The following is a 144,179-nucleotide window of genomic DNA, read 5'->3' on the forward strand; positions in this document are numbered from 1 at the left end:
TAGCTTGAAATATTTCCACTCTACCATGAAATGGGGCAAACCAGCCAAAGGAGTGGGGAGAGGAGTGTATATATGTTTTGGAAGAAGAAGACAGAGTCTTATCTTCTGCAGTGTGTCACTGGCTAAGATTTTTAACTTAAAAGTACAAGTTCAAGTTCACACCAGATTTCACTTCTTAGAATTATGACTTATTGAGGTCTAGAAAATGCAGATAGCTTAGAAATGAAACTGCTTTTTTTTTTCTGTTTTGCTATCTCGTGGGTCTTAGAGTTAGAAACTCCCCCATCACATGTAGTATTAAACTCTTCCCACACTCCTTCCCAATTTATTCAAGAAATATGTTAGAGGAATAATCTTAAGTCCCTCATTGTATGATAAAGACATCTTTCCACTGTCTGCTCAGTTTAATTCTGTATTTAGAAGAAAATGCTTACCTAATACGACCGCTGAGAGCAGCCTCCTACCTTTGGCTCATCATAGTCACCTGTTTTGGGGAAGCCACTTAGAGGCTTTTTCATAGTGAGCAGGAATCCCGACTGCATCCCAACATCCAACATGTGGTGACCGACAGACCTCAGTGAAGGACATTTTGGAGCTTAGGCACAGAAAACTGAAAATTAACAGAGTGAAATTCATTTAAAATCCTGCGAGCCAATCAATGCTCGGCAGCCTAACGGGACCCAGCAAATATTAAAATATAATAATATGAATGAAGCACTAAAATGGAGAATGTGAAGAAGTCCTGGAAGTGGTTTAGCATAAGATAAATTAGAACCAAGGAGGACAATCAATGACTAAGCTTTAACATCGGGACAACTTCTTAAAAAAAAAAAAAAATCTCAAATTTAAGTGACATTTTCAAAGGCAAATGAACTCTCTGCATGGCTGGCAACAAACTGAACATTGATGCTAATTAGAATTGCAGTTGAATGGCTGCCAGCACCCATCTGTTCCACCTTCCCGAAATAGATTTGGATCCCATGCAGCACAACATGTGAGATTTGGTTTGGGCCACGCCATATAGGGACTTTCTAGATGCTCTATGGCCTGAATTTTGTAATTTGGCAGTAAAATGTGTAGGTGTGTATATGGATATATGTACATTATTCTCTTAAAATATAGGCTTGAAAATTCATGCTTTCATGCTATCTTAAACTATTGAAGTTTCATGAAACCAATGTGCTCGTTTAAAAAGAATCATTCACCTTTTGTTCTTCCAGTTTTTACTCCCAAGTTACTGTTTCTAGCATTAAACCTACCTTGGAAAAAAGCCTACCCGCCATTGTTTTGGATTAAGTGTCGCTTGGGAAGCTGCTTTCCCTTCCTGTCCCTTCACATCTCAAAGCAAAGCAAGAACAAAGAAAGGCCATGGGTTCTCAGGAGCCTTCACAACAGCCTTCACAATGGCCAGACGGTAACGCCTTGCTGACGGGCCCCAGCTTCCTCAAGCTTTGTCATCACCTCAGGTTCAGCAGAATCTGGATGATGCTTGTCCGTGTCCTCATTCTCAGTGGACTGCCCGCAGGCTGGAGAGGAGGGTGAAGGGTTGCCTGCTGCCCCGGAGAGCAGGGGCTTGAGAATGCTGTCGGACCAAGGGTGTGAGAAGCAAGGGTTCTAAAGTACCAGCCATCAATCCCCATGCCCGCAAAGATGGCAGGTAGCATGGCAGCAGCTGAGGAATCTGAGATCACAGAGGCAACAGGAAGTGGGAAAACAAATACATATGTGAAGTCAGGTAAAGTGACTTAATTCAGAAATCAGTGCTGCACAATTTCCAACTTTTTATATTCTCCCACCACGTATCTTTCTACTGCATTCTTCCTCTCCACATAAAAATTCTGTACGTACAAGTTACTCAAGTTAATAAAACAAGATTTGACCTCTCCCTGAATAAGCTGGTCATCTCTGGAAGCTACGGAAGAAATGAGAATGGAGCTGGTGTTCATTTAGCACACTGGGAGCTACCCATCATTGGCCCACTGTGTTATTCATTCCTCCGAAACCCCAGGGAGTCGGGTCTCATTACCCTGTTCTTCCAGTCCTAAGACAGAGAATAAGAAACAATAACTGTCCCAAAGACACACAGCCATTGATTCCCCAAACAACATGACTCCAAATCTCCTTACTTCTTCTCCTCTTTCCCTGGTGGGACAGACAGACAGATGTGAGGTGAACTCAGTGGCTGAATGTCTGTTGGCATTTAGGGCGGCCAGCGTGGCAGCCCTCAAACCTACTCAGATCGCACAAAGACCATGTGTGAACTACACAGTGTTCACCAAAGATTAGAGTAGCTGCAAATAACTAAAACGAGGGAAATCGCACATCCAAATATCAAGTTCTGGCTTCTCTTGCAAAACTCCTATTCCCATTCATACACTATAAATTAAGCCTTTATGGGCACTGCACATGTCTGAGGTCAAGCTTCACCTCATACCAGGTTGTAAATATGGAATTAGACTGTTTAGAAATATGTAGCCTCTGAGAAGGAAAAATTATGCTAACTAAACAAATGGTCACAATTTTCCTTGCCAAATGCCACTTCGATCACCATTCGTGGGAGAAAGTATCTGCTGTACATACACACAGAGAGAGAGCAGATTGTTAAATGGGAGCCAAACTCTGAAGTGGCTTAGGATCTACTTAATCTTCGCTTGACAGATACAATCTGAAGTATTAGGTATTGCTAAGCAGTTGTTGCTGAAGTGTGCCCTTTAGAGGCTCTGTGTAACAGCGTTCATTACTTCTTCTGCCCTGGCAGGAAAATCCACCTGAGAGTCTCAAAGGTGTTTTCTATCCAAGATCTATGGGCCAACATCTCTGCTTCTTACGGAGACAAAATGCCCATTGAGCACTCCTGCACTCAGCAGAAGCTTTGAAATATAATTCTCTGGTTCCAAAAATGTCCAAATGGTAGAATTATCTGATGATTAAGAAGCCTGTCTCTGTGTCAAAGGGAGGTTCATTTCCCATAAGTAAACTCTTGGTGGGCAGGAGGGTATCATTTATAATCCTACACTTAAACATACCAAATTGAAGAGATGCCATGGGAGTTTCTGTTTAACTAGAAATAAAGATGTTTCCTTTCATCTGATAAATGTTAGGGATTTTCTAGGAGCCCATGCTTCTGGCCCCACCCTTGCTGATTTCTGTCTTGTAGTTTTCATATCCTGAACTTATCACTGCCTTTCCTCCAGAGCCCTTTCCAGGATGTTTCATGGAGTTCATGCTTCCTCCAATAGAACACTAACCTCGGGTGTCCATGCATATTCCACTTGGTCAACAGAGGCACATGCGTGATGTTGTGTTTAAGAGCCCAGGATCTGAGACCAGCAGGGCTGGAGGGAGTCTTCACTCTTAGCTAGATGCATGTGGATACACAGTTCCCATATGCCCGAGCTTCTGGAATCGGTAAAATGGGAACAAGTATCTCAGGTGTTTCTTGGGAAAATGAAATGCTATACAGCATGTAAAAACCACTTCCTGTGGGGCCTGGCAACTGGGACTCAGTTCGTTTTCTTTGTAGAGTTGTCAAGAAAACATAAAAAAAAATTATGAAATAAAAAAATGTTGACTTCTCTGATTCGAGCTGATGTGGAAACTAATAAAAACTGTGCTTGTTATTTGCCTCACACCCAGAATGCTTTATTTTCCACCTCTGCCATCCACACAAGGTGTTGCAAGAGCACACCTCAAGAAAAGTACAAATTTTTGAAAATAACTTGTAGCCTTGTATACACATTGTGCAAACGTTGCATAAACAGAATATAAAGAAGCAGAAGCCTCCCCACCATGCATAAAAAAGTTTTTAAAGTAGGATTGAAACAGCGGCTCACCTTGAAGACTGTTTAGGATTTCAAGTTAAAGAATATATTCTGTGTATTAATATATTTAATTCAATGGGATCCCCCCCCCCCCAACAACAATAAAGTCTTGGGTAAAAAACGTCTATACTTGATCAAGTATCTAAAAAAGAAAAAAGAAATTAACGTTACATGCTCTACGTGCTCCGATTAAATAATCGAACCAAATGAGAAGGAAATTACTTACAAACAACCCTTTGAGGATCATAATTTACAGAAGTAAAAAGTAAGGGTGAAGAGGTTAAGTAACTTGCCTGAGGCCATGCAATTAGTAGTCAGTCAAAGTAAGTAGCTGAGGCAGGTTTAAAATCCAATTCTATCTGGCTCTAAAGTTAATGTTCTTTCTACTACATCACACTGTTCAGCCATTCCCCAATGGATTTGCAAGGCCCCCTTCTTCAATATCACAAAGCTGAAATTTGAAGCAAAGTCACAACATATAATTATTCTTCATTCAGAATACGCTGCACATATTTTCAGAAGTCCTTATTTTAAAATATCAACATTCGAGGGCAATGGTTCTCAACTCAGGATAATTTTGCTCTCCAGGAGATATTTGCCAATGTCTGGAGGCATTTTTGACTGCCATGGCTATGGGGAGGGGCATTTTGCTACTGGCGTCTAGTTAGTAGAATTTAGAAATATTGCTTGAGCGACTTAGGGTGTACAGGACAGTGCCTTCCAGCAAAGAAGGATGCCAGTGCTACCAAGATTGAAAAATCCTGATTTGGGAGCTTCCGCTTCATGACAGGTGAAATAGTTTTACTCACTTTCGCATTGTGGACAAACTTTATAAATCAATGAAACATAAGTTGATGTTTTTTTAAAACACTGAAAAGACAGTGAAGAATTGTGGGATCAAAATCTGAACAAAGGGAGTATTCCAGAGAGCTGTGTGTAGCACACAGATCTGTTTTGCCCTGAGGGCATTTACTGATAAGAAGAAAGCTACCAAGTTAAGCTCTGGTTTCCTGGCTTTTGGGGAAGAGAACAAATCCCACGGGCTACTCAACATAGAGAATCAGTTGCATCCTCTTCCAATTTCATCTGGCAGTTAAGGGAGTACACCGAGGGTTACTCTGCACTAGAAATTAATCAGCCTTTGGGCAGACTTGTAGTCCAAATTTGTATCTTCTTAAACTTTAATTTTTATTTACTGTCAGACCAGTAGTGCCTTGGAGGTACATGGCAGATGCTAATGAAAATTATTGCTTCAATAACTTACAGCTGTATTAGGCCTCAAGTTTTCTTAGAAATAATTTTTCAACTACAATGACCATCACACCATCAAAAATAACCTGGTATGTAAGTAACAAATGCCCATAATAAGATGCTCTCAAAATAACAAAGAACAGAAACTCAACATGTTAGGAGAACTAGATAATGGAGTATAAGATAACTGCTCACTGTGAGGGGTGGGCATATCCACAGGTCACCACTATCTGGCTCTGTCCTGCTCCCAGCCCAGGAGAGAATCACACTTGCTCACCTCTTGAAATTAGGAATAGGCCATTTATCTTTCTGTCACATTGCCTGACAGTGTGATTTTGGCTATAGCTGTATCCAGAAATTACCCAATTCCACTTTATTCCAAAAATGGCGGGCTACCTGGTAACACTACTTACCCTTTGGCGTTAATGCACAATGCACTGTGACCAGGTCAGAAAGCAGAGTGACTCCGTGGAGAGGAGGGGCGCTGGTTCTCAGACTGCCAGCATGTTGAAGTGTAGAAGGTCATGCTCAGCCTCAGACTAGTCTATCTCCAGGCACTTAGCTTGTCTGCCTCGCTGGCTCTCCAAACAAACCTGATGTGTCTAAATTATCAGTGACTGGAGAGTCCAGACACCAATTAAATGTGCCATGTAGATATTTATGTTTGTTTCTTATCTTCCTAAATAGCCTATAACTCCTCAAAGGAGGAAACTAGTCCTGGTCCAGGCCATTTCTCCTGTAATTCTTGGTTGGGGCACAGCACATAGTAGGCAATATACATTAGGGATGGGAGGGAGAGGCAGTGAACAAATCCCCAAAGAAGAAATCACAGAATGTTCCCAAGAGTAATAGCCATTTAGCCTTGGGATGACTATCTGTGAGGTGCTCCCTTATGATTGAAACCAAAGATTTAATTTTAGGACCTCAAGTATATGCACATCTGTAGGGATGAAGGAAAGCAGACTTTAATACAACCACAGACAATTTTGAGTCTTTGGTTATTAGGTAGAAGGTGTCTGTCACTAAAGATATTATTTAAATGACAATGTTCTCTAAAAAGTAGCCTAAACCCAGGTCTAATTTAAATCTCTAGGAAAGAGAATTCTATAAACAGAGCTGAAAATGGTCTCTGCTTTGCGTGACCGGGTTTGCCCAGGGACACACTGTTGTTCTGTGTGGTGTGAAGAGACCACAGAACCATTTAGGGCAAGGAAACAAATGTTGTCTCTTGAAATCTTCTCCTTGTGAGGTCTACATCAGAAATGTTAGCTTTTTGGTGAATCTTTCCTCTGGAAATATCAATTATTTTGTTGAGAGATTTGTGAGATCTCTTTTATATGAACTTCCTCTTATTTGACAGTGAGTTATTATGCAATTTAATGTGTTGAATGTATTAATTATACGAGGTTCCATTCATCTCCGGCCATAGGAGGCCACTACGCTTGAGTAATTGATGCTTCATATCAAGAATTATGGGTTAACCTTATATTGTATATAACTCATACCTGGAGACACAGATATTGTTAAATATATGGAATATTTTTCTCCCTTTTTCCTTTCACAGATAGAGAAATGCTTCATCATTTGTAGGATGGAGAGCTCTCCTTCAGGTGATGTGCTGGAGTAAGGCACAGCTAGCTACACACCTAGCTCTAGGGAAGAAAAGCTGTTGGAAGATGAACACTATGTCTCTTATAACAATTCCTGGGCCTCCATTCAGGGAGAAAAAATATAAAAAGAACAAGAGCTCCTCACCGAGAGCAGCCTCAAAGGTCATCTGCTTCCGAGCTTGCCAGTTTATATAGCAATTGGGCCAGGAGGTATGTAGTCTGTTACCTGTTTTTTTCCAGGAGGAATATGTAGAACAAAGTAAAAATCTGTAGCCATACTTGGATTCCTAGGTTCCTTGAACACTCAAAGTTTGGAAAAGATTATTAGTTTCTTTCTTTTTTTTTAAACTTAAATTCATCTATAACACCTCTATATTTATTTCCTAGAGTTGTTGTAACATAGGACCACAAACTGGGTGGCTTGAAACAACAAAAATTTATTTTCTTACTGTTCTGGAGACTAAAAGTCCAAAATCATGGTTCTGACCATGCTCTGTCAAAAGGCTCTTGGGGAGGGTCCTTTCTTGGGTCTTCCTAGCTTTTGGTGGTCACAGGTATGCCCTGGCTTATGGCAACAGCACTCCAATCCATGCCTCCAGCCTGGAGATCCCTCTGTGTCTGTGGCAAAATTTCTTCTTACAAGGACACCAGTCACGAGGGACTTAACGGCCTGTACCGCTCCAGTATGTCCTCATCCTAACTTAACCAATCACATCTTCAAAGACCCTGTTCTCAAATAAATTCACATTCTGTGGTTTCATGGGTTAGGATTTCAGCATATCTTTTGGGAAGACATAATAATTCAACTCATAACAACCCCCAACCAGCAACAGACAGAATCACTTGGACTCTTGCTTTTGTTTTTTTCAATTAGCTGAACATCAAGCAGTCTCTATGGTTTCCTCAAAGAATGGGCTTGTGGCCAGCTGCAGGCGGAGAGGGATACACAATTCTGTGGGGCACTCATGCAAATAAGAGAGTGCTCCTGTCCAATTTCAACTGGAGTAGAAAAGTTTCCTTAAGGAGACAGTGACGCGAAAGAAATGCAAGGAATAGAAACCCCAGAGATGATGTGACCTTAACATGGAGAGCTCGGAGATGGCTGGCCCTGCATGCCGGGCCTCTCACATGCAAGCAGAAACATTGCCACCATGTCAAACTCACACCTCGCAGTCTCATGTTATCCAGCACTGTGTAGTGTTTCCTCTGGGAATGCATGGTTGGAAGCTGCTCAAAGCCTCCACAGCAATAGGGTTGGTTGCCTAAGCATAACAGGGAGGGAAAGGGGAGGTAGCGGTGATTGATGGTGGAAACAGTGGCAATAATTTTCTCCCACAAAAATAGCCAAGGGGATATCAAGGAGATTAAAGGGGAAATGCCATTCACTGAGGCAGAGATCAAAGGTTACTTCACTTAATCCTCACAATAAGGGGGTTTGCTTTCAGGCTATACAGTTGGAGTCATGTAATGGCCCTGGTACATATTGCAAATCACAATTTGCAACTTTTGGCCATTTTTTTCTCTACTGAAGCATAGTGGAGGGTGGGTGGGATTGAAGAGATGACATATTCAATAAATTTAAAGGACATCTAAATTAAAGAGGACATAAGCAAATGGGTTTCAGAGACTCCCCAAAGCTGATGAAAAAAACTTTTGCCACTTGGGCCAGTCACTACACAAGATGCACAATCGCTTGCATTTAGTGTCCACACCAAGAATTTGCCTCTTCTTAGGGCTCTTTTTCAAACAATTGTTCTGTGGTTCTTTTTAACTTCATTTGCATCTTTCTTTTCTTTTCTTTCTCTCTCTCTCTCTCTCTCTCTTTTGAAAATGTCATTGCTTTTTCTTTGCTGGAGAATCATTTAAAATCCACCCACTCGCCTATCTATGTGTTGGACAAGTTACATGGAAACTTCCTCCTCAGAGCAATGTACAAAGTACACTTGTGCTATTTCAGTTCTGAAGAGAAAATATATCTACTGTCTTTCTCTAGAACAAAAAAGAATAGGAAAAAATGAGCAAGTGTGGTAAAAGGTATTTTAACTTATCATGAATGAGAAATGTTGTAAATACTCTCAAGTGAGAGAGCACAGAATGGACATGTTCCTTGCCAGGTCACATTTAAACAGTTAGTTCATACCTAGAGGATTATCCAAGTTGTCACTGACCTTGGCAATGAGACAAGAGTAACATTTTTTAAAGGATAAAATGTTCTTGAAAAATATCCCAGAAGGATCAGATGGATCCCTACTTTGTTTTCATCACTCTCCATAGTACTTTGCCTATTTCTCTTCCTTAGCCAAGAAATAGGGAGTCATTTAAAAGAAAGGTAGGAAAAATGTGATCCCTGACTCTATTTCCATGTCTTGGATTACTATTAATACTTAATAGAGTCATCATAGAAATAATCTTCAAAAGTGTGCGTGTATTTTACTTCTCTTGAGTTTGAATGGTAGCAAAAGACTGTAAATAAAGAACAGAACAAGCCACAAAATTCTGAGCTTAATCCATTGGGAGCAGTTTTTTTGTTGTTTGTGTTTATTTTAATGTCATTGATCCCATAGACCTGTCTTGTTCACAAGAGAAAAGATTTCATGGAATGAAATAAATGAATGAATGGTTAGTTCAATTAAATAATTAATGAATACATAGGTGAATAAGAATATATAAAAATACAAACATTTTTAAAGTTAAGATTTTTCCTTCTTTGTAGATAATGTTCTAAGTTTGAGGGGTTGAAAAGTAATGTTTTAAGAGAATTCATGATAATCTTGGGTTGCAGTAGCATTCTAAAATATCATGTCCTAGAAATATACAAACTGAGAAATCATATGGTCCCCATAGATTTTTTTTAAGGTGAAAATTTAGTTTTGAAATTCAGAAAATCACATGACTCTCATTAGTGAATTGATTTCTTTGGATCCTTGCCGAAGGATCCTTCCATTCATTTTTCTTTTCTAATTTTTGTCAGGCTTTGTCAAAGCAAGAGATTTCGTGTTTAATAACAAAACAGATTAGGGGCACCTTCATGACTCAGCCCTGATTTCAGCTCAGATCATGATCTCAGGGTCATGGGATCGAACCCCTATTTGGGCTCAGTGCTCCACATTCAGCAGGGAGTCTGCTTGAGATTCTCTCTCTCTATCTCTCTCTGCCCCTCCTCTACATGCTCTCTCTCTCTCTCTGCCTCTCTCTAAAATAAATACACAAATCTTTTAAAAAAAATAACAAGGCAGATTAGTGGCCACCAAATGATAGTTGCACTAAGAACCACTCAATTATTCAGGATGAATAATTACAAAAGGGTGTTTATTTGATTAAATGAAGCCAGTTGACTGAAAGGAAAAGACAAAAAGAATGAAGTGGACAGATGCTTAAATTTTAGTTATCCAGAATATTGAGAGACACCCTTAGGGTCTCAACAAGTAGACAAATTGCCTCATTATTACCATCCAAGACAGGTGAATGAAAGAAAGGTGAGCTTATACAAATGAACTTTGGAAGTTTTTTTCAGTGAAGAAAGACAGATTCTTCAGACTAGATGCATCATCTAAGTGTCCCACAGAATAACTTCATTCCAGAAATGTATTTGTCAACTATTTATGGAGTTGTGTCAGACACGGTAGTGATACAAGTGACTAAGAAGCAGGAGTGAAGAAAGCTAAATCCCTGATTTTATGAAGTTTTCATTCCAGTGAGTAAAAAAAGCCTAGCATTTCTCTGTGAAATTCTAACACACCACAGCTAAAGATCCTAGAACATTCCAAAGAGAAAAAATAAAATTATGAAAGGGTAATGATTTCGTTGGCTTTTGGATTCTTTTCAACATCCCCAAGTACTTGAAGATATTGGAGAAATGCCTTCAATACTCTGAGGGAAAATAATTTTGAACTGAAAATTCTATGCCTAGCTAAAATAGCACTGAATGATGAGCTCCGCCTTCAGGATTCCACAGGAATTCAAGATTGTAAAAAACACTCCTTCTTCCTTCCTGCTGCCTTTTTCATTCAGTCTGAAGGCTTCCCTGTACCGGACCCTAGAACTTTTCTAAAAGAGATGCCATAGCATTTTGTGTTCTTTTGCCTATTAAAGAACAGTCTTTAGGAATTATGTATTAAAATGTGAAGTCTCAGAGTTCTATTTCATACCCAGAAATTTCTCTCCCCCATCCTACTCCTCTAGCTCCCTTACCCCACCTCCCAGCAATTCAACTCTGACTCAGGCATGAACTTAGGGAGCAGGTCAGGAACAACATCCTCATTTCCCCTCTCTCCGCATTCTTCCTCCTGTGACAAACACCCCTGATCTTCTGAAAACTCCAGATTGAGTAAAGAAAACCAAAGTGGGGTGATACTGCCTGGTAACAATGAGTGTTGCTTCCTGAATGCCATAGACTATTTCTCTGTTCACATTAGTACAACATTTATATGTGCTTTTATGAAGAGAACCAGAAAGCTAACTTGGTTTGGTGAACTTCACCAGTTTGCCCACACAATATATCAGAGCAACCCTAAATTCTGGTGTGGGGCTTTACAGTTTGGAGAGCCTTCATATTTGCACTCACTTGACCCACACATCCCTATGAAAGCGGCAGACCAGATCTTCTTCTTTTTGTATTGTAGAATAGATGACTGAGCTCTCAGCTGGCTCTATGACCAGCCAACAGCCACAGGTCAGTATAGAGCAGAGATTTAGCTCTGCACTTTTGCCCTGAAGACTGCTCTTTCCATTTCACAAATTTTCCCTCTTTTCACCTGATAGACTTGGTATCATGTCAGGATTTTCCTTCATTCCAGTGTATTAGTGAATCTCTAAGTGGGCTTACCAGTTACACTCAAATCCTTTGAGAAAAGAAAACATTAATCTCTGCTGTTCTTTCTTTCATGGTTTGAAGAAATAAATGCCTCAAAACTTCTTACAGATGCAGTAGAGCATAGCATGTTCAAGTACAAAATGTGCTTTTTATGGCATGTACAACAATGCCCAGGATGTAACAAGTCTTTCGCCTACATGTTAACTCTAAGGAATTACACGTTTTTGCTTTCTTACTCAGGGTATATTTGAGTAATAATATTTATTAGGTGTACAAAGCACAATGTTCTTTACATGAGCGACTCACTCAATCTTCACCACAACCCTATGAGGTACTATTACCACTCTCAACTTCCAGACAAGGGAACCAATCAAGGCACAGAGAAGATAAGTAACTTCTCTACATCACACAGCTTGAACCCAGCCAACTTGGCCTCATAGCCTGCAGTCTACTCTGAAGTGGTTCCATTTTGTCAGCTCTCAACTCATGCTTTGCTAAGACTATGTCTATATGTTAAATCAGATAATTATGACAATTTTCTTACTAATTCATCTGACTTGCTGAGGGATTACTGAGTGATCTTGTGAAACCATGAAATAAACTTGGGTCTTTCAGAAGGTGTCACATCACCAGCCCTCTTACATCATTACCACCTTTTCTTATTGCACAAAATGTCAGAAATGTACAGAAATGGAGCCTATGAGTCAAAAGAATCTGAGACATTATTCAACTCAACATCACCCCATTATAAGAATCTTTACTACAACCTTCTTGTAGCATCTGGCTGCTGCTGTGGGACTCTGGAAAGATGGAGACCCCTCATTGTAGAGGTAGATCATTCCATGGCTAGACCATTTTATTGAAAAAAAAATCCTTATAATGACTCATAATTTTCTCCCCTATAACTTCTACATCTCTTCCTAGTTCTGCTCTGAAAATGTGAAAATAAGTGTAGTCTTATTGCAATATGACAATTCCACAAATGGAAGCCCAGGATGGCCTGACCTCTAGACCTGTTGATCTTCCTACAAATGTACCAAGTGTGATCCTCCATATCTACAATGCTGGATAGTCACAGTTGTCCAGACACAACAAGAACTCTTTTGTACAAAGTAGTGCCACACTCTTTTCTACATAATTTTATGTATTAGTCCTCCATTAAGACATGTTAAGTGGAATTAGTTATCTTGTTGGCCACAATCTACCACTGACTAATGCTGATCTCAGAGGGTGGTTTTTAGAATGAAATGACTTAATGACTTATAACGAATTAGCTCAGGGCCCAAGAAACAGGAATAACTGGTGGTTAGTTTTAGTATGACTTAAATTTCTTAATTTGGAATTCTTTCACCAAGCTGATCTTCCAACAAATTAAATTTGCCTGACATTTTGTCATTCTGAAATGCTGTGAGTATGCCTTATATGGCTTCATCTGAGCTGACAGCTAAGACATTGAATCTGCCAGGGGACGTAAGCAAGCATAGAGGCCTGCTCTCAGGGAGGTTCTCATGATGCCATGCTTCTTTCTTGAAAGTGTCAGTGGTTAATGGGCTTTTCATGTTTGGTTATGTGTGAAAGAGGTGAGAAAGAGAAACAGCATCTTATAGAAAGAGAAGACCAGATGCCATAGAGGTTGGGCTCAGCTGGGGGAGGACCTTCTAGGAGAACCTACCCTCCCTCACATTGCTCTGGTTTTAGCACATCACTGATGTCAATGTATCTGTGTGTCCACACGTGTGTGTGTCTGTGTGCACATGTACATGCATGCACACATATCAGAAAGAAAAATATATTGAAAACACTTGAGCTAAGGTTCAATTCAAAAAGCTAAACAACAACCAAGAGAATAAACCAAAAAGAACAGGAAAAAATAAAGAAAAAGAATGCAAAAAAATGGAATGAGATGAATGGCAGAACTGAATCAGTTTTCTGAAAAGAACAAAGGTAGACTAAATCCAAATGAGACAGATTAAGAAATAGTTGCAAGATTAAAAATATAGAGAAATAAAACCAAGAATAACTAAAAATCAAACAAATATTAAAATAATATTTGTTTTTGCTGCTACCATTCAATTTGTGAACCCTGAAATGATGCATGAAATTCCCAAGGTCACCCCTTGAAGAAAGAATCAAGATCAGCAAGAGCCACATCTTCTACGGCTGCCAGGACAGAGGAGAGAGGAAGGTTGTGTCTTCCTACATTGCTCTCTGCAGCGGAAGGTGGAAGATGCTCCTCATTAAGTTTCACAATCTAAGGGGGGATCCCTAAAATAAAGAAGAGGTGCAGGTATAGCACAGAATGAGAAGGGCAAATGTCTAGCACTTTCTTTTTGACAGCTCGATATTCATGTAGGTAATTTATCCCATATTTATACTCAAAAAAAAAATATAGTCCCTAACTAGAATACAACTATGCCTTATACTAAAACCAAAACCACATTTATGTCCTTTCACAGAGAAATAGATCCAAAAGTTATGAGTTACTATATCTGACAGATTCTGAACAAGTGTGTGTCATAAAAAAAAAAGTAACAGGAAAACCAGTCCCAAATGGAGCTGCTTATGCTAAGCCCCACATTACCAAACTAAAACAACTAAATTACAGTTTTAGCTGTCCCCAGAATGGAACCTTAAACCAGCCAGTCAGGGAATCTCTTGTTAGCACTAGTCAGGGAACACCCCCCCACCCTGCCCCACAGACCCCCTGTCATCCCCTGAAGGAAAGTTATCTTGTAGTAATCAGCCCACTCTCTTGCCTACTCTAACTTTCCATTCTCCCATTAAAAGTATTTTATTTTGGCTCCTCAGAGCTCCCTTCTACCTGTGAGACTGGAGGTTGCCCAATTCAAATGGACTTTTGCTCAAATGAACTTCTGAAATTTGTAATACTCCTCAGTTTATCTTTTTACATTGAACAACTAGGATGTCAAATTCCTCCCCAAATTGCACAGTTCTCTTGTTTTTGACAGTCTGCCATAAACTCAGTAGTAGTCCCCAAACAATAGTGGAGGGACTGAGAGGAAATATAAGGGGAAATAATTAAAATGTGTAAATACTACCCCCTCCAAGTGCTCTGACATTCACTGTGAGAGATCCTGCGTGTCTATGAATCCAACAGACACTGTGATTTGATGATCCACGGGATCAAAAGGCGTGTTTTGATTTTTGGCTTCATCAGCTTTTTGGTAGCATTTGCAAAGTCATTTGTTAGCTTGGTCTTTGAATTTCCCTGGGGTATGGTATGCCGTCTGAGTTGAGAATTTAGAATATTAAGCTACCCATTTTTCTTCTTTAATCTGCCCTGTGCCAGTGGAAGCAGTCACTCTAACTCATGGGGTGAAATTCTGTGCATCCTTCATATTCTTCTACGATAGTAGAAATGGCTTCCCCGGAAGCTTGCTTGAAACCATCACCTCCCTCTAGTTAATAATGCAATTGGTGCTTTTATCTCAGCATTCCAGGTGCTGCAACATTCTCTCCCCTGACTAACAACGGGGTTTTGGGGATCCCTCAGCCCCAACTGAGCACTTCCACATCCTGCAAACAGTCCAACCTCCCCACCTCCTCCGTGTCACTCTGTAGGGTATCACCGATAAGCCCCCCGTCTGGTACTATTTCTGTATTAGGCAGGATTCTTCTTACAAGCCAAGGAAACAGCTCTGGCTAATTTAAGCAAAAAAGGTTAATTACTGGCATCATTTCAGACAGCTCTGGAAGCTGGAAAATCCACCACAGGAATGGACAGGAACTCAGGGAACAACACACAAAGCCAAGAAAACCACGTGAATAGTTTGGTTAATACGGGGGACCTTGGACACTAGATGGCATAGCTCTGGTTTCACTCCTGCTGTTCATTTCTTGTCCTTATCTGCCTGTGTGGGTCACCAAGGAAAAGGGGAAAGTTGCTTTCTCGGCTTCAGTTTCTGTAGAGGGTTGGTGGCCCCTGCCCCCAGCATGAGTCACTCAATTCTCCAAACGGGGGATCGAATGACACGCAAGCACCACACCGTCGTCGCCTGGTCTAGTGCTGTACTGCACCCATGTGTCACTGGCAGAAAACTTACTCCCATGCGAGCGTTCTCAGCTTCTCTACCTCCTTCCCAAAACATTTGTGTTTTTACACTCTAGTTTCTTAGAAATTTGTCATGATAGGTTAATAGGTGAAGCAGAAAATTGAAAGAAGCCAGGAGGGTAAACTGATGTACCAAAGAGCGAAAGAACTGACCAGAGAGAAAGGGTGAGGACAGGAGATGGGAGTCAGACGGGTGACATCATTTCTTGAAAGGTGGGAGGGAGAGAGAGAATAGAGAATTGGAACCAAATATTTGGGGAGAGGAAAAGAAGGCAGACAGTTACCATGAGAAGGACACTTTCTCTTCCTTTCTTTCTTTCTTCCTTTCTTTTTCTTTCCTTCTTTCTTTCTCTTTCTCTCTCTCTCTCTCTTACAGGCTCCATGCCTCCCAGCATGCAGGGCTTGAACTCATGACCCGGAGACAAGACCTGAGCTGAGATCCAGAGTCGGACACTTAACTGCCTGAGCCACCCAGGTGCCCCGTGGAAGCTCTTGAAGGAGGGAATCTTCAGGCTCTTGGGAATGTAACATCATCTTTTCAAGAGATTGCATAAAGGCAAAGTTATTTTTCATGTTTTCTCTTTCTTATTTATTTTCAGAGATGTAGTGATGTGTCTTTCTGATGAGATAACAAAAAGGCACAGGTTTATTAGTGTTAACATTTAAACCCCCTTCGTCCTATTTAGCTGCTTTGAAGTTGATGCCTACTTGGTCTGAAATGTGATTCTTTTCATGGAAGCCACGTGTTCTTGTAGTCTCTTGACAGCTCCAGACACTTTTCTGGGTGATGTCTTTTTTTTTTTTTTTTTTTTTTTTTCAGCAAGCTGCCATTACCCTGGAGTTGCAGGATGCTGTTCAATTCCTACTGCAATATTATGTTTCTTATTGCACTGGTGTCTCATTTCACTTCGCTCAATCTCAAATGGAAGGAAATCTAGCCACACTCTGGACACGGGTGAAACTTTAACTGCTGCCTGGTTCGGGGACACTAAAAACTGATAGAGGTCTTGGTCTTGAGAAATGTCAAGCCTGCCCTACGGTGCCACCCCTCCCCCAAACAGAGCTCTTCCCTTGCATGGACTCCAGCTCTTGCATGGGATAAACCATAGCCACTTAGCCTTTTCTTCCATGTTTTTGACAATTGCATTTGCCAAATGTTTTTTAAAAGGTGGTGCTCAGGAGTGGGGCCCGGGGCACTGTCTGAGTGAGAGGTGAGTTTTTGAAGTATTCTAATTGATACACACCAATTTTTTTTTTAATCTAGGGAATTCATAGTATTACAAGTCAAAAGCACGGTGGCCCTCCAAAATTACTAAGGATCAGTCTAGTGCGTTCACAACTGATTGAAAATTTTTCACAATTCTAAAAATGGTTTGATCGTGACTCTTAGTTTTTCATATTATGTATTCTCTGTGCCTTCCTAAGTAGTTCAGTGGGTCTTTAGAAGAGAAGATATTGGGTCCACTGAGACAGCATTTGAAATGGCCTCATTGATGATGATTTATTTCCATATCACCCTCCTCCCAGATAGAAAATGAATCTATTGAGAGCAGGGATCGCATCTCACTTTTCCTTGTGGTTCCAGCACCTATAACAATACGTGGCATAAAGAACACATGTGATAGATGTGGTGTTGAGTATACATGCAACGTACTAGCCAGCAGATTTCCAAACCAAACTTTTTGTCTTCATTTCCTCATCTCCCTCTTTTCGCTACTGCCTGACTTGGGTCCTCACCTCCCAAATGCCCAAGCTTGGAAGGCACCTTGCCAAAGGCACCCTCCTCCTTGCCAAACCAACCACCTTCTTTTCAGTTCTTGGCCATGTGAGGATGCTGTGATGACTGTAGTTGATGGCCATTCCCTCCTCCTTCCCATGACCTTCCTTTGGTTTCTTTTTTTTTTTTTTTTAAGATTTTATTTATTTATTCATGAGAGGCACAGAGAGAGAGGCAGAGACACAGGCAGAGGGAGAAGCAGGCTCCCTGCAGGGAGCCCGATCCCAGAACTCCAGGATCACGCTCTGAGCTGAAGGGAGACACTTAACTGCTGAGCCACCCAGGCATCCCATCCTTTGGTTTCTGACACCACTTCTGCTTGGTTCTTTTTTCACCTCATCCCCTTTCCCTAACAGCATCTCTGCTGCTCAATCTCTTAATTTTAGAGCTTTTGGGTCTTTCATGCTTGGTCCTCTGCTCTTCCTGCTCCCCTTTCTGTTCAATACTCTTTGCCCAAGCAAGAGTATTGTTTCTTCCCGGCACTTCAGCTCTCATTTAAGAGAGATCCCACTGGATCCTGATGCTCCTTCTAATCTTTATGAGCTCCGCCTCTATCCTGAACCCCAGGTTTGTATTCCGCACAGATTTTTTTAACCTGGATGCTCCATTGGAACAGCACTCACAACATGTCCCAAACCAAGTGTATCACTCGCCCCAGGACCCCCCAAATTTCCAGAGCTCCCTTCCCTCCAATGTTTAAAATGTAGTGAATGGCATTTCTCAATCCTCATAGGTTTCTGAACCAAACCTTGAGATCATCCTTGATTATTCTTCTGTCTTCTACTACTACCATCCTCACATCCAAGTTCTTATTGGACTTAGTCAAGTATACCAATCTTTCCTCAGATGTGCCCCTGATTTCCATCCCAACACCACTGCTTTCCCTCAAACCTACATCCTTTCTCTTGCTGTGTAATCCACGACTCCAACACATCTACTCCATATACCATCAGAATCATAATTCTGATCTCAGTGTATCCCCTCCTGCAGTATATAGTCTAAATCTTGGAGTATGACACCAAAAACTCTCTATAACATTTTGAAGTAGATCTTACCAGCTGACCTACACCATCCACCCTGTTGGTGTGCAGCCTTACCCTTCTCTGACCATTCTGTGGTCTCTCGCACCCCTGTTCTGTGTACCCAGTGGTGTCTGCATTACCTAAAATGACTTGTCCTTGCCCTTCCCTCCCTCGCTAATTCGCAGGCCCAATATGAAATTATTCTATAACTTTAGCCTTGGACCTTCCTCATAATTCATGATTTCACCACATCCCACTATCTTTTTTTAAAGCTGCTGACTAAGATTTCAACATAAGTCTGTATTTCCAGTGTGGCATTGCAACATTCATCATTCTGTGGCTATCCCTGAAATACTGTGGGTACGTGAGAAAGTGGAGGAAGTGTTCTCAAGATTTCAACACAGTTGAGTTTTTCTAACAATATTTGCCAAAGCTCTGCACCTTCATTTGCTGACTAGACCTCCTTTCAGCAAAGGGCTAGACAAGAAAATAATTTTGAATGTAAATCACAACAGTTATTTCCTTAGAATTTTTAGCCTGACAACTCTTATGTAAAGTGAGATATAAACTCCATTGGAAACACTGGAATCCAGGCTTAGAGTTGCCCTAATGTGGACTCAGAGTCTTCACCTAAGGAAAGAATGCTGACAAATCTCTTGTTTGCCTCCACCTGGAATTTTTTGAGGAAATATTTAGCTTACATACAAAAGGGTTTTTTTTTTTTTTTTGGAATGTCTATGTGGGTACTATAATTCATTAATTCAAATATAAAGGGAATTATATTTCATATCTACATCTGATATACCAAAATTACAAACACATACTCATAAGGTTTTCAAATTACCCTTTAAAACTTCCCAAATCAATAATAAATCCTAAAATTAATCATAAGTGACATAAGTATGGGATATTTTTTAAAGGTAATATCTACTTTCAATCTGTAATTTCAAAAGACTTTAAATGCTACTAACCTGGAAATAATAACTCATTTATTGATTTCACATTAACTTATACATAGCTGGTTTTAGATCCTTCCAGGTGACGTGTGTTAATACAAAAAGGCAGAGGATGTGGGAGAGATTAGAGTCTTTGATATGGGTAAGGAATATCACATGGAAGGGAAACCAGGAGAGTCTTTTTACTTTTTAAAATTTTATCTTTAATTTTTTTTTTTTTTTAAGAGAGAGAGCACATGTGGACACGCACACACGGGGATGGGGGGGCAGAAGGAAGGGACAGAGAAAGAGAGAATCTTAAGGATTCTCTATGCCCAGTTTAGAGCCTGACTCAGGGCTCAATCTCACAACCCTGAGATCATGACCTGAGCCGAAATCAGGAGTCGGGTGCAAAACTGACTGAGCCCCCCAGATGCCCCAAGAGAGTATACTTTTACCTGAAGAACTTCTCCTGCAGACCTGGCTACTACACAGTGCGAGAGGTTTGACCTATAAGGCATAAACTCTAGGTGACTGGAAAGAAAAGATTCTGGTGCATTCCAGGCCTTGACCATGTCATTATATGATAAGTTGGGACTTGTGAGTAAGTATTTCTTCTTTGTTCAGCGACTTGTGCTCACAGTTTTTCATGCTTTGCTAATGTGACTCTGGAACTCTGACATTGGCTGCATCTACACCAGTATCACTAAATTTAATTCCAAGTGCAAATCTGGAAAGTATCCTCTAAGGAAGGAAAAGAATCCAATCTTTTAAAGTGTTTTACCATATTTCATAATATCCACTACATATCACACCCTGATTTACTTATGGCTGTGTTCCAGGCTTAGACAATACATTGATTTGATTATATTTGAATTTTTGCTGAGACTCAAAAGTTCCAGTTTTTGATCTCCCATTCAGTAGTCCAAAAGTGTCCTGTTCACCCAAAAAGGGTGAATCTAAAACTAAACTGTAGTACTCCTATGATAATTCATCATCCACAAGGAAAATCTACCTTTTTTGACCTTAGGATTTTATTTGAATCCTGACTCCCGCAGAAAGTTAAAATAAGGGAGGATCTCATGGTTGAACAGGGCACACTCCACGCCTGCAGTGATTTGCTGAACCCTGATTTTGGAAGCAATGAGGCAATTTGCAAGTCAGAGGGAGTCAAATTATTAAGTTGGCTAAAGATTCAAACCAGTCCATGTTTGTCACAAATCTGTCAGTGAACTCTATGCTCAACACATTTTCCCTGTCTCTAGATTATAGTTACTCCAGCTGCCTTATGTTAAGTAAGGAGATCAAAGAAGACCTGGCCTTAAAAAAAATCTCCCCTGAAAAATCTCACCGCGTGAGGCTGATTCAATCTGTATTTAATTAAAATCCTAATGGTAATGATAATAGTTCCTATCCTGGGAAGGTCAAGTACGTGCAGGTAATCTTTCTACCTCTATCCCCTGTGTCTGTACATGTTGGTGAGGAATCAGCCAATACCTTTGCTTAGGGTTTTCTAAGATTTCAACCACTTCCCCACCTCCTACTTTCACTGAGACAGTCGACTCGTAACTAGCATTTCATATGTTCAAAGACCTCTGTGGTGCTTTGCGAAGGTTCTAAAATGGTTCACTCCTTTTCCTAAATTTTAAAAACAATCCAAAGAGCTATATAGTCCAACACCTATCAGCTAACAGTAATATATTCTAAATTGAAAAAAAAAACCAGCAAAGTCAAATTGATGTTATAACTTTGAAGTAAAAACTACAAAAGCACAACTAATCAACAGTATGTTCTTTTTTTCTCTGTCTTCATACTAGCACAAAGGAAAAAAGTTCTCCATGAACCTGAAACCAACACATAATTTTTGTAAAGAAATGCTTTTACACAAATCATGGAAAACGTTCATGGTTAATCCTTTGCCTTTGGTTGCAAAATAATATGAAGAATAAGGTTCTTTCATGACTACTAAGTAGTCATTTTCTCCTAACATTTTCTTTTCCCATCAACCATCTGTGGAAATCCCTCATCTGGTCACTGTAATGAATAAGCATAAGTAAGACGACTGACTCATCTCAGATCTAGTCAACGGCTACGTAACAGAGAAACTCATTCGTATGTTAGAATCCACACTCAACTGAGAAACATGAGTCTTGGGTTCTAGTGGACTTCCTCTAATTACCTGGATGATCTCTGATAAACCACCTAAATTCTCTGGTCTTCATCATAAAATAGTAAAGTCTAATCAGTGACTGTATCATCATATGCACTACTCAGGGAGATTTTAAATATATGCATATCCCAAACTAAACACATCAATGGAATAAATAAAGGGAACATGAACAGATCCAAATAGTGGCATATATTTATTTTATTTTAAAAAGCGGCATTTACAACAATGGGGAAAAGATGATATTTAATACGTTACATTTGGGTGATCGATAATCTCTTAATAACTTATTTGTGTCCCTCGCTTACATACGAGGTCAAAATAAATTTCCTAAGCACCCACAAATATCAATTTAAAAAAAAACATAAAATTTTGGAATAAGGTATAAAAAATGGTTTATCATATCTGTTTATCATAGCTGTGTGGAAAGACCTTTTCTAAGTATGCCATAAAACTTCTTTGGTTTTATAGGACATGCTGATGCATTTGGTACATAATAATCTAGCAACGCCTGGATAAAACCACAGATAAAGTCAGAAGACAAATATAAAACTGAGATAAATATTTGCAACACTTATCACATAGGGTTATTATCACATAAGTTTTCTTTAAAGTTTTTTTTTTTTAATTTAAGTAATCTCTCCACTCAACGTGGAGCTCAAACTCATGACCCCGAGATCAAGAGTCACGTGCTCCTCCGACTGAGCCAGGCAGGTGCCCATAGGGCTTCTTTAACATGCAGAGAGTGACAAATCAGTAAGTAAAAGATAAGTATTTTATTTTTAAGTAGATAATAAAAAAGATAGAGTACACAGAAAAGACTACACAAATGGCTTTTAAAATATGAAGTATACCTAATCTGCCTCAAATTTCAGACAACACTTCTGGAGTTAAAAATTGAAACACTATCATCTGAGTCCTTGTGGTTTTTAAAGAAATTCTGTCAATAGATTCTAGGTTGAAAACCATTGACTTAGACATCACCTAAAATCCACTAATCTCAGAGGTGATGTATGGTTAGTCCTTGTCTGTCTTCGATCCAACCGAGATTCTACTCTGCCATTTTCCCTACCTGACCTACAAACATCCAACACTGTCACAATCACATGAGCACTGCGCTTCCTTTCTTTAACCACAAGGCCAGACGCCGCTGGGGGGAAAACAGTCATGTATTAGGATTGAAGCTTGTTCAGATTTGTGCTTTCCAAATCTGTGGCCTCCATTACACTCTTCAAGACTTTTTTTTTTCTTTTTGGACTTTCCCTCTCACATTCACTTCAGCTTTTTATCCTAAATGATTTCCACTTCCTTACTCCTCCTACTCAGACTGTGGCTTCTTCATATTTACCAGATGACCTTATCTCCTTAGCTCACAAAGGAAATAGAGTCATTCCTTCATTTCCCTGACCAGTATTCATTCCATCCCCAAATACAAATTTCCTAGCATTCTTATGTACCTTTTTCTCCTTCATTCTGGTGTCAGAGGAAAATGTGTCTCTTCTGTACAAAAGATAGACTTTTATCTATGTTCTTAAGCCCAGAGCCTCCTTCTATTTAGTGGATGCTGCATTATTTTTTTCTCTTCTCTGCATTATATGGTCAGCCTTTTCCACTACCTTCTCTTCCAACCCAGTGGTTCTCAACAGAGAATAATTTTGCCTCCCTCCCCAGTCAATGTCTGGAAAAAGGTGTGATGGTCACAGTGGCATCTATTGACGTCCAGCACGTAGAGGCCATGGGTGCTGCTAAACATCCTATAATGCACAGAATCTTCCACCCCTACCCCCACCACACCTACACACAATACAGTGTTACCTGGCCCAAGATAGTGTCAAGACTGATAGGTCCTGTAGCCTCTAGACATATTTCTGTGTTTCCTCCTTCCTTCCTCCCACTCTCCCTTCCTATCTTCTTTCCTCCTATTTTTCTCTCACACATACATATACACACACAACCACATTTTAAATACATTCCTCCTTCACCCTTCACCTCCCTCTAAATATTCTTATATTTCTCTTCCTTTTTTCTCAGCCAAACATTTTTTTAAAAATGACCAAATGATATCACTTGCTTATATCTCCACCACTTAAGGCAGTCTGGCTTCACTGCAATCATTCTAGCAAAGGTCACCAATGACTCAGTGTTGCCAAATCCTAAAACAAGTCTCAACCTTATCTCAGAATACTTCTCTGAGGCACTTAGCCTTTGTTCTCTCTTTCTCTTTCTCTCTCTTTTTTTGGACATGTTCTTCCTTAAAACTCTCTTACTATTTTATGTGTTGTCGTAACTTACATTCCCAGGTCTTGGTTCGAGAACCCTTTCAGTCTCCTTTTAATGATTCTGCATCTTGCTTTTGGCATAAAGGTAGTCCTTATTCTTCTGTCTCTTATTGTCTTCATTTCTAAGGCTGCATTTTGTATTTCAAGCATATTGTATCTACCACAAGCTGATGGCGCATAAATATATAACTATAAACAAAGCATTTCTATGGAACTCAGGGCAAATTCAACCAATCATCCGTTAGGGTTTCATCCTGTATATTCCAAGGCACTTCAAATTTTATATACGAAAGAAATACAAAAATAAGATATACATTTTTACACTTACAAAATAATACCCATTTTCTGTATGCCTATCTCATTGCCAACATCACTATCCAACCAATTTTCCAAGCAAGAAGCCATATACCTAGGAGTCATCTGCGGTTCTTCATTCATGGTTATCACTCCTTACAATCCATTCAGTAACAAGTATTAAATTTACCTCCCCAATACCTCAAATATGTCCTACCAAAACATGCCACTGTTAGGGACTTTGTTTTAGGCTCCTATCATTTCTCACTTGGGTAATTGTAATACCAATTAACTGATTTCCCTACCTCCAGCCTCTCAGGGTTAAAGTGCTTGCTTTATCATGGTTCTCTCCTTCCTGAAACCCTCTCAGAGTTCTCCATTGCCTGAACCAGACTCTGCAGTCATTTTGCAAAGGACATAAAGTTTTACTAAACTGAGCCTTGCCAAGCTCTTAATCCTTAAATCTCTCAACTTTGCTCCTTTCCTTCTATCTTTCAACTTTGCTCCTTCTACTTCATGTTCCAACAATATCAACTGCTTATACTCTCCCACACTCATGAAATTGCTTCCCATCTCCTTGCCTTTGAAACTTTTATCCTTGGTGCTAGAATCGACTGGCATATCCCATCTAGAAAACGTCTATTCTGTTTTTAAGACTCAAGTGTCTTTCTAGAAAACATCCTTCAGCATTCTTTGAGAATTACTTGTCCTCTCTCCTCCTCATTGCTTTTTTGCGCTGTAGTTGGTTTAAATGTTACATTTGTCACAGTGTATTCCAATTTTAAAATGCACATTTTCTTCTACTAAATCATAGCTTGTTGGGGAAAGATCTATGCCTTAGTGGTCAATGATGTAGCACTAGAGCTTGGGAAAGTACTTAGGACTAGGCGTTCTATGAATGTTTGCTGAAGGAAGGAAGAAATGGTAAGAAATACAATTATTATTAACAAGCTATAACACACAGTCTAAAAATTGTTTAACTTTGGCATCAGAAGCATTTATGAAATGTCTACATTTCCTTGCCCTTGATGGTACATTAAGCACCGCAGAAGGCAATTGAATGTAACCGATGAAGTGTGTTTTAGGTAAATATAAAACCAATAATGAGTCCTTGCTATTGTTCACTGTGATGCAAGTCATCACAGTAACACACACAGTGAATTCTCACAGCCTAAGTTTTCCCTTTCTCTAGTGTCTCAGCAGATCTTTACTTTCTCCAGTTAATTTTGGCTCTTTAAAAATAAACGTCTTGAGGTGTGCTTCGAGGAAAACTGTCCTATGAGACTTCCTCACATAAAAGGGTCTGGTGGTCAATCACATGTGTGCAACACACATGTCATGTCTTTCTATTGGCGATGGAGAATATATGTGAGCATCGTAAAAGCTCTGAGAAAGTTTTGTAGTGAGAAAATCTGTTATTTTTGATGAATGGAATGTTTCACAAACTCATTTAATTGTGGAACCTTTCTCATGCCTTATCTAGAACAGCTCATGAAACTAGGATTCTGTGAAACCAGCTTTGGGGGACGGTGGGTAAAAAGATAGTTTATGAAGTATCTTAACTTTGCCCCATTCCCACCCACCACTCCTTCCCAGCTCCATGGGCTCAGGTGGGTGCTAGGCTGGGAGTGATGGCTGGGGAGTGTATGTATAGTAATTGTCAGAATCTCAAATAAATTCCATATTTATTCAGAATCGGTTAACCTAAATTTGTTTAGATGCAGTGGAAATTATTCCACACTTCAACAAAATTTGATATCCCTTTTTCATAACATATCATAGAATTAAAATGTCATTATTATTTCACTATAAAGATTAGTAGGCAAAGGGACATGTCTTAAAGTCATTTAAAAGGGTTTTCACCCCAATCAGTTATCTGGGCAGAGGGAGAGAGACTCTCAGGCAGACTCTTCACTGAGCATGGAGCCTGATGCAGGGCTCCATGCCAGGATCCCAAGGTCATGACCTGAGCCAAAATCAAGAGTCGGACTCAACGACTAAACCACCCAGGCGCCCCATTGGGCTTTTCTATCTTATCAGGAATATGTACCATATAGCTACAAACAATTATAGTGCTGAAAGGAATTTAACTCAGCCCCTTAATTTTACCGGTGAGGATTTTGAGGCCCACAGAAGATAAGTGACTTATCGAATATTATTTGCATCCTCAGAGGGGTGGAAAACACAGGGTTTGTGACTTGCACTTCAGTACTTTTCCTACTTTCCACTTCCTGCTCATGAATCCAAGTGGACGGATGGAGTTTGGGGTTGGAATCTAATGAACTGTCCATGGATAGTAACCTGCTACATATTGAGTTTCATGTTGCTTGTAAACTGCTGTCTTTTCCATTATTACATTTGACAGCCCCATCTGCCCTGCGTGGAGAGTCAGGAGAGTCAGGCCGTCCTTGTTTCCTTCTACAAAGAATTACAACGTAGCCCTAAGTGAAAAGCTCCCTGTCCCTGGGAGATGATGCCTTGTTAAAATGTAGGAAACACTTAATGAGAAACACTAATGTACATTAGTCATGCTTTCCAGGGAAAGATCCGGAAATAACTCACATAGACCGAAGACGAGGCACACACACATTGGTGTGTCAACTGTGGCTCTAGGAAAACGATGGCAAACCAGAGGTGCCATCAGCATCCTTTCTGCTGTTGCACCTTCCGTGACTAAAAATACCCATTTTCAGAAACCCAAAGTGTTTAGTTTGAATCCAATCTACGGTAAAAGACAAGCAGTCGGGCTCACAGGAGCGCTTCTGAAACCACCCTCCAGAGGTCAAAGAAAACAAGGTGGGTACCGGAGTGGAAAGGTTCTCCCAACAGCTCCCACCAACTGGCACCGCGGCCTCGCTGAGTGCTCACGATTAGAGCTTCATGGGAGATCAGAAAACATTCTACTGCAAACAGCACTTCCAGACCCAGAAACCAGGTCACTAGTATGTAAACATTTTGCACTGCTCTGTAAACAGATAAAAATACCAAGTCGGTTTGGTGTTAACAGACCAACAGCAGGAGAGGCCAGCATCCTTCTCGGGTGGGGCCCCGCGAGGTAAAGATGCCCAGAGTTAGCTGATCTCGACCTGCTTGGCACTGGCCGCATTTCAGTGTCTCGAAGTCTGGCCTGTTTGTTGAGAAGCTGGTGGCAGGATAACAATAAACTCAATAAACCATCAACTCAGGCTAACAGCAGGAGCACAGTGGCCCACAGCAGGCCCCAGGTCGTCCTTAGGAATTTCTGGTTCTGTGGCTCTGACACTGACAACTCTTCATGCTCAAATTTAAAATAGGAGCCGAGGGGCCCCTGGGTGGCTCAGGGGTTGAGCATCTGCCTCTGGCTCAGGTCGTGATCCTGGGGCCCTGGGATTGAGTCCCACAGGGAGCCTGCTTCTCCCTCTACCTGTGTCTTTGCCATTCTCTCTCTCTCTCTGTGTCTCTCATGAATAAATAAATAAAATCTTAAAAAAAATAAAAAATAATAATAAAATAAAATAGGAGCTGAACAGTGTGGACGTGGAAACCACAAATGATGAGACCCTTCAGGTGGATAGCAGGGATAATGAGGCAGGAAAATGGGGGAAGACAAAGCTTGGACATGAGCTAATCCCATCCACCGGGGTCAGGACACATGACTTACGGACCATTTGGTATTTTCTGGCAAAGTATCTCACTCCCTCCTACTCTACCACAATGTCCTCCCCACCCCGCCCCTCTGCCTTTACACTTACCAGAAGCAGAGAAGGGTTTACCCCCACAAACTGTACAGCATTGATAGGAATGATTGGATTGGGTCCACCTTCCCAGCAAGTGTCTTTGAAGATCTTTCCCAGGTACACCCATGATTCAATATTTGTGAGTTCCTTTAATCGCCTGTCCCTCTCTTAAGTATTTATATGGTAAAGCAGATAATACGTGGTTCCTGCACTCAAGGACTACACTTTGTATGTTCAAATATATTTGTAAGTTGTGGGACACTTGAAAATATAACATGCCCATTCATCCTATAACGACAGGCACTAGAAGAAAGACAGATGGAAGGTGTATTAAATACAACACTGCACTCACATTCACCCACCAGTATGTGACTTGGGTGATTACGAGAGTTTTCAAGAATTACGGCTCTGACACCTCTTGTGTCTGAGTTCTCTTGGCCTCCCACTCGGCCACAGCTATGGGGACAAGCTCCACGTGGGCTACCACCACCTCTGCTCAGGTGTGGCTGGGCAACGCCTCATCTCAGGCACCTGCTACTTCTCTCTGGCTTCCTTCCTGGTGTCTCCTCTGACCACGTGGCATGGGAAGCCCACAGAAGCATTGATGACCTGTGGGACCATCCTCAAAGAATAGAGAGAAAGTGATAGAAGGACATTCATTTTCTATCCTTGAGATAGAGAGTTCTGATGCATTCCATGCAGATGCTCAGAAAGTGACGGTGAAATCATGCATCTGTCCCAGGCAGGGATGACCAACCCAACCATGCATCTTGTATTGACAGTCCTTCCCTCCTGATTTTGCTCTGTCCCTCACTTCTGCCCCCCGAGGGGCACAGACTTTGTAAATGCCCTGCCAACAAGCATGACCCCAGGTCTGCCATGGGAGAGAGCCAGATTATACCAATTTGAATGCTTCCTCATCACCTGAGCTATTTAATGATGTTCAACGCAACTGGATTTTTTTTTTTTTTTTTTTTTGCATTTTCCTCAGTGATTTCCTCCCCCGGACACAGAATTTTAGGAATCCAGAAAAGATGTCATTCAAAGATTATTTACTATCTTTTACCAACTTTCTCCTTTAACTGACACTGTCATTATTTACATGGAGCTAGATCTAAGCATTGACAAAAGAACAACAGGGATGGAGGGAGGATGGAGAGGAAAGGGAGGAAGGAAGGAAAGAAGGGTCAAAACAAGTTTGTTAACCCTTTCAGAGAACTGAGAATCCATAGTGTTTTGGAGAAACTATTTCTTATGATTACATTTTTGCAATAACAGAATTCTAAGATGCTACTTATAACTATGTTAGAGATTTTTTTTTTATTTGCCCTTCTGTTTTCTTGTTTTCCAGTTTCTCCCACTCTTCTTTTGGTCAGCTGTGTGGTGGGAAACAGAGCAGAGCCTCAGGGCTGGAACAGAGGGAAAGGATTGGAGGCAGAGTCTGAGGCCCCCACTATGAGGGATGGCCTAGAAACACACTGGGGGGCAGGAGGGCAGAGACCATATTAGACGCCTACTCTAGACCTACAGGACTTCCTTCTGCATCTTTTTAGGAAACCCATAAGTGAAACACACTATATGTGTTCCTGAAAATTTGATGTTCTGCTTGTTATTCATAAAAACTACATATCTACTCTGCTCTCTTACAGAACAGCATAGATACTCTTTAGTACAGAATGCTACACTTTCCTTGATCATTTTTCCTGCCAAGGGGTATAGTTCGGGTTCTTTGGATACACATCAAACTGACAGTTATTTCTGGGAGGGGACGAGGATTGTCCTGGTAATCAAAGGGAAATTAACCTGCATCGATAAATTTTAATGTCTTACAAGGAGAACTTACTCATGTATTACTTGAGGAACTGAAAAGTAATAGTTTTTAAAAACTCTCATGTTTTAGTTGACATAAAAAGGCAGGTCAACAGGCGGTACAGGAAATTGCCCCCCCCCCCTTTCTCACAGATCACCTGCTGTGCTTTGGGACAACCCTCCTGTTTTTGAACTGCTTGTTATTCCCAACAATTGCATCTTGGTTTTGGTGTTAATTATAACCTCATTCTCTGTGTGTCAAGTGTTAACCTCACAAAACATCACTGCCTCTATCTGCTTCCTCACCTGCTCTCTTGAGTTCCATATCTGCTCCTCCAACGGTCTGCAAGCCACATGCCCCACATGCCCTTCCCTGTTGGCTTTCTGCCCAGCTCTGTCCTTTGAAAGCATGGTCAGGAGATGACAAACCAGGAGGAAGAGAGAACTTTCTGCTTCTGGTCCCCACAGCAGTGGACATTACTGGCAGTGGCTGGTTGTCGCTGTTAGGGTAGAAGGGATGGGCTGGTGGCAGCAGCCTCTCCTGGTACCTACAACTCTGGAATTGGTAGCATCTCTAGATGAAGCTGCAGGTGCAGGTTCAGGGCATCTGACTTGGAAGCACAAGCAGATTCCTGATCTCTGCACATCATTCCTTCCTTGGCATTCCCTTGGTGCCCTCCTCTTGCTCTGTTTTACTTCTCCAGTCCTTGTGAGTCCTGTGTATCCAACCTCCTCTACTTGAAACCTTTAGCATGGTTTTGTTTTCCTGACTGGACACCACCTGACTCATTACTTTTAGCTCTAACAGCATCCAGTGTAGTTTCCAGTGTAGAAGTATTTACCCAGACTATGTTAATTTCTCTTTTATACACAACTTTAAGCCTCGATGCAGGCAAAGCACAATACATTCTCATTTCACTCAACATGGGCTGTAATACACGAGATTGACTGGACCTTAGAAAGTAGTAATGAGGGCCTCAAAGCAGAGAATCTTATTTTGTAAATGTAAAGAGTGAGCATGTCAGTAAAATACAAAAATGTCAAGAAGTCAAGAAGTTTTGTTCTATTGACCAGATGTTTAATGTCCATGATGCAAAGCATCTAAGTGTTTGGAAACACCTAGATGATTGGGTAAGACTTCCCAGGTAGCCTGATGTTATGCATCCACAGTGTTGGAAGGGACTTAGACAGTTGCAATAGTTTTAGGAGTCGTATTTTTAGCAGATGAGAGCAAAGTGCCTAAAACACAGAGTCGCATTCTCATCACGTGGATCTCTGTGGCAATCAGCCTATTATGATGCTTTTAGGGAGGACACTGATGAGCCCTCTGTGGTTTCAGACATAAGAGGTCAGCAGCCCACAATGTTGGAATCACACAGCACCAATGGCAGACAAATAAAGCCTGCTCAGAATACATATATTAATACGCCACAGCTAATATTTCTGCACAGTTTGTTTTCTCAGCAGTATTTTGCTATCTAGGGACCCCCCAAAAATGTGTTTTGCTTTACAAGTGAGACATGATTGATGCTTTACTAGGAGAGACTTTTCATAACAGAACAGATGTCTCCTGACAAGAAAGTTATTGGGAGAAGCAAACTGCATGATTGCAATAACGTTAAGGTTCAGGCTTAAGCAAAAGATTGTGAGAGAGTGTGGGGAAGGGCACTGGGGAGAGAGAGAAAGCAAGTATGAATAAGAGAGTGAGATACAGTTAGGTCTGAGTTGACATCCTTAACCTACCGTATTACCTTCCTCTGTGATCTATGCCTGCGGCAGAGAGCTCTCAGGAGGCTAACATACGCAAGCTTTAAAAAGGCCAATCTCTGCACATATTCATTTGTCAACATCTTAGCAGCAGGCAGCAACATCTCTTTTTCCAGACTCTCTTAACTTCAGCATAGCAAAATGTTTTTACTTGCGAATGAAAGGTGGTATTTCTCTCATTCCAACATGACAGAGTCAGAATCCTGCAACGTGCAGAGTATTGAATCGCTTAGAATTTTATTCTTGTGCTAATTCAACTACAATGTTTTTTTTTTTTCCTCATTGCTATCAATTTGTGCAGAACATAAGGCTAGGAGAGCGAAGAGGACAGGTTTTAGAACTAACAGGCTGTCTGGATAGAGTGAAAAAAAGAAGGTAGAGCTACGCGCTTCCGTAAGAAAAGGAAGCCCTGCACTTAAAGCAAAAAGCCAAGAGCTTGGTGTTGAGGAGGTAAGTGGAAGTAACAGATCCAAGTGGAGAGAATTTACTTCAAAAACTTGATAACACAGTTTCTTGAGAATCTTTTACTCAGTTGAGTAAAATACCAAATACAATTATGCAGATCCTTAATATATAGCGATCATCCTAGTCGAGTGTGTCATTATGTATGTGGATGGTTCCAGTAGAAAAGATAATGGTGTTTCCCATTATATAGAAAGTAATACATTCCTAGGTCTGTGACCTGCTCTCAGAATATTTTTCAACATCGCTTGCCTCTCTCTCTTAGATTCATGGTCTAAATATGTCCACCAGTCATCCGTCTCTGGGTTCTTTATTCCAGGTTGACTATTACATACTACTGCTCTTAGTTTCTACCCGCATTCAATGTTATTGAGGTTGTATTTTAGGGAAACTGGATAGCATTTCTTCTCCACATCCTGCTTGAAATGGTTCCATTTCTCATCACACTGCAGTGCTTTAGAAACACCAGCTGCAAAAAAAAAAAAAAAAAAAAAAAAAAAAGAAACACCAGCTGCCCTTCTTCTTTGAAGGTGTCCTGTCAGGCCAAGGAGCACATGACAAGGGACACTTCAGTGATGTTTGACAGGTCTTACCCTGCTGTGCAGTACTAGCTCATAATTGTACACCCTAAGCCAAGTGAACCACTCCCAGAAATGCTTTAGTTAGGATTTTGTCAATCAGAACTATGCAGTCACTTAAAAGATGAAATATGTTCAGTATTGGTAGGCCTTCAGTTGTCTGGGAAATTGATGCCAAAATCTCAAGCACCCAACAAACAAGCCATTTGGAATCTGTAATGTGTCTTTCAACCTCTTAGCTTATTTATACAAGATTTTCACACACTTAGATGATGAATATGGGTCTGGTTTCTCTTGTGACAAGATCTGTCTAGGATTGGCTTCTCTAGGAATAAGTAAGCTTTTAAAATTGGGTTATCTTCTTGAACTCAGACTATTAGTATATAACAGATTATGATCATCTCTCAAGGAATTTTGATAATAGTCATAGCATATCGAATCTTAAATATTTTTCTCCAGAGGAATGTAAACGTTTATACACTGAAATATGGATAGGATGAAAACCAGAGAGTGGTGTTTCCTGCAGATGTCCTCCTGTGAACGTGAGGTTGGAAGTTGCTTATGACAACAACAACAACAAAAAGCCTGTGTATTTAAAACTTGGAAGCATTAACAGAATGTGCTGAATTAATCAGGTCCCACAGCCAAATACTGTTCTTGTAGCCCATGTGATATCCAGGGTTAGCTTAGGGTACAAAGGTAACCCTCACTATATTGAGCACAAAATTCAGGGGGAAAAAAAAGCAAAACTCTAAACAGAGATTTCTCTGAACTGTTGCTACCAGGAAGGATGTTAAATTGTGCAAAAGAAAAAGAATCTTGATATGGTTAGATTTATACTTTACAAATTGCACTTCAAGCCAAGAGGGAACTCTTCTCATGAGAAATGTGGAGTAGAGCGTTCTGTTTGCTGCAGGGAGGCAGGCGGACTCAGAGAGCAGAGAAAGAAGCTCGTGGAGGCCGAGCCTCTGGCTAAGAGCCATTCCCATGATAACGTTCTCCATTTGGCAACCAGCACTCTCCAGAGCACTTTAAATTTGTATGAAAAGTTATTAATAAATGTTTAATATTTGAGGCAAATGGAGCAATTGCATCAACAGAGATGGAGAATCTGAAAATAGTTATAAGGACATTGGATGTGAAAAGATTAATATATTGGTTGTGGAGCACAGACAAGAATCAGAATGAAAGAGGCCACTGGGCCCCGGGCAGGGCAGTGGGGGGGGTCATTGCTCAGTCATGATGACAAACTATTAACACAAGTTCCCAGTGAAGAGGAAACTGAGACCCCTATCAGAATTACATGGTGGATCCTCTTGGTTCTCTTTCTAGGGTGCAGGGATAGTCCTATTCAGTAAATCTTTTTACATATTTTTCTGTCATCTTTTGAGTCAGAAACCTAGAAATATCCACCTAGATAGATTCTGCATGTCACTGAGTGACCTTCCCATCCTTGAGAGCATCTTTAGTAACTAGGACAGATCTTAATTTGATTCTGAAAAGTAATATTTGATTTATTAAAATCAAAACAAAAATTATATTTTCCTAAATCCTTGAAGTTCAACCAGTAAATCATTTTATTCTATCCAGTCATCTGGTAAATTTTAACAAACATCAAGAGAAGCATTTTAGTAACTATGTTTAACTGGATCTATCAGTTTATTGTATTAGATTTTCTTTTGAAATACTTCAAATGCATCTTATAAACAAAACACTTTAAGTACTTTTTAAAAAAAGATTTTATTTATTTATTCATGAGACACAGAGAGAGGCAGAGACATAGGCACAGGCAGAAGCAGGCTCCCTGCAGGGAACCCGATGCAGGACTCAATCCCAGGACCCCGGGATCATGCCCTGAGCCGAAGGCAGATGCTCAAACACTGAGCGACCCAGATCCTCCACCTTTAAAGTACTTAAAGCATTTTTATAAATCTAATAAATTTAGCTTATAAATTACAGTGAGCACCAAGTCATTCTAAATTTTTAGCATTGTTTATGAACAATAATTTTCTCCTACTTTCTAACTTAAAGTCACGAGCCTAAGTCAATTCTCATTTTATAAATTAAAACTTAAGTCAATCTCCTACATTCTCTGAAATGCCAAAATCTGTTAAAAATACTGACATAACACATAGGTGAAGTACTTTCCAGACAACACAAAAGTATGAATGCTTTGAATTTATTTTACTATTTCTATACTTATATCTGGCTGGAATTAAACCATATGTCCCATGTATTAATAAGGGAATAAAAAGAGTTGAAATTCAACTCATGCAGAAGAAATCGTTATTTACAACCAGCCTCTATTCCTACGGTATTAGCATCCATTTTTATTGGTTGGTTGCAGTGGTGTGGTAAACCAGTTTTCCAGAACAGAAAGCCCCTGATTTGTAGCATTTGTCACTTTCTGTGGTGTAAATACTTCACCAACAGATGATTTCAAAGTACCAAAGACTTAATAACTGGCTGATAAAATTCCTAAATATTTAGCAATTAGTTCTCAAGGGTCAGTTTAAGTGGACTTCAGCACAACACTGGTTGTTCCCTAAGCTGCATTAGTTTTTAAATATTTTGATTATCACTCAAGGGTAGAAGTTTAATTTATAAAAAAGATACTTCAAGACACATTTCATATATATATATATGTATATATTATATTATTTATGTATATATAAAATTCCCATTATACGTGAAGTAATACATTCCTTAGGCCACAAACTGTTCTTAGAATATATTTCAACAAGTGAACACTGTTTGTCTCTCTGTCTCTTAGATTCATAGTCTAAATATTCTCATAAGTCATCTGTCCCTGATTTCTTTATTCCAGTATATGATTTATGTAATAATTTAGTGTGTGTGTGTGTATATATATATATATGTTATATATATGATATATATATATTACTGGTGGGAACATAAAAAATGCTACAGCCACTTTGGAAATAGTTTGGCAGTTCCTCAAATTTTTAACCATAGAGTTACTATATGACAGTAATTCTATTCTTACATACATATACCTAAGAATAATGAAAAAAACATGTCCACATAAAACCTTTTCAGTTCATGTCCATGGTTTATGCTAGCTAAAAAGTGGAAACTACCCTAATGTCCATCAAATGATGAATGAAAAAACAAGCTATGGCGTATCCATACAATGGCATATTACGTGGCAATGACTTGGAATGAAGAATTGACATATGTTGCAAAACGGATGAACCTCAAGAACATTATACTGAATGAAAGTTAGTCACAGAAGTTCACATACTACATAACATCACTTATATAAATGTCCGTAATGGGCAAATCTATAGAGACAGAAAGTAGGTTGGTGTATGTCTAGGACAGAGGGGTACAGCTGAGGGCTTGGGGGTGATGAAAATGTTCTGAAATTAAGTTAAGGTCTTGGTCACACAATTCTATAAATGCTATATGGTTAAAACAGGTGAACTTTATGGTATATCAAATTGTATCTCAATAAAGCTATTTAGAATACATTTGTTTGAACAAGATATAGTTTTATTTCTTTCTCATCTAAGAGTTTAGAAGTAGATGGGTAGTAAAGTGACTCCTCTATTTGGATTGACTAGACTGTCCCATCTCCAAAATGTGTTCTATATTTTAAAGTAAAGCAGTTGTAACCATTTCCCATCTAGCAGGAAGGGAGTAAAAAGCTAGGGTACTGCACACTCAGTTATTTTAATGGAAAGACCAGGAAGGAGCATAACTCAGCACTGTTCACATTGGGTTGTCCACAATTTAGTGATATGGTTACAGTTACAAGGGAGTCTGATGTGGACTAAAGTGTAGTCCCTGGATGGGTTTTTGTGAATCCAGCTAAATCTCAGCAGGTCCAGCTATGAAAAGAAACAGAAAACAGATATTTCAGTTCCCCAGGTGAATCTATAATACCCACTAATTAAATAATTCTACCTTTTCAAGATAACTAGGGTTTTTATCCAAAGAACATTGAGGTTATCTTCTCAGCTTTCATATCTTCTCAGGTTTCATACTAACTAGAGAGATTTTTGAGGGAAGGGTCAAGAAAGGTGGAAGTGCATATAACCAATTTTTTGTATGTTCTTAAATAATGAGCTGAGCCACTTATGGTTACCTCAATGCCAATAGGGACTCAAAGTTCATGCCTTCTAAATGACTCCTGAAGACTTTGTCTTTGGGGTCTAGCATCACATTACCCAGTTTTCAAGTCTGATTTGAATCTGCAATCTTCTCACATAAGTCGCTGTATAATTAAATTGGATTCAACAAATCTACTTCTTTATTCTGAATTCTTTTCATACTCATCCTCTTTGCTTGAACTTCGACTTTTATTTAGATACTTAGGTGGCATTTGATTTTATTTAACGTTTGCTCCTCAATTGCAGTTGTGAAGATCACCCAACTAGCAGTGATTATCACAATCAGGATCTTAGCTCCCAAGTGTGCAAAACCAGATAAGAAGTGTAACTTAGTGAATGCTATTATCAAGCTTATGTTGTCCTCTGAAGACCAGGGTTGAGGCCATTTTTGCTTTCAGTAAGGATAAAATGTGTTAATTAACAAAGACTAAAGTTAGCCATTGCTGTTTCATATGCTCAGATGGTGCCTTCCTTTATCATCCTGTGGCCAATAGGCTTGGAAAGATCACTTTGATAAGTATCTCTGATTTCTTTAAGAATCATTCTTCTATCTTATTAGTATCTTGAGTTATAAATGAAAAGCATCTGTGTTACTGATAATTCCCTCATTCTTTTTTGTTATGATTATGCACAGTTGCTGGACAGCCATTTATATTCTGGCCTCCATTAATAACATATTTGACCTGGTTATTGTCCTAATCCCCTAAGGTCCTCTTAGTAAAATGGAGGAAAGAAAATATGTCACAGGGTGGTGGCAAATGTTAAGCAGAAATATAAAACACTTAGCACATGGCAAGTTCTCAGAAATGTTAGCAATTACTATTTTCAAATGATAATTTGCATGTTCTGAGACAAATGTCTGCCAAATATTGTGATTTATCATTGAGGGAAAAAAAAAGAAAAAAAAGAAAAAAAAACATACTTCTTTCAGGGAAAAAATGTCATCTCAGATTTTTCTTAGTATGTATAACAATCCTTCATATATAGGTAAAAAATCATCTTTTTAATGTATATGGCAATAGTATTCTCTTTTATTTCACTTCCTGTCCTTTTTCCATACTTTGGGATCCATATTTTCTGTGTTGAGTGGGGTTTTCCTGGTTTTCCTCCAGGGACCTTGGTTTGATAAAAGTGGAAGATGATTAGGACACCATCTTTCTTATATCTCTCTCATTTGAGGTAATTGTTGGGACCTAAGCAGGGGTCTAAGGACATGTAGTACTGCAGGAAGTCACTCCTGGCCCTTCTGTGTCCAAGTACACACAGCCCTCAGCTGTATTTGGTGCACCATGGGCAGAAAGCTTGTGCTTTACGACTCACTCTGTAAGTAATAGCACTTCTGGGAAGTAATTCACGTATCAATGGAATATTCTTTTGTGGGCTTCTATGTTGAAAACAGTCATTGTCCTTCATGCATTGCATATGCTGGTATTGGCCAAGGCAGCCTCATCAGCAAGAAAAATTATTTGATTCTCCACAAAAATCTGGACATGATCAGGTCTAGAACACATAAGAATGATCTTAAGATTTTTCTATCTCTATATACATATATTCCCACACACAAAATATGATTTTACAATTACGAACACATACAGGCATGTGTATGTATGTATTATATGAAGCTTGATCAATACCGAGAGGCAAAATTCAGGAGAAACTGAAAATTTTTAAAGAAAATTAAGAGCTGGGATCACTGGGTGGTGCAGCAGTTTGGCGCCTGCCTTTGGCCCAGGGCGCGATCCTGGAGACCCGGGATCGAATCCCACGTCGGGCTCCCAGTGCATGGAGCCTGCTTCTCCCTCTGCCTATGTCTTTGCCTCTCTCTCTCTCTCTCTCTGTGACTATCATAAATAAATAAAAATTTAAAAAAGAAAGAAAGAAAATTAAGAGCAGTATTCTATTATTCAGGGACTGGGATTCAGATGTTTTCTTTCTCTGAAAGTTTTATGTGATATTTTCACCTTTATCTATTGATTCCGCATGGCTGTCCTTTCCTGGACATCCAAAGAGTGAAAATATCCAACTGGTTTTAACTAAAGCAAATTAAACAACTACCCAAGAACTACAAAGTTCTAACTCAACAACTACAAATTTCCTTTAACCAGAAATAGAATTTGATTCGAGGGATGCCTAGTGGCTCAGCATTTGAGCATCTGCCTTTGGCTCAGGGCGTGATCCCCGAGTTCTGGAATCGAGTTTCACATCAGGCTCCCTATGAGGAGCCTACTTTTCCCTCTGCCTGTCTCTCTGCCTCTCTCTCTCTGCATCTCTCATGAATAAATAAATAAAATATTTAAAAAAATAATTTGATTCAAATTTCTACATTCAAAACAAATTTAAAAACTTCTCTCCCCCCAAATTGCCTTATCTCCCAATGTCAGGCCTATGACCTAGTCAGCCAAAGAATGGGTCAGATTGGTAGGAAGTGGAATTCTGTTGGCTGCCAGTCCCACAACTGCAAGAGAGAGAGGCACATAAGACTCATGCCATTCTTCCAGAGATCAGGTGTCCAATGTTAGGAAGTGGATAGGCAGTGTCTACAAGGTCTAAGCCAGAAACACATGGTCCAAGGGGCCATTTAATACACAATCTCAAAAATGATAGCAAATTATGAATGAAAAATCAAATGCTCTAATCACGTAGGCCATGGCTTTCTTGTATCAGAGTTTGTGAGTATCAGAGGGGAAAAGAACAAAGGTCTAAGATAATAACTACATACACGATACCAGTGGAACTTCTAATGCAGACTAAAATCCATATTGTAGCCTAGATTTTCCTGAGATGCTTTTACACTCTACATATTTGCAAAGAGAAAAGTATAACTGAAAAAAGAAATTAATGCACACGAAGGCAAATTGGGTCAGCATCAGTAAGTCAGAACTGACCTTGAAATCAGGAGGCCTGAGCTTCAATGTGATCATCTGGCAGCTGACTGTCTGATTCTGAGAAAAATAAGACAACTAGGATCTATGGAACACATTTTGCCAGGCCTGAGCAGGATGCTGTATATATTGTTATGCCATTTAACCATCTTAAAACCTCTGTGAGTTACATAAATTACTGCTATTTTACTGCTGAAAAAAAGTTCTGCATGGCTATAGTCTGTGTTGGAAGAGAATCAATGAACAGATTCCTAAACCTGTTTAAGTCATTTTTTTTTTCTTTTGGTAAGCAGAAAAGATTTTCATCTGAATCCTATCACATGAGAGATTAGTATTGTCAATTCAATATACTTTCTTATACCATCTAATATCTTGATGCCCATCTTCACCATGTATTTGCTAAAGGTTAAATTCACATGCATTTTGTTTTTTATGTTGAAGTAAACATTTGATTTGGGAATCCTCTCACATAATGATTTGAAACCCATTGTTTTAGTTCTTTGAGTCAGTGATTCTGTATATTAGCAGAAAAATAATAAATGGAATGTTTTAAAATAAGAAAATATGTACATGGCAATTAGCCTGAATATAAGGAAAGTTATCACTAATATTATTGTAGATAATTTTTTCTATGCAATAATAAATACCCTCCAATAATTAATATGCTTATTTTGAACACCTTAGCAAATGAGAGCAAGCACTAGTGTGTATCAGAGTAGGCTATCTTCTGACCTGAGAGCAAGAGGAAATCACATTTCTCAGTTATACAAACAATCCTTTAAGACATGATGCCTCGTCACATTATCAGAAAGAATAATGTCTTATATGAGCCAACTCATTTTCTAAGGACCTTCTATGGGTCTTAGTTTGTACGTGGGTCATAAATGTCACATTTCCATCAGTTGATTGCAGAGAGATTAATAAAGACAGAGTTAATTATACAATGATGTAGGTCAATTGTTTCTCAAGAAAACCAGAAAATTTTTTTTAAAGAGACGAAGTTAACGCAAATGAGGAAGAGTGAAGTGTCAAAGTTACCACCTCTTGGCTTGAAGGGGCAAAGGGAGGGAGTGATTACTAGATACCCGTCAAGGGCTGTGGCCTTATGGGAGGAAACAGAGCTGGAGACGACCGATGACTTGGCACAGAGTGAGATTGAAGAATAAATACCTCTACTTTTCTCTTGCCTTCCTAATTCTTATTGTACTTTCTATTGGCTATGTCAACTGGAAGCCAGAGGAAAGAGTGATCGATGTAATCGATAGAGGTCAATTTCTCCAGTCCAGGGCAGTGTGGTGAAAGATGGAGAGCAAACAGGGTATCCAGACAAATGCTTTTCTAATAGCAATTCACTTATTCATTCTTCTTTTCGTTCAATGCACGCACATTTGTAAGCACCAATTGTGTTCAAGATGTAGTATTTCCTGTAAAGGTTGATGTAGGAAGAAGAAGGAGAAGGAACTGCATAAGGAATTGTCCATTTCTCAAGATAATAAGAAAAATATATGAAGAATGTTGAAGCAGAGAATGATAGGCATAAACTGAGTATATGGAAGTCTTACAGGAATTCAATGTAACAGAAAAATAATTAAAGCAATGAGGAAGGGCTTCATGGGAGGCATAGCATCTGAAATTGGTCCTGCAGAATGGACAAAATATCGATGGAAACAGGTGATGGACAGATATCCCATATGGAGAAAAATAGTGGGAAACAAGGAGGTGGCAGGAGGTAACCTATGTCCAAGGAAGTCGATTGCCACGGAGTGCTCCTTTGATGAAGTCGTGAGCAATAAAATCAGAAATTAAGTCAGATAAAGCAGACTACCTGCCTGGTCCCAATCACACACATGTGCTCACACATGCTCACACCCACACATGTGTAGTCAAATCAAGGCTGTGCTAGTGCAAAGCTTCAGCAAGTCATTTCTGAGGAAAATGCAAATACAATGCGGTGGATGGGAATTATACAATCTGACATGAGTGTATCCTCTGTTGGAAGACAAAACCCAATATGCACGCTGAGCATTCTCTCCTTTATTCTAGCTTTATCCTAACTTTATTCTAGCACTGTTTCCAGGGCCCGATCGCAATTGGGATAAGAGCACCATCTAGTGTGTTCCAGTCTTATGTAAAGTTCAAGGACTTTTGATCTGTTTCTAATATTATTACCCAGACATGACAAAAGGACTGAAACAACAACAGTAAAAACCCCTCCCATCTATTGTAGGCTTCAAAATTTGCAGTTTAATAAATTGGAATTTGTTGGGATTTATACGATTTCTAAAGAATCCCCCTAAAAGAAAATTGCCCTGTTGTCATCAGTACCTGAAATAAAGACAGTAGAAAAAGTAATTTCTCGTCATTTTGTGGTCTGCACAATCTGGCAGCTAAAATATAAAGAGCACCCCCCCCCAAAAAAAAATAAAATAAAATATAAAGAGCAATATTAATTAATTTTTGGTGTAAAACAAATGACACCTTTATTTATAGGTATAATTTTAAACATATAAACTAAGCAACACGTAGCACGTACATTAAATATCAATGATCACCACTGAATTATAAAATGTAAAATAAGAGCTTTGATGACTATTTATTTTAGTAATCGGAATGTGAAGAGGAACTTTGAGCCATACATCATAAACTAATTCTGGAAAATATTCAGGTCATGAACCAGGAAAACTGTCACTGTCAAAATTGAGGGGAATCTCAATTTTGTTTGTCCTGCTGCTGTCTGTGCTAACAGAAGAACAAGAGAATGATGGGAAGTGGTGTAACCAAGGCCCAGACTGAGGAGGAAGCAAAGAAGGCAAAATGGAGAACAGTGGGAACTCAGGGACCAAAGAATGAAAGTCACACCTCTTATCTCCCTATTTCCTATCCTTCAGAAGTCTACATTTGGACGTCACACCTGCAAGTCCACAAAGTCTTTTTAACTAAGCCAACAATGTATTTGCTTATCAGCATTACAAGTGTAACAGAATAACCCAAAAGACTATGCTGAAGCAAATACTACTCAGCAGAGACAATGCCCACACCTCCGCTGGGGATCCTGCAATGCACCCAGAGAGCATTCATGGAAAGAATGCAGCTTGCTCTTTGGTGCCTCTCCTAACTAATTTTGTTGATACATCTGAGAAGAAATGATACTAGCTCAAATGAAATCTAACCCAGCATTTCCTGAGTGGGATACTTCATGTGGCAAATATGTAGACCGAATGGTGAGAAAGAGCAAGGGGATAGAGGCTGTATTTCCCATTGCTTTTATGCTATGCTTTCAGGACCACTGCCTGGACGGGAATGTGCCCTTCCATCAGAGTGAGCCGCTGTTACCCACATGGGTTAAGGCCTCGCATGGCCATGTCTTGTTGTCAGTTGAATTAAGTGGGAGAAAATTTCTACTTTCTCAATCAAATATATTTGAAGCACATAAACATGCTTTAAAGGTCACAAAAAATAATATTAAACACTTTTTCACCATAGGAGGTCCAGTACTCATGCTTCACTTCAGTGGACACACCAACCACCTGCGGAGTTTATTTATTTATTTATTTATTTTTAATTTTTATTTATTTATGATAGTCACACACACAGAGAGAGAGAGAGAGAGAGAGAGAGAGAGGCAGAGACACAGGCAGAGGGAGAAGCAGGCTCCATGCACCAGGAGCCCGACATGGGATTCGATCCTGGGTCTCCAGGATCGTGCCCTGGGCCAAAGGCAGGCGCTAAACCGCTGCGCCACCCAGGGATCCCAACCTGCGGAGTTTATTAGCAATGCAAAGCCCAGAGCCTCCTCTTCAGACCCACTGAATCAGAATCTCCTTGGGTAGGGTCAGGGATTTCATATTTTCAACAAGCACACTGGGTGATTCTCAAGTGAAAATATGTGGCTTTTTTTTTTTTTTTTTTAAGATTTTACTTATTTGAGAGAAAGAGAGCAGGAGCAGGGGGAGAGGGAGAAACAGACTCCCCCATTGAGCAGGGAGCCTCACTCAGGGCTCCATCCCAAGACCTCACTCCAAGACCTCAAGATCACTACCTGAGCCAAAGCCAGGCACTCAACCGACGGAGCCACCCAGGCACCCTGAAAATATGCTTTTATGAAAGCAATGTGAATCCCCTGGTTTTTCTTTTCTTCACTAATAAAAGATTTTTCTGTTTACTTCATGTAACCATTATTGTTTGCTCTTTGAACAAGAGGTCACATATATCGATAGATTCATATTATATAATTGTTAGCAACTGTGATTCTTATAATTTCTGATACATTTACTCTAATTAAGAGTTCAAAGTTCAAAATCTGAAATCTTCCATTTAAAACTGAAAGCATTTTCTTTCACTAAAAATGAAGTAACGTCTTAACAAAAATATAAAATATTTGTTCCAGTGTCCACTGGAACGTTCTTTTCTCCTCACGCTCTTCTGCCTAGCAAACTTCAATCTTTACAGACACAGATCAAATGTTACCTTTCTTGTGAATTCTTTCATGAGCTCCATTAAGTAGGATTGACCAGTTCCAACCCTATCTCCTCCTCTGCGCCCCTACATATAGAACATTAAATTGCATCTGTCTTTATGTGTGTCTCTCTACCAACCAAGCAACAAGCCTTCAAGGGAGGAGGGTTTCTCCATCATTTTATAGTCCAGTATCCAACCCAGAGTAAAAAGTCAATAAATGTTCATAAGCCATAAATAAGAGTTTCTAGGTCAAATGTGTGAGCAACCCCAAGCACCTGGTCATCTTGAAATCTGGACCAAAGTAAATTTTGTTCTAAAGGAGTAGTTTGAAATGTCATGGAAAAACACCAACTATTTCAATAGCGAAAATATGAAAGTCCTCATTTGGTCTCAATATCATTAATTTGAGAACAGTTCCTTGTTTCTCAATCTATTACTAATTTAAAAGAATATATATTTGAGCCGAATAAAAATGTGTGTGAAGTGGTAGAAAATGTAGAGGCAGCATCTCTAAACTTCTCCCCTAATAATACTAATCTGGGATTCTTTGAGATTCTTTATTTTGTTTTCTTTCATGTCTAGATAACAAAGTTGCACAGAGCTGTTGCTATCTGGGGAATAAGAAAATCTATCGCACACTATTCATCATTTCCCAGTCAATTATAGGAATGTCCAGAATTCTTCATTGTTTCTTAAAACAAGAAATGTATCTGGGACACCTGGGTGGCTCAGTGGTTGAGCGTCTGCCTTCGGCTCAGGTCATGATCCTGGGGTCCTGGGATTGAGTCCCATATTGGGCTTCCTGCAGGGAGCCTGCTTCTCCCTCTGCCTGTGTCTCTGTCTCTCTCTCTGTCTCATGAATAAATAAATAAAATCTTAACAACAACAACAACAATGTTGTTGTATCAGAAAGGAGCAATGTCTCAAGAGTATGAGTAGACCCCCAAGTGACAAGTCCAGCAGAGCACCTTCCATGTCATATATTCTCAAGATATTTGCCAAAATAAACCTAAGACACTGATGTAAGTAAAGATATAAAAAAGTAAAGACATATTTGTTATAGGTTAGTATAAAGTAAATATTGCATAGAATTTTAGATTGCAAAGTATGAGGGCTCTTGGCAGTAAATTGGCCACTAATAAACACTAACCAGATGATAGTCAGCAAAGATGCCCCATCTGTTTACATTTGCCAGACACTACATAAGACATTTGGTTTAGTAGTAATAACAGTATTGAGTGAAAGAGAGTTTTAAAAAGCACACATACACTGCATTTCATGTTTTAACATGGAAAATTCACATCAGCAGAAAGTAAAAGTACAGCTGTTTCTAGCATTTTGTCAAGGATAAAACTATTACCACTTCTTAGACTCAGAACTGGACTTACTAAAGTAAGAACATGTGGGCTCTATCATTTATTTATCACTTACATCCTATAACTGCAAATAAAAACACATATCTGAAATGAAAATGTTTCCCATATAATTTTTTTTAGTAGTACAGAAAAATATGCTATATTCACCGATGGAATTCACAAGCATCTCTGCCAAACAATCACTGCAGAGCTTAAATTAATCAATACCAATCAACCTAAAGAAAGACAAGATAAAGTTAGTGATATTATGATGAATAAGTTTTCACATACCTATTATTGTCCTTCTGATTCCATTAAAGAAAACTCATGGGGAAAATATCAACATTTAGGATATGTGGCCTATAAAAGTAGTTGGGGTAAAGTCTGTAATTTATTTTTAATGCTTCTTGATTGAGAGCATATTGGGAATACGCTCTACTTATGAAAGAAAGAGAAAAATTTCAAAAGGTTATTTTCTTAAACACAAAACATAGCAATGATAATCATTTTAAAAACAGAGAATCACAGCTCAATAGCTGGAAAGCAACTATAGAGTACTAAGACCAATGATTAAAAATTGTATAGATATCCCTCTACATATATCTGTATTAATAAAACAATAAAACTTATATATGTCTCCTCACATGAAAATATCATTGCCTCCCTTTGGCCACACTAAAACACAGTGTCCTCAAGATTCCTTCAATTGTCTTTTCATGAAGTACACCACTTCAGGTTCTGCTTGTATGCAGGCTTATACAATATTTATTTGTGTGATCCCAGTGGCCTGGAACTTTCCGAAGCCTAGTGTGTCAATGTTATCTGCCAGCAACCTAAGCGTCCAGGTTAGGATTGGACAAAAATATGCTGCACATTTGTCTACACAAGTGTGGGGCTCTGTGAATGCCCCATCCCCACTCCATGGGCCACACCTCGACAGGCAACTGAATTCCAGGGAATGTATTCTTTTAGTCACTCCAAATACCTTAATCATATAACCCCTATTTGGAAAATAAATAAAATAAAATAAAATAAAATAAAATAAAATAAAATAAAATAAAATAAAATAAAATAAAATAAAATAAAATAAAATAAAAATATTTCCATTATTTGGAAGTTTTCACAAGATTTGATATGGAGTTCACAAGAGCCCCGGCTTCAAACTGATGTTCAGACAAAAGCTGATTGTTGTAAGCTATTATTTTAATTATGAGGGGGGAGGGACACGAAGAGAGGGACAGACAGTAACTCAGGACAGGAAAATCAATGGTGTCGCCTAACTGAGCTCTAACGTCTTCATTTCATGAGAGAAAAGTCTAATCAAACCATGATTTATTGCTTCACTAGTGCTATCTTGTATCCATAGTTACATGTCAATTTCTAATCTGTCATCAGTATACTATAGGTTTCACTAAAGACTACCTGATAAATCATTTGACGTCAATGGAGAGCTCTTTGTATAGGATAATGTTACAATAATTAATAGAACACCCGGAAGTATTTTTCCAAACTTGATAAATAATTTTTACTGTGAAATAGTCCACTATCCCTAAACATTCTTCCCAAATTAGTTCCATATTCATTAATGTTTCAAATACAAATATCAATATCTGTTACTAAGTACCAAAAGCAGCTAATTAACCAAATTAGATTGAAGGAAAATAGCCCCAAAGAGCTTTATAATAAAAACCGAAAGAGATCTCCCCCTTTTTTTTTTTTTAATCCAGTATAAATTATATGCAGGGACCTAATGAGCTCCATGAATCTGTTCTAAAAAAAAAAAAAGAAAGAAAGAAAGAAAGAAAAGAGAGAAAGAAAAAAAAGAAAACAGAAGAGCTAAACTTTAAAACAGACATTTAGTACAAGATAACACTTAAAATCATTAGTGATCTTGTGACACTTCAGAGTTTAAAAGAATGTGTATATCCTTTAAAGAAATAGGTCTTTCTATTTATATGACAGTAAATGGCTCAGATTCAAAATCTACCCACAGCTCCTCCTTCCAAAGGGTGTTTGGCAATCTACAAACTTGACAGTTTCCAAGTGCACTGTATTATAATGGTACATTGCAGCCTCATCCAAACTCAAAATTTCCCATGTAAACTTAAATTTCTGTTCTTTGCCCCAATCTCAATTTTACAGAGCAATTATCTTTGACAAGAATTAATAAATCTGCTTTTTAAAAGACATTCACTATATTGCATGCTTGAAAGTTGCTAAGGAGGTAAATCCTAAATGTTCTTACCAGAAAAAAAAATATTATAATTATATGAGTTGATGGATGTTTTAACGACTCTTATTGTGGTAACTATTTAGCAATATATATGTGTATCAAATAATCACATTATACATATTTAGCTTATACAATGTTATATGTTAATTATATCTCAATAAAGATGGCAGAGTTGAGAGAAGGGAAGAACTGCACACATGGCAAAGTATATAGCCTTCCGCAGAAATCAATCATAATATTTAACATATGTCTCTGATAAACAATCATTTTCATTCATATCTCGCATGGTACAATTTTGAACAAATTTCCTAAAAGAACTTGGTTTGGAAGAAAGGGTGGATCAAAAGTCAATATGCTGGAGGTGCTGGAAACACCAACCCACGTAAAACATGGCACAGCACTTTACAAGACCAAAGATCCCTTATTTATTAAAAATAAAGATCTTTCATTTAGAAAACTATGTCTTTAATTTCAGGATGAACAAGAACATATTAAAATATGAAAAGCAATCATTTGATATATTCAGGTTATTGATTTTCTGAAAATTAACATGAATTAAATTCAACCAAAATTTATTGAGCAATAACTTTCAGCGGGCCAACATGCTAGGTTTAGGAGTATAGCAAAATGAAGAAAACCAGCTTCTCTCAAATTTCCTTCATCAAAAAGCATTGCTTTCCTTTTGATCTAAGACTCTTTCAACAAACAGAAAAATTCCACACCTTTCTTTGATGCCATTCAAAGCCTCAAAATACTTCACATTTTCTAAATTCAACACAAACCCACAACTCATATCATTTTAATATTTTTAAAAATTTTTTAAATAATTTTGTGGCATAAATTATACACAGTACAATGGGTCCGTTATAACTGTATAACTATTGATGACTTTCGACAAATAACCGTATAGTCATTACCCCTTTCAAGATACAGAACATTTCTATCATCACGGGAAGTTTCCTTGTGCCTCCTTTGCAATGGATCTACCCCATTTCCTGCCCCAGGCAGCCAACTTTCAGATTAGTCAGTACAGATTCCTTCTGCCTGTCCTAGAATATGCTATTAATGGAATCACAAAGCCTGTATACTTTGCACTCTGGCTCTTTTACTCAGCATGATCTTTTGAAGAATAACCATCTTGTTGCATTTCTTCCTTTTTTATTATTGAGTAGTATATTCCATTATATGTATATACCACACCTTTCTAATCTGTTCATCAGTTGGGAGATATTTAAGTCATTTCCAGTTTGGGGCTATTGTGAATAAAGCTGTCATGAATGGTTCTATGCAACTCTTTTTCATAATTGCTGTGGTTGAGTTTACATTTATAAGGTTACTATTAATTTTTCATCTGTCCCTTATGTTTTGGCTACCTTTCCACCCTTCTTTACAGTTGGTCAAATATTTTTAGTGCCTGTTTTATTTCCTCTGCTGGCTTCCTAGCTACCTATCTTTTCTTTATTTTTTAGTTGTTGCTCTAAGGCTAGTAGTATGTGTCACTTTAATTATTGCCCTATGGCAGTATTCATCTTACCAATCTTATTAGGGACAGCATTATATCTCCTTATATTTTACACTTTGAACTTTACAATTCTTTCTCCATTGTTCCCCCTAACAATCAACACAACCTTACCACTTCCTCCTTCCCTCACTGGTTTCCCACTTCCGGCTCCCTTTTGTGCAAATGCACTTACTGTACAAGGTATAATTCCATTTACCTGCCCCTGCCCTTTCTCTGTTGCATTTATCTTTTACTTCTACATGTGTTATGAATCTGAGTCTAGAGTGCTATTCTTTTTACTTTAAGTTATGTGAAGAGAGAAAACAGTCATCTCTATTTACCTTCTAAATTAATTTGTCATTTTCAGTTCTCTTAATTGTTCTTTGTAGATTTGAATTTCCAGCTATTACACTTTTTTGACCTAGGGGACATCTTTTTTTTTTATTTTTTTATTGGAGTTCAATTTGCCAACATATAGCATAACACCCAGTACTCATCTCATCAAGTGCCCCCCTCAGTGCCCATCACCCAGTCACCCCCGCCCGTGCCTACCTCCCTTTCTGCCACCCCTTGTTCATTTCCCAGAGTTAGGGAAATGTTCTGTCTTAGGGGACATCTTTTAACATTGTTTGTAATCCAAACCTATTGGTGGTGAATTTTACCTCCCCTTTTTCTTTCTCTTTCTTCCTTCCTTCTTTCTGTTGGTTTCCCTAAAAATTATTTTATTTCATCTTATTTTTGAAGAATATTTTCATTGGATATTAAATTTTGACTTGACAGTCTTATATTTTCTTTTAACACTTTTAATGTGCCATTCCAGGGTGCCTGGGTGACTCAGTTGGTTAAGTTCCAACTCTTGGTTTCCACTCAGGTCATGATCTCACAATCATGGGATAGAACCCCTCACTAGGCTCTGCACTTAGTGTAGGATCTGCTTCAGACTCTTTCTCCCTCTCTCTCTGCCTCTCCCCAAGCTCCCCCTCTCTCTCTCTCTCTCTCTCTCAAATAAATAAACTCGAAAGAAAGAAGAAAGAAAGAAAGAAAGAAAGAAAGAAAGAAAGAAAGAAAGAAAGAAAGAAAGAAAGAAAGAAAGAAAGAAAGAAAGAAAGAAAGAAAGAAAGAAAGAAAGAAAGAAAGAAAGAAAGAAAGAAAGAAAGAAAGACATCCCATTGTCTTCCAGCCTGGATTGTTTCTGAGGAGAAATCAGCAATCCTTATTACCACAGTTCCCTTGTATATGATTTTCTTTTTTATTGTGACTGTTCTCAAGTTTTCTTGTTTTCTTTGTTTTCACTAGTGTGACTGTGATGTGCTTCAATATGGTTCTCTGATATTTATTCTGCTCGGAAGCTTTTAGTATTTCTAAGTAATTTGGTGTTCTCAAATTTGAAAAGTTTTTGGACATTATTTCCTCAAATACAATTTTTCTTCTCAATCCCAGTTTATTCTTCTGAGACATGAAGTAAAAATAAATTAGACTACTATATATTTTTCCATCCAATTCCTGGCATCCCATTTGTTTATTTTTCTTCAAAGTTTTATCTCTCTGTTGCTGAAATAAAATAATTTCTTTTTAACTGTCATCAAGTTTTCTCTTTCTCCCCATCTTGAATCTGCCCATTGGTAAATTTTTTTATTTCTGCTATTTTTTTTTCTATTCCAGTATTTCCAGTAGATTCCTTTTTTAATAGTTTCCATTTTTCTGCTGAGATTCTCTACCCTTTTGCTCAACAAAACTGATCTTTTTAAGAGAAACGTATACTAGTTGTTTTAAGGTCTTTCTCTGCTTAAATTCAACAACTGACCCATCTCAGATTGGTTTTCTTATTGAGTACTTTTTTCCTTGACTATGGATCAAATTTTTCTGTTTGAATGTCTTGTGATTTATTTAAGAATATATTGGATTTATTGGATAAAATACTGTAGAGACTGGAATTTTAAAAATCTTTTTCTGAAATGTGTCCATTTTTATTTTAGCAGGTAGCTCAATCACTGATTATTATGATAAACTTGTGTGGACTTGAATTTTTGCTTTGTTAGTGTGGATTTGCATAAAGCCCAAGATTCCCTCAATTCCTATAATTCAGTGGGAGTCAACCCCCAGTGTTTTCTTTGCACATCTTTCTAGAGCTTAATTTTAGGCTTTAAGATATCTCTACAGCATTTCTTGAGGGGTTAGTGCAGATATTATTTGAGGGATTAATCCTTAAATTCAGAGAAGCTTTTATATGGTGTGGCTGGTGCTAGGAAATTGCTTCTGTTGCCTTAGCTAAGTGCCAAGAGTATCAAGAAGGTAGATATTGAGGTCACTCCAAAGTACTTCTCTTCTCCAACACTGAGCAGTATCTCTTCCAGTATATCTGTTCTACTCTTAATCCCATAGTACCTTCCATCTCCACATGCATAATCCATTTTCTAATCATAGGCCTTTGACATAGCTTCACATAATCTTTTGGATTTGCATCTCTGCATCTGTCCCAATGCTTCACTTCACAGATTTAAGCTGCTTTAGATGCCCTAAACTCTGATCTCTGCCTCCTTATTTCATTGAAGAACCTTCATTCTCTCCTCAGTCTTGAGCTCCTTGCAACGTAGGAAATTTGCTCTCAGAGAAAGAGCTGGAGAAATCATGGGAGCACCCTGGCCTCTCTTCAGGAAAGATGCTCGATATGATTACAATATTCTTAAATCTGTTAAGACTTGTGTGATATAACAGCTGCTCTAGCCTGGAGAATGGCCTGCACGTATTTGAGAAGAATATGTGTTCTGCTGTTTTGGGAGGGAAGCTCTATATATGTCTGTGAGGCCTATGTGTGTATAGTTTTGTTTAAATCCTCTTTTTCTTTGCTCTTCTGTCTGAATGTTCTATTCATATTGACAGGGCATTGAAATTGCCTACTCTTATTATAATGCTGTCTATTTCTCCCTTCAGTTATGTCAATATTTGTTTCATATATTTAAGTTTATGATATTGGTTGCATATGTAACTTGTATATATTCCTGGTGAATTGACCCTTTTGTTAACTGGTCTCTACAGTCTTTAAAGTCTATTTTGCCTAATATAAGTCTGGCCACCTCTCTCTCTTTTGGTCACCTTTTGCATAGGATATCTTTGTCCTTTCTTTCACTTTCAGTCTACATCTATACTTAAATCTAAAGTGAGTCTCATGAAGGCAGTGTATAGTTGGATCTTGATTTTTTTTTTACTTTTTTTGGCCACTTTATATCTTTTGATGAGTTTAATCTACTTACATTTAAAGGAATTATTTATAAGGAAGGATTTACTAATGTCATTTCTTAGTTGTTTCATGTCTGGATTTCTGAATTTCTCACAAAGAGAATGGTAGTATTATTGTCAAATTGGTGTCTCTGTAGAAGAGAGAGTCTGGGACTTCTTATCAGTCATCTTGCCACCTTCCCTCAAAGATCCAATTTTTATTAATCAGGATTATTTCAGGTTTGCAATGGTATTCAAGTTGAAACTAGCTTACACTAAAATAATAACAGGTGTAAATAACTGAAAAGTAGTGGCATAGAGCTTTTTAAGTAAGGCAAGGATTAAATAATATAGTTCAAAACTCTGTCTTTTTCTCTACCATTCAGGCAGATTCACTCTGAACAGTGAGCAAAGGTGCCTATCAATTTAGTAGCCTGAATAATAAGCTCCATCTGGAAAATTCTCTGATTGTCATGGCCTGTATCATGTGTATTTCCCTGAACCAGTCACAGTCTCTAGGAAAATGAGGTAGCTAGGGCTGTGAAATCCAATGTGTGCTCATTATAAGGCTGACAGTGATTTCAAAGACGTAATAAAAAGGATTCCCCACACAAAATGGGTTTCTGTTTTTATGAAGTGGGAAGAGTTGTAAGCTACAAAAACAACAGATTTTCTATCTCACTCTTGAAGATAAGTTTTATGACACAAAATTGAGCAGGGCATCATTATTTATAATGTCTGAAACATTAAAATACACGAAAATACCCAATAATAAGGGAACGGTTAATAAATGATGATATACAACTGACCGTTGAACAATGTAGAGGTTAGAGTCACCAACCCCTGTGCAGTCAAAAATCTGCATGTAACTTTTGACTTTCCCCCAAACTTAACTACTGACAGCCTACTATTGAATGAAAGCCTTACCAATAGCAGTTGATTAACACATATTTTGCATGTTATATGTAGTGTATACTGTCTTCTTAAAATAAAATAAGCTAAAAAAATGATATTAAGAAAATCATGAGGAAGAGAAAATGCATCTACAGTACTGTACTACATTTATTTTTAAAATTCCATATATAAATGGACCCATGAAGTTGTTAAAGGGTCAACTGTAATCATATGACCATTAAATTTTGCATGCAAGTAGCTTTATTAACGTGGGCAAATGTGTTATAGTGTTAAATGACAAAATAAGGACACAACTTTACAAGACTCTATGGAGCAGAACATAAGCATATAAAAGGTTGTAAAACACATGGGGAAATATCTAGGAATGTTACAATAGAAAGAGTAGATATATCTGGATATAAAATAAAATTCTCTTTTTTCATATTTCCCTATTTTTTCTACAACATATACAAATTTTATATTTAACAAATAATCAAAATTTTAAATTAAGTAGAGACAAGAAAGAAACTTATATGTTTACTAGCATTTATATTTGAAGATTTGTCTTGAAATTAGGATACTGGTATCACAGGAGGAATTATGAGGCGTGATAAATGTTTGAAAGCAGAGGTTTAAACAGACAAGTTGTGTTTCAACCAAGTGAGTGGAGAGATTTCATTTATTTTTAAAATGAAGACTATATTAGCAGGCATTCAGGGATTTGGAACCGTTCCGATACATGACACCAAGGTGCCTTTCTTAATTTTCTCTATAAGCAGAGCAGGCTATATTGGCACCTTGTTTAAGAAGCCGAGGTGTGTTCAGTGTTATATAGCCGATAGCCAAGTTTTAATAGAGGTAGAAAAGGATGCTTCTGTTCATTAACTCCACAGGGTTCACATTTGGCCTAGAACTTCAATAAAACCAAGAAATAAATGAGACTCTGATATAAAACTGCATGAACACTGGAAAGGCACCTGTCAATTGTGTGGCACTAAATAAAGTTGAACTTCTTTTAACAGGACCTGTTTCTAAGTCAAGTTAGAACCAATGACTCTTAGGGTGTGAGAGAGAGTAATTTCAGAAAAAACCTTCCATCTGGATTCTTGCTGTTACGATTCTCGCTATTTTAATTAAAAATGTTTCCAATGATTTGTTTACTTATTATACGTAGCATTTATATTTCAGATTTGATTTTTAACGTCTTCGTGGTGCTCCTGTGAACCTACTGCCTCCCATTCTCTCTGCTTTCCACAGGCGAGCTAACATGGCACGCCACCGGGAATGGGCCGTGCGATTCCTAGCACCCACAGTACCATCCAAGTTGAAAAGAAGCAAATAATTATCAAAACAGAAACATATTAATTTGGCAGAGGAGTAGAATCTGCAATTTAGAACTCCTAACCTGGAATGTTTATTAGAGTTACAAATTCATGTATATGAGTGCTTCCCTGTCATCTGCTAGCTGTTAACGACTGTGCCCAAAGAATCAGACAAGATTTCTGTTCTCAGGGAGCTTATGATATTGTTGTGGACATGAACATATAAACCACCATGATGAGGTTAAAAAGTGGTGAGGACAGTAAGAGGAAGTCTGCTGATTCAGCAGAAAGGAAAGGAATTTTAGCTTATATCTGCAACAGCATAGAGAACTTCAGACTGAGGGATTTTTTTTTTTTCTTTTTTCGAAAAAGTCATGAGTTTAGGAAAAGTGCCCTCAGGAACAGCGATGAGCCCAGTGTGGCTTCAGTCTAAATGTGTGATGAGGAAAGCTAGTTGCGAGCAGATTCTTGAGAACCTGGATGCTGAGTCAGGGACCAAACGGGACCTTGTAGAGTGTGAGCAGCCCCTGGAGCGTTAAAGCAGCAGACTGGCCCAAATAGTTCTGGGCTTTAGTAAGAGAAGGCATGGGACATATGAATGATGGATTTAAAGGGCATGAAACTACAAACAGGGAGGCCAGTCAGATGCAATAATCCACATGAGAAAACAAAAGGAAATTAATTAAAGCAGTAGCAGCAGAAAGGAGGGCACACAATCTAGACAGTCCAGAGTCAGAGCCGACACATTAATGATCGTAAAATGTGCATCAGCTGCCATCTCTGTGATCACGACTGTGTTAAGGACCCCACACACTCATCCATTAAACCTTCAAAACAGCCCCCTGGAGCCACCTGTATTCCAGATGTGAGAATTGAGGGTCAGGGAGGTTAAGTAGTTCAAGGTCACAGAGGTAAGAAATGGTAGAGCAGAGACTGAACCCAGGACAAATCTGGTAGTACACACCCTTCAACTGGTCTGGGGGACCATGGGCAACAAGGAGGTGGAATCAGAGACGATCATGCTGTTTCTGGCATCAGTGACTGCAAGAATGGGGATGTGATTGCCTGGAGTGAGGAATATATAAAGGAAAGCAGTTTCTGGTAAACACGGATGTATATATTTGTGTGTGTGTTGGACACATTTACATGATCACCTTGAATATTGAAAATAAATATATATACAGTCGGAAGCTGGAAATTCAGGTTTGGGCCTACGCAAGAGCACTGTGAGCAGCTCTCGTGGACACGTTGTAGAAGCCACAGCACGGTGCGGTGTCCACGGTAGAGCAAGTGGTTAGGAGACACCAGCCCTGGGGGCAGGTGTCTGTGAGTCCCCTCTTCAAGGATGCATCAAGGATGATGAGCCTGAAGAGAGAGGGAAGGAGCTTGCAGATACAGCCGAAGGTTCTGGAGAATGCAGGGTTAAGGAAGTCAAGGCAGACGGGAATTTTGAAAAAGTGATACTGAGAAATAAAACCACACCATTCCCAAAGGCTGAGTCTCAAATATCAAAGTGAGATCATCATTCTGGAGAAGAAGTGCGGGGTGTTGGTGGCATTTGGCATTTGGGAGAGCCCTGTGGACTTCTGAGAAGGAAGGTGGGTGGGGGGAAGCATCAGGCCGAGATGCAGAGATGCAGCGAGCAGGGCAGGTGGGGAAGGGGGTAGCTTTCCTCTCAGAACGGATGCTCTCCTGGTGGCTGTGCTCCTCTCTTGCTCCAATCCCACGGTGGAAATGTTAGTGTTACTAGAGCAGTAGCTACACTTGTACGAGAACATTCAACACATGCCTCCTCGCCTAAAAGAGGTGTTCTTCTCCTTTGGGCCTGAGAAAGGAAACAGAGTTAAGAAGCCTGGGCAGATTTCTCTACCAGAAATGGTATGTGCATGGTACTAAACCTTTTTTGCCAGAGATGGAACCCTACTAATTTAAATTAACATGTCATAGAGTCTACTTACTTTGTATCAACTGACCAGTGGCATCTTGATGAGAATAAAAATTATGATTTTTAAAATTTTTATCACCTATTTTGGGGAGCCAGTCTCTAAGACGGCCCCCCCCCCCATGTTCCCTACCTCTTAGTATCAGAACCTCTGTGTAATTATTCTCTGCGGAGGTTATTCTTGTACTGAGTGACTCATTTCTGTCTCTCTCTCTTTTTTTTAAGATTTATTTATTTGAGAGAGAATGAAAGCATGCAATGAGGGGAGGGGCAGAGGGAGAGAGAATCTCAAGCAGACTACCCACTGAGTCTGGAGCCAAGGAGGGGCTCCTTCCCACCACACGTGAGATCATGACCAGAACTGAAACCAAGAGTCGGACGCTCAACCAACTGAGCCACCCAGGCGCCCTGAGTGACTCATTCCTAAGGAATAGAATAAGACAGAAGACAGTGCATGACTCAGGAGTTAGGACATAAATGACAGAGCAGTAGCCATGTTCTGAGGACACGCGGGCGGCCTATGGAGAGGCTCCCATGGTGCAAGATTGAGGTGTTTGTCCATCGGCCGGGGAGCAGCTGTGGGCTGTCTGCTGCCACACGAGTGGGTTTAGAAATGCTGACCACAGCCCTGGAGGGCAGCTGGACGCACCTTCATGAGGGCCTCTGGGTGAAAACCAACCAGAGAAAGTGCTCTTGGTTTCCTGAACCATAGAAAGTGTGAGACGATGTTTGTTGTTTTAAGCTACTAAGTTTTGGGGTGATTTATCACATAGCAATAGATAAATTAATATGCCTTCTTTCATTTAGAAATAACTGAGCTTTTATACTGCCATTTTAGTTAAGATTAAATAATGAGTTCAAGGGATTTTTTACCTGGGAAAATATTCTAGGACCTGAGGGCGGCCCATTTTTCTTAAAGTTGGTATATAGAGGGGCAGTGTAGTTATAGGCCTGCATGACCTATTGACTCTTTGGATTCTAGAAAGAGACACATATTAGATACCTTGGGTTCAATTAATGAAATATATGAGGCCCAGAAGAAATACCCACCCCCATTTTCATGTGTCCAGATAAATTAAGAAAAACCTCTAGCAGAATTGAAAATTAGGCATTATTTTAAATTCTAACTTTTAACTCATATTCTCAAGAAAATTATATTTTAAACATTTTCTTTAAAGTTTAATGGGTGTAGCCTTTTGTTTCTCTCTGTGAATTTGACAGCAGAAGATGGCTTCTACTGAACTTTCCTGGCATTTTATTTTTGCGGCATTTGTATATTTCATTCTTAATAATGTCATTAAGCCTCATTCTAGAACCAGCGATAATGTTGGAAAGCACGGCTGGACATAACTTGGGATGGAAAATAAAAACAGTGAGTAAATTTTCAGTCTTACCTAGAGTCACCCTGGAGTAGATTAATTAACGAAGCAGCAAACTCATTTTAGAGCCTTCTCAGGGCAAAATGTGTCTTTCCTATGAGAGGTGCCAAGAGGATATTAAGAGAGCAGTGATTGGCCTTTTCGATTTTTGGATTTTTTTTAAGATTTTATTTATTTATTCATGAGACACACACACAGAGGCAGAGACACAGGCAGAGGGAGAATCAGGCTCCATGCAGGGAGCCCGACATGGGGCTCGATCCTAGGACCCTGGGATCACACCCTGGGCCAAGGGCAGACACTCAACCACTGAGCCACCCAGGAAAGTGGGTAAAGAATGGCCTCGTGAGCGTGACAGCAGCCGGGTCTAGAATGCTCATCTCCTGGACAGAGGACTACCCACCCCTGCCCCCAACCACACACAGGCTGAGGAGCTAAGCCAGTGAGGAAGGAGAAACAAAACAAATCTGTTAAAGGGAGTGCTGTTTCCCTTCTGTGAAAGTAACTCTATGACTATACAACCTACCTCTTGTCTGCCCCTTTGCTCTGCGCTGGGGGGTTGGGGGGATTAATCTGACTGACAGATTTCAAAAGAAACCACTAGGCATGCAGAGCTAGCCCAACACTTTCCCTCTTGAGAGCTATCTGCTCCCAGCTGTAGACCGTCTCTATGGTCCCAGGGAGCTGGCTTTCCCCTAAAACAGTCAGTCCTTAAAGCCTTGGCAGGGTGGACAAGTCTAATCTTGGCTTCATTTCCCAGGCTTAGTTAGCCCTTAACAACTTAGACCTTCTCAGTTGTTGGGGGGTTTTTTATGGGGTTTTGTTTAGGGGGAAGGGTGGTTAGCAACATTTTCATTTTCCATATCCATTACTCTTCATCTTACTTCTCAGTTTGCTTAGAGCCTGGACAAGAAAGAAGGCCACTCTAGAAGGGAAAAACCAACACTCCCGTCAAAATTCGAGTCACAGGATTTACCCAAGATAATGATACAAAATTTCCTTTAGATTGTATGCTTTTAGCACAATCCAGTAATATATGATTCAAGTGTCCATAGGATGCCCCCTTGGAATATACATATTTTCCTTGTTTATGTGACAACGAATAACTTGGGAAAAAATAGAATTAATAGCTAAATTGATCCTGTGCTCAAAAATCAAGTTTTGAAGCCCGGCATGAATGACTCCTAAACCCAGATCTGGTGAATCACAGAACCTCCCAGAAGTCTGTTTCTTATCTGCATCTGCATCTTCATGTGAGCAATGAGGAGGGTTGATGTGACGACCAGAGGAGACAGTGTGTGCAAGTCAAGGCCAAGTGCAGTACCTGACCTGCAGCAGGTGCCCGGTCTGTGGGAGCTGGGATTATTGGGTCCTAAAAAGTCTTTTTTATTTTACTCTATAATAATTCATTAGAGGCAAAAATCTGATGCCATTTTTCCCCCAGAGAATTTTTACATCATAAAGAAATTTCCTACAATTGTCATTTCCTTCTGGTGTTTTTATTCTCAGGAACACTTTCTCTGTTAAGCTTGCAATTAGTGCATCTGTCACTTTAGGTAAATGTTAGTTCATCTTCTCTCCTTCTGCTTTAAATTCATAACATGTCATTTTAAGGTAATTCAAACGTTTTGTCAGCTTTCACCACTTAATTTGTATGAATTTTGGATCGAGGGGCAAAGTGAGGTCAAGGAATAAAAGTCCCTGTGGATATTGCTGTTAAAAAAAAAAAAAAACAACTTTTAATACTCTTAATATTAGATTTGCTTGTCGAATGTCCATGGTACAATTTAATAAATTCTGGTTTTGTTGCCTGAGTAAAAAGTTTCTTCTATCAGTCCTTCAGGAATTTTTTGGATAAATTCGTTTCTTGGTTAAATTATCCCATTAGCTGAACTGTCCACTGTTGAGAGAGTCTGTTGTGAAAATGAGACTTTAATAACTTTAAAGTGTCTAAAATTGATCTCTTTCCCAGCATATAGATCTACAGCTGCCAAGCTGTAAAAGAATCCTTACCTCATATCTGGTGCCCAAGGGGACTCTTCTGGGCTCCACTTTCCAAATTGGCTCATAGATACCGTGTAACGTACTTTACTTGGGCTCCTGTGTTCTCACTGCCCAATTTTATAGACTCAAATTTTCAGACATTGCCTAGCTTCCAGCTTATTCTTCATCTCCCGGGAGGTCTCCACTCCACTTCATTCTGTGCCCCCAAATCCTCGGCCAACACAAACCAAACCACTCTCTGGCCTGGTTTGCTTCACACAGGTTCCCAGGACCATGCTCAGAATGAAGGAGGAATGGCTCGTGGAAACCCTAAAAGCAGTTATTTAAGGAAAGAAGGTCATATTTCTAGCAACACAATTGCAGCATCATGCCATTAAAAATGATGAATAACACTATTCAAACCTAGACTCCGTTTTCGTGGATTATCTTACTGGTGTTTGTGTTTTTTCCATTTCCCAAACTTTTGTCACTTGGACTCTAACAATAGTCAGATTTATAACTTTAGGAAATGAATGGTCCCTTTCAAAGAAGGAAAATCAAACAAAAGATTTCCTCACCAAACATTAAAGAGAAGATATAAAAGGGAACTTACCTGAGTCCTGGAACCAAGGTGTATTTCTTTTCTTTTTCTTTTTTTTTTCCTTTTTCTTTTTTTTATAAAAGATTTTATTTTATTTATTCATGAGAGACACAGACACAGAGGCAGAAACACAGGCAGAGGGAGAAGCAGGCTCCATGCAGGGACCCTGACGCAGGACTCAATCCTGGGACTCTGGGATCACACCCTGGGCTGAAGACAGACTCTAAACAGCCAAGCCACCCAGGCGTCCCTGCAGTGTATATCTTAAACTCTTTTATTGACTCTAACATAGAAAATATGTTCTTTTTCCCTAGCAGAATACACAAAATCTTTTCCCATACTGAAAACATATCCTTGCCGGAGGTAAACTTTTTCAATGGTAGAGAGGGAACATAGAATTATGTCTCATGTTTAATGGAAGACTTTCTTTACAGAGCCAAGAATAGTTTAAAGTTAATTTAGTAACTTGAATAAGATATAATCATGGGCATTAATATCAAGGGTACACCAATCATCCAAGTTCTCCTCTTCATCCCTCCCCCTTTTTAAAAAATACCTGATGAATCCAAACAACAGAAATAGTATATGAGAGGGTGGTTAGCAGTGAGAAGGAATCATGAGTCCAGTCTTACTTTTCTGCTTAATTGTGTGACCAAGACACTGCCACTTAGCAGTTTTCTCATTTTTAAAGGAGAACTAAAAATAGTTTCTACCTATTTATAATTCAGATTATTTGAGGAGGGCAGCCCGGGTGGCTCACTGGTTTAGCGCCGCCTTCAGTCCAGGGCGTGATCCAGGAGACCCGGGATTGAGTCCCACGTCGGGCTCCTTGGTGGAGCCTGCTTCTCCCTCTGCCTGGGTCGCTCTCTCTCTCTTTCTCTCTCTCTCTCTCTGTGTCTCTCATGAATAAATAAATAAAATCTTTAAAAAAAAGATTATTTGAGGAGATATGTACAACCTAATCAGCACAGTAGCTGGAGTATAGTAAATGCTCAATAAACATTAGCACTTAGCATCAGAGAAGGGGAATGTATACTTATTTAGAAAACAGTTTTGTGATGTAGACACTGAACAAGAAATTTTTACAAACTATTTAATCTACTCATATATTGGCCATATTGAAACAAAGTTTTTTGTCTTTTTTTTTTTTTCCTGTTTAATTTCCTTTGAACACAGTTGTTCTACAAGCTCAAACATGTACATTGAATTCCTCCTGACATTTCATTTACTATTACATTCCTTGGGCTAACAGCAGGTTTTTAATCTCAAACAGATTTTCATGCCTCAATCATCTTAAAATATTTGCTGAAACTGATATTAAAAGAAACTGATGTAGCAATGCCAACATGCTTTAGATGGAGGTTTTCATTCCACACAGTATGGGAAACAATTTTTGATCAGACCATTTTCAACCTAAGGTAAATTTGGAACCAAACTGATTTATTTTGGGGTTCTCTTTACAGCTTCCTCAATAACAAATTCAATCTGTGCCCAGCTTCTAAAGTTAATCAGAGGCAGTATCATTTTTTCCACTGGTACTTAATTTTTTTTCTTATTTTTTACTGTCCAAGATCTTGGGTCTCAGAAGAAAACAAATTGCTTCCATTTCAACCAAGTACTCTATTCCCCATGGACTAGATATCTCCTTTAATTTCCATATCCTTCTGTGGCATCTCCATACTTGAATCTTTTAACTTCATAAAAGAAGTCCTGTTTGTGTTCTTTCTTTTGAATTGTTAAATGATCAAAACCACTCTTGTTCTTTCTCTTCCAAATGAATGCAAATTACCTTGTGAGGGCTTGTCCCAGTCACTGACATTCTTGCTGCAGTAGAAATTGGTCCTTTCCTCTTAGGTCCTCCTCTGCCTGTGTTGTCAATCTTCCGGTTGACTCTCCACTTAATTTCTAGTGGAAAATAATTGTGATTGCTTTATATTTCTAGAGGGCTTCACTTAAATCTCTAATTATGCTCCAAACATGTATAGCTTCCTATCGTATTTGGTTGGACTCAAGCTTACCTGCCCACTATACTTCCTATAGCCCCTAGCACCTAATTTGAAAATAATAGGCACTAACTTAATGTTGTTTGAATTGAATACCTGTGTTGGAATGAATATTACTGATTCTGCTTCTTTTGTTTCCTGGCCATATATTAAGTACCAACCACCCGGTTATACGACAGTGCTGTAATATAGCTAAAGCTCTATTAGTTTACAGGAGGAAACTAAACAATCATGGTTATTGATCTCATGAAGGTTAGTGGGTATCTGCTCTGTGCCCACCTTTATTCAAAATATCATTGCAATTTTTATAAGTGCCTTGAAGATAATTAAGATAAGTCATATAATTTATTATATAAATTTATATAATTATATAATTATGCAATCTGTATATTTATATATTATGATTTACATATTTATATATAAACGTATATATTATATGAATAAGTTATAATTAATAAATTATATACTCTTGCCTATATCAAAAATGTTGTGCTCTAATCCCAGTCCCCTTTGCAGCTAGGATTGGTCATATCGCACAGTTCCAGACAGGACACATGCTGATAGATGTGAGGGAGCTTCTGGGAAATCTTTCATTTATTTTTTAAATTTTTTGAGAAAAAGGGAATAGCATCAGTGACATTGTTCCTTTACCCCATAACCAACCTTCAACAAAGACACAATATCTGGCCCTGTGGCAGCCACCTCCTAATGGGAAGGTGAGGACACCAGACTCCCCAGGGAGCAGCTAGCCCTGTCATCCCTGGAATGCTGAGTCATTGCCCACAATTGACTAACTCTTGACTTCTGGTTGTCAGAAAAGGAAATCCTTCTATGCTTCTGTTGCTCTTTCTTGAATCTCATCCTCATTTCACAGAAAGGCACAAAAAGGAAAACGTGAGTCAGAGACGCTAAGGGGTCTAAGGCTGTGCATTTGTTCTGTGACATGTGGGGCAAAGTTTAACAATGAATGCAAAAGCTGACTTTTCTACGACCTCTATTCGAGTGTTCCAGGTGATAAGTTAGGCAACCTGAACTCTACGTACATACACATTTGTACTAGTTGTAACATTTCATAGCCAATGTGCTTTAAGGCACTCATTGCCCAATCTTATCTTTGAATCTTTCACTTGTGGTATATAATTTGTTTCTTAATAATTTTCAAATAATGTAGCTAAGCAAGGGGTGTTAGAGATAAATTTTTCCAATTTATATACTGTCTGTCTTACTTAAAATAAAAGCATTTTTATGGAAATCTGCCCCACCGATGCAAGATCAGAATGCCTCCTCTGAAAAGTTCTCTTCAAAAAAGTAGGAACCCATGTCATAAAACAACGTGGGCATTATTCCCACAGATAAGGCCCTACTATACAAAAGACTGTGTACAAATTTATCTGCGGCCAAAATGTTGGTTTTCCCTCATGAAAATATTGCCCCCAAATTCCGATCATTCTGAAAAACAATTAACCTGTCAAGTTTAAAGTTTTTTGGGACTATATCCTGCCATTGATATTTATTTTAATCTCCTACTGATTTCTGTGGGAATTCTTCTTGTAGAATTTAGGCAGGATATAGCCCCAAAGGAATTTCTGCAAAGAAGCTTCCCACTTTCAACTCTTTGTGTTTGATTTTTATTAAGTTTAGGTCATGACGCTGTACATCTAAAAATAGATTTACAGGCTAAACCTCTGATAAGGTCTTCTATTTTTAGATTGAGGCTGAAAGGTCAATGAGAATGCTAAAATCTCACAGGAACAACTACATTATAAATGATTTTTAACCATATGTTTGGTCCAGTTTTTTTTAAAGGAATATATTATTTTAATATATCTTTTTTACTTTATATGTCCCAAGATGTCTATCTGCCATGAGATTTATTTTTTTAAATGCCCGCTTAAAAAAAATAAAAATAAAATAAAATGCCCACTTAGACCATGTTTGAAACATTTTAAAACAGTAGATAATAGTAGATAGTCATTAAAAATTATAGTAATAGGGGTACCTGGGTGGCTCAATCAGGAAAATGTCCAACTCTTGATTTTGGCTCAGGTCATGATCTTATGGTCATGGAATTGAACCCCACAGTGGTCTCTGTGCTCTAAGTAGAGTCTGCTTCAGATTCTTTCTCCTTCTCCCTGCCTGTCCCCCGTCTCTCTTCACTCGCTCTCTTTCTCTCTCTCTAAAATAAATACAATCCTAAAAAGAAAATTGTACTAATGATGACTATAGAAGTATGGATCTTGGAAATGCTTTGGCATGTTGTAAAGTTTTAAAAAAGCAAAGTAGAAAATTATATAATTATATGTATACATATTTGCAATAATGTAAAAATGTGACTAAATAACGATTGGATGATAATAGAAATTTAAATTTTGTCTTTTAATTGGTGAATTTTCTCTCTTATCAAACTGCCTAATGTTTTGTATCTTATTTATTAATGTTAAAATTCAAATGCCAACAACTAATATCATTTACCTTTAAATTCACCAAATTCATATGAACTTAAAGTTATGACAAAAACTGAAAAAACTCAGAGTAAGGACTCTTAAGAAAATGCTGGTGAGCACAGCTTAACATATAGACTTATCAAATCACTCTGTGGTATGCCTGAAGCCAGTGTAACATTGTGTGTCAACTAAACTTCAATAAAAGATAAGAATGTGCTGGTAGTTTCAGTTTTTAAATCAGTGATCTCTGGATCCCTTCTAAAGCAGCAAAGGGCCTCTATGGTCATGTGGTAACCTTTTTTTTTTTTTTTCTTTTCTATTGTCATGAAAATATCTTTTTTTTTTTTTTTTTTTTTTTTGTCATGAAAATATCTTTATAAGTTATGAGATACTTACAAAAATTGACCCAAGAGAATTTTTGACCTGGTTCTGTCTACTTGATAGGGTTATTCTGTGATCCAAATGAGATGGTGTTTCTCTGAACACTTTGAAAAGTACACATGAGAAGCAGCATAATAATTTTCAATATTACTCCAAATATTTTCCAGATTAAGCCCATCATTGGATCTCAATTGTATAATAAAGAAATACAATGAAATGAAACAAATACGAAACAGGTAATTATAACATGGACTCACACTGTTCCTTGTCCCTTAAGAAGAAACTGATGCTAAAATAATTTACTGTTTGAAGCTGCTGCGCTGAGAAGCTCTCATGCTGGAGAAACAATGTCCTGGCTCCATGATACAAACTGCAGATCAACCTCATCCCTCCATTTCGCTACCTGAATTCATTCTGAGAATGTGTAAAAGTGGGGCTGAGTCTCTTAGATCCTTTTTTTAATATGGGACTCAGTTTGAGGAGTGTAGTTAGCAGACAGCTTTTGCACCAAGGTCATATTCTTTTCAGGATGGTCCCCAATGATGGTTGATGCCAGAGCAAGGCTGAGGTACAAAGCCTGCTCACCATTTCTGCCTGACTGGCAACCTTGCTCTGGACCTCCCCACCGGCTGCACTGAGATTTTGTCAGGTGTATCAGGGCCTGTCAGCTCCTCTAGTACAACCTTGCTTCCTCTCTTTGCCTCTCACAGAAGCCTTTGGTAGTCCTATCTCCACCCAGTGTCCGCTTCCCAAGAACCCAACGGGCTCCAAGAGTCGTCCAAGAAAGCTGGCAGGAAAGATGTGCTTCCGAGACTGGATCTCCAGCCACCCATTTGACAATGACCATCCCAGTGGTGTGCGAGCTGTGAATAGACCCTGGCACAAAGAGGCAGCCCAATCACTAAAGAGTCACTGATGTGACTTGGGAGACTATTCCTATGGAAGGAAATCCCATGACTGGTGAATCTAACAAGAATTGGAAACAGCATACAGAATAACAGCAGAATCAGTTGGTTGCCATTAAGTCACTGCAGTGTCCTTCCGAATGAAAAGCTGATACTTTTTAACAAATAATTAAGAATCAAGTATAAAGACCAGAGTCCTCATTGCTAGTCTAAAAGAAGCCACTTTTCTCTCTTGGGAGAAGAGAAAAGGCCTAAAAAAGACTGAGGATTTACATTATAGCCACTCATCTCCAAAGACAATTGCAGCCTCAGCTGAAGCAGCTCAGTTCTACCAAATTTGGTTAGGTAGACCTGGAATCCAGACAACTGAGATACAGATAGCTGGGCAGATGTCCCTTGAGATTTGAATTCCCAAAACTCTTTTTTTTTTTTTAAATAATAAACTTAATTTTTAGAGCACTTTTAGATTCACAGCAAAATTGAGTAGAAAGTACAGAATGTTCCCATATATGCACAACCTCCCCCCATCAACATCCAGACTCTTTTGAACCTTCTGAACCTACAAAGGTGAGCCAGTCCTTCTTCTCAAGAGCTATCTCCACTCTCATGGAGGAAGAAAGGACAGAGCTACTCCGCTACTCCCCTGCAGATCTCTCAGTATATTGCCCATCACTATAGTTCAGTCACAGCATAACTGAGCCAGGGACATGCTGCCTCTTAAAGGGATAAAGAGCCTTTGCCACAATACCAGCAGCAATGTGGGATGGCAGGAGTCAGGGCAGTCCTTGAGGGACTGGATTCAGAGGTTTTTAATCAAGAGGACTGGAAAATAAGAGAGAGTTTATTGACTTAGAGCATCTCTTGTGATATGGGACTTAACACTCTGCCAAGGACCCCATGGGGTGATGCAAACCTGCTGCTGGAATGGCTCCTGAGGAGCCTAAAGAAAGCAATGGTTCATTGTAAATGGAACTGAAATTCCTGACTTATTAGGGGGGATTGTAGAGAAGTGATGAAAAGGCTCAGAAACATGACCATGATAGAGTGGTAACATTCTGGTGATGCCCTCAAATCATTCGTATTTGTCCCCGCCTCCCCCAACAGAGGAATGCTCAGAGGACACAGGAGACTCAGAGGCTCCAGAATTAGCTGATAAACGAGGATATCAGCCTCATTAAGAGGCCTGCTCTGTAGCCCAGGGCCAAGAGAGGAAAAGCTTGCCTCATTGAAAGCAGAAGAACTGCAAAGGCCTAAAGCTATGAAGCTAGTGGCTTTTAAATATCAAAAATCTGAAAAAATAAATAAATAAATAAATAAATAGATAGATAAATAAATAAATAAATACCAAAAATCTGGGAAGCAGGGATTTACAATGATCGTAACAACTATCCAGGTCAGAGTGGCCCCTGATGGGGTTTGCTTCATGGGGAGGTGTGGAGATGATGAACAGAACATGGAGTCCTCAGCAGAAAAATACATGTGCAACCAGTGAGGGGGCTATTTCACGAATAATCAGAAGAAAGCAAGAGCATATGAATGGGAGAGAGCTGGCTGTCACTCCATGAAATAAGCCATAATCCTGAGGCAGTTTTCAAAGCCGGGAGCCATTAACTGAAGAAAGAGCTATTTCCACAGGAGGCAAGACCCTTCAGCAATACTGCAAATGCGTGCTGCAACCATGCCTCCACTTGTTCTCCCGAAGAACCTAGAACAATCTACTCAGGTTACTATTCCCTGAGGAGAGGGCATTTCAGGGACTATTAGACACAGGTCTGAGTTGATATGGATACCTAGACAGCTAAATTATCCCCTTGGCTTCCCTATCATCATAGAAATATATGGGGTCCAGGTAATAATTCGATTCCTGGAACAAACCCAACTTACTGTGAGACTATGGGTCTCCAAATCCACCCAAAGGTCTTTTCTAAAGTTCCCAAGCCTACACATACATTTGACTTTCTTGAAAATCACAGTCACCTTCACAATAGGTTCTAGGCCTGTGTAGTGAGAGCTATGGGCAAACCTCCATCATTGCCCCACCACCACAGTCAAGAGAGTAAATGGAAAGTATACGCCAGGAAGGATAACAGGACAGTGCCACACTTACAGATCTAAAGACAAAGAGGTCCCGGTGTCTATTATAGCTCCATTTTATTTGTCACGCTGGCTCCTGCAAGAAATGGTTGGATCCTGGAAAATGATTATAGACTTCAAGTTAGGCTGACCAGCCACCAGGATAGAGGCAGCATCATTGCTGTAGCAGATGAATATGGCCTCAGCCACATGGCATGTAGCTAGTGACTTAATTAGGACATTCTTTCCCAATCAACAGAGAAGAGCAGGAACCATTAGCTTTCTCTTGGAAAAAATAAACTTGCACATTCACAGTTTTTCCCCAAGGCTTTCTTGATGACCTCATCCCACCATATCATCTGTAGAGATCTAGACTTTTTTGGATATTCTACAAAACACCACATGGATCTATTTTATCAGTGACATCAAGCTAATCTGGCAGGATGAGCAAGAAGGGCGTGTGGAGACAGTTGTACTCTGGAGGACAGAGAAATGATCTGTGAACATTCAGAGACTGTCACTCCTGTAAAGATATGGGAGCTCTGGTGGTCAAGGACATGTCAAGACATTCCCTTCACAGGAATAGGCAGTGTTGCATTTTGAATTACTACCACTTGGAACAAATCACAACTCTTGGTACATGTGGTACATGCCTCATTTTGGAGGCAACACATTCCGTATCTGGGAATACCGCTCTGCCCATACGTTGACGAGGAAGGTGCTCTACAAGCACTGGAATTAAGATTTGAAGGCATTGCAGCACCAGCTCAAGAACAATTCTCTGTGAGGATAGGATCCCATCTTCCAAGACAGGTTGCATACACTAAATTAGAAGCCTTTATACGGTGCTGTGGACCCCAATATGAAGAGCACGTTGGTTTGGGTACAAGGATGAGCCATCATCATTCCTAGAGACTCACCCTTACAACTCTGGACTCCCCAGGGTTATAGGTCCTGGTCCTCAAAGGAGAAAAATAAACATAACAGTTAACATTTAATAAACCCTTAATATGTGCCAGACACTATTGTCTGTGGTCTACAGGTGTCAAGCCATTAATCCCATCAAAACATTGTGGAGTACTTACTATCATCAACTTCTGGCTAATGGAGAAACCAAAGCACAAAAAGGAAAGTTGCCCAAGTTCACATATTTATTAAGTGTAAAATTCAACCACTATGAATACCAAAATTTATGACATAGTGTGTCAGATAACATTCAGTTGATATTAGCCAGACAAGACCTAATGGTCACATGAGATGTTACAGACGGGCCTTCACCACGTGGGGCTCAGAGGCAAGAGAAGAGCTAATTACTTCTAGCAAAGTCATGATGTGTCTCCAAAATCACCAGAGCTCCTGCTATTGCTCTCAGCACAGGGTCTAGGCAGCATCTGCAAGACACACTGAGCCGTGAGGGCCAGATGTAAGAGTTGCTTGCATCGCAATTTGCACCAGTAGGGGAGCATTCTTGTTCTTTGGGCCAAAGAACAGTTGTTTAGGGCCACCGTATATGGACCAGTGCAGCTCGCAGATTTATGATTTATTTTTCTTTCAAAATCAAAGAGGAGTTCCCTTAGATCATAGGACTCTCAGAAGCCTTATGAAAGTGAAAGATCCTTGCACTTCTATGGCATTTATTTTTCAGGTTGGGTAGTCATGTATCTTACAAGGTAATAGGGAGCCTGCCTGCCATGTTTTCTATATGTCACTAGGGTGATGGCCAGTTGTGATGTTCTGAGAATTGATGGTGTAATTACTTATCCTTGCTGAATGACTTGGGACACAGACACGGAAAGGTGACATAACCCTGTGACAAGGCAGTGAAGATGTACAGCTGTCGCTGTCACAGGAAAACAAACTTCGGCTATTTACTGCTTTTGGAGATAGAGAAAAAAGCATTTGTCAAATCAATGGGTGCTTAGTAAGGGCCATATTGATTTGCTCCCATGAAGAGACCACATCTTGTACAAAATCGCAAAATTGAATCCCCACTTGATTAAACTTCTGATAATCTATAGCCATTCTCTGTGATCAGTCTGCCTTTTCACTAGCTGAGCTGGACAGCTAACTATGAAAGTGATGAGGATCTCCACTCTCACATTTTTCAAGCCTTAAATGATATTGCAAATATTTGTAATTTCGCCAGGTCTGTGGTCATGCCTTTGATTTATTCCCATTGTGGGTGGAAAAGACCCCAGAAGCTTCCACTTTAGCTATTCCTAACAATGATAATAGCACTGCACTGGTGAATACTCAATCATCGCTCCTCAGGAAAATGTGTGTATATATATATATATACACTAAGGTTGAGGGATCGAAGACTATCGATACTAGGTCTTCGGAGACACTATTTACGAGAGAAAAGCACAGGGTAAAAGCAAGAGCAAGTGTCTGATCTTCTGTGGTCCTTGAATTCTGGAACAGCACAGATAGATCTTACAGAACTTGACAAATGATATTAGGAAAGATACCCCAGCTTTCAGACTTGGAGATTTTTAAGCTCCATGATTAGGGAAGTACCAGCCTCTCCCCTGGCAGGATCAAAGGCTTGAGTTCAAGTCTCATGGTTACAGTAGTATAACAAAGCAGATCATTGGCCTCTGAATTCCTACCCTGGTGATTAGGGGCCTGGGGTCTGGAACATGTAGCCTGAGTCCACTTCCTCAGTACCTCCCAACCTTGATTGCTAGAGCTGGCTAGAGCAATATCTAGGGAGATTCCCAGGAGGCTAGCCTGCAAAGAGTTAGTGCTAGGTTGACCATAAAGATCTAGGTAACTTCCTTTTCCTTCTTCTGGTTATTTTTAAAATATCCATTGAATCATTTGAGGAATGCTAATCAGGAGATTCAAAAAATATTATCAGGTTGCTATTGCAAAGCTTCTCAGATGCACTCCTGGCTTCTTCAATCAAAGGACTTTGAGGGGCAGCCTGGGTGGCTCAGCGGTTTAGCGCCTCCTTCGGCCCAGGGCGTGATCCTAGAGACCTGGGATTGAGTCCCACATTGGGCTCCCTGCATGGAGCCTGCTCCTCCCTCTGCCTGTGTCTCTGACTCTGTGTGTGTGTGTGTGTGTGTGTCTCATGAATGAATAAAATCTTAAAAAAAAAAAAAGACTTTGAGTGTGGAATCAAAGGAAGAACGGACATTATGATCGTGTCTAAGCCAGAGCTTTGCTCACCTGACCTGTCCTTGCTCAGATATACATATCCAGTAGGACCTGGATGCTCGGTCTTCAGAGCCCTCTCTAGTCAGACTGACGAGGGGAGAAGTTAGCCACGTATATTAGATTTACTCCAACATTTTTTATCTCCCAATGTCTTTGGATTTCTTTACTGATTTCATTCCAAACATTTTCTGCCTCCTCAGTTTGATTCAGCAAGAGCCACCTGAGACTTTATTTTAGTCACTCAACCCAATCTTTATCATTACTTCCAGCTGTTAAAGCCACACTGAATCCAGAACTCTGGCATTCCTATGGATAAAGTCAGCCCAACCTAAAACTCTGTGTCCCCCTTTGTTCAAGCAAGCTTAGACCCATTCCCCAGATTATTCCGGATATGAATTAGGAAATTACTCTAGTTCTTGTTGTGTGAATCACATCCTACTGGTCTTGACTATTTAATCTCACCTCCCTGCCCCCTGCCCCCAGTGTGATGGGATCTGATTTAGTTTAGGTTTAGATATAATAGAGTGTGATGATGAGGTTAACTGGCTTCCCACTGAAATATAATTCCCTCCTGCCACTGAGATTCTAAGTCTTTAAATAAGGCAGGAAAAAGCTCTCAGGAAGTAGAAAGGAATGGCTTCACCTGGTATGGGAAGTTTGTTGGGGTTAGATGCCTGAATTCCTTTACGCCTGTAAATCCATCCCAGAGAACCCCACATTAGTGCTAGTTGTTCCATTAATACCAACCATGTCCCTGGCTGTTTTATCAGATTTCTGCGAAGGTTGTAAAGCACAAGGGTATGGAGATCTACAACTGCAGAAACGCATAGCACATCTGCTTTTTCTGCTATTTCTGTGCTCACGAAAAGATGAGAGATTCATTTAGCCATTGGAGGAAGCCCCTGAGATTTAATCTATACATTGAGCCATGAATTTGAAACATTGAACTCATCATGGTCTTTCTTTAATCTTTTCAGTGTCAATAAAAGCACACCACAGATGCTGTGTCTTGGCCATGTCAGCTCAGCCCCTCGAATCCTCGCCTTTGATGGATATCTCAGATATCTGATTAAGCTGTTTGCCGCTGTGTGCCATGGCAGCCACATTTCCATACCTTGACGCTGTGTAGACGCCACTGCCTTCAACACTTGATTGACCTTCAGCAGACGCCACTGCTGAGTAATTGCCACTTCCCAGGGGACTTCTGACTACAACTCTAATATCAATTTCTGAGTCCATTAACATATTTGTGTCTGGAAAAGGCAGGAACCCCTACAACACTGGTGCAACTACTATAGGATCTCACGGAAGAGGATATGTTTCTTCTCTCTACGTTGTACCCGTGTGGGCCTCATCTTGAGGCTCTTTCACCTACAGGCTCTAGGAAGTATGCCAGTAGCAACCAATGCAGGTCATGTGGGAGAAAGAGTGGCTTTTCTTGGCTCTGTGTCATGAACCAGGAACTCGAGCCAAAGCCTAGATCCAACAGAACTTCCTCATGTCCTTTTGCCGCGAGAATGAGTTACCTTCTACAGTGTGCATTCATAATTGTGGATTCTGCTAAAAATCATCTTTTATACTTGAAACAACCCTCTGTCCTTTCTGGATTCTTTACTTTGTTATTACCATGAGGCCAGGTTAGTGTAAGCTCTATCAAGGCAGACACTTTCTTTTATGATTTTTTTGCGCCGTGTTCAATAAATACTCAAAAAGTATATGTGCAGTGGAGGAGAAAGACTAGTCTTGGAGAAATCTTCCCTGTAGCACCCAGACGTGCCTACAGATGAGCAATCCAAGCCGATATCTGCTATGCGCTGGATTGTAGAGTATAAAATAGTCTCTTTCCCTCGGTGTAATTTCTGTTAGGTTTGTTTTCCTTTGCCTCTTGTGATCTGAGTGGCCTATTAGTGGCCAGGGTTTGGATGTGGATAAAAAGGAATGAGTAAATAAGGCCTATTTTTAGCCTAGACTCCCCTAACCTGTCTAGTCTATACAAATGAAGTCACCCAGGCTCTTAGGTTTCCAGCAAATGAGAGATTGATCTTATGCAGGAGTTGCATTAAGACGAGACTCTAAGAACACCAAAATCCCCTGATCCCTGCCTTGGCTAGCCATGCTTCCTTCTCAAAAGACCCTCTATGTACAATTGTGGCAACATAGGAAACACAGTACTCTCTTATTAACTGGGGATTTTGTGCCAGAGTAGAACCCCAGTGAGTAAAGTTGAATCATGTGGAAGTATTTTATTTTTCCTATACCAGTTAGGTCTAAATATTCCTGAGTCAAGGAGGCTTTCATGCCTGTTCTTTTCCTCCCAAAGTTTGAACCAGCATCTCAGAACTCACTATAACAATGAAATACAAAACCCTACCTGCCCAAATGATCACTGGAGAGGCCATGTTTCCCTCATGGATAAGTCACTATTAGGAGAAGTGGTTTCGATGACCAGCCTGCAATCTGAACAATTAAAATCCTCACCCTTCCTAAAAAAAAATAAATAAATAAAATAAAATAAAATAAAATAAAATAAAATAAAATAAAATAAAATCCTCACCCTTCCTCCTCAGGATGAAGATGAGAATGGAGAGGACAGAGCCAGCACACCCTGGCTCACAAAAACTGAGGCCCTCAACACTGAGGATTTGAAGCCAAAGACTTGAAATAGCCAAAGGCATACTTGGTTTGCGGTTTCTCTTCTCACTATCTTCCCTGTGCCCCCCAACAAAGAACAGCTGATGGAGAAGCCTCAAGTTCAGGATTCCAGCCATGCAGCTTTTTATTTTCTCCTTGGAGTCCTATCTAATAGAAGAGCGAAATTCCTATTAAAATGTGTATGAAAACATATTGCTGTATATTTGGAAATAGAATGGCATAACGCAAGGTGACTTTAAGCACTATGTAATCTGTCTTCCTATCCCCTGAGAGAACAGCTCACAGGTCATTTTGAAAACATCGTTATGTATCATTTCCTTAGGGCTCTGGAACAGAGAGTGGTTTGGGGTTGTGCAAGAAACAGATGCTGACGTAGGGAATCAAGGGCAAGTTGTTGATCTGGGATGTGATCTTGGGAAGGGATCATGGGGCATGGAGAAGCGAGGCAGCAAGGGGAAGGTGTTGATACAGGGCATGTTAAGAAGCAGCTTACTGCTTAGGACATTCAAGGGGTTGGTGCAGATACAGACAGAGGTACTTCTCCCTAAGAGGTGAGGAAGTTGGGTTGTTTACCCCCCAATTCCTATCCATCATGGCCCATAGGGTGCTACAGGGGCATAACTTCTCGAATCTGGGCATGCCAGAAGTCCTCAGGCAGAGATCTCCATGAGACTCTGGAAGAAAGGCTTACTCCTCAGAAAGAAGGTGAGACCACAAAACGTGGTCAGGAGCTCCCATAGCTCCTACTGCCCTGTTTAAACTACCATTGGTAAAGTTACCTTGGGTTAATGCTCTTAACCAGATTACCTCCCCAAAATCTGATTTAAATCCTTTTTAATATCTTCAGAAGACTATAAAATAATGTTTTTCAATCTTCATCGATAGAATAACATCTGCTTATGTATATTTCTTCAAGATCATCATGTGTCTCCTCAACCTTTATGAAACATATCTATAAAATAGTATTAAAGACCATCTTTGTCATGAGCCTATATTATTGCTCATTCACATTTGGTAATATGCTGCATTTCTATTCCCTCTCCTGACAAAAAAGGAATGTTAGATAATATTTTTTTATCGTAAAATATATATATATATATATATATTTGATTGTTTACTCTGTCCCGGGCACTGTTTTAAAGTGAACACATGATTTAAATCACTAAATCCTCACAATCAACCTGTGAAGGTGGGACCTTTATTGGATCCTTTTGACGGATGAAGAAAACAAGGAAATGAGGGGCTAGTTCATAGAGCAGGAAAGAACCCACCCAGGCAGGCCGTCTTCAGAGCCTCACGTGATTGTCATCTCCGGCCTATACCGCCAAGAGAAGTACAGCACCACAGATTTTGCATCCTGTTCTTCATATCAAATGTCACAATAGGATTCTTATGCTTTCCTGAACTCTAGTGCTGCTGCTGTGAGTCATGGCATCTTCATGACTCAAAGTCAGTCCTGTCTAAGCAGTATAGTAAGGGACCTCCCCTTTGGTCCTGATGATCTAAGTTCTGTTTAGGTTTGTCAAGGTCACCAACATTTAACCTCTTTTTGTTGGTTTTGATTTTTTTTTTTATTTCTTTATTCATGAGAGACACACAGAGAGAGGCAGAGACACAGGCAGAGGGAGAAGCAGCCCCTCAGGGAGCCGGATGCAGGACTCGGTTCCAGGATGCCAGGACCATGACCTGAGCTGAAGGCAGACACTCAACCACTGAGCCACCCAGGTGCCCCTGATTTTTAAAAAAAAAAAAAAAACACTGTTAGGTACCATTAGATTCTAAACTAATTACTGAGGTCTTGATATTTGCCATGAACAAGATCTAAAGTTACAAAATAATTTTTCTTTTTCTTCTTAAACACCATATGTAGGTCTTCCTGTTCTATGATAATAGAAAATTAACACAGGGATCGGAGAGGCCTCTCTCACTGTAGTGAGTGCTCTTAGGAAGCTTCCATCCTGGGCCATTCCATTTTGATAAGAAGAATGGGATATATCAAATTGCTATTTATTTCTTATGGATAAATCTCTGGGATTAGAACTGGATTAAGAGATTTATGGGTAATGATAAGCATTCTAAATCCCCACATTGAAAGGAAGATAATTGGTACTAGAAGTAATGGCATGATATAAAAAGTTTTTTAACTATCGTGCATAAAAAGCGTATCACCAATAACGTTCATCAGAAGTCAGATGCTCATTATATTTCGTAAAACTTACTAATTTTTTCCTTGATTACTTGCACTATATTGAAAAATGGAGTTGGATGTTGGGTTTTTGAGAAATCATGTTTAACTTTAAATGTATGTGATGCTATTCACTAACCTATTTCTATATTCTGATAACAAAATGTGTAAACGTTTTGGGAGGCCTCAGGGATTTTCACATTTCAAACCTTTTTTTGCAGGGATGCCTTGAAGCATTCTAAAATAACAAACACTATCAGTATCCTGTTGGTTCCAAATGTTTTTGATTTATTCCCACTTTCAGACCAAAGGAACTTATTAAAACCTGGCAATTCTTTTACTTTTGACTTTTCTCAAACGAATTTCAAAAGTTTCCATGGCTAATAGAAAAGAACAACAGTGTAGATATTTTACCTTTTGTGGCCTTTTTCTAAGTACAACAAGAATCAAAGTCCCCTCATTATAGAGAAGATAACGTGTCAAAAGACAGTTACTGTTTATTTTGGGAGAAAATCAAGTAAAAAATTTTAAAATATGGCAGCAGCTGTATTTTCATCATGAACAGTCCAGTTCCTCATCAATTTCATTCAGAAATCTCCCAAGAAACTCTCCGGCCCTTTAATCCACTTTGATTAAACCAATGAAAGAGAGCGAGGTTTATAGTCTAAGCTGATGGGTTCTCCAAGTTGCAACCTACCGGCTGATCAATGTAGGCACCGTGTTGGTTTCAGACACAAGTTTCTTCGATGCTGTTCACATCCTTTCAAGTAGCAGCGACTCATCAGCCGTTCACCAACTATGTGATCCACATCATTTATGATGTCAGAATTATCCTTTGTTCTATTTCAGGGAGCTATTTCCAGTATTTTCCATTCCTTATATTGCACTCACCTGAACAATCTGCAACGTGTAAAATGACAAAACCATTTGAAAATATTCACGCTGATGTTATTTCTACAAGGCAGGCAAAGCCTGGAAGAAAATTCTGGGCAGCCAGGAATGACCCTCCAAATCCTAAGAAGCTCAGTAAGTCAAAGAGTACTATCACCATGTCTGGATGTGAACAAGGACCTCCACCTGCTGGTGTGTGACAGCCAGGGGCCCCTGGACAAAGGGGAAGCCCTCTGGGGTCATCCTTGTTACAAACCCGTGAACTCAGATGACACGGCATGTTTTATAACCCTGCCCAGCAAGGAACTTGAGACGTCAGTAGAATGAGGGCAAACAAGAACAGGGATCCCTCCCTTCTCCACTTTGATCATCCTGTAAGTATTTTTGTCCAATCTTCACATGCTATTTACTTTCTTTCTCTTCGCAGAGCACAAGAGGCATTTTGTATCTTTAGATCTTGTTCGTGGCAAATATCACAACCTCAGTGATTAATTGAGAACCCGAGGACATACAGGGAAAAGGCTACCTTTTCCTCTTGATAATTCTTCTCAATAACAATACATTGACTCATCTATCTAACAGCCTGCATTGTTTAGCACGTTATTGCCACATCATTATTACGATTTTTTTCCAACCATAAAAAAAAATATTTTTTTCCCAACCAACCAACCAACATTTTTTAATTAGTTTTAGATTTTCCTTGGTGAGGGAGATATGTTGGTTTGCTTACTTTGGGGGTTTATGACTTTGTACGACATTGTGTAGTTCCAAAGTCAAAGTAACATAAAAATGTTCAGAGAATGTTAGCTCCCACCACTGCTCCTCCTCCCTACATCCTCCCTTTTCATTAGTTTTTGGATTAACTTCCCATCGTTTCTTTCTGCAAGTAAAAGCAAGCGAACACACACACCTGTGCACACATGCACACATACACACAGACTGATTATAGCATAAACACTCTTCTGAACCCTGCTTCTTTCATTTAATAATACATCCTGGGGTTACACATAGCAGTATATAAAGATATGCCTTGTCCCATTTTACAGCAGGACGCATATCACTGCGTGAATGTGTTATCCTTTATTTAGCCAGTCTTGTAATGATGGATATTTGGGGTGTTTCTTGTACTTTGCTCTTACAAATAATACTGCAATGCCAGTGCATACATCATTTCTTGGTTAATTTTCCACCAGTTCTAACCAACCTACACATATAATCCATGTGATTTGCAGTTTAGCCATCAGATAGTCCACACGAACCTAATGGAACCATCTCAGAGTTCAAGGCCGAGATTTTCCATCAAGCTTCAGAGAGCCGATCCCATGTGAGTAAAACACAAAAAGTAAACCGAGTACAGAAAAGCAACTAAGACTTGCGTGATCTACCATATGGGAAAATAAATCCTATGAATTTAATAATAAATTAAATAAACAATGAAGTAAATCCTTCGTTATACATAGCAGACTGAACGGTCCACACATCTAATAAGCATTAAATAATAATTATGACAAAAGAAATGCTTACAAAATTGCATTGTACTGTGATCCTTTAAAATCCACTTCCGAGCAATAACTGGGAATGCAAACTATGGTTTCTCTGATGTAATCAAAACTAGACTAGGGGAATGTGTTTAGGGAAAGTCCTGGTGATTTTTGGGACAGACTTTTAGTAGGTTCATTTCATCACCTTAACTCGTTTTTACTCACTACCACATAAAATAACATTTTGAATAAAAGAACATGAACCTAAGTGTTGCTGATGGTTCCATGTTTGGTGTTTGCAAAGAATGAAACTTAGGATTTAATTTGAGGCCTCAGATGAAGTAAAGGAACTGAGATGTTTAAGCATTGAACTATATCTAATAATTTACTTTTCAACACGGTGGAAAGCCCTGGAACATGTTCTCTCCACTCGACTTTCCTACTTGCTTTAATGTCAAATGTCATCCAAGACGACATGCTCTTGTTAAGTAACAACAGACTATGCAAGCTGAAGATCTATGAAAAAGACAAGCGAGGTAATTCTATTCGGTTTATGGGTGAGCTGATCTGCCCCACAATTTCTGCACACCTGTAACTGAAAGAGTCAGTAAGAGTGTGGGCTTTGGAAGATCAGTGCCTGAAGTCATGAGGGAGTGATGCCAATCACAATTTGAGTGGCCTTTGCAAAGTTACTTAACATCTTCAAACCTCAGTTTCCTCATCTGTAAAAGGGAAATAATGGTTTGGGTACCTGGGTGGTGCAGTGGGTCAAACATCTGACTTTGGATCAGGTCATGATCTCAGGGTTGTGAGATCGAGCCCGGCATTGGGCTCTGCGCTTGTCTCTCCCTCTCCTTCTGCCCCTCCTGCTCATTTTCTCTCTCTCTCTCTCTCTAATCAATTAATCAACCTATCTTCTTTTAAAAAAAAAGAAAGAAAGAAAATTAATGGCAGCGCCCAATCTTACATGGTTGTTGGGACAGTTAAATGAGCTGCTGTGTAAAGCATTTGCTCTTGGAACAGATTAAGCACTCCATAAATTTTAACTATTTTAAATTCTAAATTATCATTATGCTTAGGGTCATCGAGGAAGGGAAGTTGGTGGACTCAACATAAACTGTGTGGCTCACCAGCTTTCAGCATGGCAGAGTGGGAACACGGATCTTCTATGGTAATACAGGCTTGTGGCTGATGCTAAACCAGTTCTCTCCAGATGCATGGGGGGAAATGCACTCACACTCACTCTGCTGGAGGGCCCTGTGTGACTGGCCCCCAGCCCCCAGTGGAAAGTGCTGTTTCTTTCTGACGTCCTCCATCAGCAGCTCCTCTTCTTGCTACAGAACAGCTTTAACTTTGTGTACCTCACGGCCTTCTTGCCACCCGTACTAAGCCTAGGGTAATCTTGCTCTCCAACCCTCCTTTCCCTCTGTCTTGTATTCTGGAAGACAGCTGGGAAGGTGTGAGTGTCACCTCATGCTTCAAACTTGAACAGACCCTGGGGAAAAAGAAGCAGGATGCTGGCCAGAATTCCTCAAATATTTGGGTCACTCGGGTGGCTCAGTCGGTTAAGTATCTGCCTTCGGCTCAGGTCATGACCCTGGATCCTGGGATCGAGCCCCATGTTGGGCTCCCTGCTCAGCAGGGGAGCCTGCTTCTCCCTCTGTCCCTCCCCCTGCTCATGCTTTCTCTCTCTCTCTCTCTCTCTCTGTCTCTCAACAATTTAGAATCTTCCAAAAATATTCCCCAGATATTCCCTTCTGAAGAATAGAGATATAAAGAACATATATGCAAATAAAGAATAAAGAAGGAAGATAACGGAAAACACATGGTGTTTTAAGGAGGGAAGGAGAAAAATATGTTAATGGCATAAAAGAATTTGCTGGTGATTGATCTAGGTGCTACACATAGCATTTTATTCTTAAATATAGAATTCATGGCTGATGCTCTCTGGGAATTTAATTAAAAAGGTAATGATTCATGCTCAAGGGGAATTCTTTTTTTTTTTTTTTTAATGTTTTTTTTTTGGTTTTCTTTTTTAGATTTTATTTATTCATAGAGACACACACAGAGAGAGAGGCAGAGACACAGGCAGAGGGAGAAGCAGGCTCCATGCAGAGAGCCCGACGCGGGACTCGATCCAGGGTCTCCAGGATCGCGCCCTGTGCCAAAGGCAGGCGCCAAACCGCTGCGCCACCAGGGCTGCCCTCAAGGGGAATTCTTAATCTAGTTGAGAGGTAAGATTTAGATTGAAGCCAGTTCCCAGAAATACACTCAAATCACAAAAAAGTCCATAAGCACTGCTGAAAACAAAACAGAGTCAGAAATATTAAATCCAGGAATACTTCCTAGAAACGGTGAGTTTCACAGGGTTCCAGAAAAAGAATGGCAGGAGTGTATTGGACACAATCTCAGGTGGCAGGAAACTCATGAGCACAGAAACTCTGACTTTCATCATCTCTTGCTGTCCCCTAGACATCCCTACACGCCTGTGCACATGCACGCACCATGAGATGCTGGGAGAGCAGAGGGGAGGGGCAATCATTTTCTTCTTCCCTCCTCTGAGAGCATTATGACTCTGGTTTCAGGGAACTGTAGAGGATTATTACTAAACATGTTCTATCTCTCAAGTTCTATCAAGTTCTGCATTTGGTTTTCATCTAGCCTTTGGAAGATGTTGCCTTAAGGCAAATCTACTTGGAAGGACTGGGGGCCCCAGGTCAGGGAGAGGCTGCGGGGTGGCGGGATGGACTACATGGCACATTTTACCCCTTGCCTGTGCAAGGTCAACCGGTGCACTTGTGACTGTGTAGAGTAAGAGGGATTAAAACAACATGCTTTTATCGAAAACCAAAGCCAATGGTTAAGCAACTATTAAAGTGAATATTAACATACCACACCTTGAAAAACGGAGAAAATTAAGTAAAAAAAAAAAATTAGATTATCTGAACTCCCCACACATTTAAGAAAATATTTTGTTAGAACATTGCATTTTAAGCTATAATAGGCATGAATATTAGATGAGTGTAACTATTTCTCTCGGGACATGGAGGGCAGCCCCCTGTTATCACTCTAATGCTAATAAAAGAAGACTTTTCACTTCCATCATGATGAGAACCCAGAGGTAAGACATCCCAGCTCCTAGCTCGGTAATGTACCCTTTGGATTAATTTAATGATCAACTCACACAAATTAAATCTTGCAGAAAGCCAAATCTCCTTACTATTAAAATTCAATTTTGCTTACTTTTATTTCATTTCAATTGAATTTACTTTTGGAGTTTGTGTCCTCAAAAGTTTCCTTAGGGAGTTTTTTTTTTTTTTTAATTTTAAAAAATTTATTTGAGAGAGCACGCACAAGCAGTCGGTAGGAGCAGAGGGAGAGGGAGAAGCAGACTCTCCTCTGAGCAGGGAGCCTGACATGGGGCTTGATCTCAGGACCCCAGGATCATGACCTGAGCTGAAGGCAGATGCTTCCCTGATGAGTGGCCCAGGATCCCAGGTATTATATACTTTGATTGAAACTATAGCAATATGAGTATAGATGTAATATATCATAGTATAATAACACATTATTTAAATTCAGAGGCTTTCCAAAGCCAAATCCCTTAACAGTAGCAGATTGGAGTTGATCCAAAGTGTGGTAGAAAATGCTGACGAACTGGTTGGACGTCAACCTGCTGTTCTGATACAACATCACTAGTCAAATTAATCTCACCGGTGAGACGGTATTACCATTCTCTATGGAGAAAATTTCTCAATGTCAGATATCTGTTCTAATTTGAAATCACATTTTCCAAGCCTATAAGCTTAAATTTTCTTTTATTTGGGTTTGGATGATGTACATATTCAGACAAGACTTTTTTAAAAATCTCACCATATTATATAATCATATCAAACTAGGATTCAATTTATTTTATTTTATTTTTTTGTTAAGGATGTTTGCATCTTTGTTCATGAAGAACACTGGTCTTTTTCTTACAGTGTTTTAATCAGGTTTTGATATCAAAAGTACACTGGCAAAAAAAAAAAAAGTACACTGGCTTCGTGAATTGGTAAATGTTTCCTTTCCCTAAGTTTTCTCTAAGAGTTTGTGTAGGGTCAGTACTATTTCCTCCTAACATGTTTGATAGAATCCACCCCGTGAAGCCATCGTGGTGTGAAGTTTCATAGTAGAAATGTCTTTATTAATGAACTCAACTTCTTTGATAGGATGAGGCTCTTCTGATTTCCCATTTCTTCCTGCCCCAATTTTGGTGACTCTTGTCTTTCAAAGAATCTGTCCATTTCTTCGAAATTATCAAATTTATTGACATAAGGTTGTTTATACTGATCCCTTGTTATCCTTCCCTAGAGTTGGTATTGTCTACTGCTGCAGAGACAAACACTTAGAAGTTTAAAACAAATATTTAACATCTTGCACAAGTTCCTGAATTCTGGGTCAGAAATTCTGAAGTACGTCAGCTGGGTGGTTCTGGCTTGGAGTCTCTCATGAAGTTGCATGCAGTCGGAGTCCAGCTGAGGCTCCAGCCATTGGAAGGGTTGACTGGGAACGCAGGATTCAGGGCGGCTCACACAGGAGTCCGACAGATTAGGATTGGCTGTTGGCAGGAGTTCCTTGTCATGTGAACCTTGCCACTAGGCTTCTGATTTGTGTTCACAGCATGACGGCCGGCGGCTCCCAGAGTGAGTGAGCCAATGCCAAAGAAGGTGGGCGACACAATGTCTCCAAGACTTGACCTGGGGAGTCACACTTGGTAAGTTCCCCAATATCTTTTGATTGGTTGTGCCTGTTAGCTCTATTCATGTAAAATAGAAGTTCTCAGAAAGTAGGAACACCAGGAGGTGGGAAGGTTGGGGCCATCTCAGAGGGTGGCTCGTAAGGAACGTCTGTTACTCAAGATGCAGAATTCCCGGTATTTGTGATTTGTGCTGTCGTATTCTTTTTATTTTTTTTCTCCTTAATTGGTCTTGCTAAAGGTTTCTTTAATTTTACAGATATTTTCAAAGAACCACTTTTTGGCTCTAAGTTTCTTGATTTTTCATCTGTTTTCTATTTCCTAATTTCTGCTCATTGTTTTCTTTTCACTTTATCTCCTTTATCTCACTTTTTAAGGTGAAAGTTTCCATTACCGATTTTAGAATTGTCTTCTTTTCAAATATACGCACTTATGACTCTAAATTTCATGGGACATCTGGGTGGCTCAGCTGGGTGAGCATCTGACTCTTGATTTAGGCTCAGGTCATGATCTCAGATTGTGAGATGGAGCCCCACATTGTGCTCCATGAGCTCATGGGGGAGTCTGCTTGGATTCTCTCCCTCTCCTCCTCTCACTGTCCCTATCCTTACCCACTGACTCACTCCCTCTCTATATAAAATAAATAACTGAATCTTTAAAAAAAAAAAACCAAACCTCTAAATTTCCTCTAAAACATTATTTAACCTATAGCCTCCAAATATTGTCACACTGTGTCTTTCATTCACCTCAAAATATTTTCTGATTTGCCTTGTGATTACTTCTTCAAGCCATTCACTATTTAAAAATGTGTCACCTAATTTCCAAGTAGTTGAAGGGTTTACTCATATCTTGCTGATATTTATTTCTAATTAATATCACTGTGCTCAGAGAACACATTCTGTAATATTTAAATGTTTTAACTTTACGGAGACTTGATCTATGGGGAATTTACCATGCGCGCTTGAAAAGAATGTGTTCTGCTGTTGAATGAGTTGTTCTAGAAATATTTATGTCAAGTGGTTGATTATATTAAGTGTTCTATATTCTTATTGATTTTTGGTGGTGGTTGTTGTTCTGTGATTTGCTGAAAGAGGATTGTTGAAATTTCTAGTTAGGATTTTTGATTTTCTGTTTTATTTGGTTTATATGTTTTGAAGGTGTTTTTAGGTGCATACCAGTTTAGGTTTGTTACTCCTTCTTAATAAATTCACCCCTTGGTCATCATAAAATATCCCTCTTTATATCCAGTAATATCGTTTGTCCTGAAGTCTACTTTGTCTCTTACTCATACAGCCACTCCCTACCCTGCTTCTTCGTGAATAATATTTTCCTGCTATATCTTTTTCTACCTCTTTTTTTTTTTTTTATTAAAACCCTCTATTTCTTCATAACTAAGTAGGTTTCTTTGAACAAAAAACAGGGTTTTTTCCTCCTGGTCTGACACTTTTGTATTTTATTTCCATTAGTACCCATGTCTTCATTAAAGAGGAATAGAGAGGGACCGGACCTGGCAAACAAGAGACAAATTACCATCCTAAAATGTTGACCGAGTCCGAGGGATTTAAGGGCAGGCTGATGGTCTGCTGAGAGTTGTCAAGGAGGTCAGGACCTTGCAATAGCTCAGGAAGGGTAAAGTGTGCGATTTCAGATATTGGGCCACCAGCAGTTCTGCAAGGGCTGGAGAGAAGCGTGGAGCTGGCCAACGGTCTCCTTGAAGCAACTTCCACCTGACTGCCCAAGACCAGAGAGCTGCAACATTTTCTGTAAAGGGTCAGAAAGGAAATATTTTAGATTTTAGGGGCTGGATTTTGCCCACTGAACCTAGTTTGCTGATCTCTGCCCTAGATCATTCTCTGGTTCTGGTCTAGTTTTGGCCTTTCATGTCCATTTCATTTCTTCTCCACCATCAAGAAACTAGTTAGCTATTTATTGCATCCGTCCTGCATAGAGGCAACACCTCCAGATCTTCCTTGCCATTCCCTTTGTCCTAGCCATGCTTTCCCCACCTGCCTCTGTGGTGCTGTGTGCAGGTGAGAGCCAGTGGACCCCGCCCCCCGCCTCCCTCACCATGGGCTTTCCAATAGGTGCAAGGCTACTGTCTATTTCTATGCCTGGCTTTCTATGTTGTCTGTTTCCAATGCCCTGCTGCTTGTTGTTGTCCTTCTCCTGCAGCTCTGTCTCCTCTAAACAAGTTCAATCCAGTCTAAGCCATCTCAGGAACATAAGGGAAGTTAGGAAAACAAAATGGAGGTGATTCCTGGATATTCTGGTAGGTGACAGCCTAAGGCAACCCCAAATCAGCTTTGTAAAGGCCCTATTTAGACCATCTAATTCATTTTCAGTGAACTTAAGTTTTAAGTTAAGACTTAAGTCTAAATTAAGTCTTAATTTAAAGTCTTACGTTAAGACTTAAGTCTACCATCTTACTACTTACTCATATTCTGTTTGTCATGCTTTTTGTTTCTTTATTCACCTGCCCTCTCCCTCACTTTTTTGGAATGTTTTTGGATGTTACGTTTTTAGCCACTGCGGAATTATTGGCAATTCTAAGATTTGTTATGGTTACTCCAGAGTTTACTAGGCATCTTTAACTTATAACTGTCTTCATTCAAATAATATGACATGATTTTATGTATAATCAAAAAAACTATGTACATCCAATGTCCATATCCCATCCTTTGTGCTAGAGTTGTCATGCTTTTGTTTCTACCTCCATTATAAAACTCAACATACTTTGTTTTATTTAAACAATTATCTTTTAAAGACATTTAAATATCTATCCACATATTGTGCTACACAGTTAAGAACAACACATTCTCTCAGCTTTTTTTTTTTGATCTAAAAATAATTTATTTCTTTCTCCTTAATTTCTTTTTTTTCCTCTTCAATTTCTAAAAGACATTTTCATCAGATATTGAATTCTACACTGACTCTTTTTTCTTTCAGCACTTCAAATGATTAATTGGATTCTGACTTCCACTGTTGCTCTTAAAAGTCTCTGGCCATTTTTAACTTTGCTTCCCTATAGGTAACATGTCTGCCTTTCTTTCTGGCTTCTGTCAAAGCTTTTTTTCTCCCTAGCTTTCAATGATTTGATTATGGTATGCCTTGATGTTATTTATCATATTGGGGATTATTCAGCTTCTTGCATGTGGAAACTTCTGGTCATTATTTCTTCAATTGTTTTTTCAATTCTCCTTTTCTGGATCTTGACACCTTTATATTTGACACAGGTATTGGGGTCAGTTAAAATTTTTTACTCTTTTTCTCTCTGTAGTTTATTTTGGAAGTTTTTTCTTTTCATGTCTTTGGTTTCACTGGTATTTTTCCCCTACAGAGTCTAATTATCTAATGAGTCTATTTAATTTTTCAGGCCAGACACCATATTTTTATTCTCTAGAAATTCCACTTATTTTTTTTAAATATATCTTTCATTTCTTTAATTATTTGTATCATGTTGCTCTATAAATCCTGGAGCATGTGTATAATAACAACTTTATGACTTGGGCTCCCTTTACCTGTGTTACCTCTGGACCTGTTTCTATTGATTGGTTTTTCTTCTGGTTATGGTTTATGTTTTCTTTCTACTTTGCATATCTAAAAATTTTTTATTGAATGGTAGATATTGTTAATAAAATTATATTGATGCTCAGAATATTTTTGTCTTCCTTTAAAGAGTGTTGAGTTTTGTTTTACCAGCAGTATAAGTGCTTTTCAATAGAAAGAAGACACAACTGTAGGGCTTATCTCATATGTTCCTCTTTTCTCAGGGATCACAGTCTTATACAGTCCATTGCCCAATATTTAAAAATGGGGTTTGGGTTTTTTTTTTCTTTTTTTTTTCCTATTTTTCTAGTTGTTTGTGGTGACAGGGCAAATTCTGTACCAGTTACTCCACCATGATTGGAAGTAAAAGTCCTAAATTCATTATTGAGTTATGATCTGGCTAAATAAAATCAATTTGGTAGTCTAACTTAATATTGTTTAGTCTGAAATTTGAAGATACTATCTCATGACTACTTATTTTTTTCTGTGTTACCATGAGATATAAAAATCCAACTGGTATTTGGTTGTGAATCTTCATTTCATCATCTATATGGCAGCTATGGCATAATAATTATGTAAATCCCTTCAGAGTTAGAGCATCTTGGTTAAAGACTTATTTGTGATGCTTATTATCTGTATGGCCTTGGGTAAGTTTTTAAAATTTTCTCTGCCCTAGTTTACCATCTGCTAACTTGGGATAATCATAATACAAACTTCAAAGGATTGTTTTGAGGATTAAGTGTCTACATATAAAGTGCTTAGGAAGGTTATTTAGCATCTCCATGGATTAGTTTCCCATCTGTGATATTTTGATAATCATATTACCTACCTACTTCATAAGGATGTATTTAGGGGTAATTCTTGAAAGTATTCAATTTTTTTTTTATACCTTGAGTTCTTTCCATTTGAAATTTTCTTTAATTCTGGGATGGATTTTTCTCTCTTTCCCTGGTACTCCTGATAATTAGGTATTATAACTTTTTTATATAAAGGAACAGAGAGTAAATATTTTAGCCTTCAATAGCCATGTGGTCCTGATTACAACTATTTGATTCTGCTGTTGTATTGTGAAAGCAACCATAAGTAATATATAAGTGTATGGACATGGCTGTTTTCCAATAAAACTTTATTTACAAAAATAGCCAGTGAGCCAGGCTTGGCCATAGGCATAAGTTGCCAATGCATTGTAAACAGTAGTTACTAGACATATCACCTCCAACTCCATCCTAAATTCCTAAAGTTCAGAAACTGTGCCCTTATTTTGTTTGTATTTTTATATCTCTTACCCAGTGCCTGGCATAAAATAGGTGCTTAACTGGTGATTTTTAAGAAATATATATTTATTGAACTTCTCCCAAGGGCCAAAGCACCAGTAAAATGCATATTATGAGGTAATCCTGGCCTACTCTTGCTTTTTTACCCAAGGAAGCAAGATGGAAATGCCACTGAGGAATTAGAAAAGAAGGAGTCTATTCTAGTAGTATAAACAATCCTGCTAAGCTTTATGTTCTTCCAGCATTTGGGTCATTGATGTTTCCTTTGCACCTTGCAGAAGTAGTTTAACCTAGTCACGGCCATCTTTTAAATCCCAATTATCTGGCCACATTCCCCAGACAGGACATTACAAGTTTCCTTGATGATCATTTCACTTTGAACCTAATGGAAGGGTGGGTTCAGTTTCTGGTCCTTTAAGTGCTGGAGCCAGGACAACTTGTGCAACTGTTACGTTAATGATGAGGAAAGCAATGTATGTTTGATGAAGAGGATTTCCTGTCCCTGCCCTGTCCCCCATCCCGCCTTAACACGCCTATCACGCAACTCTGCTTACCTCAGTAAATACACCCTGATGGGACCTATGTCCCTGAAGTTCATCCTTTATCTTGGGGTCTAAAACTTCTTCACCAAAATATTTTAGAGGAAAGAGTAAAAAGTCAATCTCATCTTTAGTCAATCTTTATCTTTTTATAGATAAAATAAGATTGTTATAATGCTATAAAATGGTCATTTTTACCCAAGAGAAAGGGGGAGCCATCACAAAACATCAAGTTAATTCCATTTCTAACCTTGCCAATAAAGCAAGTATATTTAAACCAATACAAATGTTCTGAGCATGTTTCTTTGGGAAAAATAAAGTAGATGGCTGTCACAAACACTGAAGGCTCCTGTTCCGGTGTCTCTTAAGTGTGTGTGTGTGCTTGTCTTGAGAAAGAAGCTATAATATAAACACACTTAAAAATCATTACATTTTAATTGAGACAGGGTTGGCACCACTTGACTGGCTCAGGTCATGTAAAAGTTACTACTTAGCCTTGTTTGAAATCAGAGCTTCCGATGTTGGCTGCAGATGCATATTCCACCTAGGGAAGCAAAAACAATGACCTGATAGCTAAGCATTAAGGGATGGGTGTTGATGAAAAGATTTCCTTGTATTATTTTCATTAGTTTTCCTGCTTGCTTCATCAATGCTTGATAGACTTAGGTGCCAAAAAGTAGAGATTACTTTGATGGAGCATCTTGTGCATTTATTTCCTCTAAAACTTGATGATATTCACCTTAGTGATATAACAGAGCATGGTCTTTACTGCAATTAGAAACAAATGGGCCGGGATGTGCGTAATCACTAAATGCCCTGGGGACACCAGCTTAGGCACAGTCAGATAAGCTCCCATCCATCTGTGGTCATTGTCGTCCAAGTTCACACATGATGCCAGCCCTCCACCCCCTGCTGTGTTGATACTCCTGTTATCAGTGTTCCTGAAGATAGTTATCTTTGTTCCACTCTGTGAACAGGACATATTTCTACTTTATGTCAGTGGGCCCCGCCTTCCAGTTGTCTGTTTTAGCTGTGCTCTTCTTCCTTGGCTTCACCCCAACACCTAACTAGCTCTATTTACTCTACACTAGGGTTTTCTAATGCATCATTTTTGACATTTTGAGCTAGATAATCCTTTGTTAGGGGTAGTGATGATTATCCCATGCATTGTAGAATGTTTATCAGTATCCATGGCCTCGATCCACTAAATGCCTAGCTCACCCCCTAGATGTGATGACCAAAAGTGACTACAGATATTGCTAAAGTTCCCCTGGGAGGGTGGCATGCCGAGTACAAAATTACCCCTGGTTGAAAACTTAATGCTATATACTAAATTAATTTTTCTGCCGATGGTATCCATAATCATAAAAATTTTGACCTATTTTATAAAGTATCTTGCTCCTAAGTGAACATTTCTTTCAATACATCATTTTAAAGGTAAGGAAATGGAGATCCAAGGTAATGAATTCAATTAACCAAGATGACATAGCTCACTGATGACAAAGCCAGAGAGTTAGGCTTTACTTCATTACACTGCTTCTTCTGACCTGGCCCCACTCCCACTTACTCTATCACAGAAACTTGTCAGCAAAGAGGTGCTACATCTTCTGCTCTGTGCTGTATAAGCAGCCATCATTAAGTGGCTAATTAGTTATCCCTTCACTCATGCAATCAACAAATATTTGAATGGCTTCTTTGTACTAGATACTGTTGTAGGTTCAGGAGATACAGTAATGAGCAACCAGGCTGTCTCTGCATTAGTGAGGACATATAAAATAAGTCAGGTGAAGAGAAGTATAATCTATAAAAGGAGATTGGGAAACAGGAAGGGACTGTGATTCTATGCAATCCACCTGGATATGTGAGAGAAGAGTATTCCAGGCATAGGAAAAGCAAGTATGCACAGGCTCTGGGATGGGAATGTGCTCATTTAAGAACTAGTTTAAGAACTAGTAAGGAGACTGTGATGTCCAGAATAGAGTGAGCCGAGAAGTGAGTAGTAGGAGATGTGGCTGGAGAGGGGCCAGGGGCAGATAAACTAGACCACAGAGACGGGGTGGATGTTGATGTACTCTGAGATGGAAAGGTAATTGTCAAGTTCAAATCCCAGTTCTTCTACTTTCAGTTCACAACCTTGGGAAGTTACTTAATCTCTGCACTTGAATTCCCTTATCTGTTATGTGAGGAGATTTGATGATAGTACTGGATAGGGTTGTATGAAGTTTTAAAAGTTAATATATGTAAAGTATTTAGGATAGTGCCTGTAAGTACTAAAAAGAAGTTACCAGTTATATTATCGACTGTTTAAAGATCATTCTTGCTGCTGAGTTTGGAACCAATTAGGGGAGTAGGGGTGGTGTAATGTGAAAACAAGGAAAATAGTTAAGGGCTTGTTACAACAATCCAGAGTATTATAAAAGATGTTTGAAGAAATGGCCTGAATATTTGGAGTATAGTTTGAAGAGAATACCAGTAAAATCACTGATGGCTTGGACGTGGAATCTGAGAGAAAAGGAGAAGTCAAAGATGACAGCAGCTTCTTTAACTGTGTCAACTAAAGTTGTTGCCTGTTGCTCGGATGGGAAAGAGGGCAGAAGGGACGAGTTTGGGGTGGAGAATTAGAACCTGTTTTGAGGAGTCTTCAGTATGAAATGTTTGTTAGACATCCACGTAAGTATGCTGAATAGTTGACTCAGTTCATAAACCAGAAGGTCAGGAAAGAAAACCAAGCTGGATATACACAGTTGGAAGTTGATAGCAGATAGAGAAGCCCTTGGAAGCTGGGAGGTTGAATACAAATATATCTAAGGGGTGTTATGGATAGAAAAGGAGAGGGCCAAGGGATGAGCTCAGTTTGCCGGCTGGCAAGATAAGGAAAAGCAGCAGAGGGGAAGGAGAGAGAGTTGTGAGGAAGGGGAAAGGATTTATATATTTTTTAAGATTTTATTTATTTATTTGAGAGAGCGAGAGTGATCACAGAGGGAGGGGGAGAAGCAGATTCCTTGCTGAATGCAGAGCCCTATGTTGGGCTCAATTCCAGGACCTTGAGATCATGAGCTGAGCTGAAGGTGGAGACACTCAACCAACTGAGCCCGCCAGGCATCCCAGGAAGAGGCTTTAAAAGGGAAAAGTGTTGCTCAGGAATCCAACAGAAGAAAGTAACCCAAGGCATAAGGACCTCCAGCTCCAGTAATGTAAGGCTAAGTGTGTGTATGAGACCAACCCTACCTTTGAGAGAAACTAGGCCAAAGCTAGACCAAAGATAAAAACTATCTTCTTAAACACATTAAAGAGATAAAAAGAAAGTAGAAATTGTTTAATCTGCAGAGACACTTTCCCTTTTAATTCTGAATGTTTGATTTTTTTTTTTTTTTTTTTTTTTGGTTAATTCTAAGTTATGATCTGGGAAGAGAAAAAACACCAAATGATGAGCCCAGAATCTGTGACCTCTTTTACAGTGGGTATGGGCTGGTTCTGGAGAAGGTGGCTGAGGGGTCAGGAAGCTGAAAACTCTCAGAAGCTTTACAGGCCTCATAAGATACAAACCAAGGTTCTCCACGTGGAAGCCAGGTACAGGTGAACCTGTGTGCAGCTCGGTGAACCAATGAACTGTATGCTGAGTTACGATGAACCTCCGCAGGGAATCTTCTTAATTTCTAGGGCTTCTCTCAATTTATTGCTATAATTTTTTTAATATTATTTATTTTTTTATTCATGATAGAGAGACAGACAGAGGCAGAGACACAGGCAGAGGGAGAAGCAGGCTCCATGCAGGGAGCCCGATTCAGGACTCTATCTTGGGACTCCAGGGTCATGCCCTGGGCCAAAGGCAGGCGCTAAACCACTGAGCCACCCAGGGATCCCCAATTGCTATAATTCGTAATACCATATTTGGCACACAATAAAAAAATATCCTGGCACATGAGAAGACAATAGTTTCTAAACAGCAGAGTTACATGACAGTGGAAACAAATCCATTTAGAGTCCATGGCAATGAATTGAAAATAATGCTTCTTGCATTCCAGTAAATAAAAGACAGGATAGAGAAACAGGACAGATGAGTAGAAAATATAAAGAAAGATAAAGCAGAGTTGAAAAAAGACTAATAACAGCAAAATTAAGACAATAACAGGTGGGTTTAATAGCAGATCAGTCTGAGCCAGCATTAGTGAACTGAGCGACTGGTCAGAAGAAGGTAACCAGAGGACAAAGACACATGGAGTTGAGATATGGAAGAGGAGATGACAGACACAGGGAGTACAGAGTGCAGGTCTCACAGAGACAAAATAGGGCAGAAGAAAAATTGAAAATAAAAAGGGTAAGAATTCGAAAACTATAAAAATAACTTGAATTCTGACAGGTATGAGGTGATGTCTCATTGTAGTTTTGATTCCCATTTCCCGGATGATCAGTGATGTGAACCGTCCTTTCATGTGTCTGTTGGCCAACTGGACATCTTCTTTAGAGAGATGCCTATTCATGTCTTCTGCACATTTCCTTTTCCATTTTTTTCTTTCCTTTTTCCTTTCTTTTCTTTTTTCTTTCTTTTTTTTTTTTTTTTGAGAGAGAGCATGAGTGGGGTGGGGGGTGGGAGCATAGAGGGAGAGGAAGAGAGAGAATCTTAAGCAGGAGTATTATAGCTAAGTGAAACAAGTCAGTCACAGAAGGACAAACACCATATGATTTCACTTACATGGGGAGTTTAAGAAACAAAACAAATAAGCAAAAGGGAAAAGAAGTAAAAATAGAGAGGCAAACCAAAAATGGACTGTTATAGAGAACAAACTGATGGTTACCAGAGGGGAGGTGGAAGGGGGGGGGCAGGTGAAATAGGTGACAAGGATGAAGGAGGGCACTTGTGATGAGCACCAGGTGTAGTACGGAAGTGTTGAATCATTACATTGTACACCTGAAACGAATATTATTCCATATATTAACTAACTGGAAATTTAAAAAAATTGAAGCAGGATACACAGGTAGGATAAATATTTTTAAATGTACACATGAGAATATCATACTAACATTTTCCAAAACCAAAGATAAAACATTAAAAGCAGTGAGAGAATAGAATGAAAATTTTCTTCAAAGGAGCCAAAGTTGAAGGAAAAGCTGGGCCTCCTGGAAGACACAATGGAAGCCAGAGGAAAAGGTAGTACTAAAACTAAATAAAGTACTATGCCAACCTGTAATTTTGTTGGTAAAGAGGTCCTTCAAGAATGAGCATGAAAGAAAGAAATGTCCAGATAAATAAAAACAATAAACCACCAGCAGAGGTGTGCTAAAGAAATACTAAAGAGACTTGATTAGAAGAAAAAAAGTCAACAGTTGCAAACAAGGAAATGTGAGAAGGAATATGGAACAATGTGAAGGATAATCACATGGTAAATACAAGTGAATATTGATTGTAGAAAGCATAATTGTAATACATTATAAGGTTCTAAATGCAAATCATTAAAACAATTAAAAAATAAAAGTATACAATTTGGAAGGAGTTAAATGAAATCAAAGACACCTTACCTTGTCCACAATAGGGATAAAAATACGAGTCAAATTTGACTTTGATCAGTCAGGAATGCATCTTGTCATCTCTAGATGACCTTTGAAAATAATAAAACATTATATAACTATGATATTTTTACCTAATGAACATATTGAAACAAAACTATTCCCTCACCCCCTCAGCCCTCTATACCTTAGCCAATCCTCACTCAACCCTTCCACTAATGAAAGCTTTGAACAAAAGGAGTGAACAACTCTTCCAAGTGAAAGGCCTGGTTTGAGCAGATCAGGATGTAGAATCTGACCTACGGGTTTAACAGTCTAGAGGTCCCTGACAGGACCTATTTTAAGGGCATAGGAGGGCAATTAAAAATAGCAATTGGAGTGGATTTTAGAGACAAAAGGAAGGAAGAAAAAAGGAGAACCAAATGAAGACAACTTTGGGGAGTAGTATTTCAATAAAAGGGAGCAGGACTTGGAGATAGCTGGGGGTGAAGGCAAGACCAACAAAGAATTACTTTCAATATGGAGGATGGTAGAGGATGTCTGTGTGCTCACGGAAATGATGCAGAGGGAAATCCTATTATGCAGAGAGGGTAGGGGGGAATTTCAGGAGCAATCACTTGGATTTTGAACAAAGCAATGCAATGCAGTGCACAAGGAGAAGGTTGGCCTTAGACAAGAGGAGATAACTTGTCCACCAAAGTAGCAGTGACAGCAGATGGTTGCAGAGACAAGTAGGTTGGGGGACAAGGGTGGCACAATGGAGGTTCTCTTCTGATTGTTTTTGGTTTATCACCAAAATAGAAAGGAAATGAAGTAGAATTGCACTAAGGATCATCCACATAAAGTGAGACCTAGCCAGCAGAGCTATAGGTTTTTCTCTAACAAGCTGGATGCAAATACAAAAGAGAGGTGGATTTTAGCAGATATGGAATTATTTCAGCTGAGGAGAGGGTAGGGAATGGCTTTATCACCAAACAAACTGGGCAAAGAGAGAAGTGAGAAGATTGGCAAGGTGAGAAATGCTGAAAAGCTAGTAGCATCAATAGATTATAGAGCTGTTGAAATCAAAGACTCACTAGGGTTCTTCAGGTCCTTAGAGTTGACCTGGACACATATAAGGTGGTGCTGGAGAGTGGCATCCTTGACAAGGAGAGACAGGTGTAGCCCTCCAGAACGCCAGCTTGGAGGGTATGGTCAGAGCAATCAGTAAGTGAGCAAATCCACCAATCACTTAATCTTAGAATTAATCAACCAATATTCATGTAACAGGTCTTCGCCTCATTCTAAAATTCAAACCCGATCATGCTGTTATTGAAAATCTTTTAGACTATGCCTCCCAATCTCTGAACTAATTTTCCATATAAAATTCACCCACAGGAGGTAGGCATGAAAATCCTTTCATTATCTGACTTCTCCTTTCATCTGCAGCATTTCTACCCCCACACACCTCCCTGGACTGAGGATTAACTCCTGTCAAAGTACATCTGAGGGTGCTACTTTTTCTGAGAACTGCAACCATCCCCCATCGAACTGAGTTTAGACATAAGATCGGAGTTTCAACACTTGTTGCTAGCATTGCACATATGTTGTATTTTCCCTGGGGATGGCTTCCCACAAGGCCTTCCAGAAGGTCTTTGAGGACGTGCAGTTATTTATCTGTAACCCCTCCTTTTCCCACTACCATTTCCATGTATTTGTGCATTAATTGAATTACTAAGTAAATGAGTAAATAAAGAATAAATGTGCATCCTGCTTGAGGCAGAAACAAAGCAAAGGATTTAGCCCTGAGACTGCAGTCAGAAATACACACTCTGGTGTTCCCAGTGAGAAGGATTTGGGGTCGGGGGTGGACAGTTGTAGGAAGAAACCAATTTAAAAACGCTTCCCAGTTCTTAGAAACATAGTAATATGTTAGTAAGAACATCAGCGCATGCAATTGAAAATTTATCAGCAATTCCAGAAAGTAAGAAACTAGAATATGGTTTCTGGATAGATTCTGAATAAATGCCAGTCATCTCTGATAGCTTTGCCAATATGTCGATCATTCAACGTTTCTGTTCATTTTTTCCCCAATCTTAAAGTGGCTGAGTTATCATTTCAGTTGTTTATATAAAAGAGGTAATTAATGTTTGGCAAGAAACTGGAAACAATGACGCTCAACTGAACCTTTATTTAAATTCTGTACAACATCTTTGGTTTCTTTTTTTTTTTTTTTACATCTTTGGTTTCTATGTTCAGCTGTTTATTGGTATCTAGGTAATTATTTAATTAGCTGCTTATTTAACGAAGCCATTTATTACTGCCCAGATAGCCATAATCAAAGGCATAATACAAATAAAGTATGAAAAAGATTGAAATCAATTCATCAACCAAATATGAGCTCCTATACAATGGAGAGATTTAATTATTTCAGGTCTGGTATTAAGATTAGCCTGATTGACTTTCTGGCTTTGATTCAACCATCCATTATCTCATTTTGAGATCAAATCTGGTGAGAAATAGTCATATCATTTGTTTTGCAGGCCTAGTGAAGGAAAAACATATTCACTTACCTACCATAGCACCTGACAAAACAAATTACTGAGTGAGATAGAATGGATTATGGTTTTTACTCATTAAGCGTCATGCTACACTAATTTTCTGTGCTGTGCTAGGTCTTAGGAAAACCAGAGTCTGGGGTTGTTAATGTTACTTAGACAGAAAATGTCATGCTATTTAGATAGAACATTTTTTTATATTATGGCATTCCCTGACAAACCATGTCATTGTGAAAATGCTTATGTATAAATTACACGAGAAAAAGACTTCCTCTCTTTGCTTTTTTCAAAAAATACACAAAAGGAGAAATGCGGACTGATGAATAATTAAAATATTACACAGTTTTATGAGACTCCAACTGAAAATATCCAACACTCGTGGCCAGAATGTGTACATTTAAATAATGTGTATTAGCAAATAATTTTAAAGTTAATGCAATGTTATTTCTACTTCTTTGGCTCCCAGTTGCATAACAAGGTCAAGTATGCCCCTCTCATCATGGTATGTCTGCCTCTGTTGTTGTTTTTTTTTTTAACCAACATTTCTTTCCATGTTTCCTCCTCCAGGCATGCAAAACAGTCCAAACCAAACCCCGCATACATGCCCTGCTCCTTCTATGATGTCACTGGTACAATTGCCTCACTTGAAATCTGAGTTAATCCCATTAACAAGATGATGTCTTTCCTAAGGAAGAAAAGAGCTGGAACGGAAGTACAAGTAATTAGGAAGAAGTTGGGGTAGAAGAATTCACATGTGCTTAAGTTGGAAACTGAACAGGAAAAATCTAAGGGGTTTAATTTTATTGGAACACGTTTTATTTAATGTGATCTTAATTAATCAGAGGGATTTTACTCCTAGACATACAGTGTTATGTAAACCAACTTATACAGTAGAACTTACAGCTCTATACACTCTAAGTGATTTTTTTTTTCACATACAAAGTGAATAAAAGGTCTTTTTACCAATTGGAAATACAGGTGGACAATGAAATGTTCGCACCATGGTATCACTAACTCAGTTTGCTGAGTTAAGCATAAATTATGTCACTCGAAGGAGAGGACTAGATTTTCCTGGAGGGTTGCCAGTAAACTGTTTGACTAGGTATTAGAAGACCAAATGTCTGAGTTGACAGTTTTCCATCCCAGGCCTTGAATTCTGGTGATGCCTTCAGAAATGCGGAATAAAGCACAAATTCTGTGAGGAAAATAAGGTGTCAGATTGACACTTTCCCATGGCATTTTTGTGTAACCGTATCCACACACTGAGTGTAGGTGCTCTCAAAGCACAACCGCTCACCATTTTATATCTCTGCAGCCCATTTAAACCATGGCCAAAACTCAAGTTACTGGATTTCATTCAAAATATATCAACCACAAAATCTCATGCTTTAGTGCAGGTGGTTTTGTGTGACCACTTAGCTGTTGAGGATGGGCAGGTCTCAGTTTTTTCCTTCAAAACTATGGCGCAAGATGAAAAAGGTTTTCAGTTTTTGTTGGTTGGTTTTTAAATTTAAGATAATTTCTTCCACAGTCACGTAAGCTCTCATTTACGTTTACAAGCTTAGAAAGCTGCCCCAGATGAGTTCTGCAAAGCTCTGCTACCAAAGTACTTCAATGCAATTCAAGGATTTCCTGAACAAAGGCTTTTGTGCTGAGCCCAAAAGCTGGATCTGCCAGGAAAATACAAAGGAGTTATAGGCACGGCTCCTACTTTCCAATGTTTATTATCTAATTGGATAGACAGAGCCTGTACATGCATGATTCGGGTTGTACATGTTTATGTGTTGAACACCATGTGTGGTGCTGTGATATCAGTTAATGTAATGGAGTCCTTGAAGAGAGGTCCAGGGGACACCAATTTATTTCCATCTTCCTAGAAGAAAGAAAGTGGGTAATGAGTATTGGAACTATAAGGCATAAAAGAAGATGCTCTATCATTCAAAAGGAGAAGAGATCAGATATCAAAACCAAACCAAGAAAGCCAAGGAAATGGCACAGCAGCTCCAGAAATCAAGAACGTGCCACCAAATAAACTTGAATATATCAACAGGTAGGAATAAAGCTATAGGCCTTGTGGTGCTGGCCTTGAAATGGACAAACCTGAAAAAAAAAGGATAAGATCTTAAAGATTTTAAGGAGAAAAAAAAGATTATTGTAGAAAATAAATGATGGAGGCATGTGTTATTTTAACTCTTCTGTGACCCTCTCTTATAAAACACGCTGAAGACATGTGACTTTTCTGAAAGACTCCCATTGTTTCCACCAAATAACAATATACTCCAGCAAGTTAGTTTGAATAGTTAAGGAGAGCTTTTTGTCCTGTAAAAAATGATTTGTTTCGGGAAAAACCTGAAGGTAAACTTCGAGATTCTAATCATTTCAAGAATTGAAAAGATACCATATAAAGCAAATCAATATATGGCTGAATATAGGTTTATTAAATTGGAAAATTCGGGTTTTCAATTTAGACTCAAGGGCATAAAAATAATAATGATATGCACCTCATACTTTTTCAATATATATATATATTAGATCCTTATATATATAATATGTATTATATTCTAATATATTTATATATAATAAGCTTATCTCACAAAGCACTTTGAAAGGTTAAATGAATTAGTATATATTTAATCCTTAACATTATTATAGTAGCATTACATATTAATATATTTAATATTATATATACACACACATATATACACACACATATATATATTTCTTAAAGTAAGTCTCTGGGGGCAAGTGCTGTGATTGTCCTCAGTTGCAAAGGAAGAATGAGGTCTAGAAACCATAAGCAAAGTGCCTGAGATCACACACCTGGCATGTAGATCTGGGGTTTCCATAGAGGCAATCTGCTCCAGTGTATGTGCCTTTTTCTTTTTTTTAGAGAGAGAGCGCGAGAGAGCAAGAGAGCATAAGTAGGGTGGTTCAGAGAGAGGGACAGAGAGAATCTTAAGCAGTCCCATGCTCAGCGTGGAGCCCGACCCGGGGCTCGGTCTCAGAGCCCTGACATCATGACCTGAGCAGGAATCAAGAGCGGACCCTTAACGGACTGAGCCACCCCTGGGCCCCGGAGCATGTGCTTGTAACAAGCACATTCTCTCTCTCTCCAAAGCATTGTGCCTGAAAATGGTGTGATTCTCACTAGTTTGCATCGTGGTCTCATCACTCTCTGTCCTGTTGCCTGTACCTGAGACACCCTCGCACTTGCACTTTGCTGCTTATTGGCACCTGCCCACTTTTCAGACCTCAGGTCCCGTTTCAGGTCCAGCATTCCCTCAACTCCTGTTTGCCCCTCTGGTGTAGCTCATACGACTAATTCTTTTCCTCGGGACACATATCCGTTCATATCAAGGAATGTGATCGTTTCCTTCAAAATCTGTCTCTGCTACAAGATTGCACGATCCATCAGTGTAACACTTGCCATCATAACATAGGAGGAAGTCTGAATTATTTGTTGAATAGATGAGGAAAGAGAGGAAGGAAGGGAGAGAGGAAGGGAGGGAGGAGGGGGGAGGGAAAAAGAGAGGACAAGGGAAGGGGAGGAGAGGGAGAGAAAGAAGGAGAAGGGAAAGGTGGCAGGCAGGGAAGGAGGAAGTAAAGAAATGAAAAAAAAGGAGAGAGAGAAGTAAAAGCAAAAGAAAGGAAAGAAACTAAACATATATAAGTTCACCCATTCTTTAAAAGTTGTACACCTTCTCCAGGAAGCCCTCTGTGGTTTCTCCAGTTGGAAGTGATCACGCCTTCCCTATGATCTCATCTCCCTTGTACTCTATTTCTGTTGTTACCAAAGTGTGCTTTCTATCCTCTTAACATTCATCTGCACCCACCTCCTTCACAGTAATAGAAACCTCTGGAAATCATGAGTGGTGTCCTGTTTGCCATTCTGTGTCCCACAGTGTCTACTGCCTATTGTCTATTTAACACCAAAGTTACTAAGTTGTTTTTTGTTTGTTTGTTTGCTTTACTGAACTAATTACCTAAGAAGATGGTGCCATCTTGCATAATCTATCCTTTTTTTGGACCAAAACTTGGAAGGAACCCTACTGCTTTTCCTATAACATGCTCTTTTACTATTGTAAAAGTCTTATTTAACAAGAAACAGTCAGGTATGCAGACTAAATATGCTGTCTTCTGTCGTTAAAACACAAACCACATGTTTTTGATGTTTTAGATGTTTTAACAGAATCTAGACCCCATCAGCAATGTGAATCAAGTGTTGATTCCTGGTGTAGCCCCCAGGCTTGGAATTTCAAGTGCCCTGTTGGTCATACATGTTTCTTGACCCAGACTAGGAATCCTCACTGCTTTCCCCAGAGTGGTGATGAGGTTTCAGGGTCAGCCCACATTTTGTTACCTCATTCTTTTATGAGCCAAAGCCTCTGGGAGGCTGAGCCGGGTCCACAGCCTGTGGCTATGCAATAAAAGCACCCACATGGAGGCAAAAAACCAAACCCACCAACAGGTCTCATTAGCACCATGTCCTTACCAACTGGGCAAATACACTCATCCTAAACATATTCAGCTCTACAGGAAGTGCCATCCTGGAAAATAAGCTCATCAAAATCCCAAAGAGAGACTGAAAATGTAGGATATTTTTGGCAGATCCTAATTTACAAACAGAATTTGAAATTATGGAATTAAGGTAGGAAGTGCTATACTATATGCTCCTAGAAGTAATGTTTTCAAAAGATACTGTCTTTATGTTATTACTATCAAATTTCACCAAAGCCAGATACAAATGACTTGGTCATTAGATGCTTGCTGTCCAGGGAGCCAAGAACACAAGAGTCCACAGTCCACACTGTATCCTTTGTTGTCTCAGAACCTTCTGGTTAATGGTGAATTGCTCTCAAGGGTTGTGTCTGAGAAAATTTCATCCCTTTCATATTATTAGGGCCTATGATCCTGTACTTTGACCTCCATTCCAAGGTCCAAGAGATGGACCAAGAACAAGGCCATGGAGCTAATCTCAATCTAATCTACCCTCCCTCTCAAAAGTAACCCCCCAGCCTGGGACTCCATCTGAAGTCACCATCAACTCCCACAAGAGGCTGTGCCTTAACTAGGGTTCTTAGGGCTTTGCCTGCTCTCTACAAAAGCTGAGAGGTATGATTTTCAAATGCTAGGCAAAGAACATTCCAACACTGCTTCTGCTACAAACATAAATGAATGTCTGGCTTCCTGGGATCTTAAAACAATAGATTTAAAGATCGTACGATAGCTCTAACGAGTATTATGAGTGCATCAATTGATGGATTATATAAACTATGATTGTTTCAGAAAAGTATTTACAAAAAGGGAAGGAATCTTAGCTACTCATCAGTCTAAACACTAAATCATTTTACAGATTAAGAAATCAAGGTTTAGAATAATTACATCCAAGTTTCCACAACTAGCTGTGGAATCTGAACCAGAGTCCATGTACAAGAGATTACTGGGCCCGTACTCTATCCACAACCCTCTACTAAATGCTCTTTAGTAGAATCCGATGGCAGATAATGAGGACATAGCTGATGTTCATTGGAATAAGACCTTATGAAATACAAAAGAGAGAAAGACCAAAGGGCATGCACAAAGTAATAAAGCCATCTGCAGCAGCGATCCAACTAGAATTCAAGCCTATTAATCCTTGCTGTTTTTATAGGGTGTTGAGTTTAAGAGTTAATATATTTAGGGATAGATGTTTGGATCCCAACAAAAGTTGTGACCAAACTTCTCATGCCCAGAATGGGCAGCCAGTCAGGAAAGCAGCAAGTCCTTACACAATGAGGCTTTTAAAGACTTATTGCTGTTGGGTGTGACCCTTGCTATACCAATTCCTTTCATTCCAAATCTCAGAATCAAGAGCCTGATACCCTGCACAATAACCACTCTCATGTGATGCATGCGATACTACTCCCTACCTCAGGTTCATCTACAGATGGCAATGAAAGTGCTCATTCCTACCTTCTACCTGAAATTGTGAGTCCTCCCAGCAATCTAATGGGATTGCAGGATAAAGAAATTATGTAATGTTATTATAATAAACAAGGAGTAGAAATACGGAATTGCATCCTTCCCAACCAAACACAAGAACCTTACTTTTCAACATTAAGAATATCCAAAAGCCCCAATTGTTCTGAGTTGCTTCATTTTCTGGTCCTCTGAGTACTGATAAAAATTACTAACTAGACTACAGTGTGGTTTATCTATTTTTGATGCCATAAACAAGATTTTCTTCAGCGGATAAAAGAATAATTGTACATAATGGCCACATCTCTCATGTTACAAGTGCTTAATTTATGATAAATATTTATGAACAATTCCAGAAAATATTGTCTGAAAACCAAACAAAATAAAAAATTAAAAGGGTGCTTTATCCTTCCTGCTCTGGCATACAGTGAAACCATTTTAAAGGGAGAAAAATGCTACAAAGGATTTCAGGATAGTGAAGTTGGAGGTAAATACTTAAAGTTCTTTTAGTTCAGGAACCAAAATGCATAAGAATGTTAATGGAGGGCCCCTGGGTGGCTCCGTCAGTCAAGTGTCCTACTCTTGATTTCAGTTCAGGTCATGATCTCAGGGTTGTGAGATCAAGCCCCAAATTGGGCTCTACACTCAGTGAGGAGTCTGCTTGAGATTCTCTCCCTGTCCCTCCCTCTGCCCCTCCTCTCCACCCCACAGCCACACCCCCTTTCTCTCTCTCAAATAAATAAATCTCAAAAACAAATGTAAATGTACTGTTACAGAGAAATATCTCATGGTACAAACATGATTATTTAAATTGTTTACTTTTGCATTTTGAATTTTTACTTTTGAATGCTAATGACTGAAAAACATTTTTTTCTGATATTCCTTATATAGTTACCTCAAAACAATATGTGTCCTTTCAATCTGTCCACTTATAAAATGTCAAACTTTAAAACGATGAGCATCATCAATATTCTTAAGGAATATTTGTCTTTGGGTTCACAGATTTTTAGATTTCAGTGTTATTACAAATGAATTAAACAACTTTTTCTTATACTGCTTTCAGGGGGAAAAATGTGTTACAAATATATCTCCTTTAAACTTACTTTAGTATGGATGGTATTTGATTTTCTTTTACTTTATACTAGTTACACTTAGTTTATTATTTTTTTACACTTATTTTAGTTGCATTGGAGGATTGCCATTTTTTTAAAGATTTTATTTATTCATTCATGAGAGACACACATAGAGAAAGGCAGAGACATAGGCAGAGGGAGAAGCAGGCGCCATGAGGGAGCCCGATGTGGGACTTGATCCTGAAACTCCAGGAACATACCCTGAGCTAAAGGCAGATGCTCAAGCACTGAACCACCCAGGTGTCCCTAGGATTGCCATTAATAAGTTCTGGTGCCATATGCAAAAGGAATCAAGATTATAAATATTTGTTTTAATTCCTACACTTAGCAGTTATTAATTCCTACAGAGAAAATTATCTTTAGCCAAACATATTAGGCTGTATTAGGCAATTGAGTATTATTCTGTAATTGTTAACAAGTATAAAGCACAACCATACGGGCTGCTTCATCAATTTGAGCTGGATCGTGCTAGTACTAGTAGGGTGCATTGCTGGGGATCAAGGGTTGATGTATAACTCCCCCATTCAAAAGAGAATACCTGGAAAATTAAAACAATAAATAAGGCGAAAAAAATAAAAGACAATGAATAATCTCTTATAGCTCCTAAACTTTCCTGGTTTTATGCTTGTTACCTTGAGGTAACAAGGTACCTCAAGGTACCTCCTCCTATGGAGGAGCTCCTTACATTCTAGGAAGCAGAAACATGAATGGTAAAGTCCTGCATGGGACAGTGTAAGACTGAAATGAGATTAACATGTGTGAAGCACATAGAAAATATCTGGCCCAGAAGAAACACTGAAAAATGATAATTACGATAATAATGTTCATTATTTTTACTACCATTTCTAATAATTGACAGAAGTTATCCTCGGTTGAAAGACCAGAAGGAAGGTAAGAAGAGGGTAGATCGGTCTTGGGAGAGTTATAATTATCAGTGCTCTTAGGCAGTCAGCTTTTTTCTTTTTTAAAATTAAATCTATGTCCCACTGGACTTGACAAACAATGCTTTCTACGTGCAAACCTCTAAACTTCATAGCGATACAGATCTTGGGAAGACTTCAAGGGAAATGCTAAACAAGAAGGAATACTTTAGAAAACCCGAAGTGACAATGAGATAAGCAAAATTTCTGTGGAATGACAACACACTACCTTTTTATGGAGACATTCAGTTTTCCAAGCACAGGCCCAAACATATATTAACAAATTTCATCCCATTGAAGCCCTGGGAGACCACCTGCATTCAGAGGACTGAAGAAAGTCTCATGGTGGATGTCTGGATTCACACGGCTAGAAGATACCCAGGAGGAGAACCAGGGTCAGAACTCCTATGTTCTCACTCTGGGACTCCCTATTAACCCTATGCTGCCTTTAATGAAGTGTTGACCTCCATAGCTATATAGCCAATAAAAACTAAATAAACTTCTGAGCACTTGCTAATAGAACAGAAAGATGTATTGTTTTCACCAGGCTTTGTAATGGGTCAAACACAGTGCCATGATGCACACAGGTATCACATCACCGCTACGGGTGGCATTGCTAACCCTGTTTCTTGAAGGAAACTATCCAAGAGGCCTCGATTCTTTTGCCTCTTTGAATGTGGGAGTTATACAGAAATAATGAGAGAACAAAGAAATTTGTAGGAAAATTTGAAGGTAGAAATTTGGTAATATAGGAAATTCTTTTTAAAGAAGGAGTTCTACTTTTTCTTTTTCTTTCTTCTAAGGTAAATTATTTTACTTTTCCCCTTTCATGTAATGCTTATGAAATAAGGAAACTGAAAGGAAAAGGGAAGAGACTTATGTAAAAGGGAGGACTATTTACCTGGGTCCATCTTTTTCTTTAATCAAGCATAAGTGCAGGAGATGATCTGTCTCCAAAATGGTAGCCCAACTGGTTGAAAATGACTGTTTCCATCCTGTTGCTCATATAACACAAACCAATGTCTTCTTATTATATCTAATTTAACAAAGAATGGAATTACTTACGTTTCCATATATTTCTCTCTAGGTCATCATACACAGAATAAGCTATCACGACTTTAAAATGTTGAATTACTTTGTTTCACTGTTTTACTCTTTCTGGGGTTGACTTTATCTCTGCTACACAATTTCTTTCTTCCTGTTTTAAATCCCCTCCCCAAGATATAACCCTAGTTATAACAATAAATAGAACTTCCTCCTGTTGACAAATTTGACAAAGATCAAATAGGCAAAAAAAAAATTTCTGTTTTGTATGTGAATATGTCAATAATGGATGTCTGTCTGTGATCCATTCTGAAAAAAAATAAATAAATCTCACACATTATTTAAAGGGAACCGTTAGGTATTATCACTTTGGCATTAAAATCACCCAACTGAGAAATTGCTTCTCTGTTATTGTCGTTTCTTCAACCTATTAATTCGGTCCATTACAAGAAAATACTCTACTTATAAAACATCCAGCATCTGAACATATTTCTTTTCGAGTCTTGAGAGAAACAAAAGTAATCAAATGGCTTTGAATAAAAAAAAAAAAAAGAATGAAAGAAAGAAAAAGGAAGGAAACCATGTCAATGAACTCAGATGGTGAAAATAATTATTCACAAATTGTAACTCTGCAATCAGGTGTGAAGATGAGACTTAAAATGGTCTTTATAAGCCCTCCATGGGCATACTGCTGAGGCTTTGCTGGTTACATAGTGATTTGAAATAAATCTGCCCTTAGCATTGACCCAGAAATATTTTTTTAATTTTTTTGGTAATATCAATGCATCCTTATTTTTTTATCCTTATTTTTAAAACAAAATTTGCTATTCCAATGTCTCCATAAGCAATGTGAGCAGAGATAAAAGTGGAAATCTTTTCCAAAGAAATGAGATTTCCTCTTATTGTGAAGATGAAAACACTCCCTCTTAGTCATGGTAAAGGCGGGGAGCAGATCAATCACTTGACCCTGTCTTGGTTTTAGGTGTGCCTTCTTAATTGGATGACGTTCGCAAGCAGTCAGGATGCAAGACAACGACTTTCCCTAAGTAGTTCCTAAACACTAAAATAATAGAGATTTCAGAGATTACATTTGGTCCTACTCTGTGAAAAGCTGTGTGTCAAAGAGGAAATAACCTTTAAAACGGTTCCTGATCTCTCATAAGAAAAATCAGCTCATAAAACTAGTCCCACAGAAGCAAACTGAATTTCAGTATTCTCAGCTAGGTGACATTGTCATTAGTCTGACATTTTGGTTTTAAAATAAGATAGAAGCTATCTTTGCAGTGAAAAGGAACTCATTTCTATAATACAAATAAATGCTAAAGGGGCAGTGGAGAAATATGCCAGTTTTAAAGAATAAGTGATATAAATGTCATTTCTTAAGTATACACTTGATCTTAGCCTAAAGGCCGAGAAGTGATACTTTTCTTAAGTATAATACTCTAATTGTTTGAGTCTATCTCATGGCCTAACATATTGCTGGAAAATGTTTCATGTGTACTTGAGAAGAATGTGTATCTTGCTGTTACTAGGTATAGTATTCCATATAGAGATGCATATGAACTCTGAGCGCTTCTCTGTATGTAGGTAAGATTTTAATCACATTTTTCTTGAAAAGAAGGGAAAGAATAATACTGGCTTTCCAACATTTAGAGAGGTCTATAATCTCATTAATAATCCAAGTGAAAATTTCAACAACTAGATTCCTATTCTTGCCTTTAAAATCAGCAAGGGGGACCCTTGGGTGACGCAGCGGTTTGGCGCCTGCCTTTGGCCCAGGGCGCGATCCTGGAGACCCGGGATCGAATCCCACGTCAGGCTCCCGGTGCATGGAGCCTGCTTCTCCCTCTGCCTATGTCTCTGCCTCTCTCTCTCTTTCTCTGTGTGACTATCATAAATAAATAAAAATTTTTTAAAAATTTAAAAAATAAAAAAAATAAAATCAGCAAGGATTTTTATACACATTTTTTCAAGAGTTTATTTTATTATTTATTCATGAGAGACAGAGAGAGAGAGAGAGAGAGAGACAGAGACACAGGCAGAGGGAGAAGCAGGCTCCATGCAGGGAACCCGATGTGGGACTCGATCCCGGATCTCCAGGATCACAACCTGGGCTGAAGGCGGCGCTAAACTGCTGAACCACCCAGCCTGCCCTTTATTCACATTTTTAAAGTAATACATACCCAGCACTGTGAAGGGTACAGCGAAACAGTTATACTTCCACACTGTTGGTAGGAGCAGTTTGGTATGACTCAAAGACTGCTTGGCATTTTCACTTTTGGTACAAAAATATATTAAAGAGTTGTGTATAGAAGCAAAAATTAGAAATTAAGTGTAATTATTTACAATGATATCTATGAAGAATTCATAAAAACGTGGAAAAGGCCAGTAGACATTATTATTTAAAGAGAAAACAAGACTTAAAATACACACACACACACTCACACACACACGCTGCATCTTTATTAAACAGAGGTCACCCCCCGAATGTAAAGATACCTCAACATTAGAAATGCTCTCTCTGCAATTCGCCATATTGCAGAATAACCACATTACTCCAACGGAATACTACAAAATGTTTAAATATTTCATTCTGGTTAACTTGCCTTGTGAGTTCATGTATCTGCGGAAAGTGGACTCTCTAATCCTGTCCATCTCTTTGGGGCCTAGACTACGTGCTCAGCCAGGTATTTGAGGAGGTGAAACAGGGTCATGGTCCGGCCTCTGCTTCTGTGCCCTCAAACTTATTTTTCTCACATCGAGACTTAGCAAGTCGCAAAGTCACACGGTCCACGTGGAAGCCCAACAGCACTGTTGTGTGTCGTGTGTGGTCAGACATCTCTCAGCGTGGATCTTGTCCCCATTACACAGCATCCACACGCACGTGTCTGACTTCCTTGCAGACAACACGTTCCACCCAACCCTCTTCTGCTCGCATCGGCTGGACCAGAATCTATGTTCTGCAGCAGGAAGCCGTAAATGATCCTGCAATAAGCCACAAACTTCAACAAACATCATATTTAATGGAGGAATATTGGATTTAGCTTGTTTTAAAATTAGATGTATACTGAGCAACACTGAAAGACATTGTGCCAAGCGGGACGAGTTAAACTATGTAAAAAGTTGATGCGGACTCTTAGCCATGTCGGTACCGTAAAGGTCATGCACAAGCAAACACGATTTCACTCTGACACGTGCACCCGGCAGCACATGTGCTGTCACTCAGGAGGTAGAGGCAGTGACTTCTCAGGAACAGAATGGGGTGTCTAGAAGGATCAAGAGAGAGAGAGGGCTTCCGTCAGCGTTGGTGCCCTGAGCGTCACCTCAGATCTTCTCAGCTGTACCTGTTGGTGAGTTCAGCCACGTGAGGCTGCCCGACCCCCAGCGGCCCCCACCCCCCCCCAAGACAGCAGGATGGCACCTCATGCCACGTCCATGACACGCACCCTTGGCTCCAGACTGGGAGCTGCCCTGAGAACATACGGCTGTACACAGTGTTGGAGTACCCAAAAGCCAAGCAAGGGTTGAACATCTCTGCCTTTGGCCAGTAGGAAATGTGAGTGGGCATCAATTCTTTCCTTTCTTCTCTACATCGAATGTTCTGAGAAATGATCACATGTACAGCTGCTTAGATGATCTGCTCTATGGGATCAAATAGTCAACCTTCTGCGGTGCCTCCTGCCAGCTCTTCCTCCCGACCCTGGCTCGCTGTGCAGTAGCCCCATTTCTGTCCCGTGAGATTGCGTATCCCAGTAATAACCTTAGCACAAGGGCCTTTGCCTCAGGCCTTGTTTTCTGGAGAACCTGGCTCAGACAGGCAGATGAGCAAGAGAGATTTGTGTGCCTCGGTGCTCATACATGCATTGGCCCCAGAAACATGATTAGCTTCACTTCTCCCCCTGGGGCCCAAGAAGGAAGAGAGATAGGCAGAAAGGGTGAGCACACAAAGCAAGAAGGAATAAGATAGAAAGCAGCTACAGAATATCGGCAAAACAAAGTCTTGATCTTAAAAAAAACAAACAAACAAAAAAAAAAACACTGAGATTAATCTTTGATGAGAGAAAAACAAAAGAGGGAAAGAAAAATTTAAATGTAATGCAAAAAAATGACAGATTTTTTAAATTGTAAAAAGTTCTTGTGCATAATTCTATATAAATAAATAAGCCCAGGACGCCTGGGTGACTCAGTGGTTGGGCACCTGCCCCTGGCTCAGGGTGTGATCTGCGGTCTCGGGATCAAGTCTCACATCGGGCTCCCTGCCTGGAGCCTGCTTCTCCCTCTGCCTGTGTCTCTGCCTTTCTCTGTTTCTTTCATGAATAAATAAATAAAATATTTAAAATAAATAAATAAATAAGCCACATAAGTGTATTTCTGAAAAGATTTTTTTAATGTTGAGAATCAAAAAAAAAAAAAAAAGAACTAGAAAATCCAAATCAAAGAAAGTATTAAGGGAACTGGAATGAAAAATTTAAAAACTTCAGCTATTTACTCATACCTCAAAAAAAAGAGCTCTAAGGCCAGAGTTTTCATTGGTGAGTTCTAACTTTAAAGAACAAATAATCCTTAATTAATAGAAACAGAGAATATGGAGGAAAAAACCTTCCTATATCAATATATAAAGCTAGCATAAGCATACTGACCAACCCAGGTCCAGACCATACACCTACATACAAAATACATATTGTATCTCATGTATATGGACTCAAAATCCTAAATTCTTAGTTGTGCAGTTTAAATAACATTTTTTTAAGATTTTATTTATTCATGAGAGACAGAGAGAGAGGAGAGAGAGGCAGAGACACAGGCAGAGGGAGAGAAGTAGGCTCCATGCAGGGAGCCCAATATGGGACTCGATCCCGGGTCTCCAGGATCACACCCTGGGCTGCAGGCAGCGCTAAACTGCTGAGCCACCAGAGCTGCCCTAAGTAACATTTTTAAGTGGAATATACTCACTTAAAACTTACTACTGGAAAACTAAGATAACTTTGCAGCAGAAAATGTATCAATGTGATTCCCCATATAACTGGCTCAGTGGACACAGCTATATTAACCGTCTAAAAGTCTAAAATAAAAAAAAATAAAAAATAAAAAAAATAAAAGTCTAAAATCAGTGAAGGAAAAGCATGTAGGTGTTTACTCAACACCCACTTATGATAAATATTCTAACAAAAATAGAAACAGAAGAGAATTTTCTTGACTTGCTATAGACTATCTGCAAAATAAAGTACAAAGTATCACCGCGTGTAATGAAAATTGTTCAAAGTATTTTTCCAGGGGCGCCTGGGGGGCTCAGTTGGTGAAGCATCTGACTCTTGATTTCAGCTCAGGTCACGATCTCAGGGTCTTGAGGTGGGGCCCTGAATGGGCTCCACACCCAGAGGGGAGTTTGCTTGAGATTCTCTCCCTCCGTCCCCACTGCTCATGCACGTGCACTCTCCCTCTCTCATAAATAAAAATAAATAAAATCTTTAAAATTATTTTTTCTTTAATGGTGAGACCAAGTTAGAAATACTAATTATCACTGTTGTTGCTCAAGACTTTGCTGGGAATGTTAGAAAGTGGTTGAGAACTGGGGAAAAAGGGGAACGTGGTTTGATTTGGAAGGAAGACTTTATTCCGAGGTGACTAGTCATTGCTAAAGAGATGCCATGGGACTCACCTGAGTTTCTCAACAGAGTCACTTGCAGATTTAGTAAATGCAATCGAGAGTCTGATCACATCATTTTAATGCGACTGCTGACGACCTGTAAGCCTAACCCCTACTTCTTGCAAGGGCTCCCCACCCTTACCCTTCCCCTGGCTTCTTCCCCAGCTCTCAAGACAGGCAGGCCTGCCCTCCTCTCCCTAGACACCTCACTTTTATACCCTCTTGCTGTATGTGGTCTCATCAGTCCTAACATCTGAGCCCCATTTGGGGTGAGGGTTTATGCTGCATCTTCAGAGTGCTCACGACAAAAAGTGATTGTGATACAGGCAAGATTATTATACTAAAACCAGAAACATGTTCCTTTGTACCAGCAACTGCCAATAATGAGCCAGACTGGAAGACATCAGTAAGGAGAAGGATTTATAAAATAGCTATCACTGAAATTTAAAAGAATGCATATAGTTTTGGGGGAAAAACATTAAATTTCTTTGAAGAACTGCAAAAGATCACTGCACACCGAGAAGTGTATTGTGTGTGGTACCACTTTATTGGTCCTCCCCAGCAGGGGCCACCCCTACAGAACATGCTCCGAGCAGCACTCCCCAGTGTTCTGTTACACATGCTTCCTGATTGTCCTCCCGATGGCGTTACAGACATGCATTCCGTAAGCCTTAAAGTGCAATGCAGTTCAAGTAAAAGTCCCTGAAGATATTGAAGAAGAATATAATGAAGTGGCCTGAAACTTACTGCGGGAAAATAAAAACACAAATAAAAGTCTGCATCAAAAGGCTGCATTGCCATCATTGTTAAAATAGCGTAAGACGTGTCCCACTTCAGGTCAAGAAAGACTAACCGAATCCAGATTTAACTTCCTGCCTAACACAACTAAAAAAGACAAAGGATCTGCAATAATATTTTTTCAAGACATCAGACATCAGGCAACAAAGGAGTGACTCCTGAGAGCTGGGGACGAGCGAGCTCTGTGGTTCCTGGCTTGCCTCCCCAAGTGAGTCTCCAGGCCACCACACAGGCAGGGGTCATGGGCCCAGCCAGCATCCTCCCCATCTGGCAGGACAGGACTCAGAGGGCAGGAGGCGATAGCAGCTCGTGTCTGCAGGGCTGAGTACCAGAGAGGATACAGCAGCACAGGGGGTGGGATCATCCCACATGGCTCGTGCATGTGAAGAAACTACCTGAATCCATGGAGAGAACCATCCCAACTGGATTAGAGACAACAAACCCCAGACCTCACCCAGGGCTGGAAATGGTGCCCCTTCCCACCAGCCAAAGTGGAAACTAACTCGGGCTTTGGGTGAGTGTACTTAGGAGGGTCTTGCCTGAGTAATAGAAAATAATTCACCTTACACTAAACACAGGTAGTCAAATACTGTAAAAGCAAGACCTAAAAACATCAGTTTTGGGGCATCTGGGGGGCTCAGTGTGTTGAACGTCTGCCTCTAGCTGAGATCATGAGCTGAGAGACCTGGGATCAAGCCCCACGTTGAATTCCTTGCTTGGTGGGGAGCCTGCTTCTCCCTCTTCCTCTCCCTCTGTCTATCATTCCCCCTCCTGTGCTCTCTCTCTGTCAAATAATAAGTAGAATCTTAAAAAAAATAAAAACATCAGTTTCTGATTTTATTTCTAAATGCATCTTATAACAAAGGTAAAAAAGACATATATAAATATTTATTTATTTAGGAGGAGACATTCCTAATACTAAACTTGCAGCACCTGAAACCTCAGGCTGCAGGAGAACCACCTTTAGAACTTCTGGAAGCATTAGATTCCCCAACCCCAAATGTTCTGATTCAGCAGTTTGGGATGGTGCCCCCCAGTGTAGATTTATTATCTCTGGTAATGCCGATGCCACCATCAGCAGAACACTCTTGAGAAGCACTGATCCAGAGCGTTTTCTTTAAGCTTTAAGTTTTGGCTGTGATCCAAACAGGAAGTGTGGGCTACAGGACAGGGTTGTACAGGAGATCAGTTAGTGAGTGCAGGTAGAAAGGCTAGACGGGCACTACTAAAGCAGTTCTCCTGTGTGAAAGAGAATGATAAAATTTGGAAGGGAACATTCCTCAACATCGTCTAGCTTTTTATTTCTCAAGTCTTGGGCTTTGCCACTGAGCCAATGGCCACCCTGAAGTGGGGCTACCTCCCTTGTGGGATTAGGACAGCCATCCAGCAGGACAGGCCTGCATCAAGTGGCCTTCCCAACACTACTACTGCTCCCCTGGATGTCCTCAGGGAGCCTCTGGTGAGAATTCAACATTTGGCCCAGAGAAAACTCTGAAGTGGATCAGAGCAGTATGTCAATTAAATATATTTGATACCCAGGGGTGCCGGGATGGCTCAGCCAGTTATGCATCTGCCCTCCGCTTGGGTCATGATCCCGGGGTCCTGGGATCAAGTCTATATTGGGCTCCCTGCTCAGCAGGAAGTCTGCCTCTCCCTCTGCTCCTCACCCTGCTTGTGCTCTCTCTCAAATAGATAAATGCAAATCTTTTAAAAACAAACAAAAAACAAATCTACTTAATATCCAGTCTATTCCCAAAGCCCACACTTTCTTCTATGCCACATCCCAAAGTGCATCAAGCCACACTTTCCAACACAGCTTATCAGAAAGGGCGACCCATCATCTCAGTGTGCCTGGGACAGCGGCATTTCTAAGATGGGGGACATGACTGCTTTAAAACTGGAACAAGGGCAGCCCAGGTGGCTCAGCGGTTTAACGCTGCCTTCAGCCCAAGGCGTGATCCTGGAGACCCAGGATTGAGTCCCACGTCAGGCTCCCTGCATGGAGCCTGCTTCTCCCTCTGCCTCTCTCTCTCTCTCTCGAATAAATAAATAAAATCTTTAAAAATAAATAAATAAAACTGGAACGATCCCAGGCCAACTGGGACGGGTTGGTCAACGTCTGCAATATAATTAGATGACAGTAACATGGACATGCCTGGAATTTGAATATAAACGTTCTCCCAATTATCAAATTCTAAGGAAGAAATTTCAGTCAAAACACAAAATTACTTTTCAAGATACACAGGAAGTACACAGCAGGAGGAAAAAAATAAAAGATAAAACCAAGCCTGAAATCATCTTTCCCAACATTTGATTCTGCTCTGTCTCAACCAGATGATTCTCGGGGAAGCTGGCATGTCTTCAGTAAATACAAGCCTGGGAAGCCTCTGACTACAACGAATGGCATTCTTTCAGGGCCTCAGAAGTTGTAGTATTGTTCAGTTTCCAGATTCTCCCGAGACTCACTTGTAAAGAATCCAAAGTGGTTCTGGACTCACATGAGTATCCATAAGATTATCATATCTATCACCTCACACCCATTAAATTTAGAATTTAAAATAACCTTCAGACTTTAAATCAGTTATCCGCAGAAAAAAATCACACTCCCAGAACCCAGGAAGTTTTGTGGATGAAGCCATAGCACAATCCTGGTCTTACTATAGGCAAGGACTCTAGCCAAGAGCACTTGGGGGTCTGCATGAGGGAAGGTATCTGGAGAAAAATCTCAGCTCCAGCTCTTCCAGGAGGCCAGTCATGCTAGGTCAGCCACCCAGAATCCATGATCTGTGAACTTTTTAGCATGTTGGAAGGAATCTCTGCACAGAGGCAAATCTTGACCACCTACTTCTACCATTTCAATGGTTAGGATCAACCTACGCCACTACCTTCCCTCTCACAGAGAAAGAAGGCATCGTTGCCATCATGAGATGTTCAGACGTTTGCAAAAGAGACAACAGCAGTCCTCAGTCTTCACTCGAGGTGTCTTTCTTTTCCAGTCATTATGTTAAAACTGGCTTTATGGGGGCGCCTGGGTGGCTCACCCCGAAGAGTGTCTGCCTTCGGCTCAGGTCATGGTCCGGGGGTCCTGGAGCCCCACGTCGGGCTCCCTGGTCTGCGGGGAGTCTGCATCTCCCTCTCCCTCTAACCCTCCCGCTGCTTGTACGTGCTCTCTCTCTCTCTGTCTGTCAAATAAATAAATAACACCTTTTTAAAAAATTTAAAATTTAAAAATTTTTAAAAATTAAAATCAAAAAATAAAACCAGCTTCGTTCCCACTTCTCTCAAGGGCCGGTGTTTCTGACACCCCACTGGTAGCAGCATCTGCACCCCTGCCGTGGTATTCTTCAGACCCAGACTACAGTGGCCGTTTGCACTGCCTCTTGCTGTTGTTTCCCTGGCCTAGGAAGCCTGCTATGGGGTGATGCCTCCCTCGTAGCAATTCACCTGAGAGCAGGCCCCAGGGCCTGCCTCTAGAGCCCCTAGTGCAGCCACTCAAAGCCAGTGCTGCTTCTACACAGCATCCCCTCCACCCCGCGTGCACAGGGGGTTTGCTGCAGTGGATCTGGCCTTGCCCACCTAAGTGTGGCACCAGGGATTTAAAACTTAAACCTCCGTGAGCTTTTGTCCCGTGAAGCTTTGATTTCTGCCCTCTCTTGTCTATAAAAGCAGCAACTTTCCTGTGGACAAGCTGTCATAGGCCGCAGTCACTTGCCATGTGGCCTAAGATGTAAAACCACCCACCCAGGCACAGGGCAGAGTGAGCCCACGGCAGGACTGCAGCATAAAGTCACGCTGCACAAATTGCTATGCAGTCAACGGCCAAGTTGAAAACCCATGGGCCCAACCCCACAGGCTACTGTGCTCCCTGAATTCCTCCCATCTGTGTCATCAGGTGTCCTTGATGCAGAGACATCCCATCAGTTTCCTAAAATTCACGGGGGAATCCTTCAAAAAATTGCAAGGTCACCCACAGTGTCTATGCCATGTGAAGCTCAGGGCTTGGACAAGCAGAGCAGAACCCAGAAGGATGCTGAACTGTATTAGTGACCTCGAGTGGGAAAGCATTTCTTTAAAAATCCTCCCTGCTGTTGTCTGGGAAAGTGAGAACATTTTAGGAGGAAAACCAAGCAAAGAGACACTGGAGGAAGGGCATCTTGATGGTACATTTTGTTAAGACAATAGTGGCGTTGTAATGTAATTTTTGAAACATGCAGACTAACAAGTTCCCTTCTGGGACGGGGGGGGGGGGTGGTATTAATTAAAATACTTAAACAGTTTTCACTTTATTGATCAAGTGATTCAAAGCACAAAAGAATGACGTATCGATTTTACACTGATTACAAGACGAGAATCTGGGTTCAGTGGAGCAGAGCTCAGATGGCTTCACGTGAGCTTCAGAAACTGGGAAGAATGGGAAATAGTCTCTCTTTCTGTCATTTCTATAGTCTCCAAATCCATCACTTCTCTGAGATGATGAACGAGATAGTCTTCAGGTGTTGCCTGGCCAAATGCAGATGGAGCGGAGAGTGATTCACAGTCAAAGAGCCAGAAATGCCTAAAATGGCAAAAGGAGTCGCTGCATTTTTAGTTTGGGGAGGAAAAAAAAAATTGCACTGCAATATTTTGTAATTGAGAGAATTCTTGAGGTTAAGAGCTCTAAAGATAGATCATGTTTTTGCCGCTTTACTAATTTTAAATCCATTTCAAACTATTTGTTTCTTACAAACTGAGGGTCGCTGGAGGGGAGGCCGGTGGGGGATGGGGTAACTGGGGGATGGGCGTTAAGGAGGGCATGTGATGGGATGAGAACTGGGTGTTATAGGCAACTGGTGAATGATTGAACTCTACAAAAGAAAAATTGTTTCTTAAGGGACTACACTATAGGTTTACCTGTAGCTTTGTACAGGGCAGTCTTCTGAGGCAATAACTATATATCCGAACAGTTTTTATTTTTCCATGAAGCCTTACAGAAGAGGCAATGGATACAGTAATTGTAATAAATAAAAATATTTTACCTAAGTTTTTTTTTTATCATAGCACAGATCTTGATGTATTATGGAGCTGTCAGCATGGAATAAACCCATTAAAAACTCTTTCCCCTTTGTCAGTGGGGAGATCATTAATTTTAGATTCAGTACCTAGGATCAAATAGCTGAAGCAAATGTTTAATTGACTGAAACCTTAAACTCTTCTTTTGGTTAATGTATTTTTTTTATTTTATTTGAATCCCAGTGTAGTTAACATATCGAACCCTTAAACTCCTAACTGCTGTACCTCTATGACGACGTGAGGACTGTCCCACTAAAGTTTGGATGCAAGGCCTTTATCAGACGTGTGGTCTGTAAACTCAAATAACCTGTCATGAATTATCTCTCCATCCAGGATCAAGGCCTCATGTCTCTACTGATTTTAGTAGCTGAGCTGTTTGAGTTTTCTCAACGCATGCTTTACAGAGAATTTTATCTGTTTACCAAGGAGAACAGTAAGGGATAGAAGAATGGACAAAATTTAGTAAGAACTACAATTTTATATTTGACCCCACAGATAATAACCTCTTTCCTTCCTGTCCGTATCAGCACAAGCTTCACAGACATATAATTTACCTTTCCATTTAAATTAGTTTAAACATTTAAAATTTACTTAGCAAAGCTTCATAACTGTTGCTTTAAATTTGACCATATCATAAAAATAGATAAGTAAAATACAAACAAAGAAGTAAGTGCCTTATGAAGTTCTCACTGACTGCCTACCTGCAGGAACACATGTTGGTCACATTTTGCAGCTCGAAGGAATTTATTGTAAAGCAGCCTCCCTGGGACCTGACAGATGCCTTGTTAATAAACATTTTTTTTTCTTGAAAGTGGACTCCAAAATGTTATAAATATAACAGGCAAGAAGAATGCCATGCATGACCTCAAAGCCAAAGATTACCACGATGTGGGCCAATAGTAGTAAAAATAGCATCTATGTTGCATGAACCAGTGAACGGTTGCTGGCGATCGTCCCAGGGTAAAAATCTCTACCATGACCAGAGTCAAAAAAATCAAGGAACTGGAAACCTTCATTTGCTAATAAAGACGGAAGAAATATGTTTCACCAAATGTGGCCACGACACTGATGAATGATCTACACTCCGACATTTTACCATCTGAACTATCACGCTGTGTCCTCACAGTGAGGGCAAAAGCACAGTAGGCACGGGTCACCCTTGCAAGGTGTTGAGTTTTAAATAACAAGTCTGGTACACAGCTTATGCTGATTCAAAAATTTAAAACTACTTATTGAAAGGATAGTTATTTGTCTCTCCATGCTCTCTGAAAATGCTCTCTAAAAATAGGACATCATTAATTAATAACACTGCTATTTATCTCGTCTATCGAAACTTCATACAGCTGGTATGCTTTGCATCTGGGCAGAGGTCACTGGTCTTCCATGGAATATGCTTGGGCAGGATCGCCTAGTCAACAAACACGCGTTCACACGAACCACAGAATCACCCCCAAACCCGGAGGAAAATGTGTCTAGGGCATTCCGAAGACTAACAGTAAAGTTCTTCAAATTCTGACTCCGATACTTAGCTCTGCTATCTTAAGAGAGTTACGTGTTTGGGTTTTTTTGATTGAAAAATAGTACCAATCTCATCAGGGTGTCGAGAAAGAATGCCACGCCAACAAAATTAGCAAATGTTCCGTTGAAAACCTATCAAAATTGTTTATTTTCAAATATAAAATTCATAAATATGCCATTAATTTTTTTTAAATTGGGGACTTAGATTCTTTTCACTTATAAGAAGTCATACACACACGCACACACACACACACACATATAGGATCATTTCTAATAAAGAACTATGGATTTTTTAAAAATCTTAACTGGTTATATATTAAATAAAATTTTGTCACCAAATTATTTCATAGGCAAACTTAGAAACTATTCTCAAAGCAAAAAAAATGTTGTTTTTAATGTGCAATGTGGGAGCATTTTAACACAGCTGAGTAAGGTAAGGATAAGGACGATGGGCTATACAATCAAGAATGCCTAGAAGTTATGAAAGTTTAAGTGGCTCAGGAAACTTGTTAGAAAACAAAGCAGGAATCCAGGTGAGATTAATGACCATTGGGCCCAGAGCTGACAACACACATAATTCTCCCTCCACGCATAATTCTCCCTCTCACTGTTCATCTCCAGTGTACACAGCAGCATCGTGTACATTTAAGCCCCACGTACCATGCGAACCAACTTTATCAACTGACGTGCTTTTATTGCCTTTAGTCTTACAGACTGTTCATTTCCAAGGTTGCTCAGGTCAGCACCTTTCTTCCCATCCCTTCAGGAAGACTATTTAATGCATTTGTACTGTAGTTAGATTATCTTGTCACATTCTGCATTTTATTCCGAGATCCCCCGACTCCCAAAATGATTTTGTGAAATTTGCCTACACTAAGGTTCACTCTCTCTGGCTGGTAAGCTCTGAGTTTTGCAAAACACAGAGTGTCCTATGCCCACGATTCAAGCACCCTACAGAATCGTTACCATCCGAGAAACAAACCAAAATGAAACCCTGTGTGTCGCCTGCTCAATCCTCACCCACCCTCCCATGAACCTACAGCAAACGCTCATCTTTTCACTCTTGTAGTTCTCCCTTTTACGAAATATCATAATTAGAATTATATAGTACAGGTAGCCTTTGCAGGCTGGCTTTTTTTACTGAGAAGTATGCATTTAAGGTTTATTCATGTCTGTTCATGGCTCAATAGCTCATTTCTTTTTATTGCTGACTAGCATTCATCGCAGGGGCATACCACGATTTGTTTATCCGCTCACTTATTGACGTAGATTGGTTCCCGGATTTTGTCAATTATGAATTAAGATGTTATAAGCATCTGCATGCAGGTTTTTGTGAGAACTTGGGTTTTCATATAGTTGGATAAATACCTAGGAGCATGATTGCTGGATCTTACGGGAAGACTATGGTACCTTTGTACAACACGGCCAGACTCTTTTTCCAGGGTGTCTCTACCACTTTGCATTCCTACCAGCAATGGAGAACTGTTGCAATTGGTCCCCACCTCATCAGTAGTTGTCCTAGTCAGTTTTTTGGATTTTAGGCACATTAAAGGGGTATGTAGTGGCATCTCGTGGTTTTTTTCATTTGTAATTCTCCAATGAAAAATAACGTTTAGCATCTTTTCGCCTGTCTGATTTCCATTTGTCTATTTTCTTTGGTGAGATGTCCTTTCAGATCATTTGCTCATTTTTTTTATCAGGTTGTTTGTTTTCTTATTGTTCAGTTTTAAGAGTTCTTTGTATATTTTGGATGCAAGGCCTTTATCAGATGTGTGGTTTGCAAATATTTTGGCTTGGCTTCTCATTCTCTTAACAGTTTCTCTCGCAGAGGAAACGTTTTTCTGTTTTAACAAAGTCCAACAGATCAATTATTTTCTTTCATGGATCATGCTTTGGGCATCATATCTAAAAACCATCACAAGATGGAAGGGGTCAGGTAGCCTTTCTCCTGTGGTCTTCTTATATAAGCTTTCATGTCTTGCTTTTAAATTTAGGTCTCTTTGGTTGATTTGGGGGAAATATTGAAGTCTGTGTCTAGGCACATTGTTTGGACGTACATTTTTTTTATCATAAGTTCTGTCCTTCCTCCATTAAGCTACCTTTGCTCATTGGTCAGAGATCACTTGATTGTGTTTCATTGATCTATTGTTTTTATCAGTACTACACTGTCTTGCTTACTATTGCTTTATAATAAACCTTAAAATTGGGTATTATAAGTCTGCCATCTTTGTTCTGGGTTTTTTGTTGTTGTTGTTTTTGTTTGTTTGTTTGTTTTTGTTTTTTTTTTTTCAGTAGTTTGTTGTTTGGTCTAGGTCTTTTGACTTTCCACACAAACTTCAGAGTAAGTTTGACAATACCTGCCAAAGAGCTTGCTGGGAATGAGACTGGGATTGCATTGAATCTTTTCATCAGTTTCAGAAGTATTGACATTTTAACAATCTGATTCTCTCAATCCATAAACTCAAGATATCTTGATCAAGATATCTTTCCATTTATTTATATGCTCTTTAATTTCTTTCATTAGTTTTGTAATTTTCCATATGTGTACACAGTACCTGCTTTGCTGGATTTATATCTAAGTATTTCATTTTGGGAGGTGCCATTATTGTAAAGTATATTGGTTTTAATTTCAAATTCCAAAATGGTTCACTGCTGGTATATAGGAAGGCAACTGACTCCTGTATGTTAGCCTTGCATCCCATGACCTTACTATACTTATTTCTTAGTTTGAAGAGATTTTTTTGCTTGTTCTTTGGAATTTCCTGCATATACAATTGTGCCATCTGCAAATGAAAACAGTTTATTTCTTCCTTTCCAATCTGTCTACATTTTATCTCCTTTCCATATTATTGCAGTAGCCAGGATTACCAGTATTACGTTGAATAGAAGTAGTGAGAAAGGACATAGTTGCCTTATTCTTCATATTAGGGGAAAGTACACAATTTGTCATCATTAAGTAAGTGCAGTTTTTTGGTTCTTGATATCCTTATCAAGCTGGTGAAGTTCCCCTCTATTCCTACTCTGCTGAAAAAATTTATAATGAATAGTGTTGGACTTTTTTCAAATGTTTTTTCTGCTTCACTTGATATGATTGTATACTTTTTCTTCTTGAATCTATGGATGTGATAGATTACATGATTGAGTTTGAATTTTGAACGAACTTTGCATATGTGGACTAAATCCCCCTTACTTGTGGTATATAATTACTTCTATGCATTGCCGATTTGCTTTGCTAAGATTTTGCTTGTTTTACATCTATGTTCATAAGAAATATCTGTCTTTAGTTTTTCTTTCCTGTAATGTCTTTATCTCATTTTGGTATTTGGAAAATGCAAGCCTCATAGATGTTCTGGTTAATCCCTTTCCAGAATTCCAAATAGACATGTATTATGCCTTTTGTAATTGTCTCAGAGTTCTGTTCTTTTTTTCCCATCATTTTGTCCCTTTGCATGTCAATTTAGAATGTTTCTTTTTTTTAAGATTTTATTTATTTATTCATGAGAGACACAGAGAGAGAGAGGCAGAGACATAGGCAGAGGGAGAAGCAGATTTCCTGCAGGGACCCCGATGTGGGACACCATCCAGGGATCAGGATCACGCCCTGAGCCGAAGGCAGACACTCAACTGCTGAGCCACCCAGGAGTCCCTCAATTTAGAATGTTTCTATTAACCTATCTTCTTTTTCAAAATTTGTATTATTTTTTAAATTTTTATTTAAGTTCCAGTTCGTTAAGTGTAATATTAGTTTCAGGTGTACAATTTAGTGATTTAGCACTTCCTTCCATACAGCACCCCATGCTCATCACAACAGGCGCACTCTTGAATCCCCATAACCTATTTCATCCACCCCCCACGGACCTCCCCTCTGGTCACCATCAGTTTGTTCTCTATAGTTAAGAATCTGTTTCTTGATTTGCCTCTCACTCTCTCTTTTTTCCCCCTGTGATCATTTATTTTGTTTCTTAAATCCCACATATGAGTGAAATCATGCAGTATTTGTCTTCTCTGACTTATTTTACTTAGCATTATATTCTCTAACTCCTTCCATGTCAGTGCAAATAGCAAGATTTCATTCTTGTTGATGGCTGAGTAATATTCCTGTGTGTGTGTGTGTGTGTATGTGTGAGTGACTTCTTTATCCTATTTATTCATTTGAGAGAGAGAGAGAGAGAGAGAACACATGCATGTGAGCAGGGGTAGGGACAGAGGGGGAGAGAAAGAGAATCCTTGAGCAGACTGGATCCCAGGACCCTGAGATCATGACCTGAGCCAAAATCAAGAGTTGAACACTTAACCGACCAAGCCACCTAGGTGGTGTTGGTAATTTTAGCCATTCTCAAAAGCATGAGGTGGTATCTCATTATAGTTTTGATTTGTGTTTCCCTGCTGATGAGTGATGTTAGGCATCTTTTCATGTATCTGTTGGCCATCTGGATGTCTCCTTCCCATTTTTCAACTTGGTTATTCATTTTTGGGTGTGGTGTCTATAAGTTCTTTTTTTAAAGATTTTATTTATTTATTCATGAGAGACACAGAGAGAGGGAGAGAGGCAGAGACACAGGCAGAGGGAGAAGCAGGCTCCATGCAGGAAGCCCGATGTGGGACTTGATCCTGGGTCTCCAGGATCACACCCTGGGCCAAAGGCAGCACTAAACCACTGAGCCACCCGGGCTGCCCTATAAGTTCTTTATATATGTTGGATACTAGCTTTATCAGATATGTCACTTACAAATATCTTCTCCCATTCTACAGGTTGGCTTTTAGTTTTATTGATTATTTCCTTCACTGTGCAGAAGCTTTTTATGTCGACGAAGTCCAGATAGCTTACTTTTGCTTTTATTTCCCTTGCATCAGGAGACATGTCTAGTAAGAAGTTACTATGGCAGATGTCAAAAAGGTTACTGCCTATGTGTTCCTCTAAGATTTTAATGGTTTCATGCCTCACATTTAGGTCTTTCAACCATTTTTAGTTTATTTTTGACATGAGTTTATTTTATATATATATATATATATATATATATATATATATATAGTGTGTGAGAAAGTGGTCTGGTTTCATTTTCTTGTATGTGGCTGTCTGACTTTCCCAACACCATTTGTTGAAGAGACTGTCTTTTTCTCATTGAATCTTCTTCCCTGCTTTGTCAAAGATTAATTGATCATATAATTATGGGTTCATTCCTGGATTTTCTATTCTGTTCCATTGATCTCTATTTTTGCACCAGCACCATACTGTTTTGATCACTTCAGATTTGTAATAGAGCTTGAACTCTGGAATTGTGATGTCTATAGCTTTGCTTTGCTTTTCCAGGTGGCTTTGGCTCTTCAGGCTCTTCTGTGCTTCCATACAAGTAGAAAGCTATTTCATGCTCATGGATCATAAAAACAAATATCGTTAAAATGTCTGTACTACCCAAAGCAATCTAAACATTTAATACAATCCCTATCAAAATACCGACAGCATTTTTCACACAGCCAGAACAAACAGTCCTAAAATTTACTTTTTTTTTAAAGATTTTATTTATTTTTTCATGAGAGAGAGGCAGAGACATAGGCAGAAGGAGAAGCAGGATCCCTGTGGAGATCCCAATGTAGGACTAAATCCCAGGACCCTGGGATCAAGACCTGAGCCAAAGGCAGATGCTCAACCACTGAGCCACCCAGGCATCCCACAGTCCTAAAATTTCTATTAACCTGTCTCCTGTCAATCTCACTGATTCTTTCCTCAGCTGTGTCTGGTCTTCTGATCAACCTATGAAAGACATTCATCAATTCTGTTACAGTGTTTTTATTTCTAGAATTTCCTTTCGATTCTTTTTTAGAGTTTCCATTTCTTTACATTACCTAGCTGTTCTTGCATATACTATACTTTTTCCATTAAATCCTTTAATTTATCAATTATAGTTATGTACAAGTTTTGGATTGGTAATGCCAACACCTGTGTTCTATCTGCATTCAGATCTAATGAGTACTTTGTTTCTTCAGACTGTGGGTTTTTTTCTTGCCTTTTATCATGCCTTATTATTTTTTAATGAAGCCAGACTATAAAGAGAAAAGACTTATTGATTCTCAGAGTTATGTGACTTGAAAAAGCTAAGAACTATGATAGAAAATAATTCCTTTTATTTTTGTATATAAACATACAGCTCAGGTTCTCAAATTAGGAGTAACAAGAAAACATAGAGTACATTACTTTTTGCTTTTCTTTGAATATCTTGAGTAACTCATGTAAATTCTGAATTAAAAGGCATTAATCTGCTATATGTGTTCAGTTTGTGAAAAGTTACCTTGCTTTAATAATTCATGAAATAATTTTGACAATGCAATTTGTAATTTGGCTTTATATACATTCGTCCTAACACCAAGCAAAATAATAAGTTTTTTTTTAAGATATGATCATTGAAGAGCAGACTTGCCTAGGTGCAAGACTCAAAGAAGCTTCAGACAAGGCAAAGAAAACATTCATTGACTTTTTTAGCTTTTCTAAAAAATACTTAGCTTTTTTATTATTGTTATTTATATCACAGAGTAAGCTAACAAGTCCAAATCGGAGGTTGGAGATATCTCTTATGCTGTATGTTACATGAATCACGTTAGCAATAAAACAGCAATATAAAAGATCGTTTTTTAATTTTGTACCACTGTGCAAATCACTGTACTTATTTTCAAGGCTAATTAGATGGCATTGGTGAGAGAAGGTGAAAAGGAGCCTACATGAGAGCATTCAATTAATATAACTTTTATTAAAAGAACATTATGGTGACAATATCAAATCCCCAACTGTTCCCTGTCCTCTCTAGCAGATAAAAAAGAAAAGAAGCCCCACTGTTTACAGGGAGAAGATCCTGTGGGTAGTCCATCACTATTTTGCTTTTGCTCAGTATTTTACATTACCATCAGACTCCCTAACAGTAGTCTCCGAAAGATGAAAGTGGACTCTTACTGAGAATTCCACACAAATGGATTAATTTGTGTCACCATTTTTGGCATGTCGCCATGGATACGGCCATCTGACGGCCTGGGTGCAGCTGTGAGTTGATTGACGGTCCATTCACAGTGCAAGGCTTTACAAAACCAGTAACATGAAAGAACACTCATTAGAGGACAAAGACCTTACTTACACTTTTGGGTGATGCTTCAAAGGCTGAATGTTACCTCTCAGGAAATCTGACCTTCATATCAGTATCACCAATAAAGTTCAAATTATACCATGAGTGAATAGATTCAAAAATGTAAAGTTAATGTATTTATTTGATACCCAGCTTTATTTTGCATTGGCTCAAATCTAAGTAAATGACAGTGGGATGGAAAACAAACCTAAAAGGGTCTGTGTTGTAAATTCTATACTTTCTAAAAATTAAAAAAAAAAGTCAAAGAATAAAGAGCCATTTCTCATTATAAACTGAGGAACTGGGATATACTTGGAGTAATAAAAGGGAATAATTTCTATCATTTACTATGAAGTGGAAAATCTGCCTTCTGCATGTATAACACATTGGGGAAATATTGACATTTTACACTGTCACACACTCAAGTGTACCAAGATGTTGGTTATTTCTCTGTGATTACATTTCCCTCATCAGACTCTGAAGCTGCTTGGTATTGAAATACCTCACTCTCATATATTCAAGGCAATTCTGTTAAGTGAGGTAGATCACTCCAGAGTATCTACTCTGTCAATTGAGGAAGATTGCCTCCCAACATGACTACTTCTCCTTTCCCAGGGTGTGATCTGGGCTCTAAGGTAGGTCACACCATCAAAGGAGAGGAGACAGTCTTACGCTCACCACGCCCTCACTGGCTTCTACAGACCTACTCACCTGGCCTTGAGCAAGGGCCCCATCTTGTCTCTTTGCTGATGTCAACATCCTTACCGGGCATCCAGTCATTAGGTCCATGTTCTGGGAAGCTCCTCAGCCTCTATGCCAACCCCTCGTCTGTCTGCTCCGCCACTTGGCGTACCTCTTGGGGTGCTAGGAACATGCACCTGCTTTCCACATGGTGCCTACAGGTGCCTGAGACTGTGAGGTTGATCTTGCACCTGACCACACAGACATCCCCGTACCCTGAGACATAGAGAAAGAAGCCTTTTAGGTAACAGGACACAGACAGACCTCGTCAAAGTCCATTGAACCACAGCCGGCTCTAACTCTTCACACCCCACCTCATCAGATGGGTAAACTACATGGGCAGTTGATTTTGACACTTTGATGTGCTTTAGCTATGAGTCTCCCTTTATTTCTATCAAAGGGCCAGAAATAACAACTCTTTCAGGACTTTTAGCGCTCAAGATTCCTGCTGTTTTCCTTGGAATCAGAATCAAAAGACATCATTTGGCATGTAACCCATGTATAATGTAAGCTAATCCATCAACATGACAGCATAAATGAAAACGAGGTCCTACTGTCCCCCCTATTGCTGACAATTTCAGTAGAATTTACTCTTCTGTCCTCTTCTTTTTTTCCTGTTAAATTGGGCAGAAACACCAAATCAAAATCAACATTTTGGAATTTCTTACTTTAGAAATATTTCACATGAATCAAAATTTTAGCACCTTAAATGAATTAGAACACTGATTGAGAAGTGTGGGACTATTTGCCCACATTTGTGCAGGTGCATCCTAAATTGAGATGTTCTTTGTTAAACAGTCTGATGAATCTACCTGAAAGCAGCAAAAGGGGATAAAATTAATGTGAGTCACACATGGGAACATGTCATGTAGATAAAATGTAGAGCTGGGTGGGATATAAAAGATTTATGTTTTATGTCTTTTTTTCCTCTGTTGCTATTTATAAATTATCCAAGTTCATTACTCTCGGGTACAGGAGGACACCAGGGAAGAAGGGGGTAGCAGCTGGGGAGTCAAATCCATGTGATGAAAAGGAAGGACAATTAATGAGGGGGAAAAAAAAAACCCTCATAGGAGAAAAAAAAAAAGCCCTCATAGCAAAATAAAGGGTATCGGTTACATTTCCAAAAGTGAGAAAGTAGTAGGTAGCATAGAGGAATGTAGTTTGATTGTCTGCCTTTGTGCCTGTTGTAAAAGCTGGTTTCTACTTCCTTTCACATAATAATGATAATATCAGATCTATTCCTTTTTCCTATATTTGTGTTTGAAATTCAATGGTTGTTAACTTTGAGATGATACTTTGATCAGGAAATAATAGAAGAGCCTCTGTATTCAGTTTTCTGTGAAGCCTCAATCCTAAATCTTTGAAAATGAACAGTGGCCAGAGAAAGGGCAAAAGTCCCAGGCCTTAAAATTATTAAATAACGCTGAATAAAGACAAGAATGAACAACAGCCATTTGGGAAAGATCATTTCATTTATAAGAATTATTGTTATAGATGGAGAGTTAGTGGATACAGGGTTTTTCTTGGCCTGATTTTTTTTTTTTTAAGTATGTGCAATTAGGGAACAGAAATGAATGGGGAAATTGGTCTTAAAAGAGAATTAGTCTTTCATCTCAGTAAACCCAAAGTCTGGAAAGCTCTTATATATCTTTTAAAAAGTCTTAGTTCACTTTTCCACATATCAAACTTCTTGAGTGCCAACAAGATTTCAAGCAAAATAAAAATTGAAGAACATAAATCCCTGGAGAGAAAGTTTCAAATTAAATATATAAATATAAATTAAATATAGAAATATACTGATCTAAATTATTATAAGCCAATGGGTAAATAGCTATTAATTTTACCTCTGGAAATTTCTGATTGTTTTCACCTTTCATAAAGGAACACTTTAGTTATCTTAAGTTTTTAAATCCATTTGCCCCAATGAAAGTTACAAAATTTCTCTTTTCTAGATCTTGCATGTCACTTATCAAAACAAAACAGATTGGTATCTGGCTGCAACATCAATACTGACCCCTAATGTCATTAATTTTTTATCAACGAATATAACCACAGTATTGGCTGAATTTGTCATTTTAAAGATAATGAGAAGAAAAATCTTAGCACCGGTTGATGGCAACACATCTGTCATTCAACAGCAGAGTCAAAAATCTGGGTTAATGAGACAATAAAATATCAATCAAAAACTACAATTTCATAGTTACTGATACTCATGAAAAATTTTGAAGTTAAAAGTAGAGATTTTAACATGTGTTACTAGTATCGAAGGTTTATGGGGAAGGAAGCCAGTTTATAACCTGAGAAAGAGCAACGGTGAGGAAGAGAAGAGTAAGATAGAGCGCATGGTTCTGGCACTTGCCACCACCCCTGGGCACCGGGATGGGAACTGACCATCTGAATGGTCATCAGTGAGCCTCACCTTCCTTAAAAAAATTTAAGAGCCATGAAACTTCTCAGAAATGCCCAATTTCTATTTCAATGTACAATAATATCTATATATGAGATACATTTGAGTGGAAAAATTTGACATGAGGTTTTTTTGAATGTAATAATCTGTAAATAATTTGAATCTATACCTTACAGTTTATGTTCTATATAAAATTCTACTCTTGGCCTACAGTTTTCTCTTAATTAAATAGTTGGCTTTATAACTTTGAACCTCACAGCTGATCTTTTCCCTCTGCCAGTCGCATTTTACTTCTTATCGATTTTTTTTAAACCAGTAACTATATTTCATCCAGATACAGTTATGTGAACTAACTTTTCCTGAGTAGTTGCCACATGCCACACACTCTTCGTTTGACCTGCTTCACTACGTCATCTCACTTGGACCTCACGCACACCTAGACCTAGGCACTGTTAGTATCCTTTTACGAATAAGCAAACTGAGGCCCAGAGAGGTAAAGTAATTTGCCTCAAATTGCAAAGCTAATACATGGCTAAGCAAAGACATGCATCCATTTTGATTGTATTTATCACTTTCAGACAAAATGCTTCAACCTCCTAAGATCCTTGCTGTGTGCTTTATTTTATTAACATGAGTCTGTGCCTCTATTGATGAAGAAGTTTCCAGAAATTGGATTTAGGCTAAACTAAATATGATTGACTTAGGCTAAAAGAAATATGAAACTTATTTTTTAATCAATTAAGATCAAAACACAGCAAGGGAGAATTTCCTTTTTAACGAGGTTGTCAAGCATCTGGGAGCTCAGTTTTAAAGAAATATAAGTGTGTAACAGTCAGGCTAAGAGTGAACTAAACAGCCAGGAAGGGAGCAACATCTGTGCTGAGAGCTGGCCCTTCCTGCTGAGCCAGAGGGGTGGAGGAGGCTGTCACCATCTCACCCTCACCTTCTTCCAGCTTTCTATTCCTGCTGAATTCTGGATCACACTCAGATCTTGCCTTCTCGATTGTCTTTTCCACTGCATCGACCCAAAGCAGGAACACAATCTTTTCTCTTGACTTCCGCAAGCAATACCCAAGCACACCATGTGTGATAGCATTTAACTGAACATGCAGCAGGATCAGAGAGGGTCAGCAGGGTATAGCTGATGTTTTAAAAGTGAGAATTAGGGATCCCTGGGTGGTGCAGCAGTTTAGCGCCTGCCTTTGGCTCAGGGCGCAAACCAGGAGACCCGGGATCCAATCCCATGTGGGGCTCCCGGTGCATGGAGCCTGCTTCTCCCTCTGCCTATGTCTCTGCCTCTCTCTCTGTGTGTGACTATCATAAATAAATAAAAAATAAAATAAAAGTGAGAATTATGGCATCCTTCAATTCAAATAATATACATTTCCAAGTCCTTTTCCCTCCCTTACTATCCAGAGAACTATGAGTGCCCCCAATGAGTTTTCTATGCTGAAACCAGCCAACAAGCTTCCTTCCAGCCTCCAACCTTCTCAGAGCACCTTACTTCCCTCCTCCTGTTGCTCCAGGCAACCCACAGAGGGAACTCCAGAACACTTTGCCTTAAGAAAACAGACACAAAGAACATAATTTAAATGTCAGCCAATAGAATGTGGTAAAATATTTTTTAAATCATAATAATAAGAGAGGAGAATGCATTCCAGGAATGGAAAGATAACTTAATAAAAGAACCACATTTTCATTAAAAAGAAATCAACAGAGTTAAAAACTTTCAGAATGGACTGGAGATTAGTAGTCCCCAACAAAATTATACAGAGATAAATAGTTTGATGCTAATTTTTATTTTTTTTATTTTTTAAAGATTTTATTTATTTATTCATGAGAGACACAGAGAGAGGCAGAGACACAGGCAGAGGGAGAAGCAGGCTCCATGCAGGGAGCCCGACGTGGAACTTGATCCGGGGATTCCAGGATCACACCCTGTGCCGAAGGCAGGCACCAAACTGCTGAGCCACCCAGGGATCCCCTGATGCTAATTTTTAGAAAAATTATTTAACAGAGTAATAGGAAATAATCCTAATAAAAGTAGCAACAAGAGACATGAAATACTTAAGTAACAGTGTGTTGAATTTAAAGGGAAGAATTTAAAGATTAACTTTATGGAGGGACAAAAAAATGCACCGAGTAAGAAGACAGATCATGTCTATGAACAGAAAGATTCAGCAATATGAAGATGCCCATGACTTCAGAATTGGAAGACACTATTGATCAAATATCAACCTAAGGGTGTTCAATTTTTTCCAGTGGTGTGTTTTCTTTTTTATTTACAATGAACATATTTTGATAATTCAAATGTAAGATATAACTGAACATTTATTTTTGTGAATTCCTCTGCAAGATACTAGGAATAAACTAGAAAAGACATAGTCTCCGCTCTTATGGGGTTTTTACTTACTGTGTGAGAGACAAAGTGAGAAAGTATACAAATAAAAAATTACAGAATGTGATGTATAATCATGGGTCAGACCTAATTGGACAATAAAGAGCTCCCTGAGAAGTAAACTGTAAGCTATAACAAAGAACATCTAAAGAGCATACATCTAGAAAGACCAAAAATATGGACTGTAATGATGAGTGGTGAAGCTTATTAGTAATGTTTTCTTCTTTACATATATCATTTAAAATTTCTGTGATAAGCATAAAAATTTCTAAGGAAAAAACATTCATTTTTAAAATAAGTTGAAACTAAATGCTATAAACGGTTGGGAGTTTTTCTAGAATGCCCTTTTCAGTTCCTCCAGTTCCTATCACATTAAAAAATGTATTTAACCCATGAATGGATATAGATACAGATGAACATAAGGTGTTTTTTTCAGTCAAAGTTCACAAACATACTCTGAGTAATCTGAGTACTGAAATATCTACAATCTTCATTTTAACAATTTATATATTCACATTTTACTTATATATGTTTGATGACAAAATACAGAACATTAATGCTTATCTGATTTTTCTTAAATGTTATATCAAATTTCACGATGCTATTTTTTTTAAATCCCTGGGTCAGTTAGACACTAAAAGTTAGATTAGTCTCTTCTATTACTTAATTTTGTTTCTACTTATGCTTTTCATTTTTTACAGATGTTCTGAACTCATTTCTTTGAAATTTAAGGAAGTATGGCAGTGAACAAACCTTTTGCAACTTAGAATAGATTGAAATTATGATTGATTTCTAATATCTTCTCTATAGGTATCTTCTATATCCAATATCTAGCCAATATGAGCCCACTTAGCCATGCTTTTCCTTCAAAATATGAAAAATTGAAAATATTACCATATAAGATATCATTTTAATAAGGATTTTGATACCTATATAAACATAAACATAAAGCTCTACTTGAAAGTTTTACATTGGGTCATATTGAAATCAGTATCACTACCAGCAGGTATTGTTTATAATTTACTTATTCCCAATATGAAAAATACACTTGTTATAAATAAATACATATATATATGCACCTTTCAAATGGTGCAGTTAAATTATTATTTTTAAAGATGATGAATAATTTAGATATCCACATGTTATACTAATATCTCTTCAGACGTCATCTCTCATTAAATAACCTGTGAGTCTTCCAGATAAACTCAATGGGTAAAATCTTAGACATGATAGAGTTCAAATAAATTTCAGCAATAGAAATCATGAACCCATCCAACTTCTACTTCAGGAGACTCATCTTTCGAACAGCAATTGGCAAATGGTATGAAGCAATCAATTAGATGTTTTCAAGAGCAAGTAGGAGCCAAAACATTGTGGGCCTGGCTCAAGGATACCCCAGATGCTCAATCCATCATAAGCAGAGTCCACTTTGTTTTACATGACACTTGTGTACTTCATTAGGGGAAGTGCTAATCAACGAGTAATAGCTTCTATTTCAACATTTAATGCTTACACAGGATAAGTCACCGGTAGCGCTTCCAAATAGTTTCTAGGACAGGAAAAAGAGGCCAGAATAAGCAATGCAAGCCCATTGCCCAACCAATGACCTTTATCTTGAGCTAGAGTTACTTCCTGATGTAGATGTTGGAGATGGTTCATTTCGAATGTGACTTTGATCCAAACCAGATCCCTAAAGTGAGGTAAAAATGAAACTTGAGATCCCAAGAAACCAAAGGAGGGGTAAGATATAATGTGTGCTACTGCTATTGGCAGGATTTTAGTTTTCTTATATACATATGGGCTCACCTTCTAAGAGTTAAGTAGAGAAAAAGACCATGTGGCATTTATATCCAAATTCAAATATTTTCCATTGACATTTGCAATTAAAATGCTAAATAAGGATCATCTTTTCCAAGAGACAGGAGAGTTCTATAAAGAAAGACTTACTGCCAGGAGTTGTCCTTTAAGATCTGGAATGAAATTATGTCTTCAAAATCCTTGTGCCAAATAGGGTAGAGGAAAACAGCTGGTGAAATGAGGTAATGAACATAGAAGAGCTTGCTTGGGATGTGTTGTTAGATGTATTGATCTAGTTCAAATCTATGATCTACAAGCCAGCTAGGTTACCTCGGTCATTTTCCAAGTCAACAGAACCTGAAATGGTCCTAACTTACAGCTTGTCCCTCATCTGTCTCAAGCTTCCTGGAAAACAAAACAAAACAAAACAAAACAAAACAAAACAAAACAAAAACTCAACACCAAGCCCCCAACCACAAGGCTTCATACAGGGTGTGAACATGATGATCACTCCATAGGTACTTATTTAGTAAATTTGGGTCCCATGTGACTTCATTGTTTGTTTCCTTAAGTATTTGATGGGAAAAATGGGAATAGGAAGACTATCTCTAGAGATATTATTTATTTTGTTCACCAAAAATAGGTGAGAAGAAAAATTATAAATATATCTTAGTCTCATTGTTTAGAAAGGAAAGATCTATTTCAGTTGATCTATGAAGCATTGAATTTAAAGCAGTTATATTCTGGGAGAATTCACAATTCCCCTTCCCATCCTATATCATAGCAAACTACCTATAAAGGATACTGAAGGAAGAGGAAGGCTTTATGAATAGGTGAATAAGACTTTGTAAGCCTCACAAAAAGCTTACATACAGGAGGTAGGTGCTTTTAAAAATGAGTCAACATACAGATTTTAGTTGGGAGGATAGACAAGATGTGGACAAGAGAGGAAACATAGTGCAGAGAACTTAAGGAAAACACACAGAGAATGAGAAGCTCCTTAGTAATACCATAGGAAGCAAGATTAGTGTTGAGGAGCACTTGAGCAGCCAACACAAATCTCTTAAAGATAACTGAGAAATGAAATGGATGAACATTTGTTGATTACTTTCTAAATGCCAGTTGCTCTGCTAGCTGTCTCCATCCCCAAGATCTACAGATTAATTAAAAATCCACCTGTGAGGTGTGGATTTCATTCTCACAATGGCACCATGCCATATATTTATTTTGTGTCCCTGTTTGAAATGTGGGGAGACCAATATTCAGAGTCAATATCCTGTCAAAAGCCACACCACTACTGAAGTTCAGGCTGACCACAATGGCACTCATGGCCAATCATGGAAGTGTGGACCCCAAAGAACGGAAGAGCAAGAAGAGGTTGAAGTAGAAGCAACAGAAGAATGTGAATTAAATTAGGGATCTTGGCCTCATCTCAAGTCACACTGAACTACTTTCCTTCTCAGGAAAACAATGTTCTCTGGCCTTTGCATTCTTTCTCAGGATTGCTCGCCCCGCCTGGAAAACCTCCTCTACCTTTCCACTTTCTCTCTTTACCTGATAACTCACACTTGCCCTTCCTCTAGAAGGCCTGGATCGATGCCCCTGGGTAGTGTGGTTCTTTCATGAGCTCCTACAGCACTGTCTCTAAGCTCATCCCCTCACACACTCACTAACCATAACTTGATGTCTCTTCATATGTCTGTGTTCCTCTCTTGGCCAGGAGCTTCTTTAGTGCAAGAACTGTCTTTTTCACTCCTATAATCGTAGAGCCTCATTCAGTGCCTGGGACATAGGATGAGTTTTTACACATACTGTTGTTGAAAAAGGTTGTGATATTAAAGAAAAGTGGGAAGAAATATACTCAAATGATATGCTATTGTCGAGTGATACGAAAAGGCACAATGACATTATGAAAGGCAGAGCAGGTTTAGAAAGAAGAGTAAAGATGCATTCTTCCATGGTCTCTAGATAACACTAAAGTTTTGCCCTTTGAGGGAGAATGGAAAGGCATGAGGGACCAATCAGCAGTTCAGAAGAGCCTTGCTTAACAGAGTTTTCGGGTATAACGAGTTTAAAGAGGCATTCTAAAAGATGGACTGATTGTGCCCTTATTCTGAAGAGACTTCTCATTACGCATGGGATGAAATTGGAGTTTCTTACTATCACCTCCCTGCCCCGACATCTGCCCCTGCCTGCTTCTCTGGCTTCATTTCCTGTTTCTCTTCCTCTCATACTCTTTGTTATGAATCCAGTGGTCTTCTGGCTATTTCTGAAACATGCCAAGTGTACTCCTGCCTCAGATCCTACAGGGTTGACTCCATCTTTACACTCAAGTCATCACTTCTTCCAAGAGGGCATCTACAACAACAACGTGAAATATCTCCTCCCACTCCCCCAGCACTGTCATGCTCTTTCAGCACAGATTCGTCTCTAAATGTGTGTTATTTGCTTGATTTATCATCAAGTTTAATGATTTACTTGAATTTTAAGCTCCATAAGACCAAGTACGTGTTTTTTCACTTTTGAATCCCCAGTGCCCGGTGCGTAGCACATGCTTAACAACTATTTGTGAATAGAGGAATGAACTGATCAACTGTCCTGCAATTTGATATGTGGCATCCCCAGTAAGGATGGATAAGCTTGAAAATAATAGCTAATAATAGTCCATATATGTCAAATTACTATATTCTGGGTGCTGTTTTAAGTGTTTTCTGTGTATGAATACATTTAATCTCCAGAAAAGCCTCACATTGTTCCAATTTTGCACATGGCAAACTAAGGCCATGTGAGTTTATAGTATTTAGTATAGTGTATGGTATGATGTAGGTACAAGGTAATGTTAAGATACATAAAATGATAGCATCCAGTTTTCTAACTTCTCATGTGTCATATAATGTAGTTCCTAAAATTCATTGCCTCCACATCTTTGACACGGACACCATGGAAGAAATTCATACTTTGCCCTCAGGATTTAGGGCACATCTTGCCACCACTGTGTAAAGGTGTCACACCCAGCAGTGGATGTACCAATATGTTCCCCCAGACAATGTGTTCCCACATTGACATTGGCCATGTGTGTTCATTTGACTGTCTCCCATTAGAATTCTCTGCGGGCAGGCATATTGTCAGTTTGCTCTGCTATCATCCATGTCTGTGGCAGCACCCAACAGAGAGCAGATTCTCAGGAAGTATTTATTGAATTAACGCCACCATTGTTCATACACGCAGAAATTTTAAAATTCGCTTGTTCCTTCAAACTGAAGATTCAATTTTCCTGACTTAAATATGCTTTTTCTAAATAATCTCTAAGTGGCAAAATTTTGATAACGTAATGATTTTTTTTGGCTTCTTCTTATGGAATAATCAGGTTAATTCAGTCCCATATTTCATCATGGATATTTTCATCATGTCAGACACCGGCACCTTGCGAAATACATATTGACCTTAGGAATGTACATGAATGTGACCTTTCCTTAGCCGTGCTATTAAAAGCAAAACCAGGGGGTTTAGAGTTCCTTTATATATAAGTAGTAGCTCATTTGGCTACTTTTTCAGCTCACTCCCATAATATACAGTTAGTGCAGCCTAGATAAGAGACGCTCCAGCAGTTCAGCATTGGGATTTGGTTAAGCAGATAATCTAAAACAGTGGATGTTTTTCTAAGGCTTATCTGAATCATCCAAACCTCTGGAGTTGACTACACTGGGCTAGAAATCTTAGAAGGAGAGGTGTTCTCATAATATTTTTCAACACAATTTGTTTCTGGCTTTGGCCAAAAATAATGTAAGAGAGATCTGTCGACACATTAAGGTCCAAAGTTAGATTTAAAAAAAAGAAAAAGAGACTTGGCGGGGGAAAAGAAAGCCTTTGAAATTAAAAAGAGTTCCATCCTGGCTTACAGTTCAAACAACAGCTATAAAACCACAACACAAGTGGTGAGCGCACTGGACATTCATTCTTTATTTTAATAGATTATGGTGTGGCTGTCTTTCAGCTATGAACAGAGTCCCTTCAGTCTTTCCCTGCCTCTGGCAAATTCATCTCAACTAAAAGGACTGGGAGACGGTGAAAAGGTACTGAGTTGCAAGAAGGGCAGCCTATAAAAAGAAACACAATAACAGGAAATAGGTGGTGCTCACACAAGCATTAAAATGTGCCTTAAGTGTGAACTTAGGAGGGAAAAAAGTGAAAACAAAGTAATGGCCGGAGCCAAGAAGCAGAGCAATTCTTTGGCCCTAAGGAGGAAAGCTCTGCCTGCGTGTTTGGAATATGTTGATTTTTCACTGTCAGGCGACTTTAATTGAACCCATGTTCTAGCAGCGACTGAGGAAACATTAAGGTACTCGCTGGCCTTGAACTCAGACTCTGGTTTGCACACCTACAGATAATTTAACATTTCCAAAAGCATGTCTAATTTTTTTACTAATATAGGAGCTACTTCGCTCTCAGTGTTCTGCAAGGCAAGAGCCCGATTTAATGATCTTCTTTTGATATATTCGATACTTGCTTGGAGTGCGCTGGATTTCCAGGAAGCTTGTGAGACCCAGCTGCGTTGCTCAGGGATGCTGGTCCGTGCAAACCGGAGCAGAAAGCAAGCTGCAGAACATAGAGCCTGGAGGAGAAGAGAAGAAACCTGCCCATCCAGTGTCAGCCTCCTAAAAGAGACGTTTAATAAGGTTACAGTATTAGCCCCCAGATGCTACGGCATAAAAAACCATATGGAGCAAATCTTTGGCATTTCCCTTTTTTTTTTTTTGACTCAATTGGTATCACCTGCCACGATCACCCATCTCATTCATCAGGCTAGTTCTGTGTTTGGGGCAGTCCCCTAAATTAAAGTCTGTCTTCAAAAAACAAATATCTACCACCGCAGACAACATTTAAAAGGCTCTACACATGATTTTTTTTTAAGGGAGCCTAAAAATCACCTGAGTGGAGCAAATGCGTAACATCTCAAGGCAGGGAGGGAGGGAGGGAGGGGGCTGAAACCGTTGCAGAGTGTTGCCCGTGGTGGTGTTTATACCCAAGTTTTCCATAGTCCCCCATGTTCGCGTGGTAATTGTAAGGTTGTGTTTACCCCGATCTCTAAATAAACCATTCCTTTTCCATAGTTTCTAAAAATATCACAAAAGAAACCAAATAGAGTTCTAAAATGTGCATCTGCACAACCAACTGGCCCGTTGGTGAAATGCGATGCTCCTTACGGATAGTGGGATTGGTGGGGAATTTGAAACCACTTAGAAATGTTAGGAATTATCTCAGGAGGAGTGAGAACCTTATTTGGACTGAAGCTTTCTGGAAAAAAAAAAAAACTATGAAAAGCAAGGCTCAGAAACGAGGCACCTTCAAGTGCACCCGGTTGGGTGGCGATGGCTCATTCTCTTCTCGCTGAGACCAAGGGGAGTTCATAGAAAACTGTGCAGTCATGCTCCACCAGCTGCCTGCTTCTTCACCGGGGGCAGCAGAGGAGGTTAAGAAACCCGTTTACGAGGGCACTTGATGGGATGAGCTCTGGGTGTTATACTACGTGTTGGCAAAATGAATTTGAATTTTTAAAAAAGAAAAAATAATGAAAATGAACACACATGGAAGAAATATTTTTTAAAAAAAGAAACCCATTTCTGGTTGAAAGGTATCTATTCACACCCCATTGCCCATAAAGCTGTGAAGCCCATAGAAAGCTTGGTTGCAGTTTCCTTCCCTCTGTTCTTTGGGGTCCCAGGAGAGCTGGGATCAAGGATGGAGGGCAGGGGACTGCGACACTGAGACAGCAGGGAGCTTCCGAGGGAGGATGCTGGGTGGAGCTCCTCTCAAAATGCAGGCAACAGCATCCAGGCCCATCAAGCCACTGCCCTGCAAACCGATCCGACCCTGTCGTGGGTTTAATCTGGGCCCCATGTAGGAACAGGTCAAGCCAGACTACGTTGGCAGTCTGTCCGAAGCCACACCGGACGTGAGGCATCCAGTGCTTCCTGGTTCCAACAGCAGTCTGGGGATTCCCAGATAAAGGAGTGTGTCATTAGCATCCTGTGGTGTAGACAGAGGTTGGGGAGGCCATGACTAATCCATGGCAACCCTTGGACCTGCCCTCCTCTGGCTGGTGCAGTGCCCCTGGGAAGCCCTGTCTGGTGGCCACGAAGGGCAGCAACTGCCCCCTCCTCTGACTCTCCGGGGGCACGAGGCTCCCCTGGTGGGCACGGTGGAGGCCCCATCCAGCAAGGACCCTGCACCAAGGGGCCAGGGGTGGGAAAGGGAGAGGAAGCAAGGGGAGGACACGAGGAGCCCTGAATATTACCCAGGTGACAACTCCTGACAATTGCCACGCTGGCTGGGGAGATGTCCTGCTGTCGCCAAAGCGGAGCCTGCCTGGCCCCTCCGCTAACTGAGCACAGGCCAGTTGGCCCTGGGTGGATTTCCGAGCCCCTGCTGGCTCACCCAGCCTTTCTGGGTGGACGGGGAGCTCATCGCAGGCAGGCACCTGACCCCAAAGGTCACTGGCCTAGCAGACACCCTTGACCTAGGCCTTCGCGGCCCCATGATGGCTTGTTCTGGGTGATCTGAAGCGTGTCCATGGACACGCATCCAAGGCCGAGAGGAGGGTGAGACTATTTGCAGCCGAGGTCGCTGGCTGCTTGAGGTGAGGCTCCTGAGGAAGCGCAATTATTGCAGGGACGTAAGTCTCCTACCCCAGGAGGCCACCACCTGAAAATGGAGGCCATCAACCTCCAGACGTTCTGCGTTCTCCAGTTCTAGAAGGAGGAGGATCTGTCGCCGAGGGCCCGCTGCCCAGTAGGGATCACCGGTGAGCCTTCAGCGAGGCCAAGGGGAGGGCGGAAAGTTCCTTGGGTTTTTGTTTTTTCTTTTCTTTTTTTGTGCCCCACAAAATGAAGTGGGAAGAATCAGGCCTGGATGAGGAAGGCTGGGGACGTGGCACCCCCGCCCTGCACGGGCCGCACCCCTGCTTCTGCTGTGCTCCCACCTGCATTTGCATCCTCAGCCTCTCGTGCCAGTCTCTTGACCCAAAGTGACCCCCGGGGGGGACTATTCGTGCAGGGTCCTACCTCCTGCTGCTTAGCTGGGGAGCCAGTGACCTAGCAAGGAAGTAGTGACAAGGGGCCTTCTGGACAACCTCCTGTCACTTGCAAAAGAGCTGGAAAGACGCCATCTCAGAGGCACAACCATAGTGTCAGACCCTGGAAGCGTGGGATTTACCCCCCAAGGGCTGCCCGCCCTTTGCACATCGTGTCACAAGCCGACACCTGCTTGTCACACCTCCACCGAGCGCCCCTGAGGGCCCCGGGCACCAGGTCTGTGCCCTGGCTTCGGCCGGGGTCGTGCCAAGACGGGGGCAAAGCCCCAGCTCAGTGCCCCACATCCCGAGCCTCGCAGCTGCTGGAACGAATGCCTCTCGTCCCCCGCAGCGCCAGGAAGATGCTCTGCAGGGACCACGGTCAGGGCCTTCAAGCCTTGTGCAAATCAGCTGCCTTCATTCTGCGCTTTGCTCTCTCATCGAAAAACACGACAACGACCACAAGAATTTTCCATAATTCTGGCTACACGGCTCTCCAGAAATAGGGTATCTATTGAGTTGGCTTCCAGAGTGTAATAGTAGAAAGATCAAGTCTTTTTAAAAGCACATCGGGAGTAAAGTTGCAGTTTGGTATATGGTCGGGGCAGAGCTCCAGACTCCCCGCCCGGTTCAGCCCCGTCGTCCCAGTTGTTTCCCCTTCCAACTTGGCTCAGAACCGCTCAGGCCTTTTCCGCACACGGAATGTTTATCGTTTTTCTCCCCCACTGTTACTCATGATTGAACCAGCTCTAGTAGGCAGGTGCGGAAAATTAAATATTATTGAAATATAAGGTGATGATAACCATTAGATTTCAAGCTAAATTTTCTAACTGGGACTTAAATCATTTAAACATCATATGATTTCAGAGACTACCTTTTTTTTTTTCTTAAGAGAAAAAGAAAAACACCTGGTAAGTTATTTGGTGGATTCAAACAGAAGGAACCGCAGGAAATTGTCTTTGACTGGCAGTAAGGATAAGTGGTTATATATTTTACCTGTCAAATGTAACTATTCCTTGGAAATGCTGAATGGCACCTGCTGTTTTCTTCCCCTCCACTTCTGGTATTCTCTTTTTTCTATGTCTCGATGGCAAATTAGAATAGATTTCAGTTCTACCCTAACCTGGCTCAGATACCAAGTCGATTGCGCAATGTCTCCCTGACTTAGCAGCATGGTTTGTTAATTAAAATTGGGACAAATGGTTAAGAGTTCCCTTCATGACCGCACAAAAATAGAGGTGGATCTTGGGCCAGCCCCACCCTCTCTAGCAGGAATCTCAACGCCAAGAAGAGAATCTGAGACCAAGAAAGGCAAAGATCTCACTAACGTAAAAATGTGATTTGTTTCACCTGGAAAGCAAATAAATGTCAATGATAATCAGATGGTCCTGTACCCCGAGAACCTGACCGTGACAGTCCTGATGCATTTAGTGATGGCAGCTATAATTGCTCATCAATGGGCCCCTTCTGTTTCTGGAACCATAGATGATTAAAAAGATAAGGGAAGTTCTCTGTGATTTTCAAACTGCGCTCCAGCAAAACTAGGATTCAGAGGAGAATGTTCTGGACCACGGCCAGGCTCAGGGGGTAGTCTAAAAAGTCAGGCGCCTCCTCCTCCACTTGGCCTCCAGCACATCATCTCTCCTCTGATCTATCGTGTGTGTTATGCACCAGCCCCTTGAATCATGCCCAGCACTCAGTCGGTATCCAATAAATATTTGTTGAATACTCAATAAGTATTTGTTGAAACTGAGGTTCTGCCTAAGACTGCAGACTTACAGGACCGCTGCTTTAAAAAGAAAACAGGAAGAAAGAGGCAAAAAAGAAAACATCTGAAACACCTTGCTGGAGTTCAGTGCCCTGAGGGGGGAAATATCTCACCCAGAGGGTACAAGTTACCATCTAAATGCGGTCCCAGCGTCTAGATCTTCACTGCTGGACGCACCCTGGGCTGTCTTCACCTCTTCACAGGTTGAGAGCTCACATCATCACGATACCGTCACCTTTGTTCTGCTAAAGAAGCTCCAGATGGGGGGATCCCTGGGTGGCGCAGCGGTTTGGCGCCTGCCTTTGGCCCAGGGCACGATCCTGGAGACCCCGGATCGAATCCCACATCAGGCTCCCGGTGCATGGAGCCTGCTTCTCCCTCTGCCTATGTCTCTGCCTCTCTCTCTCTGTGACTATCATAAATAAATAAAAATTAAAAAAAAAAAATCTTTAAGAAGCTCCAAATGGGCCTCTACCCAATTCTTCCAAACCTTGACTCAAGCGCCTAGTAGTGCAATTACAGTCAGTGACCCATTAAGTTAGTCGGCAAAGAAAGCATCTCAATATACTGGTGGATGAACATAATCTATCAATCTTTCAGCTTCAGTTGAAGAAAAGGTTCTGAAAAACCAAAATCATAGTTTGGCTGCCTTTTGCTCATTTCAGCTTCTTTTATCTCTTGATTCCCTAGTTGTGGAAGCAAAGGGCTCAACCCCCTGAAATAGAGTCTGTTTGGGATATTTCCATTCTGACTCAGACAGGAAATAGCAGAGGATCATGAGGAAGCTGGTTCTGGAGAGACTTCTACCCCAGGTTACATATTGCAGGGATTGAAACGTGTTGGATAATATGCAGAAGAAAAATAATACTAAGTTATGGGGCTTAGTCAAAGAAATCCCTTTCAAAATAATCTGTTGCTAACATCTGGACTTCAATTAAAAACTATTTGCTATAGGGGGCACCTGGGTGGCTCAGCCCTATAAATAACTGACTCTTGGTTTCGGCTCAATTCATGATCTCAGGCTCCTGAGATGGAGCCCAGAGTCAGGCTCTGTGCTCAGGGAGGGGAGTCTGCTTGAGAATCTCTCTCTCTCTCTGCCTCTCCCCTCCCCTCTGCTCTCTCTCTCTCTCTCTCTGATAAGTAAATATTTTTTAAACTATTTTCTGTAAATTCTGTAACTTTGATCCTTTTGTACCATTTTCCTTCAAATATATCCTTGTCTTGACTAGGAATTAGTTCATTTTGAATGATCTGAAAGTGATTACCATTATACCAATGCAATTTTACTCACTAATTTGCCTAAATTGCTAGTGGCGCTAATTAGTAATTCATATTGAACTTGCTTTTTTTGTTAAATCTCAAGCTATCACAATATCAATGAGATTATTAGCAAACAATTAACTTGGATGACTCCTGGAGAATCTCAAGTATAAAAAAACAGTTGTTGTGACTTTCTTAAAACTGGATATTAAGCATGTTTCTTAGATGCTAAAAGCTTTAGACGCACCCATCCTTCTTCACAATCGAACGTAATTTTTTTAAGAAGTTTCATCATGCCAGAAATAATAGTTTTAAATAGTAGTTCCTAGACTTATAGTCTAAATAAAATAAATTAGCCTATTTTGCCATTTAAATTACGTAAAAATAATAGGAAACATAAAGGGAACATAAAGGAAGTAAGCTTTTGGTATGATAGGACCTGGGAAGACCAGTTACCACCTAGGTATACACTTCGCTAGTGTTCTTACCAAATTACTGTTGTTCATGGATTGTATATCTTGGCTAGACAACTTTTGAGAAAAGGAAACTCCACTTTACCTCTGGATCCAATTTTCCAGTATGTGTTAGTACAAAATACATCAATTTTGACCTCATCCAGTGCCAAGAAGTTAAAATTATGCTATTAAGGTTACAACAGAAACATGTGAAATTGCTTAGTAAAGGATTCACTAGTTTCTCTTTTTTTTCTCAGCAGAAATGAGTACTGCCTTTTGCTTTTCTCTGAGTTTTTATTAAGTATAAATGAAAATGCAACAATATGAGACAGAACTTCAAACATAATTACTGCTGTTAGCTGGATTAACAAGAACAATCCAGGAGCTAGGCAATGGCTCCTATGCCAGGTCCTCAAGTAATCTTGATGCAGGGCAGACTGCGTGAAAATCAGGACACTTACCTCAATGAAAACTCATAGCCTTTACCTCTTCAGTCTTCACCCTCTAAACACAT

The 144,179-nt window shown here is 39.5% G+C and overlaps 2 long non-coding RNA genes across 5 annotated transcripts; one reads left to right on the forward strand and one right to left on the reverse strand.

The window, feature by feature from the left end:
* Positions 1-35,683: 35,683 nt before the first annotated feature.
* LOC112651139 (uncharacterized) lies at positions 35,684-76,882 on the reverse strand. 3 transcript variants are annotated; one of them, XR_003130625.3, is made up of 4 exons: positions 76,781-76,882; positions 62,065-62,180; positions 59,705-60,004; positions 54,751-56,195 (listed from the first exon to the last, which is right to left on the reverse strand). It is a non-coding gene; the product is annotated as an uncharacterized LOC112651139 (long non-coding RNA). The 3 variants fall into 3 exon arrangements; XR_003130624.3 differs by lacking the exon at positions 54,751-56,195 and adding an exon at positions 57,883-59,404; XR_007402718.1 differs by lacking the exons at positions 54,751-56,195; positions 59,705-60,004 and adding an exon at positions 35,684-36,227.
* A 31-nt stretch (positions 76,883-76,913) lies between these two features.
* LOC112651140 (uncharacterized) lies at positions 76,914-97,509 on the forward strand. 2 transcript variants are annotated; one of them, XR_003130626.3, is made up of 4 exons: positions 78,827-78,991; positions 79,535-79,626; positions 83,115-83,208; positions 97,159-97,509. It is a non-coding gene; the product is annotated as an uncharacterized LOC112651140 (long non-coding RNA). The 2 variants fall into 2 exon arrangements; XR_007402719.1 differs by lacking the exons at positions 78,827-78,991; positions 79,535-79,626 and adding an exon at positions 76,914-77,348.
* The last annotated feature ends 46,670 nt before the right edge of the window (positions 97,510-144,179 follow it).

Source organism: Canis lupus, chromosome 16, assembly GCF_003254725.2.
Source record: "Canis lupus dingo isolate Sandy chromosome 16, ASM325472v2, whole genome shotgun sequence".
Taxonomy (NCBI): domain Eukaryota; kingdom Metazoa; phylum Chordata; class Mammalia; order Carnivora; family Canidae; genus Canis; species Canis lupus.